Source organism: Lipophrys pholis (assembly GCF_963383615.2).
Source record: "Lipophrys pholis genome assembly, chromosome: 3".
In the NCBI taxonomy this organism is placed as follows: Eukaryota; Metazoa; Chordata; class Actinopteri; order Blenniiformes; family Blenniidae; genus Lipophrys; species Lipophrys pholis.
The window spans coordinates 31,767,521-31,911,699 of NC_137627.1; the positions used below are offsets into that span (position 1 = coordinate 31,767,521).

General features: G+C 42.4%; 5 protein-coding genes across 5 annotated transcripts in view; 1 reads left to right on the forward strand and 4 right to left on the reverse strand.

The window, feature by feature from the left end:
- Positions 1 to 11,869: 11,869 nt before the first annotated feature.
- On the reverse strand, positions 11,870 to 22,817 carry treh (trehalase (brush-border membrane glycoprotein)). The gene is made up of 15 exons (XM_080459193.1): positions 22,657 to 22,817; positions 22,248 to 22,348; positions 22,023 to 22,170; positions 21,822 to 21,909; positions 19,991 to 20,091; positions 19,731 to 19,823; positions 19,431 to 19,547; positions 19,022 to 19,138; positions 18,887 to 18,936; positions 17,995 to 18,195; positions 17,647 to 17,864; positions 16,312 to 16,423; positions 13,395 to 13,507; positions 13,230 to 13,283; positions 11,870 to 12,862 (listed from the first exon to the last, which is right to left on the reverse strand). Exons 1-15 carry the CDS (start codon positions 22,737 to 22,739, stop codon positions 12,719 to 12,721), a joined length of 1,740 nt encoding a protein of 579 aa, XP_080315319.1. The 5' UTR covers positions 22,740 to 22,817; the 3' UTR covers positions 11,870 to 12,718.
- A 3,154-nt stretch (positions 22,818 to 25,971) lies between these two features.
- Positions 25,972 to 35,252, reverse strand: ddx6 (DEAD (Asp-Glu-Ala-Asp) box helicase 6). Its single transcript, XM_080459664.1, has 14 exons — positions 35,144 to 35,252; positions 33,863 to 34,468; positions 33,717 to 33,780; positions 33,432 to 33,536; positions 32,408 to 32,537; positions 31,928 to 32,074; positions 28,691 to 28,785; positions 28,481 to 28,603; positions 28,233 to 28,361; positions 27,919 to 28,035; positions 27,400 to 27,463; positions 26,565 to 26,666; positions 26,293 to 26,472; positions 25,972 to 26,215 (listed from the first exon to the last, which is right to left on the reverse strand). The coding sequence occupies exons 2-13, from the start codon at positions 34,060 to 34,062 to the stop codon at positions 26,297 to 26,299; spliced, it is 1,452 nt and encodes a 483-aa protein (XP_080315790.1). The 5' UTR covers positions 34,063 to 34,468; positions 35,144 to 35,252; the 3' UTR covers positions 25,972 to 26,215; positions 26,293 to 26,296.
- A 6,983-nt stretch (positions 35,253 to 42,235) lies between these two features.
- cxcr5 (chemokine (C-X-C motif) receptor 5) lies at positions 42,236 to 45,775 on the forward strand. Its single transcript, XM_080459966.1, has 2 exons — positions 42,236 to 42,309; positions 44,289 to 45,775. Exons 1-2 carry the CDS (start codon positions 42,247 to 42,249, stop codon positions 45,363 to 45,365), a joined length of 1,140 nt encoding a protein of 379 aa, XP_080316092.1. The 5' UTR covers positions 42,236 to 42,246; the 3' UTR covers positions 45,366 to 45,775.
- Positions 45,776 to 45,918: 143 nt separating this feature from the next.
- bcl9l (bcl9 like) lies at positions 45,919 to 86,698 on the reverse strand. The gene is made up of 9 exons (XM_080459965.1): positions 86,428 to 86,698; positions 62,451 to 62,515; positions 60,504 to 60,908; positions 56,709 to 56,831; positions 56,149 to 56,323; positions 55,770 to 55,854; positions 53,055 to 55,443; positions 52,701 to 52,955; positions 45,919 to 47,301 (listed from the first exon to the last, which is right to left on the reverse strand). The coding sequence occupies exons 3-9, from the start codon at positions 60,823 to 60,825 to the stop codon at positions 46,115 to 46,117; spliced, it is 4,536 nt and encodes a 1,511-aa protein (XP_080316091.1). The 5' UTR covers positions 60,826 to 60,908; positions 62,451 to 62,515; positions 86,428 to 86,698; the 3' UTR covers positions 45,919 to 46,114.
- Positions 86,699 to 113,401: 26,703 nt separating this feature from the next.
- cdon (cell adhesion associated, oncogene regulated) overlaps positions 113,402 to 144,179 on the reverse strand; it is a 41,807-nt gene continuing 11,029 nt past the window's right edge. Inside the window, exons 2-19 of the mRNA XM_080460447.1 lie at positions 141,919 to 142,052; positions 140,294 to 140,569; positions 139,645 to 139,791; positions 138,932 to 139,075; positions 138,552 to 138,842; positions 138,186 to 138,455; positions 130,472 to 130,746; positions 129,294 to 129,468; positions 127,928 to 128,044; positions 125,853 to 126,056; positions 122,831 to 123,012; positions 121,882 to 121,987; positions 119,756 to 119,878; positions 119,314 to 119,505; positions 117,199 to 117,482; positions 117,016 to 117,095; positions 114,838 to 115,073; positions 113,402 to 113,992 (exon numbers count right to left, since the gene is read on the reverse strand). Coding sequence (XP_080316573.1) covers positions 113,838 to 113,992; positions 114,838 to 115,073; positions 117,016 to 117,095; positions 117,199 to 117,482; positions 119,314 to 119,505; positions 119,756 to 119,878; positions 121,882 to 121,987; positions 122,831 to 123,012; positions 125,853 to 126,056; positions 127,928 to 128,044; positions 129,294 to 129,468; positions 130,472 to 130,746; positions 138,186 to 138,455; positions 138,552 to 138,842; positions 138,932 to 139,075; positions 139,645 to 139,791; positions 140,294 to 140,569; positions 141,919 to 141,991 — 3,330 coding nt within the window. The 5' untranslated portion in view covers positions 141,992 to 142,052 and the 3' untranslated portion in view covers positions 113,402 to 113,837. The remainder of the gene's footprint in view (positions 113,993 to 114,837; positions 115,074 to 117,015; positions 117,096 to 117,198; positions 117,483 to 119,313; positions 119,506 to 119,755; positions 119,879 to 121,881; positions 121,988 to 122,830; positions 123,013 to 125,852; positions 126,057 to 127,927; positions 128,045 to 129,293; positions 129,469 to 130,471; positions 130,747 to 138,185; positions 138,456 to 138,551; positions 138,843 to 138,931; positions 139,076 to 139,644; positions 139,792 to 140,293; positions 140,570 to 141,918; positions 142,053 to 144,179) is intronic.

A 144,179-nucleotide genomic window follows, 5' to 3' on the forward strand; every position in this document is an offset into this window, starting at 1 on the left:
CAATAAATAGAATTTAGTTTTTACCACAAAATACTGACATGTAAATAGACGCAGAAATCTTGTTAGTAACAGCAGCTCAGTGGCTAATGAATCTATTTTTGACTAAGATAAAATGAAAGTTTTTATATCCCCGCTCTAAACGAGATGAAATGATTTCGATCTGATTTAATTTAAAGGTTAAAGAAACAGGATGTGAACACTAATCATGCTGCCCCTCAAAGATCTTCCACTTAAGCTTCCACTCGAGTTATTTATTCATATTTATTATCAAGCTGTGAACTTAAAGAGTCTTGCCAAGAAATGAAGTGAAATTAAAAGAATGCTTTCAGAATGAATGCAATGATAAAAATTGCAGGCTAAAAAAGTAAATAACATTAGAATGCATGGAAAAAATATTCATCAACCACGATGTAATCTAGTCTTTTGTTCAACCTTGGTATTATATTGCAATTTGTCCAGTCGGGTCAAATGATGCGTGAGGTCAGTGCCCATCGGTCCTCTGGGTCAGTGGGTTCAAACATAAGGCCCCTCGGCCAAAACCGGCCAAAACCGGCCAAACCACCAAGAACACGGTCAAATCGTCAAAGGAAACATGGATTTAAAAAAGAAATACATTTCTTAAGAGTAGCGGACACAACACTGAGACCCAAGATGGGATATCAGTGATGCTGCCATGCACTGTTGTCACAGTGATTTGGTAAAAACATCCATAATACAACGGGTTTTTTTCACTGTATTTTGCACGAGAAAATGTTATTAAAATGGGCTTTGTGTTGAAATTGTACTTATTTTCAGTAGTAACTGTTAGAAAATAGACATTTTCATCATCTATACTCTGCCAGAACAAAGAAAAGCTTAAAAGTTGAAATGTAAAGGTCATCATGGCACTATTATTGTCATGTAAGGTGTAAGGAGGATTCAGGCGCCGACAGGACGAGGAAGTTGAGTTTAAGAACAGGGTTTATTTAGGCGATCTCTCCAGCGGGCGGACAATCCTCGGAGAGTGGCGTGAAGGCGGAGGTTGACGTCACCGGACAGCGATCTCCCGAGCTGGACAGCGCGGCGCACACCGGGACTGCACAGGAGGGGAGTTACACAGATTACTCAAAATACCGTAGTATACGATAAACAATTGGCTTTACAATAAGGCTCGAGGGGCCGAGTCAAAGTACCGCGGGGGGTAAACGAGACGATCTGGCGATGAGAGCCTGGAAACCCGGTTCCTATATAGTGGCCTCAATCATCTCTTTCAGGTGAGCCTCCCACGCCGTCCGCTCCACCTACGCACACACGCCCACACACACGCCCACACACAAAAACAAACACAGCAGTATACACTGCGAAACGTGACATGACCCCCCCCTCAACGGACGCCTCCTGGCGTCCTACCAGGCTTCTCCGGATGCTCCCGGTAGAAGTCGACCAACAGACTCCTATCCAGAATGTGGCCCCTCGGCACCCACGACCGCTCTTCAGGCCCATAACCCTCCCAATCCACCAGGAACTGGAATCCCCGACCCCGGCGACGAACGTCCAAGATCTTGTTAACTGTGAAGGCAGGATGGTTATCGATGAGCAGGGGGGGTGGCGGGGGCTCTGTGGTGGGGCTAAGAGGGCTAGAGTGAACCGGTTTCACCAGGGAGACGTGGAATGAGGGATGAATCTTTAGGGATGCTGGCAACTTCAGCCTCACCACCGCCGGATTGATGATCTCCTCAATCTCAAACGGCCCGATGAATCGAGGCGCCAGCTTGCGAGACTCCACCTGGAGTGGGAGGTCACGGGAGGAGAGCCATACCTTCTGTCCAGGGCGATATGAGGGGGCAGGAGCCCTCCGACGGTCAGCCAGTCTTTTGTTTCGGGCCGATGATCGGACCAGGGCGGCCCTAGCCTCCCTCCAAACCCGTCGGCAGCGTCTAAGGTGGGCCTGCACTGAGGGCACAGCAACATCCTCCTCCTGGGTGGGGAACAGGGGGGGTTGGTAACCCAGGGCCACCATAAACGGGGACATACCAGTGGCTGAGCAGGTGAGGGAATTGTGGGCGTACTCCACCCAAGGCAACTGGGAGCTCCAGGACGATGGAAGTCGAGCCGTCATGCACCGCAGTGCAGTCTCCAGGTCCTGGTTGGTCCTCTCCGTCTGACCATTGGTTTGAGGGTGGTACCCTGAGGAGAGGCTGGGAGATGTTCCAAGAGCCTTACAGAAAGCCTTCCATACCTGAGACGTGAACTGCGGGCCACGGTCAGACACCACATCGAGGGGGATCCCGTGCAGTCGGTACACATCCCTGACCATCCGATCCGCTGTCTCCATCGCTGAGGGCAATTTCGGGAGAGGGACAAAGTGCACAGACTTGGAGAAGCGGTCAACAATAGTCATTATTACCGTGTTCCCGTCGGACGGGGGGAGACCAGTAACAAAGTCCACGGCAATATGGGACCAGGGTCGACTAGGGATGGGTAATGGGCGGAGCAGCCCCGCAGGAGGTTGGTGAGATGCCTTGCTTCGGGCACAGACGGCACAGGCAGCCACAAAGGTTCGGGTGTCCTGAGACATGGAGGGCCACCAGAAACGTTGTCTCAGGAAGGAAAGTGTTCGTTGGAAACCGGGATGGCAGGTTAACCTGGAAGAGTGCCCCCACTGAAGAACCTTGGACCTCATAGGCTCAAGGACAAAGACAGAGTTAGTCGGACCGTTACCCGGATCGGGCTGGGTGAGTTGAGCACGTCTGACCTGACTCTCGATGTCCCAGGAAGAGGACGCGACCATGCAGGTGGAGGGGAGGATGTTCTCTGGCTCCACTTCAGTCTTCTCGACGGTGGTCTGCCGGGACAAGGCGTCAGGCTTTGTGTTTCTGGACCCTGGCCTGTAAGTGAGAGTAAAGTTAAACCGTCCCAGAAACAACGCCCAGCGCGCCTGCCGAGAGTTTAGCCTTTTCGCGGTCTGAAGGTAAGAGAGGTTCTTATGGTCCGTCCAGACCACGAAAGGTTGGGAAGCACCCTCCAACCAGTGCCTCCACTCCTCCAACGCCAGCACCACCGCCAACAACTCTCGGTTACCAACGTCATAATTTTGTTCAGCAGGAGTGAGGCGTCTTGAAAAGAAGGCGCAGGGGTGCACTCTAGAATCCTCGGCACGCTGGGATAATATTGCTCCCACGCCAGAGTCCGAGGCGTCGACCTCCACAATAAACTGTCTTAGGGGGTCGGGATGGCACAGCACCGGAGCCTGGGTAAACAGTTGCTTAAGCGTGCTGAACGCCTGTTCGGCCGCCGGTGTCCACAGAAAAGAGGTTGAGGTGGATGTGAGTCGAGTGAGGGGGGTTGCGACCTTGCTGTAGTCTCTGATGAACCTCCGGTAAAAGTTAGCGAACCCCAGGAACCGCTGCAACTGCTTACGGGTCATCGGTCTGGGCCAGTCCACCACCGCTTGGACCTTGTCCGGGTCCGCCTTCACCTGTCCCCGTTCAATGATGTAACCCAAGAAACTCACAGAGGTCGCATGGAAGACACACTTCTCTGCTTTCACGAACAGCCGGTTCTCCAGAAGCCGCTGTAGAACTGCTCGAACGTGTAGAACATGCTCCTCCTGGTTGTGAGAGAAGATCAAGATGTCATCCAGATAAACAAAAATGAACCTGTTCAGCATGTCCCTCAACACGTCGTTGACTAAATGCTGGAACACTGCGGGTGCGTTTGTGAGTCCAAACGGCATCACTAAGTACTCGAAGTGTCCGAGGGGAGTCTTAAACGCCGTCTTCCACTCATCACCTTCACGGACCCGAATGAGGTGATAAGCGTTCCGGAGGTCCAGCTTGGAGAACACTGTGGCGCCATGGAGCGGCTGAAAGGCGGAGTCCATGAGCGGCAGGGGGTACTTGTTCTTCACCGTGATGTTGTTGAGACCTCGGAAGTCAATGCATGGCCGTAATGTACCGTCCTTTTTAGCCACAAAAAAGAACCCGGCTCCCAAGGGTGAAGATGAGGGGCGGATCAGACCCGCGGCGAGGGACTCGTGAATGTACTTCTCCATGGCTTCTCTCTCTGGACGGGACACATTATACAAACGGCTAGAGGGAAGAGGCGCCCCTGGAAGAAGCTCAATGGCACAGTCATATGGTCGGTGGGGGGGAAGGGAGGTAGCCTGCTGTTTACTGAACACCTCTCTCAGATGGTGATATTCAGGAGGGACGGAACCCAGGTCGATCTCCTCCTGGTCTGTGGAGGGGGGTGTCAGGGGGCGCCCCGGAGCTGATTGGAGGCAGTGGGTATGGCAAAAAGTACCCCAACTAGAAATGGTGTTCAGGTTCCAGTTAATGTGGGGGTTATGTCTCTTCAGCCAGGGGAGACCCAGGATCAACGGAACGTGGGGCGATGACAGGACCAGGAACCTAATCTCCTCACTGTGGTTCCCAGAGACCAGAAGACGGAGAGGGACGGTGCGATGAGTGAGGTTAGCCAACCTCCTGCCATCCAGGGCACTCACGGTCCAGGGGTTTGAAAGAGGCTCCAAGGTGAGGCCAGCCTTGACCGCAAACTCCCGATCCAAAAAATTGTCATCCGCCCCAGAATCTACCAAGGCCTGCAGGGGGAAACTGCCCTTGTCACCAACAAGGGAGGCTTGGAGTTGGAGGCGTGAGGGAGCCGAAGGCTGAGGGCTGGGGTTATGGCTCATCAGGACCACCTCCAATCCTGATGAGCCTAGGCTTTTGGCTGATGGGGACAGGTGGCTCGTTGGTGTCCTACCTCCCCACAGTACAGGCAAAGACGGGCATCGAACCTGCGCTTCCTCTCTGCGGGGGACAGGCGGGCTCTCCCGAGCTGCATCGGTTCCCCGGGACCCTCTGGGGCCGGAAGAGCTGGATGGGAGAGAATAGAGTTACCAGGGGTGGCCACCAGGGTTCCAGGACGAAGAGGGGGCTGACGGCTCCTCTGGTTCTTGCGACGGTACCGGAGTCGATTATCTATCCGGACCGCCAAGGAGATGAGCTCCTCCAAATTGGTCGTGTCGTCCCGGGCTGCCACTTCATCATGAACCTCGTCGGAGAGCCCCTGAAGGAACACTCCTTGGAGCGATGGATCATTCCAGCCACTCTCCGCTGCGTAGATCCGAAAATCAACAGCATATTCAGCAACCGACCGTGATTGCTGGGAGAGAGACATCAGACGTCGAGCTGCTTCCTTGCCCTGGAGAGGATGATCGAAGACCTGCCTCATCTCCTCCATCAACCGAGTGCTTGATCTACATATGGGTGATGCCCGTTCCCACAATGCCGTCACCCATTTTGCCGCTTTACCAGACAATAATCCAATTAAATAAGCAACACGAGAGTCATCGGTGGAGTAAGTAGCCGGCTGCTGTTTGAACACTAGTTCACACTGGAGGAGGAAACGGCCACAACCTCCCAGTTCCCCAGAATAACGTTCCGGGGTGGGCATATGCGGCTCCCTGGTGGCGGTCGGCGGTATTGTCCCGGGGGGAGGAGCCACAGCCGCAGCCGCGTCACCGGGATGTTGCTGACCGACGGCGAGCCCGTCCAGGCGGCTGGTGAGGAGTGACATCTTGGCGGTCAGTTCATTTAACGTTGTCCCAATCTCCCGGAGGAACGTCTGGTGCTGGGACAAGAGATTGCCGTGGGAGGATATGGCGCGCTGGAGGACTTCCGGGTCGGCTGAATCCATCTTGGCCAGATCGTTCTGTCATGTAAGGTGTAAGGAGGATTCAGGCGCCGACAGGACGAGGAAGTTGAGTTTAAGAACAGGGTTTATTTAGGCGATCTCTCCAGCGGGCGGACAATCCTCGGAGAGTGGCGTGAAGGCGGAGGTTGACGTCACCGGACAGCGATCTCCCGAGCTGGACAGCGCGGCGCACACCGGGACTGCACAGGAGGGGAGTTACACAGATTACTCAAAATACCGTAGTATACGATAAACAATTGGCTTTACAATAAGGCTCGAGGGGCCGAGTCAAAGTACCGCGGGGGGTAAACGAGACGATCTGGCGATGAGAGCCTGGAAACCCGGTTCCTATATAGTGGCCTCAATCATCTCTTTCAGGTGAGCCTCCCACGCCGTCCGCTCCACCTACGCACACACGCCCACACACACGCCCACACACAAAAACAAACACAGCAGTATACACTGCGAAACGTGACAATTATACCAGTCCAACCCGCTCAAGATGAAATCTGACCGTTTATTGGCCCCTGAACTGAAACGTGTTTGACATCCCTCCGTTAGGTGGTCAAAATGGGAAGCTTTACGTCGGGAGATGAAAAAAGATTTCAACCCCTTCTGTAAACGTTCTCAGCTCTCTGAATAGCCTCATCATTTACACGCCACTGTCATTATACACATAAATGTCTCCTCAATTCTACATTTCTGGATTGTGTGGAAATGTGTGGAAACATCAGTAAGTGTGGTAATAAATGTATGTCATCCTTTAATTAATCCACTTCGGAAGGGGATCTATTATAAATAGTCTAATAGCTTCTCATTTACTAGTGAAGGGCTTTAATAATCATTTAATTGTCTGCGTTAATTAATAATGGTGGGGAGCTGGAGGCGAGGCGAGGCTTGACGTCTTTGTCGGGTTTTAGTGGCACTTTAACAACACTCAGGTGTGTTGGGTTCCCCTCCGGTTGGTGTGCGATCGTGGCGTTAAACAAGGGGAAATAGTCTGTGCGTTACATTGTTTTGCAAATACTGAAACATGCTATTCACGGTTATGGAAACAATCCTGGCATCAGAGTGGCACGGTGGAGAAGTGGTTGCTGCTGCCGCCAAACCCCCTCAAATGTTCCCAGCTGCCTCGGCCAGCCGAATGGAAGCAGGTACATTTTAGATTGAGATTTGACATTTTAATGATCATATTTTGAGGAAAATGTGGGATCAAGTGTTGAATTGATGAATGTTTGAGTCTCAAACTTAAATGGAGAGAAATAAGTTAAAACGTTCCTTTTTTATAAAATGCACATTACTTTAATCAACTTTATTCAGTTTTTATTCCAAATTGTTCATTCTCCTTCTGCTCTTCTCTCATTAATAATATTTATTTTTGTATTATGTATTGCGAGTCCTGTAAAAGCAGTTTGAATGGTATGGGCAAGTTGGGTTTCACTGTGAGAAGACAGATGCTAAACTAATTCTGTGTATGTTCACCGTCACTCTGTTAAAAAAAAATAAAACATTGTGGCAGTCAGAAATCAAAATAAGGGAATAGTGTCTCAACGGGATTGAAACACTGAAGAGTGTATACTATCTGAATGTGCACTGCTGCTAAATTATGATCAGTTTTCCTAATTGAAATGTAATTCATGAGCAGAAATGTGCTGCAGGTGACTCCTTTGAAAACATGAACCTGGAGGGTTCCTTCCTGATTAAATACGAGTATGAAATATCGCTTTTCCTCTGCATTCATCGATGGTAGACAGACGGAATGAATATTGACTACTCCTGGAACAATTGCTCGCAAAGCTCAAAATCTGGGCCATTGAAATAGTTCTTCCTCTGAATCCTCCTCTCAGTGATTTCATTTCTCCTCACCACTGCGACCAGTCCTCGTCTGTGGACTTGGGAAATCCGACGTTCCTTCCCCTTCGGGATTTCGCACCGCGCTGCTCCCATCCTTCCTACCTTTCGCTCCTCTGCAATAGGATTAATATTTTACAGGAAGTCTCCTCAGCCATTTTTCTTGCTGACGAATTAGAGGTGGAGAGGAAAGTTTCCCCCACCAGCCACGGAACAATAAATATTTAAGTGTTTCCCTTGGAAGTTCTCCAACAGGGAGCTCCTTATGTACACTGTCAAACACGTGCTCTCCTGCCATTCCTCAGTTCCCCCCTTCGTCTTCGCCTCACTCCTTATCTATCCATCTATCCCTCCCTCCTCATCTGCTGCACCATCTGTGCAGCTGTAATAAGCAGGACTCCTCATGTGCTTTCTTTCTTACTTCCCTCCTGATTCTGCAAAAAAAAAAAAGCCTGGCTGTTTTGTCCAACACTGTCGCTCTACCATCATGCGAGCCCCGTGAGCACGCCGCCACACACATTCGATGTGATGATGGCCTTATACGTACTCTCACTGCGCCACGTGCAAAAATACACAATCACTCACAATTACTACCCCTGCAAAACAAAAAATCCTGGAGAAGAGAGTGCAGCCCAGATGCGACAATTCAACTATTGATCTGAGCCAGTAATCAAACCAACACCCAGCTGGAAGATGAAAACATGGAAGATGAAGATGATGATGATGATGATGATGGGGGGGAGTCAGTGGTCTTGTGGTTCAAGCACAACATAACCATGCTCAAACATATCTAATTGTATGTGATTCTATTTGTCCTTTCACCATGTAAAGTTGTTGTTAAGAAGCAGCCATCAGCAGGACTCAGCGGCTGAAAAGATTGTTTTGGTGTCGGTATCGATTGTACAGCCTTCAGGATGAAATGGCAGACCCGGGTAAACAACATCATCCAGCTCAGCGAGGAGCTCTACTACCTCACAGTGGCACATCTGGACAACACTGCTCATTGTTTCAGGAGGAGGAGGAGGCGACTTCAAAAACACCCGTGTGTGTTCGGTCACCGCAGATGGTAAAAAAAAAAAAAAACTTGTTGTACTTCTGACAAATGCTTGTAGTTTATTAATAGAGCATTATTTACCACTCATGACCTTCAAAAAGAGCAGTTACACTTTGTTAGTACAAGATTACTCAGTATATGAAAGTAAATGAGCTCTAAACGTGTATATTCTTGCAGATGCACTGTCAATGTGCATTTCCGTTTTCCTTCTTAATCACAAGGATGATATAATGTCCTCTGCAGGGTCATGGACAGTGAAAGAGTCACACGAAAGAGCTTATATGCCAAAGCAAAGAAAGATGTGAATTCCCACAGAGAGAAACCATCACATGTGATACAGTGACGGATGCAGGAGCTTCAGTGGGCTTGACACTCCTGTTGTAGACGAAAACTATTTTAAAGCTGCAGAGCTGAACTCTTATTCAACATTACTTTTTCACTAAACTCCTGTTTACTGCTAGACAACCTCATGAACCTGAACGGATGCCACCTTCCTGACGGCAGCATTAAAAATTACATTATAAAATAATAAAAATAATAAAGCTTACCTGCATGTTAGTAGTTTATCTTGGCTGTTTCTCCCCTCAAGTTCATGAATCTGTTCAAGAACTGCAGAGAAGTAGATCTCAGCGTCTTCCTCCAGCGGTCTGATGCAACTTCAGCCAAACACAGGCCCATTTACACAACATTTCAAGTAAAAACATTTTGCATTTCCGCTTCAGAAAAGTTTGTGTTTTACAAGACAATGTTTTGAAAATGATGTCCGTTCATATGGGAATGTGGTTTCCATGCTGGGCCACTAGTGGGTGCTGTTTGTTTTTGTAATGAGACCACACGCTGTCACGAGCGATAAAGATGCAAAATGTTTTCGAAAAACTCCAGCTTGGGGGCCATCGCTTGTAAAAGAGATTATTAATCTCAATGTGGTTCTCCTGACTAAATAAAGGCTAAAAAAAATAAAAAATTTCAGAAAGTTGCATCACACCAGATGGCTTTCATGACTTTAAAGGGGTTAAAGGTTGTTTGCATTGAGTCTCACGGTGGTGACCTTCAGCAGGAGGATTCAAACCAACAAATGTCTAGTTAGAAGTTATTTTTCTAACCTGTTGGCCACTACTGCCTCCTTACTTCCTGTTCAAAGTGATTCTTGTTTATGTCATTTCTTAAGGTGTTCAGTTCCCTCAGCTGTGACACACTTCCACTGATCAGCAGGAAGTCCAAGGAACCCAGCAGTATAAAGTCATTTCAAGTCTGGGTTTTTTTTCAAATTATATAGTGGTGGGAATAATTCAGTCCGTTTTTTTTACAAGCATTGGGTGTTGATTTCCCTCCATGTCGTCATTTGTTTTTGCTGTCAAATAAATGTAATCAATTCAAAACGAAGCACCCTGAAGGAATAACAAGCGAGTCTTAGAAACACTTCAAATTTCAATCAAATTGTTGTATATTTAGCATCTTTTCATAATCAAGACCCATTTGAAATGGGTTTGATGGCCTTTCAATGGTTTTGTTATCCTAACTTTTATATCTCCAGTTTCCTCTTTGCATCGAGTTCAAGGTTGCAGATGAGCTGAGACAATATTAAATTCTCTCCCGACGGAAGCTTTTCCATTAGACTGGACTTTAAAATCTCCTCTTGCGCCGGAGAAATTCTATCGGAACGATTCCTCAAGCCATCGATTATAAAAATAAAAAAAAAGTCTGATATCTCTGGACAGTGCAGAATCAATATCGCTGAGGTATCTCATATCTATCCGTATAATGCCTCCAGTTAGCCAATCCTTCCAGTTTAGAGGTCAAGGAGTTGACTTAATCTCCAAACAATTTAGCTACTAAGCCAGAGACAAACCCATTTCTGTGGAGGCCACGGTCATTATTAGGGAAATACATTAGACAAACAGAGATTCGTGATCCCTCAATGAGATATTGATTAAAGTGTGTTGAACGGCTGAGGAAGCGGCTCGCCATCAGGGAACTGACAGCCCCCCCGTAGCCCGCACAGATTGCAGCGATGTGGGCTGGCGGGGGGGCGTTTGGGGGGTAGGCGAGGTGGGGGTTACCCCAGCAGTGGAGCACCACCAGGACTCGGTGGATAACGAGCAGCCTTTATGATGTGCGCTGTGCTCGGAGGCCGAGCCAGGCGCTGGTAATGAAGCACCTATCCAGACTCAAACCCACCCCCGTCGTCTTCCACGACTTCTTCAGTCACGCTGCTCCTTGTTTTGCGTATTTCTGGCATATCACACCGCATCTTACTCTCATTATGGAAATCAAGCGGTTGGCTTAGCGGCAGTCACAATTTATTACGTCTAAGGCCAGAGACGGATAAGGTGAAGATTTATGATTATACATGAATATTTCAATTTCCTTTTTTAAACAGTGCTTCAAGTGCATCTCTGCTGTGCACATTTGGGTCAAATCTTCATTGACAATAAATCTTGGCGATTGATAAAAATGAGAATTTCATAAATCTAATATAATCAAATAAGCGAGGTGGTGAGTGGATGATGATTTGTATGCCGTGGCGGTTACTGGATGACTGGTGAGGGCGAGACACTCTGACCTTTACTTCCAACAACAACATGTAATGCAGTCGTCACCGCTGCTTTACAAATTCACGCACCGCCCATTCAATGTGCTTCTGAGAATGTCCTCAGATTTGTGTAATTAAATGCACACGCACGCCGACACATCTGCCGAGTCACCTCATCGCCACTTAACTGCCGGACGACTCTGCAGTTCCATCTCATTAACCAAGCACATTTTTTATTTTTGGGGTATTTTTTGTGTGTGCTTAAAACAGCATGGTAACGGGTGAGTTATCAAACAGAGCAGGTTCTACTCGAGATGCTGCTGACAGCACGGGGCTGAGAACACAATGACTGCTGCCTGCTGCTTAAACATCTCTTTACACAGCGTAATACACACAGCTGCTACTGTAAGGGTGTCACAATTGTGCATCAAGGCTTTAAAAAAAAATAAAATACAACGGTGATTTGCTGCTGCAGTGAGATCTTTGGGGTTTTGCACGGGCTGCTGCACCTATTGGCCTTCGGCCCATTTAAATTGCACAGTCAATCTGTGGTGTTCGCTCATGCTAAAGAGAGGGACGCAAAGAAATCCTGACGTGAGCCTCGACTCTTCACAGGCAACAAGACTACAATTTCTTCTTCGAAAAAAAAGCACATTTCTCATTACTTTTGTTTCGACAAGATTTGAATATCTGTATGGACTTCATTTCATGCTCGACCAGCATGTCACCACAGATATAAGCAGAGACAGAAGGAATGGATCAGAAGTCTTTTTCTTTAATTTGTCACATTTTTCAAGAGTTGCTGTCAAGTGTTCACAATGCCCGCACAAAGTTTTGAAACCCTTTGATATTTTCCTTTTTTACCGCTTGCATAAACAACCAGCACCACAATTTATAACAGTTTTATTTCATTCATCGATGAAAGATTCACAGTTCTCTCTAGGAACCTCAAACGGAGCATTTTCATAAATTTTAACATGGAATTTTATATCACCACTCTCATGTAATATGGCTCAATGGACTTGTCAAACGCTATAATTCTAAACTTTCATTCGAGCTCATGAAATGAATCAGATGCAAACAAACGGGCTTCGTGGGGGTTGAGGTACAGTAAAGAACTTTGAAGCTGAAACCATCACTACAAAATCTTAAGTATATAAGATGATAGTCCAGCAGAATTCCGAACTCAAAAGAGTACAGCAGTGTCACTTAATGGTTTTAATACGTGCAATCTCCTGCCCAGAAGTATTCTATTGTATAGGTCTTTAATGGATTTTTCTGTCTTCCACACTGTATTGCATACATCTCACCTCTTAATATACATTTGTAATTCTTAATGTAGCCTTGACTTGCATTTTATCATTTGTTTTAAATCAGCTGTATGACGACAATACAGCTACTCAATTCGATCATTTAAACTAATTGAAGAAATCCCAACAAATAAATCACATCCATTTCTGCGAATAAATGAGCCTTACAATACGAGATGTAATATGTTTTCAAAATTAGTTTTCATCAAGTCTCAGTGTTTGTTGAACGAGGAGCTGAAACCCAGGATAATCAAATCCAAGCTTCAAAACGCCGGGTGTCTTTGTGACACCTCAGATTGACCGGAGCATGGCAGCGGCCGAGAGCAGCAGAGGCAGCAGGAAGCTGGGACACACTCGTCGGCCTCCCGAGGTGAGAGTCGCCCCATACTGGTGCAGGAGCTGCAGGGCCACGCCGTTCGTCCAACCGAAACCCAGCTACAGAAAAAAGGAAATGTTTTGCTTCATATAAGTCATTGAGGACTTAACTCACAGGAGTTACCGTAACTTAGTGAAGATGACCAAAACAACGAAAAACAGCTAAATGCATGATGGAGTTTAGTACTTCAATGAATTATGCAACAAGCTATTTTTACTGGTTCTCACATAAATTAAAAAGAAAAAAGAGGCGGCAACAGATGGGAGGAGTGAGAATACGCATGTATGCAAATGTGTTTAAGTTAAGAAGCAGGAGGGAAGGAAGAAAAAAAAAAAAAAGAATTGACGGGGCTTTGCATGAAATTAGAAGGACTTGTGTGAGTCTAAGCACATTAGTTTTACACCGCCAACACATGAAAGGAGATACCTGAACTTCGTATTCTCCTCCACCGCCGGGTTTGCCATCGCCGTTCACGTCGTACTGTCGGGAGGGGGGAGGGAAAATTAAAAAAAAAAAAGATCACACATTCGGCTGGCTGCGTTATCACCTGGCAACACCGGCTCGGAGGGAGAGCAGCCGTAAGACACTCACTTTTTCAAACATGGCCTCGTATTTCATGTAGGCTAACCAGTTTGTCTTGATCCATCGCTGGGCCAAGTCAAATGAGAGCTGCTTTGCATCCTGGGAGGGAAGTTTGGATAAGCCTGGAAATACAAGATGTGAATGATAAAACTAAATTAAAGACTTTTCTGGTTTGCTTTGTACTCCAGCACAGTGGAAGTCCTGATTATAACATGAAGACCACCTGCCTGATACAAGAAAACCTGTAAAGTCTTTGCACACTAAGGTGTGAGGTTAGAAGATGCTTCCCGTCTGGAATCGTTCGTTTCCATCACCCGTCATGGTTTCTGCAGTACATCTCCCTTGAACTCAATGTGCTCAAATTATTTTTAGTGCAACAAAAAGCCTGATCCTGATAAAAGAAACCACTTCTGTCATGAGAGTCTGCAAAGTGTCTCCAGAGCACAGCCTTCACCTGGTGCTGCTCACACACGCACACATACAGTCGGAGCAAAGCCACCTCCTCCTATTGATCCACCTTCCAGTTCTCTCTCTCTGCGTGCGCGCGTGTGTGTCCACAGCTGAAGCGTGAATACACACAACGGACTAATGCTAGAACGGTTGGGAATCAAACCCGGCATGTGAGAGGCTCCAATACGGCCAAAACACCAAGCGAACATAAACATTTCAGAGAATAAAGAACATTTTCTTAAAGCGCTCATATTAATTTATTGTGATAATCGTCCCCGTACCTGGAATGACGCCCCAGAAGTAAAGACAGTCGGTCCTCTCTCTTCCTGGCTTGTTTCAGGTTTTAAAAAGTGTGTTGCTCCAACCAGCCAATCAGAGATCAAACCCTATATAGTGTCATCGGGGGTTTCGCCAATCCCAATCAAGGTAGGCCCTCCCTTTGACTCCTCCCACAATTAGGCAGCTCCGCTCTGGCACATGGCACCACGAGAGGAAGTACTTCCTCCTCTTCCCAAGATGGGCACGTGTGGGCAGAGCCAGTCCAGTTCACATAGACGCAGCAGATTCTGAATGCAGCTCCTATGATCGAATATTCAAATGGAGGAAAACCAAGGAAAAGCTGGATTTGGAACAATAAACTTTGAATAGGACGTTTTTGGACCAACGCGACTCTGTTGCTATCAAACTAGCCTCAAAGCCATGGTGTCAGAGTGAGTTTGTAGAAAAACGCATATTGAAACAGCTTCTATTGACATGTCACTGTATTTTGCACCAGAAGGTTTGATTAAAATTTGCTTTATGTTGAGATTGCAGTCATTTTTCATAGTAATCATTTGGTTTTCATTAAAAGATAAGACATTTACATCACATATGCTCTGTGCCACAACAAAGAAAAACTTTCATTTTAAAGGTAATTGTGGCAGTAATTTACCGGTCCGGCCCAATCAAGATTAAATTAGGCTGAATGTGGCTCCTGAACCAAAATGTGTTTGACACCGCTGCTGTAATGTAATGTGTGTATAGGCAGGCATTGAATAATACACCTCCACTTTTAGAAGTAAAACTCAGCAGTAGATTTACTAGTTTGCAGTGAATAGTGTTACCATTTCATTAAACTCTTATCAGTTAAACTGTTTTGTCATACATTTTCTATCTTGGCTGCTGTGTTCCAGTCATACTCGTCTTGATAGTTTTACATATTTCATTGATTCTTCTTGGATTCTCAGCGCGTTATTGTATCATGTAACACTGGTTTTGATAGACGCTATAAAGGTGAGTTTTATTGTCCAGACATAAAAACAGACCTTTGATACATTAGACTTATCAGTTTGTTTTATTGCTGCTTCTTGTTTAATTCTAAGATTAAATTAGTTCTTCAGCAATCCACATTATATCACATTTATAGAGCAGTGGTGTCAAGCATAAGGCCCGTGGGTCAAAACCAGTCCACAAAGGGCTCCAATCCGGCCAAAACACCAAACAAAATGAAAAAAGTTGGAAATTGAATTTTAAACGCGGCTTTCTTAAAAGTAGCTGACATAACGCAATTCACTCCAGCATGAGTTAATATTAACCACCCGTGACTTTTCACAGGCATATTCAGACCACATTTGTCGATAAAGACTGGAAACACTTTACAGTTATATGGATGCAATCGTCAAAGTGGCTCACAATCGTGCACTTATTTCCTGCGTCAATCACAAGAACGGCCCCTTTCTAAGCTGCATATTACTGCAAATGCCATCGTCCATGAGAAGACCGCTTTAGCAACATAAAGAATGTTCAAGTCAACCTGTCGGTGATCGTAACGCTGTGGCTGTTCTGTCGTCACCCGATTCCAAATGAAATAGTAAAGCAAAAATAATGATTTAAAAATGTGCAGGTCCAGCAAGTAATCTGGTATCAGTGCAGCTGAGAACACATTCTACATGGTAAAGACAGAAGTGAAAGTACAACCCCCTAAAGAAAGACTAAAGACCTAGCGCCTTGCATAGCAGCCGCCTCCAGTGCTGTGCGAATGCATGTGTGAATGTGATTAACAATGTCGAAGCGCCTTGGGGACCGCTCCAGGGGAGGAAAACGTGCCATTTAAGTGAAATCTTTTCCGGGCATATCATAGCGTCGCTGTGGAGGATCCCATCTGGACACCGATGTAGGGAATATAATCAGAGCAGTTCTTACACCTCGACATACGCACACCTTGAGAAAAGGAAGTTCATGTTCATTTGATGGGGAACTAAATGGACCCTGAGACAATAATCATTCAGCTTGAATTAGTTTCAACCTGATCATTTCACATTTCTCAGGATGTTGCATCTGAAACACAAAGCCACGGCGGGACACCATAAAACCAGACGAGTGGTTTGCCTTTTGCCGTTTAAGAAGGCGACCGGCAAGTCGACGGCAGCGTGTTGAACAAACGTCGACTCATCACTGCGAGCTCCAGGAAATCCTCCTGGCGGCAGACGGGGCCTACCTTCGATGAGCATGTGCTGCAGCGGGGGCCACGCGTTGGGATAGTCCCACTGCTGCCCGGACTCCATCAGTGACGTCGGCACTCCGTTGGGAAACTGCAGAGCGCCACTGGCCTGCGGGCACATGGAAAATCAAGAGCTATACCGCAACAGCACTCTGCAGTGTGTGTGTGCCATCTGCTGGAAGCTGCGGAGAATGTTTCTAAAAGCACATAAGACATGTGGATGAAGTACAGAGAGGAAAAAAAATAAACCGGTAGTCACTCCCATCATCAGTCACTGTCGAGAAGCACTTTATGAATCCTCTTATTCTCCCAGAGAGGAGCTGCAGCGGCCAAGAGTGGAAGAGGAGCTGCTGGGCAGCTGTGAGCGAGTCTTTGAACGTATGCAGCTGTGTTGACATTTACAAAAATGTCAGTAATTACGCAGCCTCCTATGCTAAAGAGGCTTTGACACTTGCAGCATAAATACATAATTTCTCACTTAGGCCTAATATTATCTACTCATGCATCTAGTTTTATGTGTTGATTTGTTGGCAATAAATATTCAAAGGCAACACAGTGGGGAGTACTCATCTCATAGCACAAATGTCCGCGGGTCGGGATCAGGGGCCTTTTTTGTGTGGATTTTGGTTATTAGAGTCCAAAAATATACATTTGGGGTTAACAGGTGTGTCCTGGTGTCCAGTTATTACCGAACAAGTGGAGCAGGAGTAAACCAATGCTGTGACTGAGAAAAGTGTCCAAATTATGCAACAACAAATATCCAAATAAAACCAATAACCTGCCAACAATAAACAAAAAATTATCCCTAAATGTGAATGTGATACTGTCCATCTCCGTATCCTGTGATTGGCTGGTTGTACAATACTTTTTACACATAAGCAGTGCAGCCACCCAGGGTTAGATAAAGTGTTATTAGAGACCGCTGGATTGATGTTTTCACTCTTTTTCTTAGACTAAGTCTTAAACTGTGAATTTTTATTATATTTTGTGAGCTGCTGGACATTTTGAATTTCCCTTCTTGGGGATGAATCGAACTGGTGGGTTTAGATGTTGTACATCATCTTTACTCCAATCAATACATAAGAAAAAAAAAAACGCACTATTCTATAAATATCAAGAGAAAACCCTGTGCAATACAAAAACATTACATACAGAATGAATATAAATATCAATATACATGTTTATAAATCTGTATAAGTCTAGAAAAATGTGTCAGGCATGAATGCAATTTGGATATTTGTTGAAGTTGGCACTGGCTATCCATCGTGCAAATATGTCCTAAGCTCCAGAGATTCGCCGTTTCAAGTGCTATGAACTTCCTCACATCCAAACCTTCAGATACTGCACGGCCCTCTCGCCCATCTCAGGCCGAGAATAGCACTGTGCCCAAACGGGCGCGATGTTGGAGGGGTAGAACTGGTTGTGCTTGGCGTGCGTCACCAGACTGTAGTCGAACCAGGCTCCCTCCTGAGCGTCCCACAGCACGGCCTCCACCGCCTCCAGCCTGCGGGCTGCGGCGCCGTCGTACAGTGCGGCTGAGTCACCGTCACCTGTCAGGAGGCGGCACATCGCCGTTATGCAACACCAGTGAGGAGCGCGAAAGCAGCGCGCGGTCCAAAGTAAGCTCCGCGGTCCAAAGTAAGCTCCAAGGTCGAAAGGCATGGCTGCCGGCGTTCTCACCCAGCGCGCGGTGGAACGAGGCGAGAGTCCTCTCGTTGCGGCACAGCAGAGCGTTGAGGTCGACGGGCAGGATGTGGCCGGTGCCGGTGTCTCTCAGCGTGCCGTCGTTGTGGCCGTCGTCGTTCACGTACCAGCGGGAAGTGAAGTCCCAGCCAGACTCAGCGCCCGCATTCAGTCCCATCCACAGCTGCTGTTTCTGGGCTGAGGGTAGGAAGGACAAACACCAATGTGCCTTATGGAGTCACAACAAATTAGCATCTGAAATTCACCATTTATTCATGCTTCTGTTTTTTTGTTTTGTTTTTAAAGCAGCTGTAGTAAGAATAAAATATGCAGCCTCATGTTTTTGGTTTCTTTCAGCTTTGTTAGTTTATTTCTAAAGGGGTAGGGTTTTTTCTTCCTACCAAGAAGAGAACATAATGACCTTGACCATTATCAATCTCACAAACTTCTAGAAAAAGATACCCTCAGTTTTTAGTGAAAACACATTCTGGTGGTAGATTAGTGGTTTTGCCAAGATGCAAAACTATTCTTGTTGGGTAATTGTCCATATAATGTCATTTGAATCCTCCATAAAGAAATCAGTGAATCAGTGGGAGTAGGTAGGTTTGTATGTGATGGGATCCAAATGTAAACATTCCATTAAACATAATTAAATAACCTCAACTTCAGCTCAGATGTGAAAGAATAAGGGGGGTGCTTCCGAAATAATGTCAGACATGTATTCTTTGAGGTGTAGTCACTATAATCTTCCTTGTAGGAGAGAGGTTTTGTTTCCCCTTTTCCCCTTCCATCTCATGAAATAAAATGACCACAGCACGGCGATTTATTGTTGGCTCATAAAGGATGATTGACTCGGCCATGAAGAATATGAACCCTAATAAGCTGTTACCATCCGGGAGTCCTTCGGCTAATTCCACATCATCTGTGTAAGACTCGGGCCTGTGACGAAAAGATTAGAGCAAATGAAGAAAACACTGGCGTATCTCCCATCATGACTCTGCACATACAGTACTTGCAGACGTACCTTGGAGAGGCCACTCCAACATGAAACCGGTTCAGTACATGGACTGTCCCATTGACAACCACTGAACGGTTCAGCATCCAAAAGCGGTACTCCTCCTCCAGAACTGGTAAAGCTGATCTAAAGCATCAGCAGTTAGAAGAAAATAACTTAAAAAGGCAAGATGCTACAGTTTGGAGAACTTTTCAAAGTACTGTAGCATCATTACTGAGAAAACTTAAGGTGCCACTTTCTAATTAGCTTCAGATTGGGGGCGAAAAAAAAACCCTAAAACACCAGAGGCACAGAAAGGCACGAGATGTGGGCTTTTAATGTTTAATATGCCTCTTCTTTCCCCATCCTGAAAGAGACACGAGTTAGCTGAAGAATGATAATATGTCTGGCAGGATGTCAGCTCGGGCCTAAATATCACCTGAGGAACTCTTTATCCTTGGTTGCTTGATAGTAGCTCTCCACCATTAGCGTGAGGAATGGAGGCTGACTGCGCCTTTCATAGTAAATCCGCCCACCATTTGGAACAAAGCCATATCTGCAGAAAAAGAAAAAGACTTTTATTCTACAGTTTTTAAATTCCTCCCTGAGAGCTCCATTTCCAAAAGTTCAACAACTTGACTTTCCAAATGACTTATTATACAAAATGACCATGCTAAGCTACCTGCGCCGGGCTGTTTTATTAGCGCCATAAAAGATGGAAGAGCGCCGCAACGCCAACCTGTTGACGAGGTGGAGGAAGTTCTGAATCATCCCATGGGCTGTGCCTGTCATCTCTGACAGCAGGAGGCCGTTGATGACCCAGTAGGAGTCCCTGTTGAGCACAGAGCAGCTTCACGCCACCGTCTGTACCAGGCGCCGGGGTGGGCTCTCTCTGGGAAGACCCCCAGCTGAGCCGGGCTCTGATCTCAGTCAGCTCTGACCTGGTGAGACGGCGGCGGCTGAAAGACAGACGAGTAAAAAGCTTCATCGCTCACTCACCAATAGTAGAGTTCCCTGAAGCGGCCCCCCGGCACCACGACGGGGTGGGGGGTGTATATCTGTGAGTAGAGCTCCGGATGATCCCTGACTTCTCCGCGGATCTGCAGGAGAGACTCTTTTTAATTTAAGAGCATATTTAGGCCACATTTACGCATACCCCCGGGTACTATTTTGGAAAAAACAATTGATATTTCTCCGTTTTGGCCACACATTTACACATAAATGCAGCTACGAGTCTCCACAAACGAGGATTCCTGAAAACTTCGGCCACAGTGGAGATCTGGATAAACTGTCTCCGGTTGCATCTAAAGGGGAGGAGATGGAGATTTACATCACAATTTGTGATGTGTTTTTTTCCAGGATTCTGATTGGCTATCATGGCTTCATGCTTCTCATTACACTGCCTCCTACAGGTTTGGCTGCTCATAGCAGCTATGAACCAGCTGTGTATGCGGTCTGCGTCAATGAAAATTCTTTTAAAACGTACATAAAAGGGGGAAATATCGTTTTTTGTAAAAGCCCAGGTACATGGAAACATGGCCTTAGTGAACAGTCAATTATCATGATTCTTTCAAGAAATAACTACAGACAGTTGTCACATTTTACAGTTCTGACGATACTAAATGCTTGAAGTTTGCGGGTCGTCGGTCTCCTGTGTTCCTCGGTGAGTTTTGCTGTGTAAAGCTCCTTTAATTGATTAATATCGGAACACAAGGTAGTTCCTCAGTTATGCGCCTGCTCGTGATGCTTTTAATAAGTGTCTGAAATGTTAAAAGGCTAGTGATTAAACACAAACTTTCCATTTTTTTTATTTGTGTGTGTTTTTATACTCCAACATATCCATTTAAAATGTATTTTGATGCCAACGTGAGCAGCACCTACAAATTCATTGTATCACTCCGACAATGAAAGCCTTCTGTACTATTTCACCTGATTTTAGCAAATCTGATAAAACAATTTAATGTGAAACACAAACAGAAAGTGAATGATTTGATAGTGATATTTAGTCTGTGTACAATTTATCTCGAGCCAAAAAAAGAACTAGACTTTGTGAAAGCGCTATAAAGCCGAGAGAGCCTAATGTTGCCGAGGACAGAGTCAAATGGTCTGTGAATAGAAATAAGAAATTACATTTGAATTTGAGAACAAATCATTCTAACGCAGGATTCAAACACAAGGCCCGTGGGACAACACCCACCTGCAAAAGGCTCCACTAGCTTTGTGAAAATAGACATTTTAATTTTGTGACCCCTGCACCACAACAAAGAAAAACTTTAAAGTTTAACTGTTAAGTTTATTATGGCACTATTTTACTGGTTCAGCCCACTCGAGACTAAACTGGGCTGCATGTTTCCTCTGAACTGAAATGTGTCTGACACCTCTGATTTAATGGTTTTACACATGGGTGGTAGATCAGTTTCATAATGACTCATTCGTACAGCTGGCAGTGTTGCCTCTGGAGAGGAAGTTCAAAAGTTCTTGTGACAGTATGTTGATCAATCAGACAGAGCTGAAGGTTTTTGACTTGAAATGTTGGGATGAACTGGAATACAACTCATTCATATTGTTCAACACACCTGAAATACAACGTTTAAAGTAGAAAGTTTCAAGTTTTTCAGATGTATTTTTCCCCAGTTGAACGCACCCAAAGGTGTTTCTGGCTGGTAACTATTGAAGCATTACAAAAAGCCCCAGCTAAATGAGCATCTAGATGTCTCCCAAGTAAATGTGACAAAGGCAACCGAAGGTGTCACGTCAGAAAGTTGAAGCGGTTGAATTTACCACACTGCTTAATTATTAAACCACCATTAATTCTGCATCAGTCCGTCACCTTTCTGCCAAGAGACTTCCACAGATGATGGATCTTTGCCGCCCAGTTACGCAGTTTATCATCTGCTATTCCACTGAGGAAACTCGGCCTGCACACAAGTCAATGCAGGATAAGTCGTTAAAATGTGCATCTCCCCCACCCCATCTTCACTTGAAGTAAGATACAAGGACCCAGCATTACGCCTCGGACGCCTGCTCTCACTTGTCATGCCAGTCTGACGGCGTCCACGACTCAAACTCTGTCCCCGGTTTATCAAAGTACGCCGCAAGGAACTCCTGCAGTTTGACAGGTGGGACGATCGCATCAGGAAATTCTCTGGAAAGGTTGTGGAAAGCGGACAAAACAACATCTGCAGGAGAAAAAAAAAAAAAAAAAAAAAAAAACATGGTACACAGAGCAGACGTTCAAAACCATTTCCTGACTTACCAGGAGATGCCTTAAGCTTCATATCAACGAAGTACTTGTCGTCATCGAACAGTTTGGCAGTTTGGATCTGATGCAGGATGGGCCCAGTGCAGTAGATTCCACTGGAAACACAAGCTTTGTAAACTAACATTTGTGTAACAGACTTCCAGAGTGCTGCAGGTAAGCAATAAATCCATATTAAAGGTGATAAGCTGATGAGTGCAAAGGTCTGATTAGTGCCAAATGAAGCAGAACTAATGTTGAGAAAACAGATTTCCTCCCACGAACTTGCAGGGGAAAAAAAAAAAAAAAAAAGAAAACCGATCACTTAAGCCAGTGAAGCCAGCTTATTTCAAGATAAACTAGAAAGGGTGTATACAAGTACTGGTATCGTTTGAGAATCAAGTTTAAAAAGTCCTTCATATCTTACCTGTCACACGGCAGGGGCAGAGCCCAGCTGACACTGACACACAGACTCAGCAATGAGAAGTGAAACAGCTTTACATTCTTCATTTTCTGACTGAAGCGACGCTGCAGTGCGAGAGCAGAACCCTGGACTGAGTGCAGGACCTCGGACTGGGGGCAGGACCTCGGACTGGGGGCAGGACCTCGGACTGGGGGCAGACTGGCTGCAGGTCGGAGTTTATATCAGGAGACTCGAGAAGCGAGCGGTGACGCCACACTGACATCTAGCTTCGACGCAACGCTTTCACAAGGGGCGGTGAACAAATGCAAAAACACGAGTAAATTTTAGTGAGCTTTATTTTTTTTCCAACAAAACTTTGATTCCAATCCAGTATCCGATTATATTCAAGACATTTTAATTTTCTTTCATAAAATGAGCTTCACTGAAAATCTGCCAATTGAAGAACCAAATGTCTAATAAAAGAAAAAGAACTCAAGTTTCAAATTCGTCACTTAAATTCGGAGACTTTAAGCAAGTTGTGCTCCACTTTTAACGTTACATCTGGAACAAAGAAAAGTATCTAAGGGCAACGCTTTGGAACCATTTTCATACCCATTGCCAAACTTTGGATCTTTAGATCGTAGCAACTTGTTTTTGAAGTGCTTACAGCCCCAACCCCCCCCATTCTGATGCACCTGCTTCCAAAGGAATCCTAAAAAGGACTCCTCTCACGCTCTCAACAGAAAAGTGACCGGACAGCCAAATTGCACATGAGTGATGTTATAATTGGGTCACAACTGTCCAGAGAACACAACAGGTGCATCAGGGCAGCAAATGCACAAATTCAACCACCCCTCAAATTTAAAAAAAAAAAAAAAACCTTAAAGAATGAGACAATTTAGTTACATTTAGCCAATTTGTCACCCGGTTGAGGGCAAGATGCTCTTGTCTCAGTCTTTATGGCGTTTCCCCGGCGACAGCCGCTGGCAGTAAGGCTACGTCACGTGACAACGTCCCACACCGGATCTTAAACCAGCTCACGTTCTGTCCTTCAGCTGGAGCCATTACTGCCAGTGGGCTGACAAGAAAACAGACAGCTGCCATGTGCCTGCAATTGGATCCCTGTTCATCTAACTAATGCTTAATTTAATATTTTTTGTAATAAATAATCCCCTCCCACCAAAAAAAAAAAAAAAAAAAAAAAAAGAAGCCACAACAGCCTGATTATCAAATAAGATGTGCAAGTAGTTTCAGGACGTGTATGAGAACAGGGATCAGTCGTAACCAATGAGAGATCCAGAGGTCGCATAATGAAAGATAAGACTTTTTAAATTGGGCTCAAATGTGCGACAGTACCTCTCAACAATTACAACAGTCAGGAGAGCATCTCACCACAGTAGAAGGGGAACCTCGTGTGCAAGAAGGCTCCGACTGATCGCCGACGATCAGAGAACCTTCCTGCAAAATGAGGTTGTTGCATATAAATGCAACCAAAAAAAAAGTATCCCACAAAATCCCCCCCAACCTATAAAGCAGTAAAGGGCAGAGATACACACAAGAACTCTGCCAGCTGAGGTGCCCTAATGTCCCTCTTTTTTTAAGCTGATTCTAACTGTAATCCTTCATTCCCGCTCCCCCTGGGCGCTGCACTGTGGTGCACTCTGGTCTGGGCGTGATGAGTGTAGGAGAAGCAGTGCAGTCTGTGCCGTGGCCTGAACCCATCACTCTGTTAAGTGCAGCCCAAACCTGCTCAGGTTGTGTTTTTAAGAGAAGCGTCTTCTGTTCACTGCTTTTTTTGTAAATCTTCTTTAGCAATGCGATTCACAGAGAATGAATTCCTGCTACATTTTAGGTCAGATCGTTCATTTTGATGCATTCGGCAAACATTCTTCAAAAAGCGGAAAACAACCCCCCCCCCCCCCCCCACACACATTAGGAAGTAAAGTAGCTGTGCTTAACAAGGGCATAAATCAACGTAACAGCTAGTACCTCCCCCAAAACAAATTATCTGCCAATTCAGCTGCACTGCAGCAAGTAGTACTACTACAGGATAGAATATGATTTTCTCTTCCAACGCCGGCACTCGTTATTACTGGAGAGCTTAAGAGCGCCTCAAGAGTCCGTTTCACAAGTTAAGGCTGGTGACAACAAAGAATTCATTACTCAAATGCACAAGCTTAAAAAAAGCCATTTGTCTGGATTTGACGCTTGTTAACACTGGTAGCAGGACAAGGGGGTGGGGGGATTCGAAACGATTCCGCTTTAAGTGCACCTTTAGAGAATTGCACTCGCCATCAAATTTGAAGGGGGGGATAAAAGATTATCAGTGAAAACACCTCATGAACAAATTGTTTTCATCTCCTAATAAATTCTGCAATTTCTAAAATTATAAATAAAGTCACAGGCCAATATTAGAGATCAAACCAACTGGCCGCGGAGGAAGAGAACTCCAGTGCTAACAAGAGAGAAGGGGCAGCCAGCTTTTGAACTTGTTTTAAAACAATCTTAAAATGAAGGTATTTACACAAGGTGAAAGGTGCAGCGCGCATGTCGTGCTGCACGTCTCGCTGAAGCAAGTATGGCCATCCATAGGAAGGTGAAACACAGGACAACAAAAAAAGGGAAGAAAAAAAAAAAAGCTCTCTCTCTCTCCAAGTAAACTCCACCAAAACAGGAATCCTCATGACTCACGGTGTTGCAAGGCTGCTTCTCAATCTTTAGTGTTCTGCTGCTGAAGACAGAGGAAAGGTTCTGGGTCTCTAAGAAGCACAACGCTTCTTCACAAGCAAGTGGACAGCCTGGCTGCGTCTTGGAGAAAAATCCAGCATCACTGTCCATGGAAAAATCCAAGTTTGTCCTCATTTATCAGCCAGACTCAAGTTCAGCTAAGCCAGTGGGAAGAAAAACAAAAACAAAAAATAAAAATTATTTCCAGACCAGCCTTCCTCCAAATTTTCCTCCATTTTCCTTGCAGATGGATGACCCAACCAAAAAACAGTTATGAATTCACCTATTTGGTCAGACATTAAATTAGTGTAACAAATTTTTCAATTAGGTGATTATGGATGGGAGTGTGTGAGTGTGTGTGTGTGTGTGTGTGTGTGTGTGTGTGTGTGTGTGTGTGTGTGTGTGTGTGTGTCACGAGCGAGATGGAGGGTGATGCAGGGTTATTACTTTAGAACGACTAACTGCTTGTTAAGGCACTTGATACAAATCGGTTAAAATTTCCAAAATAAAGAGTGGAGGATGGAGGGTGTCACATCTGGGTCTGTTGAGACTGGCTTTGCGTTGGTGGTGGATATGAATCATCACGATGTGCATTGATCTTTTTCTTGTTTTCTCGACTTGGTCCCGTGCTTTCCTCGCGGTGCTTGTGTCTTCAGTGTGCGGTGGTGCAGCACAGGCCTTACAGAAAGGCAGATGAGTTCTTCCAAATCGTCCATCGAAACAACAATCCTAATGGTGGCATCTCGAAAAGTAAGACAAACAGAAACTGTACATTAAAAAAAGGGGAGGGGAAAAAAAATTCAAACAATGGGGGGATGAGAAAAGGATAGAATTGGGGAGCGAAGGATGGACTTATCTGGAAAGAAAGAAAAGGCGATTTAGAATTATTTCAATTGATTAATCTTTACTCTGCATTACAATGTCTGCACTTACTGGCTCATGGCTTGACTTCTTCACCACTCTCGCTGTGGTACTCCGCCACGTATAGGCTCTTGTCGATGATTCCGGGGATCGGCTTGATCTCTGTTCCAAGCTGCTCCTCAATCCCTTTCAGGTTGAAGCGATCGTCATACGTGATGAGGTTGATGGCGAGACCCAGGTGTCCAAAGCGGCCTGGGAATTAAAAAAAGTGTTTTTACACTCTGAAGAAAACCGATCAACACACATTTAAAAAAAAAAAAAACAGGAATGTTTTGAACCCTTACCGGATCGACCAATGCGGTGAAGGTACGTTTCTCCCAGCTTGGGGAAATCAAAGTTGATCACAACATTCACAGCTTGAATGTCAATTCCTCTTGTGAAGAGGTCTGCAGATGAAAGACGGAGATCAGACTGATACTGGGACACTAACATTCTTTGTGCTTCAACAGGAAACATGAGCTCAGAAATTATGTACTCGATAAAAGTTAAACTTTGACTCATTTTTTTGGAATTAGGTCATTTCTTCATCACTTTCCAGACATGCTAAACTAGAAGTACATTATGTGTATGTATGTCTTGATGGGTGTGTGTAAATTGGGTATAACTTCATCTTGTGTATATGAATATTCATAAAATATAGATTTAGATATTTACAAGAGGTTTGTGTGTATGTAAACATGAGCATGCACGTGTGAATATAGATAAATTCGTATTGGTGGAAATGCATTTCTTTTTGTATGCATCTATTTTGTCTGAGGTTGACCTGTCTGAATTTTATTTTTGAGTTCATTCCAAACAAGTCTGGTATCAACTGGACGTCATTAAGTTCGTTATTTCTACAGAAAGTCATCGCATTGTTTAGTAGATAGAGTTTCAATGTCAGCAGACATTGCTGGGATTTGGATCTGGGTCTTTCATTTCGGTCCTTTGTCATTTATAACCTCCATATATTAACATATTGCTGGAAGTCACATAAAGATGCATTAAATTTGGTATTCGTGAGTTCATGGTTGAACATCTTTTCTTTAAAAACAGCAACTGAAAGATTTTCTTTTGGGGTTGATTAAAAAAGGCTCACAACAGCTTCTTTTCTGCTGCTAGTGAAGGTTTGTCACTCACCAGTGCAGACAAGGTTCCGGCAGAGGCCATTTCTGAAGTCGTGGAACACACGGTTGCGATGCTCCTGGAAAGCAAAGCAGAGAAACGTTTGTATGAATGTGGCTTTAAAACTGACGTAACACTGCTTTGACAAAGATGTCGCACAAGAGTATCACAAACTTTACGTTGTGCGCCTGTCAACGTTTAAGAGGTAAGTGTTGGTGTCAAGTCATTCTACCACCGTTCGTATGGTTTCCCTTTAACAACACACGTTATGTCTCCAGGCCAACTTGGGGGAAAAAAAAAACCGCAACATGGTACAATACAGAATCTTATTAGACTTCATCCGAGAATCAACTGTACCATTACTCATTGAGGGGAAAGAAAAGCTGGCAGAGGTGGATCACTCCAGAAATAGAGCTCTGGTGTGAACTGCAGCAGTACATCAAATCACAAACAGGAACAGCTCAACAATGCACATATCAGTCGCCACATGCATGCGAGTCGTACAAAATGGTAAACATGGTTTCAGGAGCCGACCTGTCTCATCTTGGCGTGAATGTAGAAACATGAATATCCAAGCTGCGAGATCTTCTTAGCAAGGAGCTCCACTCTCTGAGAGGAGTTGCAGAAGATAATAGACTGGTTGATCTGGAGCTGAAAAAAAAATTAAAATAGAGACCTGTTAATTCTGCGTTTTGAACGTTTTTACAGTGGATTTGTAAAAACACTTCAGATTAGTGTCCCCATCCACATTTAGAATTAAAAGCCTGTAGTCAAGGTGGCCTTTTACACTTCTCCCTCTGCTTAATGTAGATAAATGTCAGCAAGAAGTACAGAGAGGCAACACTCACCCTGGAAAACAAGGTGTTAAGGCAATGGACTTTTTGCCTCTCAGTTACATAAGCATAATACTGAGTCACGCCCTTCAGTGTAAGCTCCTCCATTAGGTTGATCTCATAGGGTTTCTGCAGGTGCGCATTCTGAAAATAAAGTCCAACGTTTATGTTCGCTTTGTGCCACATTTAGCAGAAGATATTCTTATGGGAAAAGATAAGATGAAGTCCTGGAATAACCACAAAAAACTGAAATATAACTGTACCATAAACTTCTGCACACTGAGGGGGAAGGTTGCAGAATAGAGCAAGATCTGCCTCTGTTTGGGGAGGAAGCCCAGAATCTCCTCCATCATCACCACAAAGTCTTGAGACAGGAGTTTGTCAGCCTGTCGAGCAGAAAGGCAAAAGACAACATTTACCACAAATGACTATACGAGGAGCCGCGTTTATGACTGCGATGCTACTGAACTCACTTCATCCAGAACAATCATCTGTACTTGATTGACTTTGGCCACTCCTTTCTTTATGAGGTCGAGAATCCTTCCAGGAGTCGCAATGACCACATGTACTGTGTTTAGAATGAAAAGAAATAAACAACGTGAGAAAGATGTACCACTTCCTGCTACTCTTCACTCAGCCACCGAGCATGAGTTTGGATTAGTTGGCACACTTCAATTGTCAACAGCTTTGCCTGCCAACAGTGTAGCTGTATACCCAGCAGAGTGCGATCTGGAGGCTAGGAGACACTAGTGTCATACATTATCCAGTTACAGCATGTCAGAGGGGTTTCATGATACTTGAAGCAAATACCTTGCTCTATAAACTTAAATGAAAAATCTTGGATTTATTATATATTTAATCTGTAGATTTATGTCTGTTTTCTTGTTGCTCTCCATCCGTCTTATCTCCTTTTCCCCGACTGGAACGGCAGAAATTCTCCACCTTCGAGTCTGGTTCTGCAACGTCCACATTTGGATAGTTAACCCTTCCTCACAACTTCCTACATTACCATCACCAATTAAGTCACTTTAGGTCCACACCGTTTCCTTACTCAAACTCAAGTCCTTCCTTATAACAATACAAGTCGTCACATAAGGTGAAACATTTTACTGTACAACAATAGAATATATAGCATTCGCACTTCAGCTTTAGTTTTTGAAGAGATAAGACTAAGGTCCATCGCCCTCCTCTACAGTTTATTGAAGCGTGTGAAACGACCTGGATATGAAGCATCTATACCACCAAATGAAACAATGGTAGTTTCTAAACAAAGATGGGGAAAAATTAATCAGCAGTGCGCAAGTAGGTGTGTGTACATGTGGTTAACATCCATCCATCTTCTATACCGGTTAGTGTTCAGGGTCATGGTACATGTAGATGGATCTAGGCGAAACAATGCTCTGTTCACGACTCTCGTCTTATTTGAAGTCCGCTTGCTTTTTGTGCACCTTACTCATCCACTCCCAGCCGTGTGAAAAGGCCCCATCAATAAACAGTTAGAGCAACATTATAGCCTACTCAATTGTAATGGTATTAAATTGAAAACTCAACCAGACATTCATAGGTGCTGGACAGACACTCATTTAGGCATTAAAGAAATTAAATTCATCAATATATACAGCAGATTTAATTTCTTTCAATGACTAATGAAACCACACCATTGCCATTTTTAGATACCGATACCCTGTTTCCGTATTATTACCCAACCCGAGTCTCCAGTCCCAGGAGTTAAAATCAAATTTTTCGTTTCCATCTCCTCTGTTGACATGGAATTGTTCTCTGTAAAAGTGCCTTGAAATGACTTGTCGTAGGGCTGCAACAACAAATCGATAATGAAATTCCTTGCCGTGTCGCGCGATTTATGCGTCACTCACCATGTTGCGGAGCGGTTTACTTCACCTTCGGAGCTTTCTCAATGCTGGCTGACAAATAAAGTTTAAAAAACCCACACAAAAAAAAAAAACCTCAACCTGCAGAGCGAGTTGAACGGAGCGAGGCGGTACAGTAGAACCTGTGAGGAACGGACCTGGTAAGAGCGATACGCTGTACTGGACACATCACTGCGCACGGACACATATTTAACTGTTAACACGCCTTAATGAGCAACAACCTACCGAATGCGAACAATGAACTGGTTTTCCTGGCAAATTTCAAGCTGAGAGACACTGAAACAGCCAAAATACTTGGACTGGACACGATCATTGGAATATTCAGACGTTGTGGTGTCAGGAGATTAGTTTTGAGATCTGAATCATCGCTGCTTCCCTGCAGCACCATGCTGCAGTGAAGCTCCTCTGTTAGTTTCACCTTCCCTTAACAGCAGAGATCATCAGGCCCGGGGGCCAAAACCGACCAAGACGCTCCAATCTGGTCCCACCAAGCAAGAAGGTTATATAAGATTTATACGTTTTTTTTTGTTTTTTTTTACACATTTCTTTGTATTTTGCACCAGAATGTTTCATTAAAATTGACTTCATGCCAAGATTGTAATCATTTTCAGTACCAACGGTTTGAGCTTACAAAAACAGTCAAGTTCACCACGTATACTGTGACCACAACAAAGAAAAACTTAAGTGTAAATTCTAAGGTTATTATTGCAATATTTTACCAGTCTGGTCACTGAAGATGAAACGGGACTGCATGTGATCTGAATTAAATGAAATCTTATTTATTAATTATTTTGTATACATATACATCTCATACACCTTTGTATAGGTTCAGTTATGTGCTTTTAAATAACCATAACATATTTAGTGTTTGGTTCATTCAATATCAACTGCTCCTACAATTTGAGATGTTTGCGTTGTTTTTAATCCGATTCAAAAAAGATCGACCGATTAATCAATTATCAAAATAATCGTTAGTTGCAGCCCTAGACTGTTGTATTTGGCGTTTGAAAATTAAAATCCAAGTTCAGCACATTTGTCAGTACAGAGAAACTGAAACTGAACAAGAACACTACCTAAAATCATGACGGCCGTGTTACAACTCCGCACAAACAAATTTTTCTTCACTTTGCCCTGAATATGGTTCTATCACAATTAACAATCAGCTTACAAGTTAAAACAGCACATGTAAAATATCCCTTGAGTCATCTACCCATCCGTTCTTGTGGCTTTTCATGTTAACTGTCGCAGGGAGTCTCAACAATTCAACAGCAGCAGACCACATGTAACCTTCTGAACCACGATTTCCCTTAGAGGGTTGATTAAGGTCCACCTGAAGCCAGAGTCACAAACCTCAGGCATGGTGCCACAGTTGGCTCATTGCATCATTGGCACATGGTCAGAGATGTCCTCAGAGTGAATGTTGCTAAAAGCAGTCGTCATAGAGGGAAGCAGCTTTGCAGACGCTGAAAGGCCACATAGGCACGACATGCCTGTATTCAGCATGACTTGAGTTTGAGTGAGATTTGGCTGGTGGAGTTTCTTTTGCATCTCAAAAGCATGTACAGGAATGCCACCCTGCCTTTGGCAGGCATGGTGCAGTACTGTGACTCAGCCTGGAAGGGACACTCTCTGCTCATTAAAAGCCAATGTCTAGGGTCTTTGAGAGGTTAGACATTAAAAAAAGAAAATCTGGCCGGCTACCGTTAGTGTTTTTTAAGGCATGCCTACATAGACACTCATTGTTGCCATCTATTGAAACTGAATTTCAAACTGATCTAAAGACAACATAATGGCAGAACTATTGATGCAAGTAGAGATTACCGGTTTCATCGAGTCTCATGATGTCGTCACGGAGGTTGGTTCCACCTGTGGTTGCCATTACTTTCACTCCGCCCATGTGTTTGCTGACCTGGATACATATTTGGCTTACTTGCAGAGCCAACTCTCTGGTGGGTACAATGACCACAGCTGGAAGGAAAAAAATTACAAAATTAATAAAAAGAAATGCTTGTTTTAAAACATTGTAATTCTGTAATGAAATAAACAGGAGCCAGCTTGATCTCATGAACAAAATCTTTCTAAACCACAAACAATGATGTCACAACAATTGGATGGCTAAACTGCAAGATGGTTTCACACAAAGACCTACACAGAGAGCGTTCAGCTGAAGTGTGACATGTGGTGCCAACAGAGACTGGGTCTAAACGCTCACCTAGAAATAATAAAAAGTGCTGCACTGATCAAATCTTGATCGGCATCAATTTAGTGAGTGGAAATGTAGAAAACCAGCAATCTTCTCACCTTGTATACAGTCCTTCTTCAGGTCAATGCGTTCAAGTAAGGGAATGAGGTAGGCTCCACTCTTTCCCGTGCCATTCTTGGCTCTGGCCAAAATATCCCTTCCAGACAGTGCAATGGGAATGCTTTCCTCCTGCACACAAATCCACAACAAATGAGCATTTCAAGCATAAACACAATCTGTTGGGAAAACCATCCAACACTCTCCCAGAATGTGAGAACGAGGGTCCACAACCTTGGCCAACTGACGTTCAACAGTCCAATTTAATTGGCAACAGGCTTGAATTCGAATGTCAAGAGTAGCAAGGCGAAACTAGCTTGATAAAAAATGTCAACGAGATTCCAAAGATGGTTGAAATACTTGAAAGCAAATATCCAAACGGATTTTAAAAGAATGTCAAATGTTTTTGACAAAGGCTGGAGGATCAATAAAGTCAAACGAATCAAACTTCCACACACCATGATTGTAATAAAAGATCACAGCAGCCAGTCTAAAGGTTGGGACATTTCGGTCAGGGCCACAGTGGTGGAGCCAGAAACGTAACGGTGCCCTGGAGCCATCCCGCAAGCTCGGCTATAAATAGTTTTAACTTCCAAGTGCAACGGCTTGCTTCTTTATTAGTTGCATCACCTCGAGTCTTACAAATCTGATTCGATTCTTAAAGATATATAATCACATTTAAGACTAAATGAATATGAAACATGATCGAAGACTTGCACTTCTAAAGACATCAAAATACAATGGAAAACATTGATAGCTCACACATACCGTTGTCCAGTCATGATAAGTAATGCATTTTTTTATAGGTTTTATTAACACACAAGATCACATGCCAAATGTTTCATTGTGCAGCAGTTTGACAAAATGTCAGTTTTACAATACTTAATTTGTGGAGACAGTAAAGTCAACTTTAGTATCACAATATTCATTTTTAATTACACACAACTATAATTAAAGGCTAGTACTTCCTGAAAGAAAAACAAACTTGTTGTAAAACAAGCAAATGATAGGTGCGGCTGAAAGTACCTGGATTGGAGACGGCTTCTCCCAGCCCATCTCGAAAATTCCCATGAGTAGCTCCCTCTTTAAGCAATAATCCTCAAACTCATTGCCTTTAGTTGCAGTCACATCCTGGAATCAGAGCAATTACGGAAATCTTGGTAAAATGGAAACATTGTGGGGAATTTACAAGACAGGGAAAACAAATCACAATACACGGGCTCACACGTTGAGTAGTTGACAATACCTATGAGGGTCCAAAAAAACCCAAAAATAAAATACAAAATTTCAAGTCAATCATCTTGTACCCACCGAAGTTTTCATCCTCATGTCCTTTGGGGGCAATTTTAAATTTTTCTTCCAGTCATCTCCAGGCCTGTGGAAAAGCACATTTCTTATGAGCAAAATGTAAGCAAATTTATCAAAATATGTGCATCTTCAGGTGAACAATCACTCACTTGATGACAGCGTTTGTAGTCGGGGCCGGCTGGGAGTTTCCATTGTTGATTGTGCCTTTCATCTGGTTAAACGGCTGCTGTTGAGGGCCCCCGCCGCCGCCTCCTCCCGGGGCCCCTGCAGGCTTTACAGAGCCTCTGAGCTGTCCGTTTTGGGTGGACAGGCCCATAATCACTGGATTCTCTGTCCTGGCGGTGCTCATGTTTATATTGTGTCACTTTTCCGTTTCTTTTATGAAACCTTCCAACAGTGTCTAGATTCAGCGAGCCCACACTGCTGGGACCTCTCAAACTCAGGTTTGCTCTCTTTTCCTCCCCCCCCCCCCTCCTCCTCTCTCTTTATATATTTTTTTTTTGTTAAATATTAGCTAAATTTAAATTGTCAATGATTCGCTATGCAGCAAATATCCCTGCTTGGACATCAAGTGTTGAGAAACAAATTTCTTTTTTCTGCTTTTGTAAGACGTCTAAACATGGAAATTAAACGAGGGCTTAGCATAGATTTAACCTGCCAATGTTATCTGGAAGGCGATACAGCAGGAGGGCTTCGGCCGACGGTTCAGCTCGCCATCACTGAGCCAATGTGTCCTTCCTCACTTTCGTCTAACCCTGGAAACAGACGACATAAAATACACACACGTCAGATGAAACGAAACAAAACAAAAAGAGCCGGTAGATAATTAGCACGTTGGGAATATCTCGCATTTATGATTCGTCATGATAATGTGAATAGTTAACAGGAGGAGGCGAGGCCTCCCATCGAGTTAGCCGTCACACGGCTAACAGGTTAGCTCCGTTAATAATGAAACTGCATCGTTGAGCAAATTGATTTAACGAGAGTTGGAAGAGGGTGTTCGGTAAATAAATGGTTTTAGATGTACAAAAGTGAACCCCGTAAGGTCAGAGGAAAACCGGGGCTAGTTAGCTTTTATAGCTACTCAACGACGTAACCAACTAGCACGTTCAGCGTCATGCTAACGTGACTTCAACTGGCGTAACAAATAAGACACGATTTCATTTCGGCTCCTGAAACTACAGAGCCAAGGGTTACATTAACAGACACGGGCTGTGACGCCAACAAACAAAACTAAATGTAAATATGTCGACGAGTACGAGATAACCCGTCCAAATGGAGACCGGCTAACACAAGCTAGCCAGCGACGGCGATATGACACCAACAGTCAAACAGAAGACTGCAAACCCACCACGGAACATTAAAGTGCGTAAAAAAGAAGCTGCTTGTGAATAAAATGCATTCGGATGCGCGTGTGTGTGTGTATTTACCTGGGTTAACTTGAATAACCGGTTCCGTATGCGGTGTTTGTAAGGTGTACTCAATATATTTTTTTAGCTGACTACGAAAGAGTCTCGTTCAAGATGGCTTCCAGCCGTATTTAACCCGCCCCCGTCCGGAGAATCAGCTGATTCCAGTTTAAATCAACACTTTTACCCTCGACCACGGTCACTAATAATACACCTTTTAACCAATAAATACACCGTAACTGCGTCCGTGAACGTTTTAAATTATTCGACCGTGTGTGGGTTTCAAAAATGAAATCATTTGGCATTTAATTGTGTTAGCACGACTTATCCAAATTATTATTATTAATATTTTTAATTTTAGGAGTCATAAACTGAAGCCTCGAATTTACTTAGTAGTGGTGGAATGTGTTTAACAAAAGGCACATATTTAGTGTGTTGGTGCTTGGTCTTGCGCAACCTAAGATGTGATGACGTCATTGTATTGCGATAACGATATGTAACGATATCTATTTTTTTCCACCCAGTGTGTTTGTTTCAAAAGCACATATGCCTGTTGACTTTGTCATTTTTGGTCTTTTTTTCTCGATGTATGTGTCCACATTATTTGCGTGCACTTTCTATTTTGGGTCCCAAATGTATGAATATAAGCTCTATATTTTGAATGTTTCTATTTCTACATTTGAAGATTTACGTTACAAACCCACTAGTTCAGTAATAATTCATTATAAACTGAGATTACATTTAAATCAACTCAATATGTTTCACTCTCATTTTAGATTAAGAGCCTTGTTTGATTGACTGGTAAAATGAGAACATAAAAACACACAAAGAATAACAACTTTCTTTGTTTTAGTGAAAAGAAGAATGGGATTGGGTAGATTGGAGGCCACATCTTTAATCTGAGGTCTTGCGTCGTGGGTTTAGTGGTCGTCACAGTCGTGTGACAGCAGAAGGCAATCTGACAGATTTCATGGCTGTTAAGCCAAACAATGTGATTTACAGCAAATATTCGTCAATAGAAATGCTGTCAAAGATGACACAACCACAGAAGCCACAAATGATCATTTTAGGACTCTCACTGAAGTAAAACAATGAACCATGTGTGGATTCTTTAGTGGTGTGTGATGTCTGCAAATCATATTAAAAGAGTTTGACTCTTAGTGGATACATGTAGTTTGTTTTAACATAAGATAAGATATCCTTTATTTATCTCACATGTGGAGAAATTTGCAGTGGTACAACAGGATAGTAAAGAGAAAGAAGCACACATAGCAGAAACTAAAAAAGCAGATAGAAATACAATATAATAAAAATAAAAATATGCACACGGTGCCTATAAGTGTGGACATGAACAGAATATGGGGGTGGATGTATTGCACATAGTAAATAGTAAATACGTTTTTATAGATTATTGCCCAGTTGGAGTGGAGCGATATTGTCCGGTGGTGGTGTGCAGTGGTCTACTGGGAGCAGGCTTGGTTGAAGAGTCTGACTGCAGCAGGGAGGAAGGACCGGCGGAGTCTCTCCTTCAGACACCGCGGGTGGAGAAGCCTGTCACTGACGGAGCTGCCCAGTGATGTGACGGTACCATGTAGGGGGTGGGAGACGGTCTCCATCAGGGATGAAAGCTTCTTCAACATCCTCCTGTCTCCCACCACCTCCACAGGGTCCAGGGGGCAGCCCACTACAGAGCTGGCCTTCCTCACCAGTTTGTTCAGTTTGTTCCTGTCTGCAGCCGTAGTGCTGCTGCTCCAGCAGACCACTCCATAGAAAATGGCTGATGCCACCACTGAGTCATAAAAGGTCCTCAGGAGCGCCCCCTGCACTCCAAACATGATTCTATCCACTTTTAGTTAAAAAATGGTAATGTCTTTGTGTGCTTTCATGTTGGCCGTATTTAGACATTTTCAAATGTCAATTTCAATTTGTTGTATTTTGTGCGTCTGTTCACACGACAACCGTGCTCTCAGCAACTGAAAATACACTTTTAGAAAACTACTTGCAAAGGCAGAACTTTTTGGAAAATGCTCTGACTCTCTCTCCTTGAAAATCATAAAAACTGAGCTTTTCTGAAATGCATATACTGCACATGCGCACCACGGCCGTAGTGACTAGTTCTGCACATGTGTGAGAATGATTTATTCAGAACAAATGAATGCAGTGTGCGCTGTTCACTCTTGAATTTAGTGTTTCTCTGATAAAGTTTACATTTACGACACCATCATCTGGATGACATCAAGACAGCAGTTTTTTTATCCATACAAACAACCAGTGGCGTTTCTTACGGAAGAGTATTAGGGCCATTGAAGGGAAAAAAAATTCGGAGGCTAAACAAAACAGCAACCTTTGTGTACTGCAGAAAAAGTTGAAAATCAAAGTCGAGACTTGTTTTGTCACGGAGAGACGTCTGTCCATCCCTCATCATTTGCTGCTGGATCTGAAATCACATTTAAATCACTTAATTCTGACTATATAGGGTTGCTTACTGCTAATGGACATGTGATTTTACGCAGGATTTCCTTGATTAATAAGAACACATTTTGGGTTATACTGTGGGATCCGTGCCTTTGTGCTTCGTACTCAACAAACTTCTGCAACGGAACAACACTGCTGGCTGCACACTCTCTGCAAAGTCCTAATACTGATGATAACTGACTGTGTTTATGAGCTAAATTCTGTCCTGAAGCATCTTTTCACCACTCCACCTTTATCGAGCAAGTGACCATTTTTGGTAATTTCCACACACATTACATTTGGCACCAGTACTTTGTCTAGGTGAGATCAAGAACCATGTGGTCTTCACCCAGCCAATCAGCAGAGGTTACTCTACATCACAGACCACATGATTGTGACATTTGACCAATCAGCAGAGACCTGGGAGGCCTCCAATTTCCTGTTTTCTCTGATGTCAGAAAAAGGGGCCATTTGGCTAAACTTACTGTGTATTTACAGTTGAAACATCAAAACTAACCATGGTAAGTTGATGAAACTCACAGTTCTGTTTTTAGGACTAGGTAAAACAATCCCGATTAAACAACAATCCTGAGATATCAGTGGTGACAATGAGTTGGGATGGTTTTGATGCTATTCCGGTAGCTGGTCTAATTGAGTGGGAAGGGAGGGGGGGGGGGGGGGGGGGGGGGTTGTCAGCATCATTGGGGTCATCAGGTGGGCACCCTCTTTCACTTGTGTTTCGATGATAGGCCCACGACACCTCCAGAGGGCTCATCAGCAACACCCGGCATCTCGAGTGTGCCCCCCTCTGCTTTAAACCCTTACGTGCTGCAGGTGTTGGTGGCGGTCCAGGTAGTGTCTCACCTCTTCATCCACAGCCATCGACTTGCTTCTTCTGCTGCACCTGAGAGGGCTTTGATGGTTTGGCGTAGGGTTTGGCCTTGGATTCCCAAATCCTTAAGCAGTCTGATGGTTGACTTGCCAATGAAGCCTCTGCAGGCGACTTCCACTGGACAAACCTTGGCCTTCCATCTGCGTTGTTCAGCATCGGCTGCCAGCTCCATGTACTTAAGGCTCTTGCGTTCAAATGCCTCCTCCATAGCAGCCTCCCAGGGAACAGGAAGCTCTATGATGTACACAGTGTGGAGTGAGGAGGACCAGAGCACAAGGTCTGGTCTGAGATTTGTTGTGGCTATCTCAGAAGGAAAGCAGAGCCTTTGGTTCAGATCTGCAGCCAACTTCCAGTCGCAAGCCCCACTGAGCTGGCCAATGTCCGATGTTGTATAGCCTTTGACTGGCTTTGCACCTTCTCGGATGAACTTCCTTGCGGAAGTAGGATGGAATGATGGAGAAGGCAAGGCATTGAGCTTTACCCGCCTGGCATCCAAGGCAGCTGCTAGGCACTTCAGGACGTGGTTGTGCGGCCAGGTGTAACGGCCTTGTGACAGGCTTGTCTTGCAGCCAACCAGAATATGTTTAAGGTTTGCGGGAGATGGACAGAGGGGGCACGTGGGGTCTTGTCCGTACCATTGGTTGAGGTTAGAGGGGGAAGGTAGGACGTCATACGTGGCACGTAAGATGAAGCTGATGTGAAATGCTTCCATGCCCATCAGCTCCCTCCAATCAGCAGAGATTACTCTATATCACAGACCACATGATTGTGACATTTGACCAATCAGCAGAGACCTGGGAGGCCTCCAATTTCCTGTTTTCTCTGATGTCAGAAAAAGGGGCCATTTGGCTAAACTTACTGTGCATTTACAGTTGAAACATCAAAACTAACCATGGTAAGTTGATGAAACTCACACATTTTAATGTTGAGCAGTTGTGCTAAGTGATGAAATAAGTGTTATTTGTGAGCAACTTCATGAAATGAGTGAAATTACAGCATGAAGAATGTGGGTGCCAAATATGATCATATGCCCGATTCACCTAAAAATGAGAATTGGCTTGGTGTGACCTTTTTTGGACATATGCCCGATGCATCTAACTAGTCATACTTAACACATTTTCCTTACAAATAAGGCAATACAAGTTAGGGCATTATGTTTTAATGTTGCCAAATGTTTTTATAACAGTAATGCCTGCTACGCAGTGATTCAGACATAATTTTAACCCATTAATTTAGAAATCCTAAAGGTATAAATAGCAATTTTGTTAGTTTATGACCTAATACCAGTTCTATTGCATGTTAAATTTTTAGCAAGTGTCTGCTCAGATGTTTTATGGCAAATGGAGGGTCAGTGTTGTCATGCCAGCCGTTCCTGCCATCAGTGACGATGATAAGAAGGAAGATGAAGATGTGGCAGACCCTTATTTTCCTCCACTCAAGTCTATCAAGGAGATGGAGACAATGGTTGTGCGGCGTAGTACATAAGACTACGTCACTATTGATGATGGGATACTGGCCATCAAGTGGAAGGACAACAAAACTCTCACTCTGCTGTCAACAGACATGCAGGTAGAGCCGATGTCCTCAGTTATCAGGTACTGCAGTGAGACCAAGATGAAAGAGCCAGTGAGTTGTCCAGCTGTCATCAAGAGTTACAATGCCAAAATGGGGGGCATTGATAAGACTGACATGCAGGTGCACCTCCACCGCACTCCCATGAAGTCCAAGAGGTGGGATCTGCATCTGTTTGCATATGTCATTGATGTCAGCCTCACAAATGCCTGTGTCATGTACAAGCGGGCCTGCAAGGCCCTTGGTGTGAATACCCAGTCTCTGAAAGAGTTCAGAATCCAGGTGTTCAAGGTAGCCAGCAGCCAGAGGCCAGCCACACCCAGCTCCAGAAGAAGTTCATCTTCATCTGTTGATAGCCTGGCCACCACTGCTGATGTCCCTACACCTGTCCCCGCACACCACAGCCACACCCCAAATGTGGCTGCGTGGTTTGACCTCTCCCTCTTCCATGCTCCTGTACATGCCAGACGGCAGACGTGCAAGTACTGCAGCAGGAAAGGCAACATCCTCAGGTCAAATGTGGTCTGCAAGGTATGTAAGGTCCACCTCTGCATGAACGGTGAGCATATCTGTTCGTTACTTGAAGAAGTGTCCTAATGTTGTCTAAAGTGACACTATGTAAGTTGGCAGGTGTCTGTATCAGCACTTATGTTGTATTGTTCTAAAAGTTATTCTAATTTTAAAGAAATACATGTTCCTTTCAACTTATATGTTTTTTCCTTGTATTTTTTTTATACAAACTTCTTGGATATTTTTTTTTACCAATAATGGGCAAGGACCCAAATATGGTAACTTCATTTATGTAAATTTTCTCTATGAAAATAAAAAATTTCCCAAAATTTTAAAACAGTAATTATGTCATGTTAGGTCCCAAAACAACACTCTAAGGTTGAAATTTTGAATTTCAAAGTATTTCAACGAGTGCCCTATAAAGGGTTAAATCGCCTGCGATGCATTTTGTAGAAGTAGTCACACGCGCTGGCATGTGGATGGACGGACTTTGTAAAAAACTTTTTTTCCACCGTGAAAAAAGAAATCTAGACTTTGATTTTCGAGTTTTTCTGAAGTGCAAGAAGTTGTTGTTTTTTTTGCCTCCGAATTTTTGTTTTTCGTCAGTGGCCCTAATACTCTTACCTAGTTTCTAGATGTAAATTCTTGGTGGGGCAAGATTTTATTTCAGGTCTTGTGACACCACTGAATTCCAAAGTAAAGAAGGTGCACAATCTTTTAGCTACAACATTATAACAACCATATAGGCACTGACCCCGCAAAACTGATGACACCAGGTGGCGCTCAGCCCCCCCCTGTCCCTAATGACCAGTCGCCCCTGCAAACAACCAATACCAAGTGGACCAAAATGCCAAATAAAGACAGTTTGAAGGAGCTTCAGTGTTTACAATGTGCATATATAAGTGGCTTTATTGAATAAAAACAGCACTCACTAGTGGCGCAAAATGAAAACATCATTCTCAGCTTTTCTGCCGTTTCTGTGTAAACGGACTTCGTTTTTAAAAAAGTTTCCATCGACAAGAATCGTTTTAGAAATATGTGTTTTGCGGTCTCTGACTTTATGATTTGACCACTATCACAACTCACAACAATTGCAATATGTACTGTATGTATGCAATGTTCAGTAAACAGACAGTGACGCTCCTTGTGTCGCCATGGAAACAACTTGCTCCATCCTGCAAGTGCGACATCCAGTTTAGAGAGAAAAATCAGCATGAAAGCAACCTCTGTTATGACTTCAAACACTTTCTGGACCAAATTAACTGCCTGAATTCCACCAGGAGCCATATGTTTGACCCCCTGCTCTGCACATGAATTACCTGTTTTACATAAGACTGATGTGAAATGTAAATATAGATAGAGCAGCTTTGTGACGGCAGTTTTGGGGGTTAAGGCCTTGTTTAGGAGCTTGTCATTGACTTCAACCATTAAAAATGGTTTGATTTCCAGAAATATCAAAGTTTTACCAAAAACTCAGAAATAATGAAGCTGTATAAGATTTGACGTTTTCCCTTAATAAGATTGTTGCTGGAGGAACATAAAGTACACCCAGTTCGGTAGAGTTGCTAAGTTACTTGGACATGCATTACTGCCCTTATGTGATAACCACAGTGGAGTCTGTTATTGCTCCAAAAAACAAATCAGCAAACGTAGAAGAGTAAGCACTAACAGGAAGTCCAGACACATTTCACCACAGATGGCTGAGACACTCACTCAAGATTTACAAAGCATGGATAACCTGCAGCCATTTTCCTTTGAGGTAAGACGTGGTTTAGAGCCATCACACACACACACACACACACACACACGGTTTTGTTTTACTGGAACATGCTCTGACGGTGATTATTTTTAAAAGTAGAACTTGTGCGTATACATTAACTGTAGATGAATAAATGTCACAGACAGCCAGAAGTCTGCACAAGTTTCCTTTTAACTTTATTTGCACTTTCTAGATAAATTTCACTATTCGAAATTTAAAAAGTGTAGCTTAATGCTGACATTCCATGTCTGTCAGTCTAAGGTTAAAGCTTTATAGAGAAAGTGAACACATATATATTTCTTTCTTGTTTAAAACTATTTAAAATAACAATTACAAAGCTTATTTTCACTAGTGAGAATCTAACCCTCATTTATACTTTTTCAATTTCAAATGAGAAAAATACAGCCATTTTGCTTGGTTGCACTTTTTCCAAAGGGTTTTCATTTCGATAAATTTGATGTATACTGTATTTAAATCATTTCGAATGTGCCTGAAGCAATATCAAAGGTGAAAACTACAGTGAGAGCATAATTATCTGGAGGCAGAGGTTTGCACAATTTTCATGTAAAATTCATGTAAAAATTAAATGTAAATTAAAAAAAACAAAAATGCATGTATATTTTTGCTTGCTTCCGTCAAAAAGTAAAAATTAAACCCTCCTGGTGGAGAGGTTTTAATATAGGTTATCAATATAAAATGTGATACACCATTGTGAAATTTAACTACTTTACTCGTGATTTGCTTCATGAAATCATTAAAATAGATTGAAATATATACAGAACACATATAGACCCTCTTTAAACTCCAGAAAAGAATTAGAATAATAAATAAAGCTTCCTCATGCGAAACCACTAATAAACTATCTATAGACTCTTGCCCGTTAAAATTGGTAGATATTGTTTACTTTAAGACATTGGAAATCATTATGCCAGTGAAAAATGAAAGTCTCCCCACAGGTATTCAAAACGTTTTTAAATTGAGAGAAAAGTATTATAATTTAAGAGGATTGGTGTCTTTGAAAGGTAGTGTGCGAATTAAAGTTAAAAACAGATATGTTGAAATTTTGGGAGTCATATCATGGAATGGACTCAGCGACGACTTAATGTTGTGTAAATCCTTGCGCTTCAAAAAAAGATTGAAATGTAAAATAATTACTGGTTACAATAAAACAAATGGCTGAAATCAGAAATCATAACGATGAGTAATTTAAAGAGTAAGTTTTAGCTTTCTATTGTTTTCTCTTGCATCACTGGTGTCCCGGGTAACTTGATTTTTAAGGGACGAGCAAAAATAAGCCTTAGTTTCAGCCTACACCCGCCTCGGCCACAGAAACTGTAATAAATAAATAAATGTGTGTGTGTGAACTTTTAAGAACTATAAACTGAATGCACAAAATTTCAATGTTTGCACGGTAATGAAATAAACTATTCATTCATTTAATGCTTGTAATAAGAATGCAAAAACATTTCTAGTACAAGTAGCAGTGATTACAAATAGTGCTCAAAAATCAAATTTTATCTAATAAAATTAATAAAAAAAAAAATTATTTTCAAAATCAAGACCTCTGTTAACGTTAAATTGAGACGTTCAGTTTCTTCTTTTTATTCCATCTTGTCCACGTTGAGGTGACACTTCAGGTTTCTACTGTCTGTGACTTCACCAACTAAGTTTCTGATAGGGAGAAGTGGTTTTGTTTTAATTCATATCTAACCAGAGAGAAATGTTTTGGTGTATTTGCTTCTAAAAATATCTCTTCCCAAATGAAGGGGAAGTGAAAACAATCTGCACTGCTCAGTGCTTCCGGTTGAATAACTTGAGTAAACTGTTACCATGACCTCGTAAAAAGATGTAACATTCTGCAAGAATTCATAGAAACTTGACAAATCGAACCTGTTATATATATATATATATATACACACACTAAAATACTTTGGCTTAAATGTGATCATGTGAATAGTTATTTTCTTTGTTTTATGCAGGTAGACAGTGAAGACACCGACGACTGGACAGACCTTTATGACAACTACACCACATACCCTGATGAGAGGGAGACAGTCTGTCAGGGCAGCCCGGACCTGCAGAACTTCTACAAGGTGTTCCAGCCCGTGTTTTACAGCCTGATCTTCGTCCTGGGTGTGGTGGGCAACGGCCTGATGATCACAGTCCTCCTGACACGCCGGCGCCAGCTGCGCATCGCGGAGCTCTACCTCCTGCATCTGGCCCTGGCCGACCTCCTGCTCCTCCTCGCTCTGCCCTTCGACGTGATGGGCGGCGCCACCAGCTGGCTGTTCGGGGAGTTCCTCTGCAAGATGGTGGGCCTGTTAAAAAACCTCAACATCATCTGTGGGAGTTTTCTCATAGCCTGCATTGGATTTGACCGCTATTTGGCCATCGTTCACGCAGTCCCGAGTATGCAAAGTCGACGTCCGAGAGTCGTGCACCTGACGTGCTTCGTGCTGTGGCTCATCTGTTTGGGCCTGTCGGTGCCGAACGCCATCTTCCTTTCTCTGAGAGACGACGCCAACTCATCTACGACCGATTGTTCCTACTACAGCCACGGTCTGCATGCACACAACTGGGTTTTGACCAAAAGAGTGTTACACCACGTGTGCTTCTTCCTCCCTCTGGCCGTTATGAGCTACTGCTACACGGCACTGGCGATTACTCTGTGCAACAGTCAGAAGAGCCAAACGAAGAAAGGCGCTGTCCGAGTGGTTTTACTCGTGACTCTGGTGTTCTGCTTCTGCTGGCTGCCGTACAACGTCGCCCTGCTGGTGAAAACTCTGGTGGACCTGGACGTGGTCGCCTACAAAAGCTGTGGCTCGTTGCTGTTATTGCAGCCGGTGCTGGACGTGACGGAGAGCCTGGGTATCTCGCACTGCTGCCTCAACCCTTTCCTCTACGCCTTTGTTGGGATGCGCTTTCGCAACGAGCTGATACAGCTGCTCTATGAACTGGGCTGCATACGGATTTGTCCGCCTCTTGTCCGAGGGCAGGGTCACAGTCGAGCGTCTACCACCGACGGAGCGACGCCGGTCAGCACCGTCGTCTCCTGATGATTCCTGCAGCGATTCACCCACTGTCATCATATACTACCAGCTGATACTTTTAAATGCATTTAAAATGTTTTATTTACCCAGTCAATGAAAAAAAGAAAATGTTGGCCATAATTTGTTTTTGCTTGCTTTGCAGATATTGCTAACAGAATTAAATAAAGATTTCACATATTGTACAGCAACCGAGTCCCACTGTCGGGTGGTATGAAATAACAGAAAAATCGACAACACAATAATCAAACATATTAGAGGTCCTTATTCTTCTATTTTAGACTTCTATTAAAACAGTTATACAGTACAACTGCAAACAATCACAAATTGCATCTTATATACAGCAAGTATATATTATATTCATATAATTTCTTTTTCACAACAGTTTGGTAGTTGGAGAAAATAAATCAATGGTATTAAAACAAATAGAAATTTGAGGCACTCCTCTCCTGACCGCCACGCTGTTCCCACAACAAAGACACATGTTTTTTTCCCCAATATACACATTTTACAGTATTTTAGAAAATGGCTTCAAATTTGTCATTGAACAGTGTTACAGTGCTTTTCAATTTTTTTTTTTTTTTTTTTTTTTTTTAAATCAGATGTAATCCAAAGTTTGGAGATTTTTACTGATTTATTAAACAATTATTATTTTTTTTTTCAAACAACTACAAGAATAACGGTAATGAAAAACTTTGGACACAATGGGAAGTTAACCTAGTGAACTCTGTTTTTGTTGTTTTGTTTATTTAGCTGGATCAGAATGGCATGTTGGTCATACCACCGGGCCCGTAACCAATAGGACTGTCCAAAGACATTCCTCGCTGTCTGAGAGATTGCGGGCCCATCATGCCAGACTGCGGGTGAGACGGGCCCATCATGGGGCCCTGCGGGGACATCAGAGGGCCCTGAGGTCCGAAGGGCTCCCCTGGAATGGACAGGCTTCGCTGTTTGGCCTGCATCATCATAAGATTCTGCTGAGCCATCAGGTTGTGTGGGTGCTGCTGAGAGGGCATCATGCCGGGGTACGGGTTGGAAGTATGGTGCATGAGGCTGCTGTTCATCATGGCCTGCTGCTGTTGAAGCTGCTGCTGGGGCACCAAGCCTGTCCTCCCCATCATATGTCCAGGGGGACACATGGGGCCCATGCCCCCTCCTGAAACCATAGCCCTGGAGCCCCCCTGAGGAATGCCCATGCTTTGGCGTATTACACCGTGCGACGCGTGAGGTGGCAGCTGTTGTTCGGCCATCATGTTCTGCAGGCTAGCTAAATGAGGGTTGGACGAGGGCCCGCCGCCATGCGGGGGGCCGGACGAAGATAGCTGTTTGAGGAGCTGCTGTGGGGTGTGGTGCTGGGACGGCGGCCCCTGATGTGGATTCTGATGTGGCTCGCTCTTGGGGAAATACTGAAGGGTGCTACTGGGCTTATCAGCGGGAATGATGCGGGAGAGATCGAACTCGGGAATCCCCGTGTGAGTGGGCCGTATGACTTCACTCAGATCCGGTCCATCCCCCATGGGAAGAGAGGCGAATGAGTCTGAGGGGTGAGGGGGGCGTTGGTGAGGGTGGCCTTTGCTCAGCAGGTGCAACTGCTGATGTGGCAGAATGTCCTCATTTGACTGGGGGAAATTCTGCGGCATTCCTCCGATAGGCGAGTGCATGGGCCCGTGCGATGGCGGCTGCATACGTGGAAAACCACCCATCTGATTCTGAGGCGAGACATTACAGGGCCCCATTCCCTCAGGTCCGTCTCCTCCCATCATGGCAGAATTCATGGCTGGCATGCCCATTTGGTTTGGGGAAGAAAGTACCGATCCTGAGGTGTCATGGGGCAGGTGCTGCTGACCTTGGCTTACAATACCCATCGGGCTTTGTGGATCACTGTGGGGTCCCATCGGGCCATGGGAGACAAGCATCTGTGATGTCTGGGGATTCACCATGTTTCCTGGTGACAAAACAAAGCCGACATGAGAACAATGCAACGACACACATTTTGTAACACGGTGAGTAACAACAGATTGAAGGCTTAATAGAACACCGAATTTATAAACAGGATCAATACATTTGAATCTTGCTCTACTGTTGTCAACAAATTCTAAGACACATTCTCAATATCAAGAAGACAAACCTGCAAAAGTGAGCAGACGCGCACAAAGATGACTGTTCAAAAAGAAAGTAGGAAGTCTGACTCCATCAAATAAGTCATCAGTGAAACTGGGTGTCATCGTTTACCTTTACGTGAGCTTCATCATTATCATTATTAGTTTGCCATATATATTTTATTCAAGATTTTTACCATGTTAATACGAGAATTATAAGTTCTTGCATTACAGAGAGATGCTTATACATTGTCTTATTTATAGAGAATAGTAAAAACTAAATAAAGGTACAATATTAAAAAAACTAAACAAAATTTAAAAAAAAACTAAGCAAAGCAAAGAACAAAATAAAACATTAGCTTCTCCTGCTTCTTCAGCTTCGGTAATCATCTTACAACCGTAGCACTTATTGCAGTGTCATCACAAGAGTCCAAGTCCTTAACAAAGTTTCTATATGGTTCCCAAATCTTTTCAAATATGTGTCGTTTGGTCCTATGAATATATGTAATTCTCGCCAATGACAGACTGGACAGCATTTGTTTTAGCCACTGGGAGGCGCTGGGTCCAATGACATTTTTCCAGGAGAGAACTATACATCTTTTTGCTATCAGTGAGCTGAAATCAATAAATGTAGTTTCAGACTTAGTAAGATTATGATTTTGTGGGTATAAAGACAATAGAAATATTTCAGGCTTTAATCTTCACTATCAAATCTTTTACTTCTTCCAAAATAGTTGTATCTGACTACTTTCCCACCTGCAGTGTATCAGTGTGCCTTTAGAGCCACACCCTATACATGTATCTGGAATGTATTTATTATACTTGTTTAATTTTACAGGTGTGATGTATATAGGTATTAACCATTTGAATAGTCATTGTGTGAGTTTTACTGCATGCCCTTCCCCAATCCTGTTTACTAATATTAACCTGTAAATCTTCATTCCAGTTGAGTTTTCTGTTGAACTGGATAACAACAAATCGTAAAAGTCTGAGATGATGCTCTTCCTTGACTTATTATTTATAAGCAGTTTTTCTAGCGGAGTAAGAGGGGTGTTAATGAAGTTATTTTGATTTGGGTTCACAAAACATCTCAATTGCAAGTATTTAAATTAATGTTTTTTGTCCAAATCAAACATTGTTTTGAGTTCCTCAAAGGACATAAAAACATCTGATTGTGGCAGATAAAAGTAACCAATTGTTTTTAGTCCCTTGGATGCCCATATTTTAAATGCTGTGTCTGCTCTACCGTGTGCATATTTTTCTATTATATTGTATTTTTATCAGCTTTTTTTTTTTTTTTTTTTTAGTTCCTGCTATGTGTGCTTCTTTCTCTGTACTATCCTACTGTACCACTGCAAATTTCTCCACATGCGAGATAAATAAAGGGATATCTTATCTTATCTTAATAAAGAGCTGATTACTCCAGACTGGACTAAACTGTGTTTGGTATAAAGTCAAGAAATACCTAAATGATTCAAACCCCTACTGAATGTTTTAGGAAAGGGTTTTCTATATTTGATCATAGTTTTTTACTTGTATCAGAATACAGGAATGAAGGCAGCAGTAATTTTAAATTAAGAGACTCCATTTCTATCCAATGCAGATTGTTTTTGTCAGAAAAATGAAATGTGATGGAGCCCAGTTGTGCAGCTCAGTAATACCAGTGAAAATTAGAGCATTTCAGCCTCCAGTGTCAAATGGCAAATAGAGGAGAGAGAGACGGATCTTAGACCTTCCATGATTCCATATAAAGCTTACTGTCAACTTTTTTAACCACTTAAGCAAGTCTGGGGGTTAGGCAAAGGGATATTTTGAAAAGATACAACAATTTTGGTAATACATTCATTTTTAAGATGTTTACCCTTCCCAGTATAGAGTCAGGCAGTGACGTCCATCTGTCGACAGAGGTCTCAACTTCTTTCCTCAATTTGTCATTATTAGTTTTCACCAGCTGATCCAAAACTGGTACAATTGTATTTCCTAAATATTTAAATTGTTCCACTATTTGAAATTTGACAATTGGGGAGTGGGATTCTCTCTGTCCACTTTATTTAGCATTAATATAGAAGATTTAGTTTCATTCACTTTATATTCTGAGATAAGCCCAAATAGCTTGACTACTTCCAGCACTGCCGGTAATGAAGAGGTGAGCCTTGACAGAAACAAAATAACGTCATCAGCAAACAAGGAGATCATATGTTCAGTGGGACCTGTGGTGGAACCAGTTATTTGAGGGTGTGCAAGCTGTTGCCAAAAGCTCAATCACCAAATAAAATAATACGGGAGAAAGAGGACATCCCTGACAACAACCTCTTTTAATTATAATTGGTTTAGAAAAATGTCTGTCTGCTGGATTATTATATAGTATCCTAACCCACTTTATAAATTAGCCTCCTATGCCAAATCTATTAAATACATTAAAAAGATAGGGCCATTGGACCCTATCGAACACCTTTTTCACATCCAAAGATAGGAGAGCACAATCCTTTTCCTCTTTTTTATATTTGAGGATATTTAACCCCAGTCTTACATTAAGATAGCCTTGTCTACCACCATCAAAGCCATTCTGATCTTTATTTATTACATCAGGAAGAATTTTTTGAAGTTGTCTTGCTAAAAGTTTACAGATAATCTTATAATCAGAATTAAGGAGACTAATGGGTCTCAGATTATCACATCTGTTTGGGGGTTTGCCAGGCTTTGGCAGAAGAATAATTACAGCTTGATTAAGGAACTCCAGGAGGCAGTCTTTTTCAAAGGTTTCATTGAACATATCTAAAAGTGGTGTCAATAATTTATCTTTAAATTTTATATATCTATCTATTGGAATACCGTGTGGTCCTGCCCGTTTACCTAATTTCATTAAGTCAATGGCTTGCCCTATTTCTTCTTTATTTATTTCCAAGTCGAGCTCTGCTTGAAGGTCATTTGGGTTAACTGGAATATTAAGCCTATCCAAGGTTACTTTCATATCAATAGCGTTGTTATTTTCTTGGGCATCATATAGAGTCTGGTAATAATCCTTAAATGCTTCATTATTATCTTTTGGATTCACTATTGTTGGACCTTTACTTTCAATAGATGTTGTGGATGTTTTGGTTTCAAGCTGTTTAATTTGCCATGATAATAGTTTTCCAGCTTTATCCCCTTGTTTGTAGAAGACCTGATGCAGCTTTAAAACTATTAAGTTTCTCATATTCTGCTCTTAAAAGTATTTATCCCTTTTCAGCTTCTGGATCACTTTTTTCAAATATTTTTTCTTGTTTTTTTTTTTAATTTTGTTTTCCAATTGTAATGCATCCAGCCTCACCTTCTTAGATTTGTAGCCTGTGTAACTAAGAATGTGCCCTCTCAGAAATGCTTTAAAAGCATCCCATTTAGTCCCATTTTTTGAATTTATGTGTTGTCCTATGTATTTAACAAAATCCTCAACCTGCAACCATCTATGTTGGAATCGCCATTTAGGTGGATCACAAGTAATAGTTTCATCCCAATATTCTAATTTACATGGTGCATGATCTGAAATAACAATATTGTTATATGTACAGTTTTGCACCTTGGACACCAAGTCGGTAGAAACAAAAAAACTATCTATACATGAAAAAGTATGGAAGGTGGCAGAATAGCATGAGTAAGATCTCGTTTGCTGATGTCGTTCTTGCCAAATATCTTGTAATTTAAGGTCTTTCATAAATCGTTTTATACTCAATCTACTATGGTAATGAGTCTGATCTACACCAGTAGATCTATCCCTACTAGGGTCCAATGGACAGTTAAAGTCCCCACCTATTAAATGTTGTCCCGACAGTGTTGAAAGCAAAAGAAACCGGTCCTCATAGAACACAGAGTCATCTATATTAGGACCATATACATTCAATTTAATTTCTCAAGCAATAGTGAGCCTTGAATTATTGTGGTCCTTAATAACTTTATCTACATGGAAAAGAACAGATTGATGAATAAGAGTCATAACTCCCCTTGTTCGAGATGAAAACGCTGACGTAAATACTCTACCTGGCCACCTTCTCCTAACTATCTTTTCATCTTCCTCCAGAAGATGTGTCTCATGTAAAAATTTTATTTTGGAGTCCATATTTTTTTAGTCTAGTCATGACTTGTTTAACCTTTTTAAAACGCTGTAGTCCCCTGCAGTTCCAAGCAATACAATTAAGTTCTATTCCTTCTGCCATTTTAATGTTATCAAACAAAGCAAGTAACAGTGATGATGACTATTTGTTACCAAAGTCATCTTCAAGTCCAATATGATGACCTGAAGACACATTAGAAGCTTAACACACTTGAACACTGCAACACACAAAAAACAAAATAAACTATAACAACTCCTTAAAACCCACTTTAGTGAGTCACCCTCCCCCTCGTTACTCCTCCTATTATAGCTTGTGACCACTCCACATGTTGTGAGGAGCAGTCTAACCCCTCTCCACTAGCCAAAACAACAACAACAAAAAAAGCATAAACCGCTGCTGTTCATGCTTAACAAATAAAAATGACTAAAAGTTAATATTTCTGGAATTAAAGTGGAAGTTACTCTCAGTGACTGATGCACTTCTGGACTATTGCAACATGCTTTGTACCGATCTCCTTAAAGTGTGCATTAATAGGCTGCAATTAGCCCAAAATGCTGCAGCAAGAAGACTAAATCTTAAGAGGTCATGTTATTCTCGAGTCTCGATTTACTGAGGAATTCGTTTTGAGGTCCTTGTATCGGTTTTTCAAGCATTACACGGCTTTGTACCTTCACACCACTCAAACTGCTTGTCTCAATATGTTCTCATATGAACTTTCGGGTTGTATGGAGCTGGAGTGCTCAACCTACCAAATATAAAATAAAAAATTAACGCAGAACATGCCAGCTCATATAAGAGAAGCATCTTCCATGGACAATTTTAAGAAACATCTCAAGATGTAATTTTATGCTTTTGATGAGGACATGGATTCAATGTTGTCTTCAACAAGAGTTCAACAGATTGCTTTGATATTGGCTCTAAATAGACATCTTCTACTGTAATTTTGAGTTTTATTGCTTGTGTTTCAATATTACCTAGTTTTTAAAAGACTTTATCATTTAGTCTTTTTTTTTTTTTTTTTTCCAATCTTGGCCTCTGTTAATAATCAATATATTTTCTTATATTACGCAAATTGTTATTAAACTACATTTTATCTGTCTACTGTACAGTTGTGTGAGCCGTTTCCCTGTCTCCCACATTCACATTTGTTTTCATACCTCCGATGCTGACAGCAGATAGAAGCGGTCGATCTGGTAACATCTCATCATCTGAAGTGGCGATAGTTTTGATTGCGTCATGGTAGAGGGGTGTGGAACTTGGCATGGCGTACTTGGACATCTGGGACATGATGAGGGATAAGGGATTCTGAGATGGCGGGGCGTCAGGAGATGAAGTAAATGGCATGCTGGGATTCATAGAGCCTGGCTGGCTGATGGGAGTGGAGTTGGAACTCCTGGGGGGAAGCGACTGGCCTGTAAAGAACATTAAAACACAGTATAAATTTTTGGAGAAGATAATGATGATCGGAATTTGAAGTGTGGGAATCTCTTTGAACTTTGTTTGGCCTTTACCTGTTTCAGTGGAACTACTTCCTCCATTTCCAACCGCTTTCCCGCCGGGTGGACCACCTGGACTTGGAAGAGCTGTTTTAGGGGACGTCCACCCGGGAGAGCCCATGGCTGGTGACTTGAGTCGTCCAGGAGAGGCAGATGGAGAGTGCAATCCAAGGTTGGAAGAGCCCATGATTTGTGGAGACTTCATGGAAGAAGGAGTAGCAGCACCAGAAGCAGGGGGCGGAGGGGGGTGGTGTCCAGCAGAGGAGATCTGTGACGGGGACTTCAGTCTTGGAGCCGAGGGAGAAGGGAGAAGAGGGGATGGCTCTTGATTGAGGGATGGAGACTTGAGCTGATGAGGAGGAGGCACTAAAGGAGAGGTCATGGGGTTAACATTGACCGAGAGGTCAGACGCATGCCTCGGGCCGAGGTCTGCTCCCCTGAGGCCTGCAGTCATCGGCATATGACTCAGCCGCGGTGTACCTCCCATTTGATTGGGGCCCTGCTGATCAGATCCAAACATCTCAGGGCCAGGTTGTTGAAGATAGGGTCCATCTACCTGCCCACCGGAGAAGGGTCCTTGATTGGGAAACTGAAAGGGACCGTCAGGTCCAGGGATCATGCCTTTATTTCCTCCTCTTCCATTTTGTGAAGTCCTGATTCGGGAAATTTCTCCAGAACCAAACATCTCAGCTAAAGGCCCACCTGCAGCCTGACCTCCCCGGAGCTTCTGAGATAGTATCATCTGCTGCTGCTGTTGAACATTCATCGGTACATTCATGTTCATTGCAAGACTACTTCCCAGTGACGAATCTACCAAGTCTCTGATTTGCGGACCCCCACCAGGGGATCCCATGATCTCCCGTGAAACCGGAAACTCCATCGGTTCTCCTCTACTGGTGGGTAGACCTCGCCCCATTCCCAAATTGGGAAAATCTGGAGCTCCAAGATTATCCATAAGTCTCGAACCCAGGGTGCCTTGTTGCTGCTGTTTTGCCAATCTGTCAAGTTCAAACCTGGAGATACCCTGCATGTGCCGTTTTTCCATGATGCGAAATATTTCCTCCCGTGTCAACAGATGCTCTGGGTCACCTTGCACATGCTGATTCGGCCCCCCAGGGTAGCAGCCATGAAAGGGAGCTCCACCACTGATATTGTTGGGCATGTCTTCCAGCCAAATCATCCCGGGGCGGTTTGGCCTTTGGGGTCCGAGACCCTCCACTGATAACACTCCTCCGGGACTACCAGGGAACCCCCCACCCACCGGCTGTCCTCTCTGAATCTGCCCTAAGAACCTCGGGCCACGAGGCCCCTCTTGGTGCATATCGATCATTCTTTCATTGCTGCCCATTCCTCCTCCCATCATGCCGGCAGGACCCCACTGCTGCCCAGTGGGCTTGCTGTGGTAGGGAGGAGGAGGTCCTCTCACCATCATGGGGCCTCCGTGCATGCCCATCTCAGTCATCATTCTAAAGTGCTGGGGATGTGTAGAAGGTTGGATTTCCTGCTGCCGTCTCTTTTCCTGGTAATATTCCTCTTGAAGTTTCCGCCACGCCATCTGCTCTGGGGTCAGCCCTTCTGGTCCAAGTAAAGGACCCATGTCGTCCCCAGGTGAAGACAGCTGGTGATGGGGATGCTGTGGCAGGCTGTGGTGAGAGTCCATTTGAGGGCTGTCGAGCACAGGTCCGCCAAGGGACTGTGTTTGAGAAATTATAGACTGGAGGGGCTCTTCATATTTTTTCATCCCTCCCATCGGAGCCAAGGCTGATAATATATTACCACTACTGCAGTTTCCAGAGTTATTAGGACCATTGTCAGTGTCCTCAAGAATACCACTCCTATCACTATTGTTGTTATTAGTTAAGTTGGATGAATTATTGGGAGCATTATTGTTGGGGCCTCCAGCATCTCCGGGGCCTCCGCCTGCCCCACTGCGCAGCAGCAGTCTTTCGATGTCTCTCAACGTCTGTAAAGAGCGCTCCCTGTGCTCCAGCTGCTCTTTGGAAAGGCCGTCAGTGTTGCCGGGGCCACATCTCTGGACTGCGTCACTCTGTAGATGTGCGGACAGTATGGAGGGACTCCCTGAGGGAGAAACGATGGCGACTGGCAGAGAGGCAGCCCCTGCACCATCCCCGTCTCCGCTTACTGGGTCTGGGACTGCAGGCGTAGCTGCGCTCCCTCCCTCTGACCTATGGGCGACCAGGCTGTTAGTGCTTGAAGCCCCGCCAGGTCTGGTCTGGGAGGCTTCATTATCAGAGTGTGTTGCTGATGACGGCGTCCCTGCAGGATGCAACGGACCGACTCCTGCGGAGGCCGGCCGTGGAGTTCCACTTTGGGATTTGGGGGGCGAGCAGCTGGAGGTCACCTTCTCAGACAGCTTGGAGGAAAGCTTTCCTGATGAGTGGCCCTGTAGTAAATGAAAAAAGAAAGGTATATTAAAAAAAAAAAAAGCTACACAATACATAAAAATACATCACTTGGGAATCTTTACTTTTACATTTCAGTACTAAAGTGTAGTTCTATCATGCAGTATATGTATTTGCCAAATCCTCATTTTCATAGCAGTCTTGATAAATGAAACGTAAAACAGAAACAAAAAGTACCTGGGACAAAATTAACTACATGAATACACCCTCAAATAGTCTGCATCTGTGTTTTCTTACTGCAACAAACACTTTTTGTTCACATTAGTTTATAAGGTTTTGCAAAAACATAAATATTTAATTGTCTGACCTGCTCCAACTTGGAGTGTTGGATATTTTGCTGGTGAAACAGGAGGATTGAATCACTCTGCCCCTTCATCACTGCTTCTGCAGCACTGATAAATACACACACACACACACACACACACACACACACACACACACACACACACACACACACACACACACACACACACACACACACACACACACACACACACACACACACACACACACACACACACACACACACACACACACACACACACACACACACACACACACACACACACACACACACACACACACACACACACACACACACACACACACACACACACAGTAGTTTCATCGTCTGAATCTATTATGTAAATGAGGGTCTACCTCGAAGACCTGCAAACGCTACTCACCTGTTGGCTAGGCTGGTTGTGAAAACATACACCACTTGTTGTGAAGGCTGAGTTGGTTCTGTTTTTAGCCCTGGTCCCACTCCACAACCCATTACTGGGCCTCCGGGTTCAGACAGGGGTCCTGCAGACAGGCGGTCGGGCAGCGCCTGTATCGGCCCTGCCAGGCCTCGATCCTCTTTGAAAACAACAAGCAGCATTTTTCAGATTTGAATTTCACTTCCAGTTCAGCCATTTGCCCACATTTAAACACTAGATGGAGCTAAAACACATGTTAAGTCAACTCAGATTCAAAGAGAAAATGTCACCTCAGTTTGCATTCTCCTGTTACTGTGTGTAGAAACGTGTGTATAGAATCTAACATTGCAAACACTAAACTAAGTTTTAACCTGTAGCTTTCAGTAAAAATGAACCCGAGAAATGACAGGGATTTTTCTACATGGGATTCATGAGACCACCAGTTTTGTAGCCACAATGATGCTATTGTTAGTGAGGCTTGCGCAACATGTGGACAATGGCAGATAGCACGCGCTCCCTGATCCGTGGGGGGTGGACAGACTCACGGTGGGCTGCAGTATGCGGCTTGTCTTCATCTTCCTCGGTGTCCGGTCCCGAGCACCATTCGTCTCCACTGTATGGTTGTTTCTTCTCCAAAACACAGCGCCGCTTACTGCGCATAACACCCTCTGGAGGACCCCCCCACAGACACAGACACAGACACAGACACAGACACAGACACAGAGGAGATGAATCCATCCATGAAATTTGAAGAGAAATGATCAAACTCACTCTCCGTGCGCCGAGTCAGAGGATTCCACTTTACACCTGCCTTGACATTGTAACACAACAATCAATCAAAAACTTAAAAGTAGTGCCAAGATTGTATGAAGTATGAATTATTGAGATCATTTTCAGCAAACACGGAGGAATTCTAAGATGATATACAAGTTGGTGCCTTCTTACCTTTTCACTGACATGAAAAAAAGGAAAGGGTCCGGTAATACTACTAAAAGCACTGCTGACCACCGGTGCTGCCAAAATCAAGTTATCAAGGCAAGATTTCAGACTTTTTCCATAATTAAATGCAAATGAACCAGCTGTGCATGATCAGAAAGGGTGACATTTTCAAAGCCGCACAAGTTAATCTTTGAGCGAGATGAAATCCGATAGGTAAAATGTGCTTCGACACACCCTTCAGTAATGTTCAGTTCACCTCACCATTAGTGGTCAGACACCAGAAAACCCATTTGTCCTGATTTCAATGCCACTTTGATACAATCATCACCTCGAATGCAGCCTTGCAGCTGATGGTACCTCCACCATGCCTGACAGGATATAGGTAATAGTTTCCTGTATGAGCAGAAATGTGATTGCAATGTAATTCCACTTCCAGGAAGCATCATGAAAGTGTCTGATCTGATCTGTGAAACTGCTTGATAATATCACAAAGTGTTAAAATAGAGGTTTAAGGTTTGGGGCAATTATGTTGTAATCTTTGGAGTTGCGCGAACCATTATCTATTGGTGAGTTCAGGTCTTGTGAATATTAAAAGTTAAGCAAAGATGAGCTGCTTTGCCTTTGAAATTTGTCTGAGAACCTTATTTGATTATCATCAATGCAGTGCCTTAAATTGTTCAGGGGACATTTTCTGTGTGGAGAGAAATCTTTTCTTTAGAGGTTTATTCCTGATTTAAATGACACAACTTTGATTCCTGAATATATTTTAAGCCAATATTCCACTTTCTGTGACAGGAATTCTGCACAGCACTCTTTTCACTTCTAAACATAAGCAAATGCTAAATTACAAAAATTAAATGGATTTAAAGTTTAGGTATCTAACCTGTATGTCAATTGAAAACATTCAACTTGGTACTTATTCTTTCTACCCTGAAGAATTTTATGCAAATTTGATTCGACTGAAGTCTTAAGAAACCCTAGAGTTAATGTAAAGAGATAACGATGCAGTTACTTAAGGCCCCATTTACACGACAACGAATACGAGTGTATCCGCAAAACTTTCTTCACTTTTGGGGGCTCCGTTTACTCGACACCGTTGTACGGATCCACTGTATCCGCAAAGTTTTCATCCCGGCTCCCAAGGTGGAAAGATTCTTTCATGGTCGCTGTTCCGTCCTACAGAGACTTTGGAGCCTGTTACGGGGCATGCACATGTCTCCCCCTGCCTCCTGCTCATCCACTTGTGAACAAACATGGCGGACCTGGAGTAGTATGCCTCGCTGTCCGTATTCTAGTTTTATCGTCTACATCAGTAGTTCAATAGTTGAGACTCTCCCCTGATAACATACGATTTATAGCGTATTGTTCTCTGCACACGTCTGTGTGGTTTCATTACAAAATCAATCAACACCACCCTCCAGTGGCCCGGCATACTAATGACATCGTTGTCTGTGTGTCTGCTGCTGCAGAGTAAACACACTCTCACAACGGATTAGGTGTTGTCACGTGAAACGTTGTCATGTAAACGGGGCCGAAGTGTTTGACCTACATATTTCCTCTTATGTCTAGGGATTACTTTGTTGATGTCTGCTACAATTTAAAATTCTGGTGTTCTAGATATGTTGAGCTTTCTTACAGGCTGAGTTATGAGGTTGTGGGTGAAAACACAGCTGTGTGAATGTGGATGTAGGAAGCTGTGGCAAAGCGTCATCCAAACGTTAAAGGGGAACTTAGTAAAAACCATCTAATGCCTCTGTTTTACATTGGTTGGCAGTGTTGATTGAATTTAACAACAATCTGTGTTGTTATATATTCTATAGGGTTTGTGAATCAAACATTTAAAAAAAAAAAACAACAACAAAAAAAACCAAACTTACATGCCAAACAGGCTTTAGAGCAAAATTCACACAGTATCACTTGAACAAAACTAGACTGAATGAGTCCAACACAAGAACAGATCAGCTTCTTGGCTAAGCCACTTCAGATAAAATAAACTTTTACAAACAAGCTCCTCCCCTTCTGCCTGTTTCCAGTAATGTAACAAACCCTAGCCAAAACACCGGGTTTGCTTTGCTCGCTTTAAATCATTGATGATTAATTACGCCTGTGATAGCTACATTTATACTGATAAAACAAATGTACTTTTTTTTTTTTCCCAAGCTTGCTTCCTTCTCAGTAACTCTGCAGAGATAAAGCACTTTTACATAAAGACCATCAGACGAGTCTGAGCACTCACACAAAAAAACCTCTTGTGAATATACAGTGAAGAAGGATATTGCTTTGTCAACACAAAGAAAAAGCCAGCAGACGAGGACTGCTGCCTTGTCACGGAGGCTGTATCAAAGCGCTGACCTCTTGTTTTTGTTACCAGCGGTTCCTGGTTTATCTAAGAAAGGCAGCTATTGAGCCGTGTTCAGACAGTCTTTCACCCACTGCAGGTTTCAAGGTTTGGCGGCAGAGTGATTTCAAAGAAATGGGAGGAATGCACATTTGTTTCTCAACGGGCGGAATAATCACAGGGAACAAGACTGAAGGAGGAACAGAAAGAAACACGCGGGTGTGTGTGTGTGTGTGTGTGTATGTGTGTGTGTGTGTGTGGGTGTAGGGGGAGGCCAAATGCAGCAAGAGAAGCTGTACTATGAAATGATCCACACAATCTTTCGTTCTCTTTCAGCCTCCACTTTTTCCTATTACGACCATACCTCTGTGTTTTTCTGTGCATGTGCTTATGTCTGCGTGAGACTCTTTGTCCCAAAAAGGAGAGCAAGTCTCTAGAATCTACTTCTGTAAATACGATTAGGTGTTAGGGTAAGGTGACAGTTCGAGGAAATGCCTGCAAGTCACTGTGGCATCATCAGAGGAGATGACACTTTAGTGTGTGTTGGATTTTATAGAAAGTCCGGATGAGTTTTGTGAAACACGTTGTCAGTGGCAATCTAAAGCTCACATGAACGGTTAAATGAGTGATAGCAAACAAATGCTTCAGAAACTATTCGTACCAAACCAAATTGACAAATATTTAAAGACACACACAGAAATGAATCATTGCAAAGTTCAACGAGAACCTCTCAAGGTTTAAAAAGCTTTTACAACTATGCCTCTTCCCCTGAGAAAAGACTATTTTTCTTCTTCTTGTGAGACAAGTCACTGCTGTGCAGGCACGGCGCAAAATATCAAAAGCCAGGGGGAAATTCTGATACTTCAGTGAAAGGTCAGGGCACTTCAAGTGACGAAGAAAACAAGTGCTGTCCTCTCGGTCCCTGTATTCACTTCCTGTTGTGGAGGAGGTGAAGGTGAGTAATCTGGTGTGTCAGGTGGAGATTCAGTTGATAGGAAGGTAAAGGAAGTCAACTTGTGCGTGGCTACAACAGAAACAAATCTTTTGCACATGCACGCCTCACCTCCTTTGGCATCGGCCTCCAGGACGGCGGGGATGGCATTTCTCGCTTCTCCAGAGTCGATGGAGACGCTCCTCTCCCGCTTGGATTTGGTTTTCAGCATCCCTCCGACGCCGCTCACCGCCTGGCCCGCCTTCATCCCAGGGTTGGCGAGGGAAATCTGGTTGGTTTTGACACCATGGCTGCCAGCTCCGATGGTCTTTGAACCCAGGTGGGCGGCGCCCGCCTGCTGCTGCTGAACCTGTGGGTTCATGCTGGGGACCTGGGACCGGCCATCTCCGGTGACCTGCTTGCCATGATTGGCCAGTTTGTTGTCGGTGTGCATTTGAATGGCTGGTGATTTGGGTGGAGGTCTGCTACTGAGAACTGCTGTGCCTATTAGTCAGGGGAGCTCACATCGCTTTCACACTGATGGAAAGAGAGAGAAGCAGAAAAAAATAAAATAAAAAATCAAGCTTGTGATGATCAGACTGGATTTCTTATCATTTCGATTCACACAAATGTTACATTTTTGGAGAATTTTTTTTGACAAATTAAACAAACACACAAGTTGTAGGGCCTCATTTGCAAATATCTACCAATAAACCTGTTGATGATGGACACCATAGGTGGTAAGTCTGTGGGGGGGGGGGGGGGGCACAGGGTTTCATTCCCCTCTAGAGATAATGTTCGACACGTTAATGACACAGCGAGAATCGGTGTGTTAAACAGAAGCCCTTCCACTGGTGTCAACTTCTGGGCACGAATCTATTCTCTTTTCCCCTCAATCCACAATCACAGCAAAGCTCAGCTGGCAACATTTCAGGGGTATCACTGATTGGGAGGAGACGGACTGACTGGAAGGACGTTGCGATTATGGCATAACGACCTGTTTGTCCGTTTGTGATTTAGAGAGATGCAGCGTGTTACTGCTACATAAAACAATAAATTGGCACAAGCAGGTTATTATTAAGTGAGGTTTACTCAAAGTTAGAGACCGTGCCGGCAAAAAAATGCTACATAAAAAAGCCAGAAATATTCACACTAGCTCATTTTATTGGGAAGTCATAATCCAGGGATGATGTTTTTGGGCCTTATCTGATAAAAATACAAGCAGGCAATGATAAGAAACACAATATTCCATAAATTGTCAATTCTCGTTCTGTTATTCAAAAATTGGCAGGTGTATCATTATTCTGTTGAAGTGGAGAGCAAATGGGTTTACTGTTTCCAATATCATGATGAAACTTAGAAATCTGAAGCTCAAGCTATAAAATGAAAAGTTCAAATACTGCACCAAGAAGAAAAAAAAACAGATCACTATCATATAATGATGCTAATCATTTCATTTTATCTTTACAAAATCTAAAAAACCTCGCCACATTATGATGCCAAGTGTCACCATATTGTGTAATATTGTGACTTTAGCTATATATTATACTGTAATGAAGTTGTATGCTATAACTGGAAACTGGAAGTGGTATAGATGATGGATGGATGATTTATTATCATAGTTAAAAGTGGCTCCTATACCATTCTTTTTTTGTGGGAGTTTTATAGTTTTGTTTGCTATCTTACACAAAGAAAAATGCGTTTTAGTCAATAAAGAGTCAGACTGAATTGTGGAAACTTGTCAAGGAAATATCACTTTGTTTTTACTAAGTTTAGAGATTCATGGTTTTAAAACAGATGTGATTGCAAGATTTGTATCCATAAAAGAAAATGTATCTTTGGGTCGGTCCCACGATCTCACTAAATTTGCTTCTATTTGAGCATTTCTGTAAAAGTTGTTTTTTTTACAGTGTAAAAGCTCAAATAAACTCCTAAGTTCCTCAAAAAAGTTGCTTGTTCACTGCATAACATTCAGTGTGCGTACAACTACAACCATTGTGTGGCTGAAAACTGAAACAATGTCATTACAACTGGAGTTTTTAGTTGTTTCAGGCAAACTTTTTAACTATGATCACTCACCTCATCTCACCTACGAGATACTCAGCTGACACGCTGCCAGGCTGCTTCGCTGATCACACACAGACCTGGGGAACAATACAAGAGTAATAAAAACATCAGTGAAGGCAGATTGGAAATATTACTGTCTGCTAATGTATGCTTCTCAGCCTCTGGGTCAACATCAATTTCATGTGTAAAGACAGAAAAGAGAGAGAATACGGTGAAAGAGTGCAGGGCCAAGGAGGCAATATGAGGCCAATGTGCCTTTAAGGGAAAGTAAGCAAGGTTGAGTTCGAGCTGGGGGAGGGACCTGAAACTCAAAAGTAGCTCAGCAGTGTTTGAAGGTCCCTCCCCTACCAAACACTTTGAAAACCACAAAAACTCCACCGCGCTCTGTGACGCTGGCTGGAGCGAAACTCGCCTCGTGCCTCCTCACGCAGAGAGACTGTGTTTGACATTCACAGCACAAAAACAGGCAAAACTCACGACTATTTATAGGTCATCAGCTTTTTTTTTTTTTGTTTGTTTCATCTATTTTTGTATGTCCAGATAGCAGGGCCTCGTAATAAGCAATTAACATTGTGCTTGTGTCTGTATTTAAAGCCGTTTTCCTTTTTGGACAAAAACAGAGACTAATGTATTTTACAAGTTTCAGGTTGGATGACTTTAAATATCAGACTTGTGTTGCAAAGCACCTCAGAAAACACTGTTAACAACAATGAAAAATAATACATTTTAAATCTATGACTATTTGCTGATCTCAAACTAAGTCCAATATAACTTGAACTGGGTATATTCAATGTGATACCTACTTGGTTTTGTGTCCAATTCTTTCAAAAAGTGGCATGGAATCGGTGTTTGATGAGAAATTTGCAGGAATTGAGATGGATTGAAAAGAATGAGAAGAAAAGTATCTTGATTCAAATGATTTGGCTACCTTAGATCCTCAAACCGAAACCTCAAGAGTTCCCCAGCATTACCCATAGATCTATTTTTGTAGGACAAATAACAGGGCCTTCTCCCCAGCGTTTCAGCTTCGAGATGCACTTGAGAAGCTTGAGGCATAATGACAGCCCTAAAATGAGCAGGATCCAAGCTTAGCATTAAGAATGAAGGACACTTCCCAGCACACAAGGCTTTATTCTGGGGTTCAAATCCAGAGCAGCGAGCTGATGCCCTTTTGACACCAACACCTGCCCGTGTCCATAACCTGAAGCTTCTGATTTTAACCTTTGCCACTGGGGTGTGCTTTTCTCCGACAAAGAATTTGTATGCAGTCTACAAAGTAGCGGTGAAGACTCTCAGTCATCCAGGTCGTAGTATCTGTGGTCCTCTTAAAAAAGGAAACTGGACTTTCTTTCAGTTTTCATGACGTTTCACCTCTCATCTGAAACACTGATAAAGCCGTGATGTGCCTTCCAAACCGAAAGCAAGTTTTCTTGGAGTCAGTCCCATTGTGAACCTGCTCACACGTAAAGCTTTCTAACAGTTCTCCGGCAAGTTCTAACAAGACCCGAGCACACCTGTCGTCGGTCAACAATAGCTGGTCAAAACAGTAATTGCAGCCTGTTCAAAGCTTGGAGCCGGGATGGTTGGGCTGACATAATTCAGGTCGTGTGTAAACATTTCCACTGGCGTCCATTTTTTGACCGATGACACAATGTGGCTCGGCAGCATTGGTTCAGGTCAGCTGTCTCAGTCTACCAGAACCATCTGTGGTGCTCACTCACCTCGACAGGTAAACACAAAGCTGCAATTAGTCATTAACCAACGCCGGCTCCAGTCAGAACAGAAAGGTGGCTTGTTCACTGGCCGAGGGCTTCATCACTCATTAACTCGAGCAGGGACAGTCAGACATCGCTCTTGTTGACAAAGTGTGACTCACCCGCTTTGTGTAACACAAAAAAACGAGGAGGAAAACTAATCACACGCTGAGACGCCGACCTTCGAGTGGACACTCAAGAAAAGACAGGCCTATCTAAAATGAATACCAGGCCAGTGGAAATCAAGCAGGCTCTCAGTTATTTCTGCCATAGACGGATGATAACAGGTTGAATCAAGGCAACAGGAGAAAAGGCAGATCTCATCCCTTCAGAGTTCTAAAGGGGTTTTGTAGCAGGTACAAACAAAGTGAAGGATCATTTCAGCAGATCTTGTGTCTTACAAACATTTTAACACAGAGTGATGCTTCAGATCATTATTAAAGACTTAAAACTAATAATAAGAATGATATTATTTGAACTTGATTTTTGGTTTTACATATTTCTACTTTGTTGATTCATACTTGAACATTTTTTATAGTCACAGGCCTCAAATAAAGCTGGTTTATCGCTTCAAAGAATATTAGGTTTGTCACTACTCTCAAGATCAAATTTGTATTGCAAAGTACCTTCAAGATCAAACTTAAAACAATAGACAAAAATCTAATTGTTGGATTAGTATTGGTTTCAAAGAGGCTGATCAGTTTAATTCTGTGTACCTCTTCAGAATAATGGAGATTTTTGTAGTCATTTTTGACAACAAAACACTTCTTCCAGAACTACCGAAAAAAATCAAAGTAGCAGGGAAATTACTGCAGGAAGTTGCTCCCCCCCAACCCCACAAAAGAAAATAAATAAATAAATAAATGTTTTCTTTCTTTTAAATGACTACATTCTCAAAAGGATTAATGCCTTGATGGAACACTTTTCAGTATTCTAGTTTTCACTATTCAGCTTCATTGACTCAAATGAATAAAAGTAAATAATAAGTCCTGTTTACGGAGCTATGTTTTCAAGTGAAAATTTTGGTTTCTCGGCGCCACTGAAAAAGCAGCTTTTTGGAAACGGGAAAAAAAGCAACTTTGTAAAACCGCTATGACCCCGTCTTGTGTAAATGGGTGAAAACGCAAGTTTTCTGAAACGCTGCTGCTGTACATGCACACCACGGCCGTAGTAAATAGTTCTTCTGCACATGCTCAGTAGATGGTCAACAACAACAATGTTTCCTCCAGAATGTCATGACTCAGTCCATATTCTCCTGGGACTTGGTAGTTTTATAGTTGAGAGTCTCCCTGTATAACAATCTCACTTGGTCGTCTCTCCATTCGAATGTCCGCGAACTCATCGTTATTGATGTTTATAGTGAATTGCTCTCTGCATGCATGGATGTGGTTATAGCACAGAGATTGTTTTCAAAATGTTGCAGAGTAATGCAAAACTTTTCTTAAACAAAAATTACAACAACAAAAAATGGGAAAGGGAAAGGGTATCTTCAGCACACTATAACTTTGTGACAATAAGTGTAGACAAAGCTTAGGTACCAAGACCACTATCGCCAGCTTTTCTTTGTTTAGGTTTTTTTTGCTTGAATTTGACTCCACTGCTACACATTGCACAAAGGTTTCCTCCCCTATTTTGAGTATCACATTAAGGAACTCTTCAGTCTGTCGGTAATAGATTCAGGTAGAAAAGAAAAAAAAGAAAAACTGCAAGGACTGAAAGGTATAAGCATTAATGCATTCTTAGTAAGATCACAGCAACGTGACCTTTCACGTAACTGGTTTAAGTGTTGCGTGCATACACTAGGTCAGAGGTCAACACTTATAAGTCAACAGTTGTCCCCAGCTTAATAATAAAAAAGAGAATAAAAATAAGAATGTTCCCAAAAAGGCATCAAATAATCAGACCCAGCTGTACCCTAGCTAATCCTAATTGGTGTCATCTGCGTTCATTATGATGTGACGTCAACACAAGCACAGAAAAACAGAGCAAGCCATTTGAGCTGAGCTTGAGCAAATATTAGAGCTTGATTATGGTGACATTTGAATGATCCATCAAACCAACCTGGATTTTGAACAATTATTTCCCAATGGGATCAATGTCGTCAAATCAAAGCCCAAAAGGGAAATATTCTCCCTTCTACTCTGCTTAACAGGTTTTCAGCATTTATTTTTGGCCTTTTTTCTTTCTGTTTATATTGACAGAGCTGGATGTCTCCATCTGGACACACAGACTGAAGTTTTCCTCCACAAACAGGATCTGTGGTTATTTTCTTGAGATTTAACAGTAATTTAATGGGGAGAAAAATTCTTATTATTTCTAAGATCCTCAAACTAAATGACAGAAGTGAAGAATAAAGTACATCTGAAAACTGAAAAATGCTCTTGAAGACATTTTCCACCCATGTTGACCTGGGACAAGCTTGAGGTTGGTAGAGATATGCAGCGGATAATGAATCTTGATTTAGGTCAAAGTTTACGTGTGCACAAGAGCATGCTGACACAGTTTGGGAATGTTCAAACATCTCTGTGGTCTGTTGCAAAAGTAAACTGCTTTGTCCGACTAATCACGCATACAAGGTGTGTACAGCAATGACCAAACAAAGAGTCAGTCGTCAGCCTCATGAAGCTCGTCTGCAGCCAGAAAAGGAAGCCGGCAGGGATCTCAACTTCATGAAAGTTATGAATATTTCGTCTTTTTAAAAATCCTATGACTCCAAGGTAATAAAGATAAATCCAAGATGTAAGAATCGGTTGCGCCTGCCCGGAGAAATGAATAGATAAGGCGATAAAGTGCTCCAGAGAGGAAATAAACTCACAACAAATGAAAAAGATACATGCGGTGAAAGCCTGTTTGAAGTCACAGAGAACTCCAGAGCCAAGAGCACATACAGATAAAAAGGTTTGGAGACAAAATGCAATGAGATGCCTGTTTTCACTTAGATCACATCAGACTTCATAATCGAATAAAAAAACAGAACTCAGTTTAAAAAAAGAAACAAAGAGCTGTGCTAAAAGCTGTAAATCAGATTTAATATTCTGCGGCCCAATGCAAATACTTTGTGCATCAAATTCAGAATCGTTTTGCTGACCTTTGTTACGTGTGAAGAACAGATGTTAAGTATTGTGACAAAGGAAAATCCATCCATCCTCATGTGTGGGGTCAGTCTAAGCTATTGGCAACAGCAGGGTTCCCCTTAACAGGTCCCCAGTCCATGTCAGGGCAAACAGAGACAGACGGTCACAGACACCAAGGGGCACACAGCAACCTTTAAAAACGTTTGTTCAGTTTTGGGTTTCCTTTTACGTGAAAGCGACGCTCGGAGCTGCTGAAAACGCAACTTTTAAAAAAAACAGCTCCCAAACTGGAACTTTTGAAAAAACAATGTGACTTTGCTGAATTGCTGCTACTACGCATGGACACCACAGTTCTTCTATGGGGTGGCATGGCTCGACTGGTGGAATGGTAGTCTCCCAATAGGAAGGATGCCAGTTCGATTCCCATCGCCACCTGTCCACATGCCGAAGTGTCCTTCAGCTAGACCTTGAACCCCAAATTGCTCCCAATGGAGCGACAGTGGGTGCGTTTGAATAGACCCTCCTATCCACTTTTCCTTAACCCTCCGAAGTGTATAAGTGTTAAGGAGCATCCTTAACCCCGTGATGTCATCCACGGGATTAAGGAAAAGTGGATAGGAAAGGAGATAGGAAGAGCTATTAGGACGCACCCACTGCCTTGCATGGCCACAGTGAATGGGTGAATGTGACTAATGATGTAAAGCGCTTTGGGGCTGCTCACAGTGTTGGAAAGTGCTAGATAAGTGAAGTCCATTTACCATTCTGCACGTGTGAGTAGATGGGCAATAACAACAATGTTTTCCTCCAGAGTCTCATGACTCCCAATCCATTTTCTCCTGGGACTTTTTATAGTCGAGTCACCGTAATAGTGATCCAACTTCGTTATCTGTCCATACGAATGTCTGTGTGCTTTTGTTAACATTTATAGCATATTGTTCTCTGTGTAGTTTTATTACAAAAACAACAGTGCCAACTCATAGGCTGGCATGCGAACTACATAAATTTCAGTATTTTTGGAGTTTCCATTCGATCTTTTTCAAAATGTTCCCGTGAAAACGTGAAACTTTTCTGAAACAAAAACACAAAACCAACCCCATGTTTTGTTGTGCGGGTTCTGCATTTGTTTTATTCATTTTACTTCATTAAAAAAAAAAAGAGGATCACTTCTAATGCATCACTAACGGAGCAGCAAAGCACAAGAGTCTGGTGAGAGAGAGAGAGAGAGAGAGAGAGAGAGAGAGAGAGAGAGAGAGAGAGAGAGAGAGAGAGAGAAAAACAATGGCTGCTAATACATCCACAAGGCCGCAACTTGTAGAAAAAACAGGTGCTAGAAGTGCTATATAGAAGTACTTTGTCTTCTAAACAAATAAACACGTGTCGCCATCAACACTACTAAACACTACTAACCTGCTAAACACCTGAAGGACAAGCACCCGCACCTACATAAGGAGTTCAAAGATCGACAGGTAATAACTTATATACCCATGAAAAAATAGCTCTTGAAAAAAATTAAGCTATTATAAATATAATAAATAATATAAAATATAATATGAAAATATTATATTTTAGCCGTTTAATGTTATTAAGATTACTGCATAGTAAGATACCATTTAAAGACATTGGTCCTACTTAAGACAGGCTGTATCTAATGACATCTTTTGTATTCTCTTTTAATTTGGAAAAGTATCAAAAGTATCGAACTGCATGGTGGTATCGGTATCGATACCAAAATGTTGGTATTGTGACAACACTAGTCCAAACCCAACTTGCTCTCAAACTTGCTGTGAAGGCAAAGTGCTGGCCACGACACCACTGTGTAGCTCTTAAATCCATGCACTCAAATCTAAATTTGAAGACATCTCTTCCTGATTAGTCTGTTTAACTGCTCCTTTTTATTTAGGTTTCTGCATCAAAATATTGTAACTTGCACTATCGACTTGGCAGGTTGTTGTTTTTGTCAACACTGGGAACCTTTTTCTGCCCCGTCAGGGATTCGGGACCTAAACCAATGCACCATTCTATGTACAATAAAGAGGGAGGATCAACTAGTAGTAATAAATATTAAGGGTGTAAAAATGCATAGATCTACATAGATTAATTTATTAACGATACAATTACATCGATGCACATCGTCATCTTTAAGAAACTCCTTTATTTTGAAATTCACGTAGCACGTCTGTACGTCAGTGTCACAACTTTCTGCGCACTCTCGCCACCTTCACACAACGTGCACGGCGGCATCATGGATAGCACGAGCAGCCCAAAAAAGGACGACATACGCTCACCTCTTGGTAATAAATCGGCGGTATGGAATAATTTCGGATTCCAACGGAAAGACTGCTCAACAGACAAACCTCACGCCATATGCAAACACTGTCAGTGTGAGTTAAAATACTCGGGAAACACAACGAACTTGGCCGGGCACCTAAAGAAGAAGCACGGGCTTGACCCGCATGCTAGCTCCGCCGTAACCATGTCTGATGTCACACCCGCTTGGACCAGTTTCTTTCCAAAAACGCTGAGCAACAATTCGAAAAGAGCGATGAGTATCACAGCTGCCATTTCATATTTCATTTGTAAAGATATAAGACCTTACAGTGTTTTATTGTAACACCCCTACTGTTTACACTGTTTATTTAATGCCTGGTACCTGAAACACCTTAAATAAAATAGTCAAATCATATTTCAGTTGTTTTTTGTGAGTTGATAGAAATGTAAATTATTGTGTTAGATGGGCATATGATATCACATCATATCGATCGCAGGCTTGTGAATCAAAACGACTCGAAATCATATCGTGACAGACTTGGTGATATCGGCAAACATCATATCGTCATCCAAACATATCGACATCGTATCGTGATGAAGCTGGTGATTTACACCTCTAATAAATATATATAGTTATATATATATACATACATACCGTTCAAAAGTTTGGGGTCACAGAGACAATTTTGTGTTTTCCATGAAAAGTCACACTTTTATTTACCACACGAGTTGTAAAATGAATAGAAAATATAGTCAAGACATTGACAAGGTTAGAAATAATGATATTTATTTGAAATAATAATTTTTTCCTTCAAACTTTGCTTTCGTCAAAGAATCCTCCATTTGCAGCAATTCCAGCATTGCAGACCTTTGGCATTCTAGCTGTTAATTTGTTGAGGTAATCTGGAGAAATTTCATCCCACATTTCTAGAAGCTCCTCCCACAAGTTGCATTGGCTGGATGGGCAAAATGGCAAAATGGTCAAGCTGCTCCCACAACAGCTCAATGGGGTTTAGATCTGGTGACTGCGCTGGCCACTCCATTACAGATAGAATACCAGCTGCCTGCTTCTTCTCTAAATACTTCTCCACCCTCTGGAGGTGAGCTTTGGGTCATTGTCCTGTTGTAGGATGAAGTTAGCTCCAATCAAGCGCTGTCCACACGGTATGGCATGTCGTTGCAAAATGGAGCGATAACTTTCCTTATTCAAAATCCCTTTTACTCTGAACAAATATCCCACCTTACCAGCACCAAAGCAACCCCAGAACGTCACGTTAACCCCACCTTGCTTGACAGATGGCATCAGGCACTCTTCCAGCGTCTTTTCAGTTGTTCTGCGGCTCACAAATGTTCTTCTGTGTGATCCAAACGCCTCAAACTTCGATTCATCTGTCCATAACACTTCCTCTGTCCAATGTCTGTGTTCTTTTGCCCATACTAATCTTTTTCTTTTATTGGCCAGTCTCAGATATGGCTTTTTCTTTGCCACTCTGCCCTGAAGGCCAGCATCCCGGAGTCGCCTCTTCACTGGAGATGTTGACACTGGCGTTTTGCGGGTACTATCTAATGAAGCTGCCAGTTGAGGACCTGTGAGGCGTCTATTTCTCAAACTAGAGACTCTAATGTACTTCTCTTCTTGCTCAGTTGTGCAGCGGGGCCTCCCACTTCTCTTTCTACTCTGGTTAGAGCCTGATTGTGCTGTTCTCTGAAGGGAGTAGTTCACACCGTTGTAGGAAATCTTCAGTTTCTTGGCAATTTCTCTCATGGAATAGCCTTCATTTCTAAGAACAAGAATAGACTGTCGAGTTTCACATGAAAGTTCTCTTTTTCTGGACATTTTGAGCGTTGAATCGACCCCACAAATGTGATGCTCCAGATACTCAACCTCCTCAAAGGAAGGTCAGTTTTATAGCTTCGCTAAGCAGCTAAACTGTTTTCAGCTGTACTAACATGATAGCTCAAGGGTTTTCTGATCATCCATTAGCCTTCCGACACAATGAGCCATTAGACCATTAGAACACTGGAGTGGTAGTTTCTGGAAATGGGCCTCTATACACCTATGTAGGTATTGCACCAAAAACCATACATTTGCAACTAGAACAGTCATTTACCACATTAACAATGTATAGAGTGTATTCCTGATTAGTTTAAAGTTTTCTTCATTGAAAAAAAACAGTGTTTTTTTTTCAAAAATAATAAATAAATAAGTGACCCCAAACTTTTGAACCGTAGTACACACACACACACACACACACACACACACACACACACACACACACACACACACACACACACACACACACACACACACACACACACACACACACACACACACACACACACACACACACACACACACACACACACACACACACACACACACACACACACACACACACACACACACACACACACACACACACACACACACACACACACACACACACACACACACACACACACACACACACACACACACACACACACACACACACACACACACGGCAGTTTGCATGAGCTTCACAGAGGCAGATGGAAAACTGGGATTTCACTAACACAAAACAAAACCCAACGTAGAAAACAACAACATTGTTTTAGTTTTAAGGATTCTTCTTAAAGATCAAACACAACAACCTGTAGTTCAATTCCTGCAACTGAAAAACCTTGTTACAATAAATCCATGTTTTATTAGGGGCACAGATCATACCCGTCGGCGAGTATGTAATGCATGTTATGTAAATTTCAACCTCCAAATTTTTTTACTTATCGGCCTTTTGTCTCCACCACTACAGCTAAATCTCATCTTCATTGTATGATCTTCTCTCACATAGAGGGTTAGGTTTTTTACTGTCTGGTCATTTGCTGGCATTACTGCACTAAAACCTGTGGAACATTTGTATAAAAAAGCCATCAAGGTTTTTGCCAAAAAACCCTACTCCTCTCACCATTGTCCAATTTTAGTGAAATATCATCTTTTGAGTTCGGAAAACTTCAGAATTTTTAAACATGCTTGTCTAGTCTACAAATCCCTCCATGGTTTGTCCCCTCCCCCTTTGGAGGAATTTATTAGACGAAAAGACAGTAATCTTAGAAGGAGATCAGCCATAAGAGGAGACAGTGAGGTTGCATTCAGACGAACCATCATTGGACAAAACACCATTTCAGTGAAAGGGTTAACAAGCTGGGATAGTCTTCCAATTACTATTAGATAGTCTTCCACTTTTACAGCATTTAAAATAAAAGCTGAAACTATAGTTAAAGGCTAATCAATCGTGCGATCACTTGTGAGACCTGATTAAATGTTATAGACTGTTATGGAATTTGTTTATTTTGCCGGGGTAGTTGTAAATAATGTCTATATTCTATGTCCATGTTTGTTTGTTTTTAAACAATTGTTGTTGTCTTAAATGTACAAGGACTACAGATGGAAAGTAGCCCATGGCTAAATCTGGTGCATTTACACAAAGTGACTACTGAGTGTCCATTAATGTGCACTGTCCTCTGGAAATAAACTAATAAAGAAAGAGTGAGAATGGTATCTTGTCGACACAACCAGTAACGTTACTGTTGGATAGCTTCAGAGTCAAAATATCCAGTTTGCTTAAAATACCAAAACTTTATCCAGTTTCCATTTAGTCACCTCAGAGCGTCAACAATACTAGCCCAACTGAGCAGCTATTCAAATAAAATGTGCTCCCAGCAGACTGATACCAACTGAGAGGAAGTGCCTTTCATTTGAATTGTCTCCATTCAAATGTTCCGATGTGTGAGGGCTTTGCAAACAACAATCCAAGGCAACTACATTCTCATGTTACAGCGCAGCTAAAATTCTTCCCTCAAGCCAGAGAGGATGTTCAAAAGGGGCTTAAATCAGTTTTAAAGGGATTAACTTTATAGTAATTTTAGAAGCGCTTATTTGTGAAGGGAGCATCAGTGTGTTAGCACAGTTGCCACAGTTCTTGTTAGCCCGTTGAGCATTTCTGTGTGTATGTTTTTTAATGTGCCTGTGTGGATTCTTCTTCTAATAACCCAAAAACTTGCTTGCTAGGTTGGTTGAATGATGGCTCTAAATCGTCCTGAACTAGGAATACTGCAAGGCTTTGTGGCTCTGGTCTATTTGAAGTAGGTCTTGAAGCTGCATTGATGAATATTTTGTAGTTAAGTTGAACAACACTTCATCTTAGAAGTTTTTCAGGCATCAATTCAAAACAAAATGAATACAACATTGTAAATACCTCAGATGTTTCACACACACGCAGCAGAAAATACCTGTAATAAAACCAATTGTTGTATCCACTTCTCATAAAGTGATTATTATGCATGGCGGTTCATGTGAAACCTACAAAGTCTAACCCAAGAATTACAGCAAGAGTTAACATCCAAGTTTATTGTTCCAACAACAGAACCCCCCCCCCCCCCCCCCCCAAAAAAAGATCAACTGAAGAAGGGAGAGATAATTACTACCTGTGAGGATCATAATGCATCGTTTCCCTTGGTGACTTCATTTGCAACAAAAAAGTTATTGTCTCACACCCAACAAAGCAAGGTGTGTACAGTAAATAGAGTCAAGGATGTCAGACAAAATCCATTAATCCGTCTTTTGATATCCGCTTTATCGAAGTGAGTTTCAGAGGAAACTGGAGTCAACATCAGGTGAAACGCACATTACGCCAGGGACAGGTCGCAAGTCCAAATCATTCCACCAAAGGCCAGTTGAAGTTTGTTCAGGCGTCTTATTCGGATTCCCATTGGTCATTTCACAATACCAGGGTCTTCTTGTCTCATGTCATAACCCTCTGGGCTCTAAATCTGTTAAAATATTATATATATATACATTTTTTTGTAATATGGGCTCATCTGCCACCAACCATTGACTCTCAGCAGCAGCAGCTCATTCCTGCCTAATCTGCAAAACCTGCTCAACAGTGTGTCGCTGTTCATGAAGGTTAATCTGCTTGTGGATGAATCAACATGTTGTCCATTACTTGCATTCCTCTCTCAGCAGTCTGAGTTATGAGAGCCGTTATAAATAGGTCAAAGGAGCAATCGGACTGGCTGTTTGACTGCCATTTATTTCTACGTGTTCACAAATAAATGTGTGTGTGCTACTAGAACAGGGAGAAAGCACAACAACAAACATGAAGGTAGGAATGTCATGTGACTTAATATATACACTGCTTTGTTTTACTTGAATGTTTGGAAACTGAAATTGTAATTTCCAGAGTGCTTAGACTAAAGTTAGACAAAATATGTCCATGTGTATGAATTATGTGTTGATTAACAATAACAGACAGAGATTTTATTTCCATCTTCTCCCCTGTTGACATTCAGACAGGTTCTATGGGAAACAAATCCAATTAAAAAATTGAATTTCATCCAGATGTGTCCAGTCACTACTCCATCCAAATAAGGCGAATAACTCAATAACCCGACAACACATGATCTTCATGTCTAAAGCCAATTCATTGTAGGTATACGCGAAGAAGCCAGACACATATATGCACATTCCTTCAGTGGTTCCCAAGATGAGGTCCAAGACCCCCCATGAAGGCCAGCCAGAAATCACAATAGCGTCCGAGGCTTTGCCTACTCTGAGGTTGTAAAAAAATCTTTTTAAGGCACTTTCTAAAAACGGTGTGCTGACCCGTGTTTGACTTAACTTTAATGTTTTCACAAATCCCAGAAGCAATCTGTGTCTCCTCCAAAAAAAAAAAAAAAAGAAAGATTGGAAGCCACTGGCTAAGAGAACCCATTCATTCTCCTGAAAGTATTTTCTAATGAATGTGTAAAATACTGGTAATATTAGGGTTATTTGTTGGATTCAGCTAGAGAGAAGCAATGATGATTTCATTTTCAAATGCAAGCACGAAACCTGGGCCAACAGTGCAGCAGCCACAGGTCAGATTCTGTTACTGCTGCGAGAGTGTGAACGAGTGAGAGGTGAGCGTGTGCCTACGGTAAGAGATCCTATTTAGTCCCCGTGGGTCGCACAGAGGTGATATTAATAGATTTAGAGAGCCCTGGGAAGTCAGGACCAGCAGACAGAACAAACGCCGAGGCCAAGTCCAAAATACAGATGCCACAGTGCAGTCGTGTGGACCGACACAAGTAAACATGGAGGCCAAAGTGTCCAGCAGTGTCAATGAATGAATAATGAATGTGACGCAAGAGAACATACAGTGACACACATACACAAAGCTGAGCCTTTTTTTTTTATTGACATCAGCTAGCTAACAAGCTGCATTTGTACTTGGCGCCAAATGAAATGCACTGTAAAATGAGGAAAATAGGTAATTGGCTAAATGTATTTGGCTGCTCTGTGTACAAGGACACAGCTAATACAACATGAATGACTGTTAATAAAATAAAGTCTCTGTGAAGGTCTGAGTTAAAACATTCTTTATGTGGTAAAGAAGGTAATTCTTTACTCTTCCACTCATTATTGACACATCAGGTCTATTACAGGTACAGGGATCTTGGGTTTCACATGGTCTATTTCCTGTTTATAGGTTTTGAACACTGATCGTGACAACACATCAATAACAGAAGTGTACAACACACCCAGTTACAAAGTGTTTGACAACAAAGTAAAAAATAAAATCAATATTAAAAAATGCTAAATTGGATCATTCAGATTATAGTTCAATATTAAAAGGCACATCTTCATACATATGCCCATATACAGGCGAGCCTACATGCCCACCTACCAACCGAAATACCAATAATGCTGTCTGCATATATACTGAGACAAATATTTAATACTCCGCCTTCCTAAATACCTAACTGCTCACCTAGTTACATATACATCTACCTACAAACCATATGCCTACACATCCACACACCCAAATATCTAGTCACTTGGTAGCAGACGTACCTACAGTAGAAACACTTCAAACTATTGGAGCTGCATGTTATTAGCTAAACATTAGGTAGAAATGTTATTCAATAATGTGATTGTAACTGGCCACCCCTTTCCTGTCAATTACATTATTATTTGTTTATATATTTTTTCCGACCGGAAGTTGTGCTGTGTCAGAAAGTATTTAAGTGACGTATTCCTGTGTTGTCATTTGAGCTTCGTTCCTTGCACAGCACGGTAGGTTGAACTACAGCGTTTTTCGTTTATTTTTCATTCATTCACAAGGTCGGCCGGTTGGTTATTATTTGTTTCTTTGTTAGCACGCATACGCTCCTATTGGAAATCTGCGATGCTGCTGCAGAGTATAGAGGCTCCCACTGTCAGCAGAGTGAGGTATGTTTTTGTGTTTGTTTTGGGCACTGTTTAAATACGAGTTGTATGATGTAAACATTAATATTTAATTAGATGGAGATTTTAATTATGGTCGGGTTTTCTGATAAAGTTAAATGTGTATTTAAATTACATGAATTTGTATAAAAAACATGGAAAGATATTTTTGTAACAGAGTGGTTTTAAAAATTGAAATGAAATGATTGTTTGTTTTGCCTTTTAGGACCAGGTGCCGAATTAATAAAGAGAAGTTGCACCAGTAGAATTCGTCTGCTTTGTTTGAGAGGCCAGTGGCCGCTACAGTGATTTTAATATCAATTGCGATGAAAACAAATTAAATTGATTATATTAATGTCTCTTTGCTTTGGGATTCGTTCTTCAAATCTAAAGTCGTCAATTGCACAATTTTTGTGAATGAATTTTTAAAATCATTTGTATTTAACATTGAATTTTGAGATCATGCATGTCATGGAAACATCCTCCATTACAGTTTACAGTTGGTTGATTAGGCCCTTAATCAGATCGTCCAATCAGCACCTTGGACCATCAATACATGAAATGGGAGGGGGTTGGATGCGTGCAAACACATATTATAGATGCCTCTGACTCTTTAAGTCAACGATTAAAAGTTAAATATATGTCTTCATTATCCATAAAAACGTTTCTTTACTTTTTGGACCTGATGTTTGGAGAAATTTTTGGTGTCTTTCTTCTGTGAAAGTTGTATTTCATGACTTTCTGAGATTTAAATTTGACAGCCAAGCACTCATTGACCCTCAATTCAGTTAGATTCTTCCATTAGACAGTGCAGTGAACATTTTTTCCATCAAACTCAGGTTTTAGTATTTTGAAGCACTTCCAAGCACAACTGGTGGTAGACGTGTCATTTGTGGCATTTTACTGACTAGATAGATGGCCTGAAGTGTCATCGTTTATACGATTAAGAAATTACGTTTACATTTGCAATATGCTGTGCAGTTCTACGAAGTACCCACCCACATACTGTACATACCCACAGACCTACTGCATTGCAATGGCACAACTGCAAACATAAAATTGTCTTTTATTAAGAGATATTACATGAGCTCAAAAAGGAGACTTGGATGGTTTTCCCCACAGCAATGAGACAGAGTCCTGATTGCAAAGGTTCTGCAGAATCATGAGCGAGGTCCTAGCAGAGGACCTCAGGCTTCACTTGGGGTCACAAGGAATCAAACCTTAAGTCATATATATTCATTTTTTCTTTGATATGTGGTATAAGTGGCTGATGCAACAACTCCTTTTAAATTCCCTCCCAAAAGTCCCAAAAATCAGACAAACCCCAAATCGTCCCTCTTGTTGCCACTTAACACCTGCTGTATGCCTCCGAACCTGCAAGAATTGGGAAACTGGGGGCTCTGAAGTAGATCGTGACCAATTCTTCCATGTGTAACGTAACCCAGAATGTTCTGGAGCCTTTTGTTTGGGGAAAGAAGAAATAAAAGGATGAGTAATACTGAGTTCAACCTTAAAAATGTTGGATAAAATGATTGTAACTTTTGACATTGGTATAGATGCTTGGGGCAACTAAAACTCCATTTTCAGTCTCACTGTAGACACACAACATTTGAACCTTTATTATATACAGCCTCCACAGATTTTTAGCTCAAGGACAAGACTGAACATTTGCTACACCAACAAAGAAAATAAAGACTGGTCAAGTGATAATATGAAAAGTATAATATATACAAATAAAGGAAGCAGGAGAGTGTATGCATCCATTCGGGTGATGTTGCATGCTTTTATCTGCAGTCGCTCAGATTACTGTAATGTTCTGCTTTCTGGTCTTTCCAAGAAAAGAATTAGCAGCCTTCAGCTCCTCCAGAATTCAGCAGTATGAGTGCTGATGAAGACCAGAAGACGGGCGCACAGTACACCGGTTTTAAAATCACTGCATTGGCTCCCCGTGCATTTCAGGGCTGATCGTAAGGTTTTATTATTAGTGATTGAATGCCTTTGGTCTTGTCTTTACAAAATGAGTGTCTTTGTGTTTTGTTTTTAATGTCTTTTGAAGCATATAAATAGGTATGTGAAGACCGCGGACGATCGTGGCCGTTATTTTCTTCCTGATTCGTGATCTGCATTTTGGACAGTGATTTTTCACTGCCGTCAATGTTCAGATCGTCACCGGAACGTAGTAAAAACTCACTCGACTTCAACACATAAAAACAACTTCAGCAGATTAAGTGACGCTTTTGAAAGGTAAAGCGATGTATTTTTGATTATTTTGACTTTCTAAACCTGAATTTCATACGTTTTTATGGTTCAGAAAAAAAAGTTGACTGAGCAGGAAGAGGAAGAGGAGGAGAAATAAGTGACAGGATTTGATTTGTTATTGACCAATATAATAAAAATACATGACACATTTACCATGTTATTAAAAAAAACATGTATATGGATAAGAAGTGACTAATATAATAAATATGCTGTGGTAGTAGGTAGTATGCAGTATGTAGTATTCTGGTAATAGAGTGTGGCGGCTCCAATCTTAATACTATCAAATTTATTTCAGACCAAGAACAAACAAAATATATATTATTATTCCTTCAGATTAAAGAGTATAAAGACATACACCTTCCCTGAAAGGGTAATTAAGATATCTTGATTATTAAAGAAACTACAATTGTTCTTAGGTAAAAATTTATGTTTTTGGTCACAGATTTGTGCACTAATTACCTTTAAGAAAATGTGTTATTATTTGTTAAGATATCTGAGAGGTTTTGGTGTCATTTTCTTTGTTTCTTCCTACTCTTTCAGTTGCAGTTTTTAATTATTTAATTTTAATTTTAAATTTTTCTTCACATACCTAATATAAAGCACGTTGTGCTACAGAATGATGAAAGTGCTACACAAGTAACATTTTATTTGATGCCTGTGGTTCAAGCACTAAAACTTGAGAACTCTTAAAAGTTTGACAATTGTCACAAAATATAAATCTGCAGATACATTTCCAAAGATTCAAAATCTACAGTGAGCCGTTACTGACTGAATTAAAACCACTGCACTTTATTTTTGACAGGGAAAACAAACTCAGAATTTAAGGCAAGCCAAATTCAGCTCGGTCAGCTTACGTCGGGTTGTAACAACCAAATTGATTTGCAAGCTGTGCAACTTTGGAAACATCAGCACGATGACAAGCGAGCTCCCCTGGGTTTAAAGACATTGAATCAGGAAGAGCCCCTGCCAACTTTCACTCATAGGAAAGTTAAATGACACCCAAACTGTGAAATGGCCTCCAACTGACATCTGCCATCAGTACCTTTTGAGCAATTGTTGGGATCAGCACCCAATAAATCAGAGACTTTCAATACTGAAACTTTCCATGCTTTGTTGACATTAGTATATAATCTAAACACATCACAAAAAAATATAGATAAAAATGTCGATCACTTATTTGTTATAGGGTTGCACGATATTGGATATGTGCCAATATCTGACATGCAGATAATTAAAGTATCGAGTGAAGTCAGGACTGCTGGGAGGTTTTTCTTCAAGACTTCAATCCTGAAATCCACCAAACCGGAGTCAACAGCAGAGAAAGGTGTTTGGCTGTGGCAGGGAACATTTCCAAAATTTATTTTATGGGTATAACCTACATACTGAGGTCTGCTACTCATCTCACAAATGCATGTTCTTTACAAATGTGGCCCCATTTAAAAGGTAAATAAACAGGCTTTCCATAAGTATAGGGTTTGTTATAAATCTGTGCTTTACAATGAAAAAACATCAAACTAATCTGACACTGTTAGCTGAGAAACTACAAGTTGAAAAAAGATGATTTTGTGTTGATGCAACCGATGTGTAAGCTTCCTGCAAAGCAACCATTTACTCATCTGAACTGTCTTTTGGATGGAGGAGAAAACTGTTTCTCCCTGTTGTCAGAGGCCATTGACAAGAAAAAACAACAACTGGAACTTGTTTAAACGTTTTGCAGGAGAGAAAAAAACAAAACCTGACCGACTGTGCAATTGGCGTTTCTGGTCAAAGTACTCAAGCAGGATTCCTCTGGGGGCTTTTCCACCAAAAAGAACCAGGAGCTAAGTTCAGGGGTGGTGCCAGGGCCAGTTCTTAAATGAGAACCGCCAAAGAACCGCTTATTTTTCCACCATTAAAGGAGCCAAGTGAGAGCCATGTCATTGCGTCACTCCAAAACATGATACGTCACTGATTCAACCAATTTAGCGCTGACAGCCCTCATACAAGAACCAGGAGACGGACTATATTCGTCGCTTTAGTCCTCTGAGAACTAGGGAGGGAAGCCCTGCTCATACATTATTGACAACCAGGCAGCCTTATCTAGTTCTTGCTCTTTTTAGCCCTTGTCAAACCATTTTTACTTCCCGTCTCTTGCCTTCAATCACAGTCTGCTTTATCCAACGGCTTTTGTTTTTCTTACACATCTTGAAGTTTTGGGAATTTCTTAGTTTGTATGCACAGTGGAATTTTCCAGCATTTATTTCAACAAACATGAATAATTGGAGTGTTTTCAGCTTCTCCTGACCTTTGATACAAACTCTAGGAACACGTTCATCCAAGCTGTTTACAAGTCTTTGCACTGCTGCTTTCTTTGAGCTGACAATTGTCAGACCCCAATCGGATGATGTTTTCAATTAAAAACGCAAGACTTCCATTGCATTTTAGGTGTCCGTTTACACAACGGTGCTTGAAGCCACAGAAGACATTTTGAAAAAGGCACACAACGTGGAAATCTTTGAAAACGCCCTGCTTCTGTTTCCATGTAAATGGGGGAAACGCAACTTTGTGGAAATGCTGCTACTGCTCATACGCCCCATGGCCATAGCAACTAGTTCTTCTGCACATGCGTGAGTAGATGGACAATAACCACAATGTTTGCACCCAGTGTCATGACCAGTCCATATTCTCCTGGGACTTGGTAGTAATACAGTTGAGAGTCACTGTCCATCCAAACAAATGTTTGTGTACTTGCCATTGTTAACGTTTTTAGCGTACTGTTCTTTTAATTCATGTGTGTGATTTCATTACAAAAAAGAAAAAACACATAAACTGCATTGTTTTTCAGCAATTCTGTGGAAATGGGCATTGTTTAAAGAACACTGCCATATAAACACGAACGTTTTCTGAAACAAGAATGCACAAACGATACATTTTCACATAAACAGGGCCTTACTCTGCTCATGGGAGTTGATAGAGTTCATCTGCAATGCATTGTGGGACAAAATTGAACACTATAATGCTGATTTAATTCCTGACATTGCTCTTTTCATGGATTGCATCGTTTATTAACTACCAGTTTACCGTCATGTTAATTTTTTTCATGTTGATCATAATTCATCATATTGCTTTTTTGACTTTTACAATTTACCCACTATACTTTGTAACAGTGCACTATGACATTCTTTTTCTTAAACTATGAAAATCTGAACAAAATCTTAAATTTGAATGGTGCTGAACCGATAACACCCAAAAATGTAATACATTTCTTTTTTATAAAAACAAGAGCGATGCCAAATGACGTGACCTAAGAAAACACTTTCACACTAAGGCACTGCAATATTAAATGCAGTCACATACAGAGAGGAAGGAGGGGATATTTCAGATAAAAGACGATCTGATTCAGTGCACTCATGTTGTGTGCCACACATCTTTGACTCATACAGTGTGTAGTCTGATTTTCTCCTAGGCAAGGGAACGTGAGCAATTTACACCAGATCTCTTGTTATTTGAGACAAACTGTGAAAAGGACCACGTCAACAGGTTGGAAACGAAGTGGTAAGAAGCCTGCAGGTTTTGTCTAAGCTTAGGGACAGGGAAGCACTGCGCTCGTTTTGAACAGAGGGTCAAGGGTTGCATCCTTTCCAACACATTCTGGGAAGAAAGCCAACTGGAACGGGGGAAAAAAATGACTAAACTGCAGCCTTGGTAGAGGCAGAAGGGAGGCATTACGGCACAGAAGCAGCTGGAAAACACAGGACTGGCGGACAGAAGCCATTCAGTGTCGAGCCCAACACACATCTTCTCGTTTGTTCAGGAAATCGTGACTGTTCTGCATAATCCAGAGACGTTTTCTTTTCTGGTCAAGGATTATCATTATTAAAAAATGAATCTGAGTATGCATTCCACGGATGGCTTGTCGGAATTTTACATCGGTTTGCGGATAAAGGATATTAACTATATCGGAATTAGTGTTGTCACGATACCAACTTTTTGGTATCGATACCAATACCATCATGTATTTCGATACTTTTCCAAATAAAAAGAGAACACAAAAAATGTCATTATTGATTTTATTTTTTCCAGATAATCTTAGAACTATATGCATCAGTAAATAAAACACCACAAAACAGGCTTTCAATGGAACAGACAACACAATTTTACGGAGTTTCCACGGGTCGTTTGAGTCAGTTACGCATGCGCACTCTCATGTGGATGCAAACGCCATGTAATTTGTGCATGCGCATTCGGTATTCTTTTCAAAGTACAAGCTCGGTTGGGAGAAGATTGTTTTGAAAATACATTGTTTTGACTTTTATTTTGAAGTTGTGTATGTTGTTGGTAAATAAGGTCGAATGTGAAGCGCTTATTCAGTTGCGGAGCACAGAAACCGGAGTGCAAAAATAAAAAAAGAAACCGGAGCGCTGTTTTCCGCACTTTCGATTGTCCAAAACATCCCGCGTTGGCGAAGGTATGCGCTCTACCAAGTGCCCATTCTAGTTCTATGACAGTAATCAGTTACCATCAAAAGTAGCGCAGTTTCTCTAACGCAATCTACATTTCCCCACTGCCAAGCATAAAAACTCCAGTCCAAGTAATAATTGGACCTCGAAAAAACTTTTTAGAAACTCGAATAAACCGACAAAACAAACTAGGATACAGGAGAGCAACAATAAAAGAAACATCAAAAATGAGATTCCTGTCAATGTAAGATGGCCAACACTGAATAACGAGCAGTGACGGTAGCTGATGTGCACGTTCTTGCCTGGGGCAGTTATGAAAAGTGAGAGAATTCTGGGATGAAAGAAAGCCAAGAGGAAAAAGAGAAAATCACCTGGATTAAAACACGCATACTTGTAATTACAGGAACGACTGAGGGGAAATTACCCACACATTATTCGAGCGCTTGCACATGTTTGGCCTTCCCGATGTGATGAGAGCTCAGGAGAAACGTGAGGGCAGTGGTTATCGAACCTGTCATCGGCTGGTTTTGTATCTGGAAAGTTCACTTTGATTTATGTCCCCGTTTCAGTCATCCAGTTTTGACTCTTGACGAGTTGCAAACTTGTAAACAAACGCCACCGGAGCCTGACTAATTGGAGAGTGCCACAATTTCACAGCACGACAAGTCAAAAATCCGGAGATTCCTCTTGACACTTGACTGTGCTCTTTAATAAACTGGGTATTTCATTAATCGGCTCTGAACACGTCGGGAGATAGCCTACCCACAAAAGTTCAACAAGATCGACTTTCCAAACACATGTAAAACAATAACAAAAGGCATCTACTTGCTTGTTGTCCCAATGAAACGGTGTACAGTATCCAATGGTTGAACCTGTAGTTGGCTCAGATTACGTTCTCACTTCTAGCACGTCAGTTGGCTTGGAAACGGATCAAGACATGCACGCTCACTGTGGTTTTATGGTGAATTAGCAGACTACGGTTAAAAGTGCACGAAAGCTCCACTCTCTATTTGCCTGGTGTTACTGAATGTATTGAGGTCACTTGAAAGTTTTGAGAACCAGCAGTCAGTGTACTTTCCACTGACAGGACTGTATGCAAAACACGCCAAAAGATAAGCACACGCAGAGAAAAGCAGCGAGACGCCACAGCACGGGAGCATTACTATGAGCAAAAGTGCATGCGTCTTTAAAAAAATGCTTTCTCCTCAGGGATTAAACTTACTTTATTTTTTTTCTCTCTTTTACACAATGCCTATACAGTGCGTCACTTAAGGGGCTTTGCATATTCTACCGTGCGGAAACGTTCTCAATATCACATTATTCTTTCATAGCTCACCTTAGCGGCGCTGCTTGTAACTCACCCCAAAGTTCTCAGATCACCTAGCCAGATAAGAAACACTTTGTCAGCAGCTCACCAAATCTGTGTCTGCTTGCACTCTGGCAGTTTGTGTGGACATGCAGCAGCTACCACCCACTAACTCATTCAAAACAACTCCCACCCCCCCAAAAAAAGAGGCCAGAAAGAAGGGTTTTTATTCACGCCGGGAATACGTCAATCAATACACGTGCTTATATTTTGCTGTGCTGTTACATTTATAGATAGACAAGCCTTGTTTGGTACCGGAAGGCAGCTTCACTGTCATCAGAGCTGACACTTGTGTAGGGAAGTGTGCAGTTTCAAGACAGTTGGGGGAAGAGAGAGGAAAAAAATAATATTTATCCTAGATATACTTATTTGTCTTGCACAAAGTTTCCTTCATTACCAGAGACCCCCAGAGGGCAAGACATACTGTAAAAAAAAAAGGCATTGAGTAAGCAGCTTTTGGTGAAAGTCTGAAGGAATAAAAAATATGCTCCAAGACGAAAAGAGATATTTGACTTCCAGTGGAGAGAAACACAGAGTGTACTGGAGCCCCGAGAGACAATTCAGATCAAGTTGCAAACTCTGTTAGGTGCTATATATAGCTCTCCAGGATATTGTAGATACACACAGAGCATGAAGTGCCTCTGCTCAGAAAACAGAAAGAAATGTACCATGTGCAGCATGATCACAGCATGTTCAACAGGCTGCACCGAAAGGATGCAATAAAGTGAGACGTACAGAGAAAGACGAGGCTGGAAGAAAAGCCTTGTTCATGCTTTGTCGGCATGTGACACGCAGCTGGAGAAGTGGCAGCAGCAGCAGACTCAACCTTGTGATGCTGCAGCTGGATCTCTGACTGCGTGCACTTCCTAGTACGATCTCTTTGAACGGCAGCGGAATAAACGGTGGACGTTGAGTGTTGGAAGTGACAGCCATCGTTACGCAGCCTGTCACCTTTCCTGGACGCTGTGTTGCTGTTTAGCACGAAAACAGACACACACACACACACTGTCAGATATAGCTAGCTGGCGGGCTAATATCGTTACTGTTGGGGATAATAAAGTTGAGGGCGCAAGTGTTTTTGAGGACACATGCCCCTGATGTGAACCCGGGCAAGAGGCGCGGGGACTTGCTGCGCCAGCTCCGGCTAACTTTAGCATGCTAATTCACGTCTCCGCTAGGCTACTTGCTTTGCTTGTAAGCTGACGTTGCCGTAACACACACACACACACACACACACACACACACACACACACACACACACACACACACACACACACACACACACACACACACACACACACACACACACACACACACACACACACACACACACACACACACACACACACACACACACACACACACACACACACACACACACACACACACACACACACACGAGCCCATGCTAGCTATTGGGATTTGAACTTTGTTATCGGCGTGCTACTAGCGACCCAAACACTTCCCCTACGAAAGTTACGCACGTTAAAAGCAGACAGCTGGAGCGCGAGGAGGGAGGAGGAAGAGGGGGGGACGTGCTAACAGGCTCCCCGCAGCGAGTGTGGCTCAGAAATGTACTCTACCCCATTCGGCTGCCGTTTCAGATCTGAAGAGGGCCGATGTCAGGACTTGACGGCCGGTCGACATTCCCCGGAGTGTCCGCCTCCTCCGCCGCCTCCTCCGCCGCCGCTCGGCTCCGTCTTCTCTTCCCGAGCCTCTGCGCAAGATGGTCCCGCGACTCCCCGACCGAGCGACCCCGCTGTCTGTCTGCGGAGCGGACCGGGGGGGTTGTGGTGGTGGCGGTGATAGATAACGTTTAGGGGGAAGTTTCGCCCGGATTGAGAGGACGCGTCACCTTGCAGCGGTTCATGACTCCCACTGCTGGAGATGTAGAAGGGCAGGACGCCGCCGCCGCTTCTCGTCTCTTCTCTCCATATCGCTACGATAATTAGTGTGGCCACACGGGCATCCGTATGTCACCGAGCTGCTGCTGCTGCTGATCTGATCTGTTCTGATCTGATCATCTGTCTGTCACACTGCACTTCTGGACTCTGATCTTTATCACATCATTATTATATTACATGGCTTTTCTTTCCAGCATGATAAAATGAATGAATAAAAAATCTTAATCTGGACTTTAAAAAAGATTTTTCCAACACTTTTCTCCAATTAAACAATCATGCATTTTATGTCCACTATTTGATTAATTATAATAATCCACCTTTATCTAATACACTTTAAAAGTCGTTTTAATCAGTAAATATATCTCAACATAAAGACTTCATTAAAAAAAAAGTATAGCTTATATAGCATATATATATATATATATATATATACACACACACACACACACACACACACGATATTATTAACCATTATGCAGTTAGTTAGTTAGTTTAAAGTGGGGCTTCAATTGCACTGTGAAACCATTTATCTTCCAGATACATACTCCCTCTAGTGGTTTGGGTAGCAGGAGAAGACATGGTTGCTTTCCATCAAATGAACTCCAATATCTCGTGGGTTTTATTCTTGGAGAGGCTACATTTATGAACAGATACAAACTCCCATGTCTTCTCCTGGCTGCCATCAAGCTTGAGCAACAAAAGTGGGACAAAACACATGGAACCTTTTTTTTTTTATTCTGCATAATCTGTAGTTTGCATGTTCTCTCCATGTGTGCATGGGTTTCTGTCAGAGTACTCCTATTTATTCTAAAAACATGCATGTGGGGCTACTTGGTGACCCTAAATTGGTGTGAATGACAATGTGTGTTTCTGTGTTTGTCCTGTGATGGACTGGTTACCTGTCCTGCTGGGATTGGCTACGGTGCCCTGCAACCCTGCACAGGATGAAGCAGTATCGAAGGCAGATGGATGGATAGCTCAATCTGCAACAGTTTCTTCCAGAAAACCTGGAAATCGGCTGTTTCCCTATACATTAGAAGAACAAAAAGTGTTTAATGTTCTGGATGGGACTGCAAGGTTGTGTAGAGAGTTTCTCCCTCCGTACATGAAACAACCAGTTGAATGTCAAATGAAGACTCATCAGCAAATTCTAGATAAAGACGTAATGTCAGCTAAGAAGGGGAATGAAAAGATGCTTCAAGGTGGGAGATGAAGTCTGCAGCTGATCAGCAACCTGACTTTACATGGTCATGCTGGTGGAGGTTGGCTGTCCCCCTCTTTTACCTAACCTTCTCCCTTCAGACAAGACAGAACAGACTGGCATTAATCTCACTGATGGAGCAGCATCACACCTGTTGGCTGCAAGCATTTTTTAATCATAGAGTAATTAAATAGCCAGAGATTTTTAATCATATGCCATTTAGTCGAGGTGTTCATTCCACCTTACTCTCTCATCATATGCCAAATCAGGACGGTAATGCAAACCGTCTAGACTAGAGTATAAAATACTTTTTTTTTGTTATATGAAAGAATGAAATAATCGATTTTGCAATATTCATCTGGTTTTGGTTATTTTTTGACGTTGGGTGTAACTGTTTGCCAAGAAAGTGTATTTTTCAATCAAAGAAAAGAATACTCTGCAGCAGCATTGGTTATGATTCAATAATTTCTAGCCGCAGGCATCGCTGCTGCCAAACGGACCAGCCCGGAGATATTTAAGCCCGAGTGAAACAGTCGGCAGACAGAGTGTGCCGCATTTGTATATCAATATATGAAGGCAAAAAAAGAAAGAAAGAAAAAGATGCTCTAAATTCCACCACACCATCCAGGTATGTTTTATCTGTGGCCATGATTCACTGTTGGGCATACGGTGCAAAGAGGAATGAGTTCAATTAGCGGCGGAATTGAGTGGAGAGGAGGAAACTGTGCTCCTCTATTTGCAGAAAAAGAAAATATAACATTGGAGGAAGGTCAAGAGAACACAAGAAAGGAGCAGAGGGAAATGAGACAAGAGGAGAGGAAGAGGGGGGAGATGGAGAGAGTGAGACAGAGAGGATGAGAAAGTGAAACTATGTTGTCATGGAAACTGGCATGGATCTGAAGAGCAAAACAAGAATGTAAATTGGTTTACCCTCAGGGAGTGAGATGGCGCTACAGAGAAAAATAAGCAAAGAGATGTATCTAAGGGAGGACCTTTCGTAACAGTATTGATAATAATATAGATTTCAAACAAAAATAGCAGCAGTGATGGATGAGAAAATAATGCATCTTTTAATATAGATCTTGACAGCGAGCAGAGGAAAGGGTCACTGTACATCTCTTTGGGTGTAAAAGATCCCTAATTAAAAGAAAAAAAAAAAAGGTACTGGTTTGGACACACTAAGTTCATCCTGCCGGGAAAATAACTTGTGGCTTGACTGATGCCGAAAGCCATAGAGGATTTTATGCATTAACAGATTGATATTTATGATGACGGTGATGCATCGGAAGCCCTTAAACGCAAATCATTTGACAACGTTAAAGATGACAAGCCTCAAGCCAAACCCATGTGAGCTGCAAGATTCTCTCCGATTTACTTCTGCTTGAAGAGTGCCAATTATAGTAGATGCATCTGTTTAGATTGCAATGAAATACAGAATGAACAACAGGGGCGGAGGTGGAACAGAGGTTAGTGAAACAAGTTTCTCACTGGAAGTCGCTGGTTTGAATACCACTGCCAACCACAGTGGGTCCCTGAGCAAGGTCCTTATTAAACACCAACTGTTCAGGCTGCATGCCAACTCAAACATATAGATCACATGACGCTGTGGTGACACCAGAATAGAGCTGCCAAAACACACAACACGAGCAAACATATACAACAGTGGAAAGGAAAGACTCTCTTTAAACGCGAAGACCCTTCAGGTCATGGTTAAGAGATAGTATGAGAGGAAACAGCAGGAAACTAATCAACATGTCAGGGTCAGGGTTGCCAGGTCTGAGACACCAAACCAGCCCGTTGTCAAACTTGTGTATCATCCCAACGTCCATGTTCGACCAATTCTTTCCATTTTCAGATCTTTGTGTTCTGTAGTCAGTTTGATAAGATTGGTAACACATAGATTCATTCAAGCTGTGGATCTGTGTTCAGAGATATTTTTTATGTGAAAGGCATGCTCAATATGTCTTCCCAAACCCAACCAGCAAACAAAAGAGGAACACTAAATTCAGCCATTTTCCTGTCAGGTAGCAGCATCACTGTGTAAAACACAGGCCAGCGAGCGTCTCCATGGCAACAGATGCTGATCTCCATTGATCTCCTCTTGCTTTTCTTTCTTTCTTTCTTTCTTTCTTTCTTTCTTTCTTTCTTTCTTTCTTTCTAGCTGGATGAGCTGGAACCAGCAGATGGCACTAGTGTAACCTCGCGGATGCCTACTGCCTTTGAAACCAAGTGAAGAAGAAGAAGGGAAACAGTCATCGTGGATGAAAAAGCTGCTGATAAGAGAGATCGGTAAACAGTCATCAGGGACGACGAGAGCAGTGGGAATCAATGTAGGTAAAACCAGCAGATGGCTGTAATGCAACTTTATGGATGCAAACTGCCGTTAAACCCAAAAGAAGAAGAAGAGGTGCCTCTCCCATCCACTTTGTATGGGACATTCACAGTTTTTGAGGGATTGATTCAGAAACAGTTAGCCGTTAACATCCCAAAATGTAATTGACTGGTCCTTGGATGATGGCAAATCATCTATGAAGATTTTATGCATTTTGGCTTAAAATTTTTTACGAAAAGTTGGTAAAACACATTCATGCAAACCAATAAATAAATAAATACATGCAGACAAAAAAACATAACTTTTCGTCGCAACTTCCATTGGTGAAGATAATCATGGTACTGGAGAGGATGAACAGGAGAGACTTTAAGTTACTGATCTTCGATAGTGGCATGTAAAATAAATAAGGAGAGGAGAAACAGTTAGCCCTTTTAAATAGAGTGTCTCATGAGTCCAAACGTATAGCAGCTTAACTGAGAGAGTGGTCAAGGGTGACCTGAGGCAGCCTGAACAATAACTCTCACCAGAAAATTTTAGATTTTTTATTCTAATCTTCAAAGTGAAGATGGTGTGAGCAAGTGTCCCCAGAGAGGACCCTGATTTTACTTTTGAGATCTCAACATGTCCAAAAAGCCATCTCTCCGAGAACGAAGTGTTCTGCTGGGGTAATGTGGTCCTATAAGATATGGCAGTGTCGTTCTGAAGAGTTTTGTACTTGAAGAGTTTTGTACTGGAAGAATTTTGAAATCTATTTCAGATTTTTCTTTCCCAGGGAAGCCGATGAAGAAAAACCAATATGTGAGAAATAGGATCTTCCCTTCTAGCTTCAGTCTGCAGTTTCCTGAATTAACTGAAAACCTTTCACAACATTATTGGGACTCTGATAATAAAGAGTTGTAATAGTTTCAATCTCGGCCAACATGTTCCTGATTTTTTTGATATCACGCAGGTGAAAGAAGGCAGCCGGCAGACTTACCGAACATGAAAGTTAAAGGAAACTTTTTAGTGAAATATAACTACAAAAATCCTCACAGTGGTAGTGGAGGGTGAAGTAATGTTATCCAGAGAGGCTGTGTGGTCATATAAAGTGTCTTTGCAACTATTTTGGAAAAATCGGCAAGAAGAAAATTACAGATCTTTATGTTGAGAGATTAGTCTGATCAGTATCATCTGCTTTCAGATAATCAGATGCCACTGCAACTCCCACATTAGGTTTTTCAGCTTTGTCAAGTAACGTTATTAGCTGTAACCTGTGTGCTTTTTTTTGTCTTCTTTACTCTCACAAAGCCTTTTCCTGCACTTAGCTCACTTCCTTTTCTTATTTCAGTCCACTGCTGGAATCTGGTCGCTAGATAAAATTTTTGAGCCAGCTGGAGACGATATGAATGTTGCCAAGAAACTAATGGTTTCCTTGGTGACACACATTATCCCTGCCATTGTATGTAACAATGTAGGAAGTTGAGTCCCTGACATACAGGCTCGACCACAGTTCTCAGAACAGAAACAGAGAACACCATGTATGCAAAAGGCTCAAAAGAAAAAGGTCATTAATTGTGTATCAATCTGTTCTTATTGAAAAAGATCTTAGAGGTTGCATCGTAATGAATTCCAATGAATGAAACTAGGTGAAATTCATTGTGTTTAAGGTGCAATGGAAAGATAACTGTGGAAAGGTCTGAGTTTTCTCAAGAAATATGTGATAAAATGTGATTTACATTAAGTGCTTTACCCAAAACCACACAACTAACATTAAATGTATTGATTCTTAATTGAAAGCAACTTTAACGATTGTACGTGTGAGTGACTGATTGCCTGTCATTGTATCATATGTTTTATAAACTGTCAGCTGGAATAGACCAGATCAGGAGCGTTAAATATAAGGCCTGTGGGCCAAAATGGTGTCCAATCCGGCCAGTGAGATGACCTTGCAAAGAGGGAAATTACAAAGACAACATCAAGTTTATTTTTCTAAATAAATAACTGTTGTTTTAATGTATTCACAGAGGATGGCAGTTTTAGGAATTGTAGTCAATGTAACACGATGCTGACAGCCTAGCAGAGACATCAGTGATGCAACAGAAACATCAGCATTAGTATCAAAGATCAGACCTTTGATCACAGTTGTCAAATGTAGAACAAAGTTACCTGATTTAAAAAAGAAATTGAAACTTCTTTTTTTAAATCCAAGCATTTAAAAACTAAATAGGAGGCTGAAAAGATTTGGGGGATATTTCCTGTAATTTTCATCAATTATGCACATATTTTCTTTCAACTTGTGAAAAGATATTTAGATTGACAGATTCTTTATTGTCATTAAAAGTGCCATCCAGCAGATGCATCATGCCAACAGTAAATACAGAAATATGAGCTACAACTATAACAAACTACCATCTGAAAGAGATCATGCTGCTGCAGAGTACAAAGGACAATATAAACAACAGATTCACACAAAAAAAGAAATACAAAGCAGCGACTGAGCTGCTGCAACTGTGTGTGTCACCACCTTTCCACTAAGACACTTTTAACTGAATGTTTATGATTTTATAATACCTTTTTTTTTTTTTTTTTTTTTTGCTCAAACAAATGGGAACATTTCAAGCTGTCCTGTTATTTTGCCATCAGATCGAAATGAACTGTAAGTGGCCCCTCAAGGCACAAGAACTCCATGCACAGATTGCTCAGAGAGAGAGAAGAGAAGACAAGCTGCGCTTAAAGTCTGCCAAGTGCTTCCTGATATCTACTGGGACACTGTTTCATGAACTGAAGCAATAACTGAGTTGTTTAAGAAGTCTTTACAGTGCCACATATGGCATGAAAATGGCACCATGATATCCAAACGTGAGAGCATCACCCCTGGAGTGGGGGTACGGTGGAGGGATCATCATGATTTTATGCTGCCTTTTCACCAAAATGGCTGCCAAAGCTCACCAGGATAACATCAATTTGACTGTTGTTAAAGTCAGTAGAAAGTTTGTGTGACACAGCAGGACAATAAGCCCTAAACATAGAGGTAAAAATATGCACACAGAGACATAAAACAATAGACTTTGAGTCAGATCTACTCCAGAGACAGCTCAGTTAAAGGAAGTAGTTATCACATCCAGGGTTAGTATTTATAGTAGATATATATTAGCTGTTGGTTTTCTGTGTTTTTCAATGCTTGTGATCCTTATTGGGACCAAATCACACAGAGAACTGCCGGAGTTGAAAATTGTAAAGTTCTGTACTATATTCTGATACAAAGACTAACCACAGCAGATAATTAATCATTCACTATTATATAAGTATCAAACAACTAAACAGCAACAATTAAAACCTTAAAAAAATAAAACAAATTAACCATGTGTTTATGTATTTACCCCCTCTCACCATGTGGGTGCTCTTTGGTGGAAAGTCCCTTGTAGTTATGGTTACGGCAACCACCTGTGGTGATTGGTACAGGTAATGATGATAGATATCACGATACAGGAGCATACCCCGGAGAGCAAAGTCAGCAACAATCATGTTCTCATGTTGCTTTGCCTTCAACGTGTGGCCCTTGTTTGGTGGAAATCAGCCTGGAGATGCAGGAATAACGAACGGGACAGATATTCTCATCCATCACGTCGTCTGTGGGTCTTCATGTAGAACTTGGACTCCCCCGTGGTTTCAAGGTGCTGCTGTTGATTAATAGACAGAGACGAGCATCTGGATTCTTGAGAGATATAATCTAATCACCAAACGCTTGTTTGTGTTATGATCACGGTGGTTGGCTCACCTCAATCCCCTCGTGGCTGTTTCTGCGCAGATGATAGCTGATTTGTTTTGGATTCAGCCCAGGATGGTGGCGGATTGAGAGAAAGTTCACATTGCAGTGATTTGTACATGAACATGAAGTAACACGATAGTTATCGCGTTGTCTCCTCTATTCAGGGTTTTACACAAACAAAAATACTACAAAATCAAGCAGCTGATAAAGTGTGAGCACAAGATGTATTAAATTTGAGTGAAGATGAGAATCTAATAAAAAAAATGTTGTATATTAATAGAATTTTTTTTTTTTATCTCTGTAAAGCTGCATCACCATGATTCAATCAAATAATCGAGAAAAACTCAGATCATAATATTTTTCTTTCACACACAATGTATGTAACTTTTATGATTAAAAAAATTTTCATCACTTTCCACCAAAGAAAGTTTGTCTGGAGCCACAACACATGTTTAATCTTTAAAATGAAAATAATGCAGCTTCACATAAAAAAACTGCATTCAAATGGTTCATATGATCGGCTACTTCAGAAATACTTTACCTGTTTTGTTTTTCTTTTCTTTTTTTTAGCCATTTGAACTCTGTGACAGGCTTGTAGTTGTTGTTTTTTGCCATTTGCACTATTTAAAAGATAAAAATAAATTATGCAATCTTTGCTGTTATGCCATTTTAAAACTATTTTCAATGTTATGGAGTTTTAGCCATTTTTAGAAAATTTACTCCATCACATAATTTTTCTTTTTTTTCTTTTGTTACCTTTTGTGGTGTGTTTACCTGTTTTATAGCTGTTATAGCTATTTTCAGCTGTTTGACATGATTTCTCTTTTTAAGCTGGTTTTAAAAATTTTTAGTGATTCTAACCCTTTTATCTTTTTATGACCCATGCTTAGGATGTGTTTATATGCCTTTTCAGAAAATTATATATATATATATATACATACCACAGCCCTGAGACCCGAGCTGAGATATTGGTGATGCTGCCATGAAAGCTAGATACCTTGTTGCTATCAGGTTATCCTCAAAGCCATGTTGTCAGGGTGAATTTGTAAAAACACCCATAATGCAACAGACGTTTTTTGCACCAGAAGGTTTAATCAAAATAGTCATTTTTGCTAGTAACCATGTGCTTTCCCAAAAATATAGACATTTTCATCACGTATAAGCCATGCCATGGCAAAGAAAAACTTAAAATATTTAAACAGTAGATGGCAGTAGAGTTACTCTCCTGAACTTTAATCACTCACTGTTTCATTCACTACTCTCCTCCACTGGTGACAGCATAAACACAGCTACTGTGGAACTCACTGGTAAGCAGAAGAACATGTTATATTGGAGGGGGACTCTAGAAAGAGGAATCCTGAAAGAGCATATGTAAGCTATGTGACGCTCTGCGCTCCATCTTTCATCTTCAATGCCTGTTTAAGGCTCATCAATTAACCTTTCTGAAGCTCCCTCACTTTCATTAAATTAGGATAAACTGCATAAAGTTTAGCTGTTTTAGTGTAACACTGTTTTACCGCACTACATAACTTATTAAAAAAAAAAGATAAATAGTGAATCTTTTGTTAATTAGTTTACATGTGATCAAAATTGTGCAATATAGTTTTATTAACAGTTCAGAAACATGAGCTGAAAAGTCTTTAGATTTGAATATCAAATGTGAAGAAACATACAAAGAGAGTTACATATAAATGCGTGAAGAACACATTTTAAAGTAACTCCCACAGTGATAGGAGTAAATAAAGTACTTGTAGGACGCACATGAAGCATTTACTGTACAAAACCACGTCGTGTCCGACCAGTTGCGACTGTGTGTATTCACACTTGCGAGTAACGGGACACACAGAGCAGGCCATGCCTATGAAGTTTAAAGGGGCCACATGAGGTGAGGTCCTGCACTATTTGTGAGCTGAAGCTTGACCCTAAAAGAGGTTATGGGGACTGGAGGTGTTGTCGTAACCTTTTGCAAAGCTGTGAATGCCTTCGCCTTACGCGCTCAGGTCTCAAGGAAACACGACAAGCGTGCACGTTTAACATGGCAGCGTCCCCTTGCTTTGAAACGGCGAGAGCTCCAATCCCGTCTGGATCCTATTATGTCCCTTTTGTCTTTCTCCTATTCTCCCCTCCTGGTAGGCCGGCCTGTTTTTACTTTGCGTTATTCATATCCATTCCATTACAACCCTCCTCCCTTCCATCACAAGTATCCCACAATGCATTTCGTGGAGACTGCCGGGCAGATGTGCTGAATCATATCAGAAATGTGAGGGGAGAAAAAAAAATTGGACAGTGAGCTTGGAAATCATACATAAAAGTGTTTGTGTGAGTCTAATTGACACTATAAAACTGGAACAAAGCTGGAAAAGAGACAATTGGTTTCTTCCATTGATCCTGCAGACCCCCGGCCCACATGACGGAGCAGCTGGCCTCATCTGGAACTGCCATCAGTTGCTTGCAAAAGCCAGTGTGTGAGCGGGACGGGAACATGGCAGCATGCGGTCTATTTATTAATGTTTACACACCCAAATCTGTTTACACACTCACATTGTGAGGACAAAAAGGTTCCAAATCATTCAATGTTCAGGCAAGGTCTTGGTTTAGGGCTTGACTAAAGACTGTCAGTGGAAAAAGTCTAAATTTAGAGTGAGTTATGCAGGTTAATGGCTTACTTCAAAGTAAGTTATACTTGAGTTTCAGCCACAGGAAGTGAATTTAAGTCACTGCAAAGTCCCCGGAAAACACAGAGACACAGCATTACATTAGTGAGAGGTTCCACATTGTGGGGACCAAATCTCTTTACAGAATCCACATTGGGAGAAAAAGCATCTCTGTGTGTGGTCAGAGTTCATTTTAGGCATGTGTGTGTTTTCAAGCTAGATATAAATGTGTGTGTGTAAAATCCAATGCATGCAAATGAGCCTAAGTGAGTCAAGTTTTTAAGATTTTGAGTCGATACGAGTTTACGTGTGGACATGTGCTTATTATTGTTATGGGGACTCAAATCTCTGTGTACGCACACATCATGAGGATCTGTCATACTTATGAAGACATAAAAGTGAGAATAGCATGAGATTTATAGGCAAAAACTTGTTTTTGAGGCTCGACTATGGTTAGTATTAGGCATCTCGAAAGTTACTAAATTAAGAGTATGACTGCAGGAAATGAATGCAAGTCAATGCTGGGTCACTGTGAGACATGAAACACAACATGCATGCATGTGTGTGTGTGTGTGTGTGTGTGTGTGTGTGTGTGTGTGTGTGTGTGTGTGTGTGTGTGTGTGTGTGTGTGTGTGTGTGTGTGTGTGTGTGTGTGTGTGTGTGTGTGTGTGTGTGTGTGTGTGTGTTGGTCCCTGCTATGATACAGAACCTGTGCTCCCTCCTCTTTCCCTGAATCCTGTCTATGTAATTGATCCCAGACTGGACATTTGAGTTGCCAGCAGCGATTCATATCATTTTTATCTTTTAGACAAGCCCTCTACTGCTTCCAGATGGAGAAGGCCCTCCAGGGTTCAAGTTTGTTTAAAAAAAAAACAGTGTAATGCTTTAATGTCTTTACCTTACCAAAGCCACGGAGAAAGCTCCACGAGGGGCGGCAGGCCTCAGCCTGCGGCACATGTGTGTCACCTATATCACTGGCTGTTTACCTTTTGTTTGTTTCTTTGTGGCCAGTAAAAGAAAGCTTTGCAGCGTCTGCGGTTAAACAAAAAGCAGATCGTGCAACACCAGAGCCGTGTCAGACATTTGCGGTGATTTCCTTTTGTCCGTCATCTCAAGGGAACAGCCGACAAGCGAGCAAGACGTAGAAGTGTCTGAGAAACGTTTGACCTGCAGAGAGCACGTTAACGCCTCCTGCTCGCATGTCGCCGCCGCTCGCAATACATCAAAGTGTGTACATTGGAACACTTGATGCATCGCATGGACGTGGCTGGGCTAATAGAAGGACAAGAAGGGTTGCTATTTAGACAAACACCCCGAGGTTTGCTCCCACATTAAAAGCTCCCCCAGACCCTACTCCATATAAACGGCAGAGCCTGCCGAAGAATGAGCAAGTATCCATTTAAGATGCTTGTAAAGCAGCTGACAGGACAGGAAGAGGGGAAGAAGCAGTTTCTGGAGGACTGGTGGGTGTTTTACCGTTGTCTTACATAGAAAACATCTGTCCAGGAGGCGAGAGGAACTCAGCTCGTCAAGTCTGCAGTACGGATCAATAGAACAGGCTGTACAGGCTCTTCAAGCCATGAGAAACGTTTCATTATGCCTGATAGGATTAAGTTTTATTGTGCACGACTAAGAGTGATCCCAAACAATATATAGCAGCATGGAGCGTTAAACCAGGGCTGTCAAACATAAAATCATCATTCAGCTGGAACTTTTCCCATCAAAGTAATTTCTGTTTCTAATCTATTTACTGGCTGTTGCGGTGTTTTTGTGACAGTAGCAGAGAATCAAACTTGAGCCTATACATCAGCAGTGAAAACAGGCTGCCATTGTGAAGCATTAGCATCGAAGCCATACTGTGAGTGTTGAATCCTGCAAAATAGCCAAATAGGGTTTTTGGACATGTGGCTGTAGTTTGCCTCAATTAAAAAAAAGGCATCATGTTAAAATTTCTATTTGTTCTCATTTGCCCTAAAACAAAAGATCATTTTACAGTTCTAGTCCATCTGAGATCACTTGACTGCTGCACTGTTTTCATTACAGGCCAGCTTCAACACAATCTAACTTCATTCTATAGTCTCCATTTTGTTTTAAACACAGATTAAACTAAATGCAGGATTTCAACCGAAATATGCCACATGCAGAGCGTCCCCTCCTTGGAAATGATTGAATACGTTGAAGGCTAGGTGTATCTTGGTATCTGGCTTGACAGTAGACTCACATTAGAAACCCACATAAATGTTCTTCTCACGTAGGTCAAATACCCACATTACTTTTCTTTACCTAACAAATCCCCCATTACACATTATGCTAAACAACATCTAGATAAAATAAGAATAGATCTCCTAATCCTAGATTATGGCAGTGTAATCTACATATCTGCCTTGAAAACTCTCATTCTCAAGCTGGTTGTTATTTCCCCATGTGGCTAAAAATGGCTGCCTGGATTTGAACTGGACAGACAAAGTCACTGCTTCTATTTCATTTACAAAACTCAATCTAAATTGATCTGCCTGGTAAAATAAAAGTTAAATAAATAAATGTCGCTGTTTAAAACACTGATATGATTCTGGCACAATGACAGACCATAAAGAGTTAAGAAATAAATATACATAAAAGGTTTGTTCATGTTTTCTGTCCCTGTCACTAAATAGCTGCTTTGTCATCGTGAGAGATTGAAATGATTAAAACCAACAAGCTTGAGATAAATTGAACCATGAATTCTTCTTGAATGGACTTATGTATTCGAGGCAATCAAATGTATAATATTTTAATATTTTAATATTATAATATAAATATTATATACAATTTCAATAGTATCTTAAGCTCTTTCAGATGGAGAAATGTCAGAAGAAAATAAAAATAAAATAAGATATATAAAACCTCAAATGATAAATAATAATGTAAAATTATACAATTGACATTTTTGTATGCTTTTTAGAGAGATCATGTTATTCCTAATCTTATTTTTCTTACAATAATTGCTGACAAACCGTACGGTGTCAAACCCTGCCGATCCAGCATCATGCATGTTCACTCCCGCACTCACACTAATTAGCAGTGTGCTCATAAATTACACACAGGATTTTCCCCCGTCGGAGACAAATGATTTAAACCGTGTTCGACAGCTGAAATTACACCACTGGAACACGCAATGATCGTTCTGCTGTCATGTTTTCAAGCTAATTTTGTGGGTTTTTCATAGAAGAAATTCAACATTTGTCAGCATCTTACTGTTTCAGTTGGAGATGTCTGTTGTACATGTGGAGATAAACTGGATAATAGGTCATTCTCAAGCGGCGCGATATGAAGACTTAAAACGGAAAAGGGACACAGTGAGGAGAATGACATCATCTGACTCAGATATGAAGGAATTAATCCTTGTTCAAAGAAGTAATGATGGAACTCGATTAAAAACACCAGGGCTTCGGCATCTGTTTATCCATCAGAAGAGTCCTAATCAGAACAGTCAAAGTTTTTGATAACGTTTCTTCAAAGTCCTGATACTAAGAACTGCACTGTGTTTGTGCTAAAAGAGAAAGAATTTCTTAGTGACTCAAGTCGATTTTGAAATTTCACCAGTTCATCAAACTGCCTGCAAGGCATTTTGTAGGTCAGTTACATGCGCTGGCTATTGTAATCTCAATAGATCGACTTTATTCTATATTTCCTTCTGCTCAAATGTTTTCACTACAGGGAGTGAGAAGATTTATCTCCCTCGCACACTGATTAAAGCAATTTTGCCAGCAGACCAAACGAAACACATCAACTCAACGCATTTAGAGAGGTAAGTTGCAGCCCCAGCAGATCGATACAAGTCAGAAGGTAAACATGGACTCAGTTTAAAGCAGCTCAGAAGCTCCCTGTCGAGGTGTGTAATGATGATCCACTCCTCTCAGGTAGCAGTAGGAGAGACTCACACACAATAATAGTGAGGCTGGATTGTTTCTTTACTTGCTCCTGCTGAGAAAAAATGATTCTGGCTCATAACACACATAGAACCACATGTTTTTTCCACACTGTTGTTTTAGCAGAGATGAAACAAATTAAGTGTGTTTATGAATGAATTATTGAAGCCATCATGCAGATTTTGTTCAGATTGGACGTGGATATGTTTGCTGTTATCGGTGTTTATCCTGAGACAATTAGCAGATAGATGTTTTCACTGATTGTTTAAGTGGCATCGGTTGTTATATTGGCAACAAAGCAAATTTAAAGAGAATCTCCAATGATTTGTCCGAAACATTTGATGCCCTGATGAGGTTTGATGAAAGAGACCAGTGGTTTTGCACCATCCAACACACTAACATGAGCATTTATTCAATATTAAACCTGCCACTGATTGAACATTGTTGTAAGCGGGATTTTCAAGTTTGTAATAACATTAAATCTAGAGTTACTTAATGCATGAAATATTCCTTATAAAACAAGAGACAATGAGATACATATTGAGAAAATCCCTTTATTGTCCTCACAAGCGTCATTTAAAATGATTTAAACCAGAGAAAGTCAAACAAAAGAAAAACAAACCCTAAAGTGGTGGATCACTGCATGTTTCCCTTCTTCTCTGGCGTCAGCTGCCATGGGAGACTGGAAAACAAAGGGGCCTATGACAGACCACCTGCTCAGTGAGGATTGTGGGTATGAGCTACTGTACACTAAACAGCTGAACAAGGAGCAGTGCGAGCGTCCCGGAGGGGAAAAAGGCGACTGTGAACTGACGGATCTGGAAAGGGTAGCCTTGTGGAAATGACCACGGAGGTCACGGCCGAAGGTGGCGTATCTGCTTCTTGAATCCTGATGGACAATGGTCAAGTCTGCTGCTCAGCACATAAATACTCCACGCCACATTAGCCACCAAAGCCGTTCCACATGTTGTTTGCAGAAGGCTTCTACGCCGCTTAAGCCCCAATCCCCATCGGGCTCTTTCCAGGTCAGCTCGTCCGGGACTTCACACACGTTCCCTGACATGGACTCTCTTCACAGAAGGGGGGGGGGGGGGGGGGGGCTTGGGGTCTTTATGTCAGTTTTCATACAAGAATGTTGCAAACCCCACTCAGACCAGCACACTGTGAAAAAGTCACCACAGTCAGCCCCAAACATCCAAGCCAGCCTCAACTTTATTCTCTTCTTCTCTGAGTGGGTTTAAAGTGCTGCTGTTCAGTCCGGAGCGACTTCTAATGTTACACGACTCTGTGCCCGTAAACATCTTGGAACGATGCACAATAAGCAGATATTTCCACTTGAATTCGAGTAAATCGTTTATACAAGTTGATTTTTAATTGTTACCATGTTAAATGCTTCTCTCCAGTGACGGGCTTGTTTTCTTGTTTACAGAAATAAGATGCCATCACTGGATTACAAACTACAGGGCATGCTATGGTGTAAACTGTGCTGCACATTTAGCTGAATTAGAGCAGATATATTAACGTGAGCACCATTCCGACACAGGACTAATGTCTTGTTTTAAAACATAAAAGGTTGTTCAATTGTTTGTGGCAGCCAACACATGGAGGGTTGAATCGATCTGAAAGTGAAACAGACTCATTTTGAGGAAAGCATGTCATGCTTCCCAGGTTTGGTCTAATTAAGAAGAAAAAAAAAAAGAAAATCTCTGTGTGATTGCTGCCATCTGAGTCCTGGTGCACTTTAACAAGTACACTGGGACCTTTTGAAAAGCAGGCCTCAATCTGCTATTAAACAATGGTGAGTTTTTATTAAAAGTTTGATTAAGCCAACCTCATACAAACACATCTCCAACAGACCAGACACACCATGTGACAGGCTTTAGAATCTTTGCTTTGCAGCAGATGTGCGCACTAGAGAAATTTATGCTTCAGTTTTGAATCCTGCAGAGTTCAAAAACGGATAAAAATGTCCCACAATGATCCCACACGCTCTGCATTTTGCTCTTTATGTATCACTGCTGAAGTTCAGAAGTTGTGTTGTGGAATTTCTACAATGAGAGGAGTCCAGCAGGTGGTTTCAGTAGATCTACGGATCCAAAAGTCCAAATACGTCTATGCACACAAAATAATCAGGAATTAGAAGGCTTCTTTGTTTGGATTGGACACTGCATCTCAGAAAACCTGGTGAAAAAGAACGTAGGATTTATGGACTCTAATATATTATTATTATTATTATTATTATTATTATTATCATCATCATCATCATCATCATCATCATCATCATCATCATCATCATCATCATCATCATCATCATCATCATCATCATCATCATCATCATTATTATTATTATTATTGTTGTTGTTGTTGTTGTTGTTGTTGTTGTTGTTGTTGTTGTTGTACTAGTTCAATACATGTCAAAACATATACAAAATACCAAAATACAGATACACATATAAAGAAGAAAAAAAAGGATTTATACAAATGTATACTAATACTGCCTGCCTGCATATAAATATTCTACAATAATTAAATATACACAAAGTAAATAATCATCACCAAAGTATACGCATCCTATCTAGACATTCATACTATACATATGTAATTCAACATGTCTGAAAAGTGGAAGGAAGAAGTAAAATCATTTTTGAATCAATAATATAAATTCTGCTCTTGGGAGATGTTTAAGTCGTGATAAATTCAGTGTTTTAGGACTTTTGGAAAGGTGAATACAGGCAGTAACCAGGGAACGGTCACATATAACCCGAAGAGGACTAGGAGGACGTGAAATCAAAATCTCAGACAGAAAGACCCTAAAACCTGGATTATATTGCTGTGAGGTATAGCTGAACTAACCGCTGCCCATCGACCTAAAGCCTGGTGTCTGTGTAGGAAACAAACACGCCACGGTGTGGCATGTAGAGTGTGTGGAGTCCTGGGACTCTGCTGACGAGACAAGCTCATTCCTGCTGCCCTCGCTCCAAGGCCACTCAGCTGTGGCCGAGCTTTGTGATTCAACGGAGGCCCAACTGGGAGATCTCTGCAAAGCAGGCCTGCACGCTGAGGTCTGAAGGCCATGAGATGAGAAGTGAGCCAGGAGGGAAATGGAGGTCGGGTTCTTTTTGGTTTGTTTTACGAGCACCAGCCTGCTGCAGCCTTTCTCGCCTCCTCTCCGCCTGCCAGGCAGATAAATGATGATAGAGACAGAAATATACGGCGGGCTGGGTAATATATGTTGGCCCGTCTCACGGAGTAGTACAACACTATGGCTCCGCCTCCTCAATGTGTGGTCTGTGACACAACTGTCAACCGAGGAAAAGGCCGAGAGGAAAGTGCTGCAGCTGCAGCCTGGGCGAGACGTATGGGAGTCCGATCTGAGAACGCTGGGCAACAAGGACAGTTTCACTCCCAGATGAGAGAAAGTCAACAACCAAGACAGATCTCACAAAGTAAATTAATAAACGCCGTGGTTGTACAACACTGTCAAACAAAGACAAAAAAATGAAATCCTAATCTCATTAGTTGTTAAGTGGAAACATACATCCTCACTGTAAGCCGGCGTGGACTATTTGTCTGATCCGCTGTTTGATTCATCTTCTGTTAAACTTTCGCAACGCATTCCAATACAGGTGGTCCTCTAAAATTAGAGGTTAGCTTTGCCTTCAACAATGCCCGTGGTAATGACTGATCTAATCACAGGGAACGCTCAAGGAACCCACCTGTTTTGCCAGCGTTGCTCTCATATAAAGTGCAGCCTTGCCAAGAGCTCACAGTCGGGGCGGGTGGCACATGTTGGGGTGGCAGTAATGTGGTACGCAGATCCCTCTATAGTCTCAGCTATCTGGGTCTCATTCTGTCCTCTCATCTGCTGCCAAAAGTTAACCAGTGGGGGATAAAAGTGTCTTGCTTGGCTAGGCAGATCTGCACAATAGAGGATTACACCTGAAAGCTTTTACTGGGGGGATCCAGATTAGATGCTCTGTCCCAGTCTCTCCCCACACCGACCACCATCCAAAAACATTTTGTTTTTCAAATGACTCACATTTTCCAGTCGCCTGGTCTTCTTCCTTCCCCTGATTGTTTCTTTCTTTCTTTTGGAGTTGCGAGCAGCCAGGCAGCGAATCAAGCGAGCAGCCAGCAGATGTGGCAGGGCCTCGTACGCAAGGCGGCAGTGCTTAGAAAGGATGTACTTCACCAGCAAGGAATTTGGTCAACTCTTACTCCGGCAGAACGAGTCACTGCTCACATTAGAGATGAAACACACTTGTCACATGTTGGATGTTTCAGCCTGTCGTTGGTTCAGAACACTTTTATGCTCATCGATTGTGCTGCACTGGCTTAGATAGGAAATGACTCCTATTATGTTCTTGTATGATTTTCAACACTTTCACATGGTCCAAAAACATTCTATTCAAAGTTTATTGCCCCAAATCCAGCTTTTCCTTGATTTTCCTCCATTTGAATATTGGATCATAGCAGCTGCATTCAGAATCTGCTGCATCTGTGTGAGCTGGACTGGCTCCACCCACACATGCCCATCTTGGGAAGAGGAGGAATTTCTTCCTGTCGTGGTGCCATGTGCCAGAGCAGAGCTGCCTAATTGTGGGGGGAGTCAAAGAGTGGGCCTGCCTTGATTTGGATTGGCTAAACCCCCAATGACAGTATATAGGGTTTGATCTCTGATTGGCTGGTCGGAGCAACACACTTTTTAAATACTGAAACAAGCCAGGGAGAGAGAGGACAGACTTTCTTCACTTCTGGGGCATCATTCCAAGTATGGGGATGATTAAGACTGTTGGAAAACATTGAGAAAGTAAATATTTGCATTATATGACCTCTTTAAATGATTATGAATGCTGCACAGGTGGAGTCTGGAGTGAACCAGCCCAGACCCAAACAGAATTTTCAATCACTCTTCCTGTGGCTGATGGTTTATTTCTTGAAAAATAAAAAGATGAAAACAGTGGGTTTTCCAATAGAAAGTTGTAAATCGTCGTCCTAATTGTCTATTTCTCGTCTGTTTGCTGGTCTGGTGAGAGCCGTTCACTCCCTTCTTTACCTGTGCCCTCCTGTTCCTGTGACCTTTGCCCTCTAACATATACAACCTGTGCCCAACTACCGCCATCGAGGGACCTAATAATGTAACAGTATGCCAATAATACCTATAAATGGCACCTACAAGTAAGTTTTCTTCATAGGTTTTTAGCAGATTACATAACTGAATGAACATTTAACCATACTATAACCATAGATTATGGATCTTGGGATCATTCAGTCAGTGGTTTGCTTTAGTGTGTGAAGTTGAAGTTTGCATGTTCTAGCTTAGTTTAGTTTAGTTGATGACTTTGTATATGTATGTGTTGTAATGTACTCTGATGATAGAGTATGGTATAATCCAGGTTACTTTTCCAATTTAGTTCTACAGTCTTCTAGAGTAACAGAACCCACTTCTTGGTACATTCAGTGGATATAATATAAAAACTGGTAACATTGAGTTGAAACTGTTTGTTTTTCGCGCTGTACGTAATGCTTGTACGTCCAAAATCACAATGAGCCAAGCAAATTCTCTTATACCACATGTTAATACATGCTGGGATCATACAGTGTGTGGTCGCTTGTATCTCAACTATCCCTTGTAAAGAGCTTCAAATCTTAAAACAGTAGATTTTTGCATTTCGAAACTCCGGTTTCTCCAGCATAATCTTCACGTAAGCGACTTCTTCATTACTATATCAGCAACATCCCTGTGCAATGTGTTTACATCTTGTAACTTCATCTGCCCGCCGCTTCTGCCCTCCGAAACCATGTTGTTTTAATGCTGCAATTTCATTACATCTGTTTGTCTTCTAGCAGCTTTCTAAATATAGCCCTTCTTCTTCTTCCCTCCTCCAAAAAGAGGTTAAAGACTAATTAGAGCCTTCTCCTCAGTCTGGAGCTGCAGCCTCCAGTCAGAGCACGTTTATGGACTGCTTGCAGAGCTTCAGCCTCTTCTGATGCAAGCCCACAAAACATCAGTGGAAGCTCACATTTTACTGAAGGGTGCTGTGTGGCTCTGCCACTAATGATGCTTACTGTCTGTCTTCTCTTTAATGGAATCCAAACACAGACCCCCCCCCCCCCCCCCCCCCCCGCTTTTATTGCACTGGAGATATTTGCATGGGAGTTCTACTTAAACAATCATTGAAGGGCTTGGTGTAAGCTAATATCCCAACATGAATTATGCATAAATAAATAAATAAATAAATAAATAAATAAATAAATAAATAAATAAATAAATAAATAAATAAATAAATAAATAAATAAATAAATATATCATACATTTTTAATGGATTCCGTGAGAGGACATAACACTGTTCCCAGTCATGAGAAAACTAGTTGTGAGTCGACGGCTTGAATCAGTGGGGGTTTTTCTTCTGGCTGCATGCCTCTCGTGGGGTAAATAATAACTTGCATGTGTTTGTGCAGGAGCCTCTGCAGCGGCTGCCCCTGACCTTGCTGGGCCCTCATTTTCATTTCACGCTGCAAGTGATGGAATTTCTAAAAAGGCTATCTGCACCAGTCAATTCAATAATATATGAGGCAATGGCATCATCCTGACACCATACACCTTTCGCTCTCCGGTCTAGCCATTAGCCCAGCCATGAGCGAAGAGCCGGAGAGAGGCAGGCGGAATGGAGCGACACTGGGGAGGTGGAAGAAGCACTGATGAATAATTTAATGTGAATACGGTGTATATTTGAGAGAATCCACCGTGCTCACTCATTCCCAGCGTGGATCGGGGGAGGAGAGACGCCGTCACTCCTGTGATGGGCTTCAAACAGAGTGGAGATCTTCAGCTGAAGCTCCGAGGCACCACCAGGGGATTGAGGATGAGTCCTTATCTCTGTCTGCTCCTCTGCTGGTCGGCTCTTCCTCTGCAAGGTAAAAATAAATAAATAAATAAAGACTCATTGTGCTTGAACAAAGAGACAAGTTGAGGCGAGCAGACTTTCTCTTTTATCACAAACTGGTGCCATCATTTTGTCAAACTGCTAAGTGCAGCCAGAGGGAGGCTCATAAAATGCGATCCATAAAAGAGGCCAGAGGCAAATCAACTACGAGGATTTGATTATGTGTTGCTCGTCCTCCAGAGATGAGTCAGTTTGTTTCAAACAGATTTTGAGCTCTTAAAAAAGTTGTCTGGAGACAGTTACTAATAAATACATCCGTCAATATTGGAATTTTTTGGCGGTGTTTTCTCAAAGCAACACATGCTTTTTCTCTCCTCAGGTCTGGAGATTCTTGACCCTGAGGAGGTGGAGTACATTCGATCCCATGCTTCTGCGTCCGTGGGAGGCTCAGTCACTTTGGACTGTGGCTCCTCTGTGCCGACCATCTTCATCTGGGGGTTCACCAAAGCAGGATCTGATAATAACGTTGCGCTGGCGTACAACTATGGACAGGGGCCGAAGCTCCAGGGCGCGTCCGGCGGCCTGGGCCGCATGCAGGTGCCCGTCAACACCTCAGCTTTGGTCATAGAGGAGCTGCAGAAGGAGGCGGCTGGGATGTACACCTGCCAGGCTTTGTACGATACAGACGAAGGAGCCAGGATAACATTTTACTTCACCCGTTTGGATGTGAAGGACGACTGACGACCTTTCTTTTAATTAAAACCGAGTGCGTCGTCTCATCAGTGTGCTCCATTGCTGTGTGATTATAACCTTTTATCATACCTTCATCTCACATAGTTCCACTGAATCCCCCCCGAAATAATCCTGTGGTCTTCAACAACAAAAGATGAAGAGTTTTGTTTCCACAGCAATACAATGAAGGTGCAGAAACTGCATTTAAAGAAACAAAATTCAAAAATCAAAATTGCTTTGATATTGGACGATTGACACTGGTTGTACTCAGCTGGATTTAAATTCTGCTGTAAATTGACCACAATATAGGAAATAAACCTGTTAGCACTCTGCATGTTCGCCGTGTACATCCATGTTTTTACTTTCCAGGTTTAATCACATACAAAGACATAATATTTGGATAATTTCTACCTCTATATTGCTTCTCTGTGATAGGTACACTCAGCTGGAATAAACTCCAGCCCTTGAAGAGCTTTAGCTGGATGAAGTGGATGTTAAGTGTCAGAGAATCTGGGCTCAATCCAAAGGAGGAACCTTGACTTTTAGTGAAACAATCCATCTAACTATCTGGGATGGCGTACGAGAGGTGAGGGTTTGTGTATAATGGAGCTCGATGTGTGAAGTTTTTCTTCATCGATTTATCCCAGAATGACAAAACAAAACAAGTTTTTCCCACTTTAAACCAACTGCTGTGAATCATCTGGACAAACCTGAGTGTTATTTGAGTTTCCCAACACAGTGGGAACAGCAGGCCGGACCGTAAGACATACTGAAACACTTTGATCAGTGGAAGACTGCACCATTGTCTCCTGCCATCTTTTGTAGCCATATAAACTTACGGAGCGTGACACCATGTAGACCTGAGGTTGTGGTTTCCATTTCAAATGCCCCCCCCCCCCCCCCCCCCCCCTCGAAACAGTCTTGTGTTTTGGTGATTATTGAAGCCATCTGGATTATACACTCATTAGGCAAGACGAATCTTTAGGATTGTTCTCCACTGAAATCCATCCTTCAATCCTCCTGAAATAGCCGCCCTCCCATGTTGTCTTTGTTTCTCCAATTGCATTATGCTGTTTATTTAACTACTGTGTGTTGTTGCGTGTCAGCAGTGGACGGACACATCGGCATTTTATGGTCTTCTCTGAAAAATGTAGGGAACATTAGACTTCTTTTTGACATCTTGAATAAAATCCTCGCAGGGGGAGAAAATGTCCTTTTAAAAATGTTGAATCTGAGCGGCATAAATCTTTCATCACTCGTGTTTGTGCACAGATACCTGAGGCAATGATGAGGGAATAAACACGGCCACTTTACGTGTTCACGTTTAATTCTACTGGCACAACTAACCATACAGCTTGGAACTGGGAAAATTACCCGTGGGAAATTTCTTTCTTCCAAGAAACAAGAGTGCAAAATATATTGAACCAAATAAAGCAACTGAAGGTAGTGAAGGTGTCTGCAAAGGTGAGATCGTCTCATGCTTTTGAAATGGTTGAAAAAATGTAAAACGATAGTAATTCGCCAGTATGCTACTGTAGACTGAACTTGTGCCGCCACACGCTCCAGTTCGCGGTTAGTCATTCTTTATTCATATGTAGCATATGGCATCACTGGTTTGTGAGCCTCGAAACTCTTTAGCATGTAGCATGTAGCATCACTGGTGTGTGAGCCTCAAAATTCTTTAGCATGTAGCATCACTGGTGTGTGAGCCTCGAAACTCTTTAGCATGTAGCATCACTGGTGTGTGAGCCTCAAAACTCTTTAGCATGTAGCATCACTGGTGTGTGAGCCTCAAAACTCTTTAGCATGTAGCATGTAGCATCACTGGTGTGTGAGCCTCGAAACTCTTTAGCATGAAGCATGTAGCATGGCTTGGAGTTATGTGCTCAGCAGTTAAGCTATTGAGTGACGTGAGTCTAACTCTGCTGGTCCAAACGTCTCTGGTGAATGCTGGTGTTGTATGAACTATCTTTTGCTTCATCTTCATATTTTAGCAAAACTTAATACACAATCCGTCTTACTTTTGTCATTCTGTGTGCCTGCCTCTTTAAGAGGCTCGGTGCAAAGATTTTCTTTACACATAAAGCACATCAAAGTGTGCAGAACATTCGGTAATAGTGTGCTGTGGCTTTTATCAATTCGGCAAACTGTTTTGGCGAAAATCGCAAAAAACTTCCCGGTCAAAGGTGATGGGATTTTAGTGAAAAAATAAATAAATAAAAGAGCATACGAATTGGCACACATAAAATTTAATCTGAAATTTTGTAGTTCTATGAAATATTAAAGGATCTCCAAACTGCGGATGTCACTTGTGCTCTCTTGTGTACGACTTTGCTGATGCACAGCGCCACATAATACTCGCCGAGTTGTATTGGGGCGCTTTCACTAGTACAGGTACTACGTGCAGTATCGGACCAGATACCTCATATCTGTATCCCAGTATTGATATCTGTGCAACCCTATTTTTCATAGGCTTACAAAGTCTGGCTGTTTCCACTTTGACTGTGATTTCATATTTTCAGAAACGCTATTATTCATGTAAATGTACAAATCAGAAATGTTCAATGAAGTCACGCTTTATTCTTGAACTTTTCTAAAAGTTTTTTCTCAGGTAAATGTGAGAAGTGCCTAGTTTGATAGCTCCATTGATAAATAATGAGGGTAATCAACAGGCTGCTACCCAATAATGATGAGAATAAACTGGTCCAGTTAAGTGGATGCAGCTTGGATAGCAATGAGACGTTTTTCCTGAGTTTATATTCAACAGCAACAGTCAAGAAAAAGCAGCTATAAAAGAAACCCAAAAATACCAACTTTGTGGCATCCTCATGCTCCGAGTCCTTGCCCTGATTACAATGAACAGCAGATATCCTCTGGGGAAAATGAGGGTATTAAGTCTTGAGCTCATCATTTGCAGGGACCTGCAGGAATGCGGTTGGACTTCATCCAACCACAACATGCTTTGCTTGTGGTTTGTGACATCTCGGAGGGGGGGGGGGGGGGGGGGGGGGGTTAGACCGCCTTTGGCTGAATTAGGCCAGTTAACAACACACTGCCCGATTCATAAGAATTGCGTTCATTCAGGGTGTGCTGGAGAAGAGAGCCAGGGGAAGAATGGTGGGCGGAGAGAAGAGGGACCGGCGTTAACAGGTCGGCTCTGCAGCAGGGGGCAAGAAATTCCAAGGCGGACAATAAGCTTTCTTGTTCCCATGGGCTCCTTAATGAAGGGGTGTAGCTGCGTGGGTAGAGGGTGCAGGGCTGGGCCGAGGGAGGGTGCCGACTGACAGATGGAGAAGCAGCTCATTTAGAGACAACCCTGCCCCTCATCTACTCCTCCTCAGCACAGTCTGCATCTGTCAGCATCTCCTCTCCCTTCCCGGACCAGTTCTTTCATTTCCAGCTTCATTTCCTTCCCATTGTTTTCTTCCCTTTTCCACCAAACAGCCTGGTAATAGACTCCTGAATGAAGTGTGTCCTGGTATTTTTAGTCCAGGAGTCACTTGAGGGGGAATTTTACACTTTAGATGCATAGAGAGGCTATTCCTGGAAAACTGAGGGGACGGGTTAGAAAGAAACAGCACAGCAACCTCGACGGTGACTAAAAATAACAGTCGAAAGGAGCCGTGCCACACCTCTGCAGCAGCAGGCGAATAAAAGCGAGTGCCAGGAATATATCCCGTATGAGAGGAGGAGAGAAGAGGTGCCAGGCGAGCCGGGGCCGGAGGACTGGCAGCCGGCGCTGGCAGGAAGCACCAGGCAGACAGGCACCAGGCATGGAAAGCCTTCACCGCAGTCATCCTCAGTGAAGCACAGCCAGGCCTGTCATCTGCCCGCTGCAATCCTATCAAGTCCGATCAGCCGGCACACCACCGAGATTACTGTTAAACCAATAGAGTTTAGGCCTTCAAAAAATAAAAGAAATAACCCCAGACACAGACTGAAACCAGAGAAGAGTAAACTACAAATGTTGTTTTTTTTCTTTTTTTATGAATGAGTTGTCTCACAAGTCATCTTCCTCCTACTGCTAATACATCACTGTGGAGTTTGTGGTTTAAAGAGATGTTGAACCGGACTTTTTTCAAGCCAAAACCTCCAATGTTGGAGCAAATAGAGGGTCATTTCACTCAAATCAATAAATAAGAACTAAGTTAATACATTCTGCTTGGCGGAATCTTGTGATTCTGGTTTCTTTCTTTAGTAAAAGTGTGAAGATTTCTGCAAACAAAGGAAAGAAACATCAATTTATTACATCAGGGACTGTTGATCTTCAACCAAATCGGTGTCGGATTTCATTATGAATTCAACACAAACATGAGTTTTGGACTTTGTTTTGTGCCTCAAACTGAAAGAAAAAGAGCAAAAGATGCATCCTGGTTCTTATGGAAACGACACACTGGACGCTTTTTCCTGACTCGTGTCAGGAAACAGGAGTTTTTATGTTTCTCGTCATTGGACTGGCTCATCTCGAAACGTTTCGTCAGTTATTTAGACTTGCGTCATTTTATCCAACTTACTGACCAATTTCGTCACCAATTCACGTCAGATGCACGTTTCTGGACTGGAGGAGGAAACCAGGAGAAACGAAAGCTTCCTGAGCTTTTCTGGATTAAAGAGATTTGTTTATCTTTTTATTACTTCAACTAAAACTTTTTCCTTTGTGATCTGATTAGTGTGCTGTGTAAACTGGCTAAGAGTTTGTAAGTGCTCAGAAAATATAGAATAGAACACAGTGTTATGAGACGACTTTTTCCCTTTTAAAAGTGAAACAGAAGGTTTTTTTTCCTTCTGCTGCTGTTTGGATCTTACATGATCCTGAGAAACTGCTGAATGAACTGCAGAGTTTTCTGGGAGGTTCCGCTCGCTGTTCTAGTGTAACTGCAGCGTTTCTCCAACAGATTGGGGCCAGTAGGTCAGCAGCGCTCTCAGAGCAACAGTGCATCTTGTGTAAAGTGATGAGCTATCAAGTATTCAGTGAAGCAAAGCGCGGCGGCCTAATGTGAACAGTGAAGGGAGTGTTCACCCCGTTCAGGGGTCAGCGCAGTGGAACGGCCCGTCACAGGGACGCATCAAAGCCCCACCGCGGATATCTGCCGCTCTGCACGCGGCCTGGGGATCCCACGGCGCAAATAAGTCATCCAGCTCACGAGGGAACAGAGGAAAAGACCAAGAAAACCTTTTTTTTTTTTTTTTTTGGTCGACTCTCCCATAGCTTCTCTTTATATTATTACAAAACTTTACACGGACAATTGCTAATCTCCACAGTGGAGTGAAACACAAAGGGACAAAACAACAAAAAATAAAAATGTATTTCTCATCCAAAAGGCATAAATAATATAAAAGACAAACTTTTTTTCTTTAAAACAGATACATTCATATGAAATAATATTTTACTACTACAAAAAAATAAATAAGCCATCTAAAGAGTTTGTGAGCTTCGATAAGAGTCCTCCCTCCAATCGGGATATAGTTTCTGTCTCTTTAATTCTCTCCGTCTGGCTTCACTCTCAGTCTTTCTTTCGCCTCCTCGCTGCTCTCGTCTCAGTCCGTCGACAGGTTTGTGTCCTTTTCACCGTGACATGCAGTGTCTCTGACTAGATCTCCTGGAGCCTCGTCCCTCTGGACGGCGTTCAGGCCTCCTGCGGCCCCGGCTGGATCAGCTCTCCGGCCAGGCTGCTGCTGGAGATCCACCCGGGCTTCTCGTCACAGTCCAAGTCCGGCAGGTCGAGACTCTCCCAGCACACCACTGGCCCCTCCGTGTCCGCAAACTCTGGTTCCTCCTCGGCTGAGAGCAGAGAACAGAGACTCTAAATTAGACGGCACGTTAACAAAGACAAGGACACATTGCAGAGAAGCTCACTGCACGTTGTGGCGATACTGCAGTTTGTCTGTAGACATCAGGAGTGTTGAACACTTTTTACTTCAGGGTCCCCTGACATCTCGAATGCCCAAGAGTGGTAAAATAGCATACCATAATAACCTTAATATTAAAAAGTTTAAGTTTTTCTTTATTGTGGCGCCGAGTCTACGTGATAAAAATGTCTATATTTTCACAAAACAAAACATTTACTTCAGAAAATGACTAAAATTTCAACATGAAGCCAGTTTTCATGATGATGATTGTCTTCAGGTGAAAAATACAGTGAAATGTAAAAAAATCTCAAATAGCTGTTGCATTATGGGTGTTTTTATAAACTCACGCTGACAGCGTGGCTGTGCCTGCAATGACCTCAGGGCCGGTTTTGGCCCACGGGCCTTATGTTTGACAACCTGAACATTGGTAATGACAAAAAAAAGTCTCCTCAACTACTGAAATAGTAGGATTCCACAATGGGGCTGATAATTAAATGGAATTCCAGTTCAACTTTGGAATAATACAACTTGAAGACGTGAAGAATCGGAAGCAGCTGCCTGGCTCTGAAGCTGTTAGAGATGATACTGTAAATGGATTTTTAATGCTTCAGCAGTTCCGAAGGACTGCACAGTGTCAGTCATGTGTTCACACACTGATGGTGACTCCTGTCATGCAGGGAGCTACTCGTGGTTCAGTGTCTCGCTCAAAAATGCAGAAATGACAGGAATCAAAATAAATAAGCAGGTTAAAGGGAACAGGTTTGAGTTCGTGCTCACCAGAGTCATCTGCTGGGCAGTTCTCGCTGGTCCTGATCAGACAGCAGGAATGCTGCGAGGGCGACGACTGCCTGTGCTCGTCCACGTCCTGCGTCAGGGTGTCGGAGCCCCGTCGGCACTGTGACGAAACCTGCCCCAGGGGCACCATCTCCAGCCCGTCCTGCTGGCACGGCGCCACGCGGTGCATTAGAGGCAGAGTGCCGCTGGAGAAAGTGCCGTTGGTCTTGTTGTAACATCTGCAGGGACGAACGGAGGAGCTTTCACTTGTGACGATTCACACACCGGCTCTACATCCTCCCCCCACGGTCGTGGTTTCCCGCCCGGACGCAGTCAATACCGACAGTGTGCGAAACAATGACGCCTCTAAACACAAGTGACTCTGCTGCAGCTGCAAAAAAGGTTTTCGACGGCTCAGCCGGAGATTAACGAATCCGCTGGTACAGCCTCTACGTAACTGTGACACGCTGTGGTTTCTGCTCTTCAGTGAAGTTACCAAAACACAGAGAGCTTCTCCGCGTTTCCCTGAACTGGGCTCTATTGGTACGTGATTGGATTGTGACACCCCCCCCCCCCCCCCCCGCCCTTTCCCAGCAGCTGGAGGTAAATAAACACGGGGCTCATTAGGTCTGCTGGCTGGGTGCATGCTGGGTAAACTGTGATGCTGGGGACCCTTGAGTACATAAACAGGACAAGCAGGAGGGCAAGTGTGTGTGTGTGTGTGTGTGTGTGTGTGTGTGTGTGTGTGTGTGTGTGTGTGTGTGTGTGTGTGTGTGTGTGTGTGTGTGTGTGTGTGTGCAGCTGAGCGCTTCTTTTTTAGCTGCATCTTATGAAATACGAACAATCCAGCTTTACTCTTGCAATATCTTTTTCAGTCTTTATTTTGAGTTTCCACCGGAGGAAGTCTGAGAGTTTCACCTGGATTTTATGTCCCCGACACCATAAAAGTGTTTACGCTCCCTGCAGCAGGAAGTGCGTAGTTTACAGTAAGTGAGTAAAATTAAGGATACAGGCTTGAATTTAATTAAAGAGTTTAGGGATTAAGGGGTTTAACAGCCCGCATTGTTTAACATTGCTGTTTGGTTTAACTACACCTGATGTGTTTAAAAAGACGAAGCAAGAGAAGGAGATTGAAAAAGACTTCACCATAGTAGTAATAAAGTACTTTAACTTGGGCGTTTCTTTGCCCTCTCATAACTTTTAATCCTGACACTTAACTAATATTTGTCTGTTTTACTCTTTGCAAATCTTTTTTTTTTTTTTTTTTTTTTTAGAAATGCAATCAATGATGATAATATTTGGATATATGAATTTATTTCTTTGTACAACCTTGTGAATTGCCTGGTGTCTGAATGGTGCCATAAAAATACATTTGCCTTGTCAAATATTTTTATAGCACCAAAACGTCAATTTTATCCTCCAATCATTCAGTCAATTTCTACATTCAAAGCATTTCTTTGCCAAACTAATCAAGTAAAAAATCTCGCTGCAGCACATTTCTGTCTTGTGCAAATCAGATGAAAGTTACTTGAACCTGAAAAGCATCCCTGCTCTGTATGGTGCAATTACTGTTTATTAAAATTTTTATATACTGTATATCATATATACCAGATAAATGTGAAAAAGGAGAAAGTTCAGAGCAGCAACACTTCTCCTACCCACATGGATTTACTGCATGTTCGGCCACAATCTCAAGTGCACAGTGTGAAATTGTGAGCACAGAAAAAAACTAGAATCTATTCTGCACTCAAAACATAGATTTTTCTACGCCTCTCGCTCAACATCGACAATCAGTTTGTGCTAATCTGCCTTCACGCTCGCTCCACTGGGCACAGCGCTACAAATGTACCAGAAAAAAACTCACCAAAATACTGTCATTGGCAGACTTGCACAGGGTCGTTCTGATTGGCTGATTCTATCCAATCAGGTTGCTAGTTCAGCTGCCTCTCGATGTTAAATAGCTAAACTGTAGTTTTGTGGTTTACACTGTATTACGACACATTTTTTACTGTTTTTTACTAAATTATTTACTAAATAAATGACTATTTGTGTTGAATGTAGAGTCGTATTGTTTTGGCACAGTTTTGTAGAAAGTCAATCCTGCTTCCACAAGAAGAAAACGAGGGATTCTGGATTTACCAGCTTAATTAAATGGATGATGACATCATCATGTCAGCTCACCTGTTGTTGTTGCAGAGGTTCTGACAGCTCATACAATCCGACGACTCCGTTTGAGGAAGTGCCGTGTACACGCCTCCGCCCTAGCAGGAGAGCACAGACACCACTTTTAGCCACTTCGAATCCTTACAGCAGTGTGAAACTCCTCGTCTGACGGGGGGGGGGGGGGGGGGTTCGAGCGCTCACGTTGTGGTGGTGGTGAGGACGGGAGTGTTCACAGTCCCGGGTGCTGTGGGGCAGCGTGCCGTCGTGGCCGTGCGAGAACAAACCGCCGGAGCCGTTGAGCAACGCCAGGCCGTTGGGGAGTTTGTGGTGGAGGTGGTGGCACCCTTGGGGTAACATCTGTCCGCTGTGGCCGTAGCCCCCATGGATGCTGCCGTTGAGGCAGCTGGTGCCGGGAAGCGTGGTGTACTCCACGACGTGGCCGTTGAGCTCAGCCGGCTGGCACATGTAGCCTGGAGGGTTGTACTCTGCGTGGCGGGGAGGGCGAGCAAAGACGGGGACCAGTCAGAGAGTCGGAAAGAAACCAGCACCTTTTTAAACACTGTTTTAAAAAGAGTAGCGACACAACACTGAGAGTGAAACGGAGTTATCAAAGATGCTGCCATGAAAGCTCTACTGCACACTAGTATTAGCCTCAAAGCCATGCTGGCATTGAGAGCATAAATTAGAAATGAATGCAAAATACAAGCGTTTTTGGACATTTCCCTCCACTGTGCACAAAGACGTATAATTAAAATGAGCATTCTGTTGATATTAGAGTAATTTTAGGTAATAATTGTGAAACATTTCGCAATAACATACAGTTTTCACAGCTTTGAAGTTCAAATTTAAAGGTTATTAATGCACTACTTTACCAGTTCGGCTCATTTCAGGTGAAATTGAATTGTTTGTGGCTCCTGAACTAAAATGAATTTCACACCACGGATGTATATGACGTATGCTTGTGCACCTTTAATCATCTTGACTGAAAGAGAGAAACTACTACAATCACTAATGATGAACCAGACGTGTAAAAGTTATAGCTCAGCTCTCCAAAGAACTTTTATATTTTCATTTGGCAAAAAAAAGAACAACAAGAACACACACACACACACACACACACACACACACACACACACACACACACACACACACACACACACACACACACACACACACACACACACACACACACACACACACACACACACACACACACACACACCTATGTGCAATGAGTCGCCAATTTCACTCACTTGCATGATTTTGGACTAAACTACCTGGACAAAATCCTCACATGCACGAGGAGATCAAGCAAACTTCACACTAAAATCCAGACTAAAACAAGGAGCATCTTCACTGTAAAGCCAGAGTACTTACCGCAACACAACAGTATTTGCAATGCAGTACTCTGGGTAAACTAACCATGGACAAATCCAAAGAAAGAAAAGTCAATGGGGAAAACGAAGGGGTCTGACTCATTTTATATAACGTACTTATTGCCAATAAAATATAAAATCAACTTGAAAAATCCCAAGGTAATGTCAGCTGTAGTTGCCTAATTTCACGAATTCAACATAAACTAGTTTCAGCATAAACAACACAACTTAATATGAAAGTTTCTGAACTCTGCTAACTTCATTTTGAAGGTTAAATATCTTTTATGGTAACAGATACCTTACATTTGGAGGGAGGAGGCCAAATTCCTCTGGTCTACAATAAATTCATCCACATTCTTTGAGAAAAATGTGAGGTTTATTCGAATTTCGTGAATTTCACACGTTTACTGTCACAATTTTAGTGTATTATGCCACAAACTGAAGATATTTTATTTATCTTCTCAGTGAAATGAACCCTCTGTATCTCACCAATGTAAAGCACCAGAAACTACATATCACCACTTTAAACCCCCTCATTATATTAACCATGATGCTGTTGATGAAGTCCAGAGAGACGTCAAACCTCACAAAAACCTGCAAAACCTCACCTGTGACTCACTCTGAGATTTTTTTGGTGAAAAATCTTTTCAGTTCCAAAATTTTGTACAGATTCAGCATTTTCTGCAGGCGCACTGGGATCTGTATATATGCACTTGGAAGGAGCACTTGGAATATGTTTTACTAGCTGTCTTGGGGCCAACAGTGCTTAAAAAAAAATAAAAAATGAGAATGCGTTGTACAGAGTTAACTCACTCTGGGGGCGAGCTGCAGCAGAACTTGGAGCGTGCGCGGCATGTGCCGATGGCGTTCAGACACATTGCTACTATTGTACGTTACGCTGCACGATACACTTCACGGCGGCGGTAGAGGCGTAACTCACTGTGCATGTTGTTTTGCTGGCGGTTCCTCCACAGACACATGGCGATAAAAGCCAACAGGATGAAGACCATCACTCCCAAAACGCAGCCGACGATGAGGTAGAGGAGGCCTCCAGGGGGGCTGGGGGGCTCCTGGGGGTGGGGGTCCGACGGGGTGATGGGGTGCTGGCTGGGCGACCCCGGCGCCTGACGTGCTGAGAAGGGAGGGGCCACGTGAACATCAGAGGGGGAAAAACTAAACAAAACAGCACAGTACCAACCAATAAAACATGAGCCATTGTTGTCGGGTCTCATAAAAGCTCGGTACGTTCATGTTGTGCAATTTTGGCGATCATACCCGTCATTAAAGTTACGGGGCTTCTCAGAAACTTGCCTGGAAAGTAGAGGTTTGGGTTAAAGCGCGAGTCATTTTCTCGCGTGGCGCAGGTTCATGTGTTTTCTTACCTCTGGTCTCACAAATCATGACGTTACTGTATTCGCTTTCCCCCCCGTCGTTAAAACACTGCATCTTGATATCGTAGGATGTCTCGGGCTGCAGGTAGCCAATCATATGCCACGTCCTGACACCTGGGGAGGGACAGAGGTCGGACGGGAGGGAAAAGTGAGAAATCCTTTTGTCCACACCAGTGTTTCTCTTCTGATCACACTTCTTCTCATGTATCACGCTTTTCTAGAGGTTAGAGTCCTTCATACTCTCTTTCATTCACTCCCTGAACCCCCCCCCAACCCCCCCCAGACCTACAAGGACCCGACAGTTGCTTTACTCTAGACGAGCTCCATGTATGGCAGCTCTCTGTTTGCTCTGTTTGGAACTCAAACAAAAGAAACAAATTATGTAAAAAACTAAAACAAATGCTTATACTCAAGCAGAGGGAGAAATCTTTTACAGCTTTAAGTTTTGCTGCTGCTTCACTTGGATTTTAAAAGACGTTTATTTGATGCATTTTGTTGCTGAAGTGGCTTTAATCACAAGACAGAGGAGATAAAGCTTCCCTCCCCTGCAGTAAAAATAATGAAACAGAAGGGAAGCGGGTCGAATAAAGTCTTAGTTTGGCTTCACCTTTTGGAAGAAAATAATTTAATAAAATAATAATAACCCGTTAACACATTTTTGTGTGAAAACGTAAAACTTTCATTGCATTTTGGATGTCTCTCTACACGATGATGCTCGGAGCCACTGGAAATGCTTTTTTTTTTTTTTTTTCTTCAAGTTCCTGAGGTGGAACTTTATGAAAACGGGGTAAACGCAACTTTTCTGAAATGCTGCTTCTGAGTATGCTCACCACATAGTTCATGTGAGGAGATAGACAATAACAATGTTTCATCGGTCGTGTCATGACTCCCAGTCTATATTCACCTGGGACTTAGTAGTTTTATAGTTGACCGCCTCTATAATAATAATAATAATAATAATAATAATAATAATAATAATAAGAAGAAGAAGAATAAGAGTAATAAGAACAACAATCCAACGTTGTCGTCCATCCATACATCTCCATTGTTGATGTTTATAGCGTATTGGTCTCTGTTTTTGTGATGAAACCACACACACACACACACACACACACACACACACACACACACACACACACACACACACACACACACACACACACACACACACACACACACACACACACACACACACACACACACACACACACACACACACACACACACACACACACACACACACACGTAAACAACAGCACCGACTAGTGGCCTGACAAACTTTAGCAGTTTCCGTGTAAAAGGACATAATTGTCAAAATGTTTCGAAACATTTCTGAAATGAAAACCCCCCAAAAGATGCGTTTTCATTTCAAACGTCGTTGAAAATCACTTAAACCTTGTTCACATCAACGTCCACTGTTAACATTAGAAATTTAAAAGAAATAATCAATAATGGCTCATGAATCGTAACTGTGCTCAAGTTTTACACCAGATCTCTTTCCTGAAGCGTCCTGGAGAGTCAGGAGTTGCTGAGGGAACATCAGAACAGATTCAACTTCAATAATACAAACACTAGATAGCCATCAGTATCAAAACAATATTTAAACATTGTAAGGCTGTAACAGTGAACTGGAAATGTCCGTCACGATCAATAAAAATATTAAAGGTTAAACTACGAGGAAAAACACTGGTGTCTTAAAGTACTTGGACTTGTGTCCCATGAATCAAATGCTCTCCGGGTGTGAGCAGACATTTGTCCCCGCCGCCGAGGAGTTTGTGGAAAGCCAGAAGCTCAAATGTTGCAGAGCTGGGTCGAGTGAGCGGACGCCCCTCCTTCCCTTCCTGTACCGGGCTCAACTGTTAGCATTCCACGCAGCAACCTGAGCCGTCCTCCTCGGACCCGGCTCGTATTACAGCTTCGGCCCATTAGCTGGCAACCATTTATTAAAAACAGATTTCAGAAAAGCTCTGCTGGCCGGGGAGAACACTCCATAAATCAAAGAGCAGAAGTGCCCCCTATTCTCTGCACCCCGCGGTATCCATTACACTCCCAGCTCCCAGTTTATCTGCACAGCGTGAGTCTAAGTCCACGATGCTGTCAGCTTAGGCTCCGCTCACCTTCCACCACGTCCCTCTTGTAGTCGCTGTCGTTGTCGCTGTCCGTGGGCCGGTAGTAGATGTAGAACCCCTGGATCGGAGTGTTGTTGTTACTCGAGGGACTATACTGGATGGGGACGGGGGGAACAAAAAATGACGTTAGACGACAGCAATCCACCGGGCAATTATTATACAAAGAGAGGAAATGTTCCGGCGACTAATGGCGGGCTTTGTTATCAGCAGATGTACGTGACTGCGAACTGGATGCTGATTGCACTGTCTGTCTGAAGTCCATGAATAATGAGGCAGTTCTGAGGTTAAGTAAATGTGGGGAACTATCAGCGTCCATCTGCAGCTCAAAATGTTCTGAGGCGGTGAATCGGCTTTGAATCAAGACGCAGAGGAGCAGGGCCTCTTATCCTCTGCGGGAGCACAGCTGCAATCAGCGCCGCCGCTCACTTCAGAGTCTGATTGAGTCTCGGCTGCAGGAGACCCACCGAAGGAGCAAAAACAGGTGAGACTTCTGGAAAAAAGCAGCACATCCACTAAAGCACTCCATGGGCTGGTGTAATGCAGGGGCCAGAGGAGGTCAGGTTACTTCGGATGTGGCATGTTTGACGTGAAAAACTGTAATAACCACGATTTGCAGGTGCAAAACAATGAAGAACAACAAGGGGCAAGAAAAGTTACAAACAAGTGCTTCAATGTTTTGAATAATCCAATATTGCAAATGAAATACAGAGATTCCTGACTGTAGGTTAATCAAAATATTATTTGCGTTAACATGCAGACTCAATGTTCTCTCATACCAGGAGGAGAAGCCTGAGGTTCAGTGTTTTGCTAAAACACTTCGACACATGATCATGGTTATTATTTACAAACAAATGCTTGCTTAATATCGGACTTAATATGTCTTTTGTTTTCCCCGTTTCGCAGACTCAGAAGTGCATTTACGACGGCGGTCACTTACAGTCCAGCGCAGCATGATCTGCGTGTCACTGATGGCGTCTGTGGACGAGATGTGAGGTCCGACCACGGGCCGGTCTGCGATTCGAGGGCTGGCCTGAGGCACCTGGTAAACTTTGGAGGGGATGCTGTGGGGGCTCTCGCCGTACAGGTTCATGGCTACCACTCGAAATTTGTACGGGGATCCTGAAAGAAGAGTACCATAATGTTTTATGTACTCTCAAGCTTTATTCTCTCCATTTCATTCATACAAGATTGTATTTTTATACAAGTTCTTTTTTTACTTTCCATTTCTAATTTAGTTATGGCTGCAAGATGTTAAATATCCGAAATGTTTAATTACTTTCTGAAGTATTACGATTGTGAAATGGCTCACGATATATTTATATTTCAGTGCTCTCTCTCTTCTCAGACCCAAATTTAACCAGAAGTGCCGGCGCTTCTTCTGCAGTTCCCACCAGTAGTATTTCAGAATCATAGAAGATTTTTCACTCTGTTTGTTTTTAGTAATTTTTTTCAAGATGTTTTAGATTCACGTGCTTTTGAATGTTAGCTAACCAAGTATGGTTTAATGTTGAATAGATAAAGTGAAATATGATCCATTTTCACCACAATCTGGGGCCTTTTGGCTCAGTCTGATGCTCAGATAGGTTGATATGCAGAGCAGGAATGCACAGTGAATGGAAACATACTGCAATGAGAAATATTTGCAATACATGACGCACCCCAACTTTTATTGGATTTCTTTTTAGTCTAATGATATTAATTATTATTGATACAGTCAATGCAACAGTAATGATTGAAAATTGCCTTTGATAAGTGAACAGTAAAATATATTACTATTTTTACAATAATGTGGAAGCCAAATTCCTCTAAATCGGATTGAATGTTTGATTTCAATCATTACTTTTGATTTCTGTTTTAAGACAAAAAATTTAAACACAACAATATTAAAAAATATGTCCTAATCAAGCGTGGTGTAGGATTCAATTTGATTATTCAAGCGAAACACAATCAAATAAATTATGAAAAGAGAAACTCAATGGAGCAGTTCTCCTCCTGACTCAGTAGTTTTTGGCTCCATTTCGGCTCTAAATTTAGCCATTTGTGTCAACAACCTCCTTCGTTTTGGGATGAATTAACCCACAACCCGAAGCATTTTTGAGGGATCAAGTCTATTTTCTTTTGTTTTGCTTGGACCGCGACAGTTATTTAGTGCGAGCCTTGGATCGGGTCCAAAACGGTCCTGGGAAGCCTCTGGAGCACCTGTTGCTGCTGCTCGGCTAAACGTGCTGCTCACTTTGTGGAATGTGACACTGACGCAGAGTGGAAACTGTCAGCGGAGGGTCTCTGCGTTCGTTCAGCTTAGAATCTGTGACACGACTCTCATTGTTGAGGTGAAACCCTGATTTCATCCACACTTTTGGTAAAAAAAAAAAAAAAAGCTAATTCCTGTATGTTATACTGTATGTTATTTCTGTCAATAATCACCAGGCACCTTCTAGATTTCGAATACCTTTATATTAATGTCATTAAGCTGCACTTTATTTATGAGATGCCAACAATTAATTGAGGATCGACTATGTGGTTGTTCAGGATTTTCACGTGAGATTCAATCGAGCTTTCAATAAATGCACCATCAACATGTGACAGTGTCCTATTTCATATGTTCAGCGGCGATTACTATGTTGTATTATTGTGATTAGGATTGCACATGTTGATATTCAATAACATTAATTTTAAGATACTATTGTCTGATATACGATAAGATATGGTATATGTTGTTCAGAAAATAAAGCTTTGCTTTAGCACAAAAGTACGCATGGTGTTGTATGTTATAGAAATCCATGTATTTTTAATAATTCATTGATAATGTTAGTAATGCTCAAGTAAGCCACTCGAAGTTATCACTATTGTTATTATACACACACACTACTTCATACTGCTACAAAATGCAGTATGCCGACATTTTGTTATGTTAGTAGGTTGAACTATTGCCATAGTCACAATCTAATTGTTTTTAAATCACGTAAGAAAATGCACCAACATCACTGTAAACATTATGATCCAGTGGAATCTCCAGAGTCGTGTCAGCTGGTGTTACCCATAAAACACACATTATGAAACATAGCTAAGCGCTCACGTCTGTTTTATCACCAAGCTCTACTATAGCTGTAAGTTAGCTTTTCATATATACTAAACAAAAATATAAATGCAACACTTTTGTTTTTGCTCCCATCTTTCATGAGCTCAACTCAAAGAGCTAAGACTTTTTCTATGTATGCAAAAGGCCTATTTCTCTCAAATCTTGTTGACAGATTTGTCTAAATCTGTGTTAGTGAGCACTTCTCCTTAATCCATCCCACCTCACAGGTGTGGCATATCAAGATGCTGATTAGACAGCATGAATATTGCACAGGTGTACCTTAGGGTGGCACAATAAAAGGCCAGGGGGGGTGGGTCAGAAAGCCAGTCAGTATGACTGGTCCCCCGCCCCAATAAAGCAAAACTGCACATTTCCGAGTGGCCTTTTATTGTGGCCACCCTAAGGTACACCTGTACAATATTCATGCTGTCTAATCAGCATCTTGATATGCCACACCTGTGAGGTGGGATGGATTAAGGAGAAGTGCTCACTAACACAGATTTAGACAAATCTGTCAACAATATTTGAGAGAAATAGGCCTTTTGCATACATAGAAAAAGTCTTAGATCTTTGAGTTCAGCTCATGAAAAATGGGAGCAAAAACAAAAGTGTTGCGTTTATATTTTTGTTCAGTGTGTATTAAACCTACACATTAGTTTTCTTAAAGAGAAATTGAAGGCCTTTATCTGTTATGCACTGTGTGAAGGATTCACCCTTCAATGCAATAAAACATTTGTTTTGTGTAGGAGTTACACGTAAAGTGTACAGAGTAAACAACTTTAAAACTCTGAGATGTATGCTATTTATTCAGGTTACAAAAACAACAAGCTCAACAGTTTTATACAAGCTCAGAAAGGTCAAAAACAATGTGTAAACCCACCGGGCTCCAGATTACGAACTTCCACTGACAGCTTGAGAGGTGAGATGTTATCAGCGGCCACCACCCACTCTGCGCTGCGGCCACGCCGGTAGTCCACACGGAAAGCTGTGATCGGAGAGCCGCCATTGGCTCTCGGGATCCAGGTGACGTAAACCGAGCTCTCGGTCGCCATGGAAATGGTGGGGCGATCGGGAGCCTCGGGCACTGAAACAGAAACAAATAAAAGAGGATAAATCTTCCAGATTACAAGCTGGCAACCGTCATCGCTGCTCTGGAGGCTCATGCAGGGACACAAGGAGTTCACAGGGAGGGAGAAAACACACATCACAGCGAAGCCATGAAGGGATGTGTACTTACTGCCACGGCTCTTAGTCACAGAGTTAGAGAAGGCAGGAGAGAGTAAGACAGACACAGAGAGAGAAGGAGAGAGAGATAGAGAGAGAGAGAGAGAGAGAGAGGAGGGTTAGTGAAAGGACTACTGTCACTTCCAGTAAAGTAGGCCTGGATGTAATTGTGAGTAAAAATAAGCACACACATTCTGTATTTCAATGCCTTTAGACGACATTGACTCACAGCCAGTTTAACCCGAGGCTGCCACTTTTAGACTCCTGAGTTAGGCGAATGACACCTTTATGACCGAAAGATGTTTTTTGGGCAATTTTCCACCAAATAAAATTTGCCTGGAGCCACAAAACATGTTAATTGTCTGAAAAGAAGAAGAGGAAAAAACATGGAAAACTATTACTTTTCAAACTGAAAACTGACGTTGCTTCGATGAAGTGTGATGGCTACTATTTAGATATCTTCTATTGCACTTCTTTACTTTTGTAGCCAATTTGAGCAATTTCTCCTCTGTTTTCCCCATGGATTGTTTCAGCTTAAGTCATCTTAAATATTTTAGCCATTTATAGCCGCTGTGCGTTTCCTAATGGTTACAACAATTTTAGCCATATTAGCAATTTTTACTTTCTTTTGACTGTTTTTAATGATTTTATCATTGCGATTTGATCTTTTTTCCAGTTTTTTTTCTTCTTGTTTTGCTTTTTTATTTTGAGTAGTTTTATCAGTTTTATCAGTTACGGCTGTTTGTGGAGATTAGATTGAAAAATGGTGTGGAATGCACATAAAAACCAGAATGTTGATTTAGAAAGAGACACTACAGAGGGGCGAAAAAGCCGCAGGTTGCAGACCTCTGGCCTAACCTAACCTTGACACCGGTGTCAAACAGCGTTCATATGAATTCAACCATTCAAAACATGACACTGTTAAAACCCAGCACATCACAAACTCGACCTGAACTCCAAACTCCGTTCATATGATCAGGATCAAGGTCAAAGATTGAATTCAGTTCAATAGTTAATCCTAACTTCAACATCAAATTGAGGATTAGCTCAAAACTCTAACCTGTAACCTCAATTTGATAGAGTCGTCCCTGAACTACTGTCGATTTGAACTTGAACTCACATTTAATCTAATCCTAATTGTGGCGTTAACTGCAATCCTAACCCAAGTTTTGTGCGTGCCTTCAATTCCCTTCTAATCCCAAACTGGATCCTCCTTATGGAGTAAAAGTGACCTTGAAACACAACATGGAGTGTTTAGTTTCTGACGTCTGTGCTCGATCGTTTACATTTGATGCTTTGAGCACTGCAATGTCTAGTTGGAGCTAACCGAAGTGCAGTTTCACACCAAACCAGTCAGTAATCAGGCTGCGACAGAGAAAGTCATTGCGATATTTTCATAATCCAAACCCTAATCCAAACATGAGTCTTTACACACGGATTACAGGGAGATGTCAAAGGTTAAATGTACTACTCCGAAGCTGTGTGCAGTCTCATGTCTTTGTGGTTACAGCATTTTTCTTCCGGAGAGTCATTACACAGTGTCAACTACGGTCCCAGTGTTTGTACTCGGCAGCAGAAAGAAACAAAGCAGACCACATCTAAACATCTCGCTGTGACATCAGCTCAGCAGTCTGGCCGTGAACTCGAACTGGCATCGTCTACAAGACAGAAAGCCCCATGGTTTACTTCGAGAAACATCCCGCGATCGGAGTCGGCACAACGCACGCTCACCTCGGTCGTGTATGACGACTCCAAAGTGGGTGTTGGGGGTTTTGTCCTCTGGGGCTTTGGGGGGCATCGAGATGACAGGAGGCTTGGAGGGATTCTTGTTGGAGGAAGTGGTCTTTTCTGGAACAAAAAAAAGAAAACAGCTTCAGAGGGTATTTTCTGATTTTGAGGGGTTTCCACTTGGAAACTTAGCTGTGCAGTTGTTTTAGTGAGCGTGCAGATCCCGTTTAAACCTTTCAAGAGCAGAAAGAGTACAAACAACCTCACGCAAATTGCTTGGAATTGCATTTAAAAGTAAAAATAACAACAATAATTTTGTAGCTTGGATTTTTTTTTTTTTTCCAGGCTGTGGTCATTACCGACTATACCAAAGCAAATGTGCCATTTATTTTGATTCATGTCATTTCGGTTGAAGCAGATGGTGATGTTTAATAGACGAGTTTTCATATATATGAAAGGAACAAGCCGGATGTATTGTATGTTACAGAAACAGGCCTAACAAAACAAAAAAATCAACATCTCTTCGTATTTCTCTGGTGGAGTTCGCAGCCACATCTGGACTTTTCCCTTTGGTTCAGGACCATTTTATGAAAAGAAGCCACCCTAGGGATGCAATCATGTCTGTGGTCTTTGGCAGCTTTTGAAATATTTCTGACCAAGGAACAGTTTATCATCCCTGCTGTGGCAGAGAACTATTGTTAGGTTTTTTTTCCCCTCGACATCTGTGGTCATTCTTATTTTTATTTGTCCCAAAAACACATAAAATGTCCTCACAGTCAAGTACAATGACTGATAGTGATCAGTGGGGTTTGTCTGTGATTCAAATAGATGGAAACAGACTTTTTAAAGGGGCAATCTGCTATCAGACCCAGGATACAGTGAGGCTGCGTTCATGAACATAACACGAAACATAAACTAATTTAATATGGATCTGTGCGACAGTTAAATATGATTTAAAATAGAGCCTCGTCTTTCAAAAACCACTATCACGATGTTAATGTAAAGTTAGAAACACACACACACACACACAAAAAAAAAAAAGCAGCATAGTCTTTATGCCCTTAGATGGAAAATGCAATGCGGTCAATGCAGAAAAAAGAAGCATGTTTCTGCTTTTGTCACGGATATACATCTCTTCCTAAATGTCTGCTGAATGTCGCCGCAAAATGTAATGTCCAGAAACGACCAGATGCTCTTTAACTCAGAGGAGCTGATACCAAAACCTGACATTTACTGTTGACGCTTCAGGCAGCTGAAAATTTGTCCTGGGAAAAGTCGCAAAGTCGCATCTTCCAGTGCAAAAAATGTAATTTGATAGGAACCGCACAAATACAGTTGTTTTCTTTTATCTTTGAGGGGTAGGACTGACCTTTGCCCGTGCGAAAGGTGAGCATGGCCGGCTGACCCTCGCCCACCGAGTTTCGAGCCACCATCAGCACCTCGTACAGACTGGACGACTCCAGTTCAGACAGTCGCAGGCTCTTCTCACTGCCGGGGACTCGGACCGTGTGCCAACTGCCCACCCACGTTCCCATTTCATCCACCTGACAGGAACAGACACATAAAAATTCAACAATGAAAACTAACGAGAGAAAAACAGAAAACTCCACAATTCGGTATCTTGAAGTCTTTAACAGTCACAGTTCTAATGACAGTGTCAGTTTTTTTTTACTTTGATCCAAATCCCGACTGCTTCTTTGAAAGTTACTCATAATTTACTGTTTTATTAAGTTTGGAAGTTTACTTTACCTTACTGTAAATAAAACTGAACTGGTTACTTGGGGAATCAGTTCTTGCTTTTCTCTCCCTCGATTCGGCTTGTCCGCTAGCCGAGGTATTAGCACTGAAAGCTAATCTGTTTCACAACTGATTCCCACATTAAAATCAACAAATTCTACAGTCAGTAACAAACAAGAGCCTTTATAATCTACATATGATTTCCTAAAATAAACATTGTTGAAACGAATAAAAAGGCATTACTGTCTGGAGAATTAAGGCCTTGTTTACACAACAACGCTTCAAGTGATTGTTTTTGCATTTCTGTTTCAGGAAAGTTTTATGTTTACAAGGCAACGTTTTGAAAACGATGTAGTTAGCATGTCAGGCCACAAGTTGGTGCTGCCTGTTGTTTTTGTAATGAAGCCACGCACTCATACGCAGAAAACATTATGCTATAAACATTAATAATGGTGCATACAAAAACATTTGAATGGGCAGACGACCAAGATGGGTTGCTTCTCCGGGTGACTCAACTACTAAACTACCAAGTCCTGTCTGCAGAAGAACTCTTTACTACCGTCATGGTGCGCATGTGCAACAGCAGTGTTTTCAAAAGTTGTGTTTTCGTGGCTCTGATGTCGTATAAACGGCATCGCAATGAAAGCGTTCCGTTTTCTCTTGAAAAAGTTGTGTAAACAAGGCAGCAATTTGTTCAGTACTGACGAGGTCATCCTACTGAAGCTAATTAGCAGCATGATAACCCATAAAGAGACAGCAGCTCTGCAGCTTCAGGGTGAAAATGTAAAGCTTTTTTTTGTTTCCCCTCACCTTTCGATATTTGACAAAATATGCATTGATGGGGCTGCCTCCGTCCCGCCCCGCCCTCCACTCCAGATCGTACACGTCGGGCTTATGAGTCTGAGGAGGGCTGATGATGATCGGCGCCTCCGGAGTCGGACGGTCGCTGCTCCGGTTGGCTGGCAGATTGACGGGGTTGCCTTCATCCTCGGTCAACGAGTGGTCGTGGCCTTCGTCGCTCTGCATGGGGTGGAGGGATGGTAACGCCTCCAGCAGCACATCGGCAGTCGAACCAAACTGCAGGTCTGTGAGGGTTAAAATATCAAAGATGATTAAAAATGTAACTGATGCAAACACCAAAACACAAAATTCAAGGTTTAGTACAAATATCACCATCAACACATCCATTGAAATATCAATGGTCTACAACAATCAGCCATAAGATTATGACCACTCTGAGGTGAAGTGATTACTGTTTTGTTATCGTGGCACCTGATTATGGCTGGGATCAAATTCATCTTTTATCTTTCGTGTGCCTTAATTTTCTTTATTATTGACAATGTCATATAGTGTGCCATTTTCATTATGTGTGTTCTAGATTTTTATTTTTATTCTTCCATCTCATAAAAACTGTTGTTTCTGTGCGGAACAGGTACTTAAAACATTTCACTGCACATTATACTAGGTATAATTGTTGTGTGTGACCAATGAAGGACTTGATTTGAACTGGAGCTTGCGCTGCAGCTGAATTAATGCTTAACTGTGCAGAAATTGGATTTTCTACTCCGATTAACCCGAGGCGCTTCTTAGGCCCTGTATACACCACAAGATTTTGAAGTGAAAATGCTAAACTTTTGTTGGGTCTTTTGGGGGTCTGTTTATATGACAATGGTGCTCGAACACAGTGAAAATGCATCCATCCATCCATCCATTTTCTTCCGCTTATCCGGGGCCGGGTTGCGGGGGCAGCAGTCTAAACAAGGATCACCTATGGTCATGAGCTTTGGGTCATGACTGAAAGAAAAAGATCCCGGATACAAGCGGCTGAAATGAGTTTCCCCCGTAGGGTGGCTGGGCGCACCCTTAGAGATAGGGTGAGGAGCTGTTTAGAAGGGTAGGAACGAAGATCGACTGGTAAATCGAGAGCCTCGCCTTTTGCCTTAACTCCTTCTTCACCACGACAGACCGATACAGCGACCACATAACTGCAGACGCTGCACCGATCCGCCTGTCGATCTCACGCTCCATCTTCCCCCCACTGGTGAACAAGACCCCAAGATACTTGAACTCCTCCACTTGGGACAAGGGCTCTCCACCGACCTGAAAGGGGCAAGCCACCTTTTTCCAGCCGAGAACCATGGCCTCGGATTTAGAGGTGCTGATCCTCATCCCAGTTGCGTCACACTCGGCTGCGAACCGCACCAGTGCACGCTGAAGGTCCAGGTTTGATGAAGCCACCAGGACCACATCGTCTGCAAAAAGCAGAGACGAGATCCTGTGGTCCCTAAACTGGACCCCCTCCGGTCCCTGGCTGTGCCTAGAAATTCTGTCCATAAAAGTTATGAACAGAACCGGTGACAAAGGACAGCCCTGCCGGAGGCCAACGTGCACCGGGAACAGGTCCAACTTACTGCCGGCAATGCGAACCAAACTGCTGCTCCGGGCGTACAGAGACCGGACAGCCCTTAGGGTCCCGGACTCCATACTCCCGTAGCACCCCCCACAGGACGTCCCAAGGGACACGGTCGAACGCCTTCTCCAGGTCCACAAAACACATGTGGACTGATTGGGCGAACTCCCATGAGCGCTCGAGCACCCGGTGGAGAGTATAGAGCTGGTCCAGTGTGCCGCGACCTGAACGAAAGCCGCATTGTTCCTCCTGGATCCGAGGTTCGACAAACGGCCAGTGAAAATGCAACATTTTGGAAATGGCTCTCTAAGTGGAACTTTACGAAAAAGCTCTGACTCAGTTGTTGTGTAAACGATAGAAAACACAACTTTCTGGAAAATGCTCAGGGCCCGTCTCTGTGCACGTGCAACATGGTCATAGTAAATAGTTCTTCTGCACATGCACGAGTAGATAGACAATAACAACAATGGCGGCCTCCAGCATGTCATGTCTCCCAGTCCATTTTTTCCTGGGACTTTGTAGTTTTATTTTGACAGTCACCTGGAATAACAATCCAACTTGGTAGTGTGTCCAAACGAATGTCTGCATACTCGCCATTGCTAACGTTCATGAAGCATTGCTCTGCATGAGCATGCAAATTCACTACAAAAACAAACAACACCTACTTGTGGCCCAACTTTTTCAGCGTTTCTGCCTACATGTGGAAACGAACATCATATTCAAACCGTTGCCGATTAATATGTGAAACTTTTCAGAAACGGAAATGCAAAAGCGACGCCCCACTACTTGAAACATTGTCGTAAGGCTAGCCTAAGGCTAATCTGTGTCTGTGTGTGTGTGATCAGGCCTGGGAATCAAAAGTCTAAAGCATTCTCTAAAAAAACAATCATTCACACTCCGTTTCCTGTTTTCCATCTTTAAAATGCACAGACACATTTTTTTCCCACCACTCCTAATACTGTATGTCATATTGTATACATACTTGATCACTCATTATTGATAAGTACAAGAAAAGAAAAAAACTAATTTTTTTGGGTCCCATATCTGGTTTCCTCAGTTTGAACGTGAATCGAAGTTGCGGACATCGATCAATGCACAAAGTGCTGAAACAGATCTTATGGCAACTGAGTTACTCAGAGCAACCCCAGATGTGCGCAAGCAGCTCCGGCCAGCTGGTACCATGAGGTTTATACATTCAGTTTTTTTTTTTTAACTGTGTAAAATAACAAGATAGCTGGGTGTTTGCATCATATTTTGTTTTAGTCAAATTCAATCCGTGGCGGTTCACCTGGGTACCTCATGCAGTCCTTATTGCAGCCGAGGGTGGTTTGGCAGCATCCCGGTGACGTTTTACACAGACATTTGCAAGACACCGAGCTTGGCCCATGAGAAGCGGTTTCACTTCACCTTGAGGCGCAAAGCTGACGTCAGACCGCATTGGAAATGAATATCAAAGCCCACGACAAGTGAGAACCGAGGGTAAGGCAGCGCGACTTGTCATGGGGGCTCACTGCAGGGTCCTGGGTCCAGTTTCAGGCTGTTTTTGGTGTGCGCGGCACCGGTTCACTTTGTAAAACAAACAGGCCTGGAGCTGGTAACACTAGACCCGATCCTGGGACCGCGGCCAGCTGCCGCACATTCCACACACCAACCATTAAAATACCGGAGAGAATCAGACCTCAGCACTACGTCCAGGCCTCTGCGCACTCAAACCTACGACACTCCTCACAGCGAAAACCACAGCCAGCGCTCCTGCTCCAGCACGGCCATGCAGGAGGAGGCGATTAAGGACACAGAGACCTCACCATTCTCACGAAGAGGAGAGACAGCGCTCCACTGAGTACTGCTACACCTGCTCAAAGATGTGCCGCCAGGTTCTCCCCAGGAAAAAAAGTCAGTCAGTCCATTAGAGAAAAGCACCTCAGAGTGAATGTGATGGTAAATCACAAAGGATTACCAGCAGAGACAAGAGGCTCGGCTGCATTTGCTCCAATCCTGACTGATTATCTTCACCTAAAGTGCTTCAACTGAAGATGATTTCCCGATGGCTCAATTAATTATATGGCCGCAAATAAACTTTTTCCACCTGAGATTTTTATGTGAAATGAAGATTTTTCTTTCAGACCTAAAACAAAAAAAAACTGGTTTATGTCTCAAGGTCCTGATTTAAAGGGGACATATCATGCTAAATCCACTTTTTTAGCCCTTAAATGCATTTTGTTGTATATTTAGAGTGTTTAGAAGTACAGAAAAGTTCAAAGTAGTCTCTTCAGGTGCTCTGTTGATATCTTTATATTCTGTTTTGGTCATATTTTGCGATCGGTTTTCGATTTTTCTATTCTCTATTACGTTTTTTGAACAATGACGTCACAGTATTCGCAGCGGAACTGCCAAATTAGGACATCGACACTTCGAGCAATCCGCCATTTTTGTTTCTCGCTGCGATTTTGTAGTCCAACCGAAGTTACGAGAGGATAAGTCGAAATGTTCGGTTGTTGGATGTAGTAACCCACAAGCTTCGTTACACCGTCTCCCAGCATCAGAACCTTTTCGAAGTGCCTGGTTAAGTTTTATTTTTCACAGAAATGTACCCACATCTGTGGGTAAGATCATTTTTGTGTGCGCGAATCACTTCAAGAATGACTGCTTCAGCAACCTCCGCCAGTATAAAGAAGGATTTGCCGAAAGACTTCGTCTGATTGAGCGGTCAGTTCCTTCTATCTATGGAGACGACGAACAGAGCACTTCGGTAAGCTGTATATAACGCTAAAAAGTGTGATGATAAGACGTCCCTCTCATTGTTTTGTTAGCATTAGCAGTTGCACCGTCTTCATATGTTAGCGCTGTGTGCTCGTTTTAGATTATAATGTAACTTCTGTGTTAAATAGTCGTTGTAATACAGGCAGTATTGCAGTAGTGGGCATGGATGGAGAAGTTAGTGTAAATATAGTAACACACCATTGCGTTACATCCATATGAAGACGTTGTTCTGCAGGTGCATCATCGTCATTTTCATCTCGCTCCGCCGGGTCCGACTCTGGCTCCAACATGTATGGCTGGATGGACAAATCTTCCGTTGTTGACATTTTGTAAATAATGTGTGAATATAAAGTTTCTGCGCCGCTAGATAATTGTATCTGTTCTATCAAACTACAAAGATGGCCGAACAGGGTGGAGTTGAACCGAGTGTCACCTCTGCAACCTGGAGAGGAGGCGGGGTATGAAGTGTCTCATTTGCATTTGAAGAGACCGCCCCAAAACGAGTTGCTCTCAGAAGCACCTCAGAAAAGGGGTAGAAAAGGGGCCTGTGGAGCTCTAATAATGAGGAATTCAGACCCAAGCATTGCAGTTCTGCTTTATATAGACCACAACTGTATGATTTATATGTAAAAAGGAAGGATTTAAAAGCATGATATGTCTCCTTTAGGTTGCTTCAAAACACTAAACTTTAGAGGAAATGCATGAAACAATAAAAAAAATATTTAGGAACACAGTATTCTTTTACTCCTCTTAAACTTTGACAGAAAATCATTCATTTAAATAAATCAGTTTTTCCTGACTATGCTTTAACATACAAGTTACCCCAATTACAATGAGGGCCATTATTGGTATTGATTGCTTGATGACTGTATTCAGGCAGAGTGGGTTTTGTGAGGGGGGTCATCTATTCTGCTAGATACTTTTTGTCTTTGGGTGGGATAAAATTATTTGTCCCCTCAAAGCAATTACTTAACCTAGCTACTTAACATGCAAACAAATATTTTAAATACTATTAACATGACAAATCTAAAGCCACACTGCACAATGTTAATCTCACACCAATGTAGAACACATTAAAATGTTTTGCTTATATTTACAGTTAATGTACAATATGTAAATTAACTAGTGAGTTGGGTGTATTCTTAAAAAAAAAAAGATTGGCATTACAAAACAATAACATGTTAAGAGTCGAAATGTCCTCTCCTCACCTGTCTGAACTGTGCTCACCCACTGGATCAGAACCTCTGAATATCTTTAAGTTCTTTACTTGCATTTAAATCCGACCAAACATTTTCAGTCACAATTGAATATTTTCATATTTCCACTCTCAGTATGTGTGTGTGTGGCTTTCATGCATTTGCCAAATGATGTAGAGAACTTAGATCCTCTCCCATTTTGTTTCATAACTTCAATTTACTTTAATCCTTCCATGATAAAGAGGATAAACATGATTTGGATGTGGGGATTGGCTTGTAAAAGATAAAACAGTCACTTTAGAGTGTATGTGATGGTTTGGGATCAACTGGTTTATCCGTTTTTTAAAAGAATGAACCAATGCGAAACAACAAAAAACGAGTTTGTAAAGAGAATAATCATATGATGCAGCCCTACAATGATTCTATTAACAATTTGGTAGAAAAACTGAAGGAAAAAAAATAGTTGTGGAGCCATTTGCTTTGTATTTGTCCTTTCAGTGCAGCACAGTGTGAGCAGACAGGGACAAAGCTGACGAGCGTATGACAGAAAACACACACCACATCTCCCAGCAATGAAACCTAATTTGCTGGGTTGTCATGGTACTGGAACCAACAACATCAAACCAGAAAATAAACCCAAACATGTTTTAAATCAGTGTTTGCCATGAATTACAACAAGAGACTGCACTTCACAAATCAATGGGACCGTTTACTGCGAGAGCAAAGGGCGTTTGATACTGTTCCTGTATTTGGTACTTAAAAGAAAACTGAACCCAAACAGGACAGGGCAGAGTGTTTACCCCTGTGCGGCAGATCCTCCTTATCAGCTTTCTGTTTGTGTGTGTAAAGGTGGTCTGCAGCAAAAGATATGAACTCTCATTCTTCCTCCCGAGGTTTGTGGAAGAGAGCAAATGTTTAGCAGTGAACCCGCACGGCCCGGCCTGATTTGTACTCCCTATGTAGCACATGTATCTGCATTAATCACTGTGCAGATAGGGGAGCTGAGCTGAGGAATGGGGTCTTGGCGAGGACTGGCCGGGGAGGGAGGAGAGGGGGAGACGAATGGCGGAGGTGTACAGGAGGAGGAGGAGGAGGAGGAGGAGGGGGGAATGATGTGTTAATAAATAAAAGGCAGTTGTGTATGATGTTGACAGCTGGGTGGTCTGGTCCTCGTCATAACCCTCCACGGCTACTCCTTACATTCCAGCGTCCGGGGGCTTATCCCCGACGGTGTGCACAAAGCTCACTCTCACGCTCAAGCTCAGTTCAAGGCTCAGGAGGAGGGCGGCCTTGGCCGAGCCTCCCCTACCAGCTCTCTAGAGAAACACACACATTCACACTCACAAAGCCAGGACTCCCCACAGATACTGTATGTGCAGGCCCGAGGAGAGCCCATCTGGTGGGATACCTTAACCCTTTCTGACACTGGACCCCAAAAACTTGGGTAATGATTCACAAAGGCAGCGTTTGTCTGGAGCTTCTTAAAAAGCGTCCATGACGCAAACTCACGATGGAGGGAAAAGTCGAGCCCAAACTTAAAGGTGAAACTTTAATGCGAGACAGACACAGGAAACTTCAAAGATTTTGCATCTGTACGAATCTGTGATGATGTGAATGTGGATACACCTCTGTATGTTTGTACAATATATCATAACTCATGCATTCTCTAATTATATTCTTTTTAAAAGATAAGGTTATTCCCTATTTTTTTTTTTAGGTTTAGGTTTAATGTTTATTTTCCATGTGTGAAGGCAAACCGCAGAGTAAGGACTTCATTGTAACCAACTGTTTTACTTCCCGAGTCTTTTCCACTCACAGAGCAGATAACGCCATGAATAGAAAGGTCAAAGTGTTTAGCAATAACGTTATCCAACACTTTTGTCTCCACGGAAGAGCAGTTCTGTTACAATTTCACCAAGCTGCTGTTTGCTGAAGGTGGAGCGTCTCATTAATGCTGAGCCAACAGTTGTCTTGAAAGATTTCCAAACTAAATCAACATTTGCCTGTAATCACGATATGCATAAGTAGAAACGTTTTCTCAGCTGCTGTTCTCACCGATTGCTGTAAAAATGGATTAACGGCTGTTGTGTAAAAGGAAGTTTTTTGCCATTGTAACCCAAAAACCCGAAACGCAAAAAGACGATTGATATTGGCATACCCGACTGAGTTGTGAGAATCCCGTATGACTGCGCCGAGCCGAACCCATTTTCTAGCAGACACTGGTACACTCCCTCATCCTGCGGCATCACATCTGTAATAACAAGCGAGGGTCCAGACGTCTGAAAGCGGTGCGATGGGCCGATGGCATCTGCGTTAAAGAGCCAGGTGACGTTGGGTGAAGGGTTTCCTTTTGCTTCACATGTAAAACTTGCTGTGGAGCCGGGAGAGACGAGCTGGTTTCCCAGAGCCGCAGTAACAGAAACAGGCTCTGTGTGAATGAGAAGGGGAAACGTCAACAAGAGCCCAGACTATTTGCGGCAAACAGCCGCCACAACAATGTGTTTCCTTGTGTTTCCCTTCTTACCGAGAACATTCACAGTATAGTTGGCGCTGGTCAACCGTCCCTGCTCGGTCTCCACAGCACAGGTGTAACTGCCTTCATCCCGTCTCGCCACGCTCACAAAGGCCAGGTTGTTGTGCTGCTGCTGGTGGGAGAGACCCAGCGTGACCTCCTCTCCATTCCTGAACCACTTGGCTGCTGGCGCACGACTCCCAGACACCACACACTCCAGTGTCAGCGGCTGCGCCTGCTGCACCGAAACAGTCGTTGGGTTGGTGGGATAAACTATCCGCACTGAGGAGGAAGTCTCTGACTCTAAACAAAATGAACAAATATATTAGGGGATAAAGAAAAGAAAAAAATGTACAGCTGAGATGTCACAAATCACTAATCGTCAGACTGACCTTTGACTACTAACTTAGTGCCGTGAGGCTGCACGATGGATTCCCCTGTAACAGGGTTCACTGCACCACATTTATACATGCCCTGGTGCTGGGCTGAAACCGAGCGAATCTGCAGGTTGCCGGATGGAAGTATTAAATAGTCATCTGGAAAACAAAGACGTGAAAACAGTGATTTCAGTAGCAGCACAGGCATATTCCCACAATATCTGCAAGAGCTTTTTAAGAACTTAAACATTAAAGATATAAAAAAAAAAAACTTAATCAACAATTATGACATGATTGAATTACAGAAGATTTAAAGCAATTAAGCGAATCTTCTTTTAAATCATCTTCATAGATGTGAATACTTTATTAGATTTGTGGGACACATCAGTCTACTATTTCTAATATTTTGAAGACTAAACATCTGATAGAATCATTGAACAACAAAATAGCTCTATTAAATCTATATGGAAATTACACTAATACATATTCAAAAGCAAAAGTTTTTTTCTTTGGTTTGATTATATGTATTATATTCTGCATTAGTCCCTACAATGATCAAATCCAGATAATCACAACCGGTTGGACACGTTTGGAAACTTTAACTATCTGAACAAGTGTGAGGCACAGCTATATATTACAGCTATAGATATTATACAGCCCTATCAACAGGCCTTTTTCTTGATCAGAGTTTTTCATGTACATATTCCATGGTCGAGTTTCAAATATACCTGTTGACACTTCCACCCAGTCCCCTCGTACTCTCAGTCTGGGAAGAGCTGGAGGGACACTGTGCGGTAGAGGACACTCTATGACGACAGAGCTGCCTTCAGCTGCTGATAAAGATCGCCGTCTGCCATCTTTATATTCTGAGATTTCTGTAAGCACACAAAAGAAACATATGCTTTGGTCAACCTTGCGTTCACTGAATAACACCAGGAGTGTATTATGTTCTGAGATTCAGGAGCCTGACAAGCACCACTTGAGTTGAATTGTTTGTGTTGGATCGCAGGCTTTGTTTATTGCTGCAGTGAGTGATTCCACTCTTGCCTGATACAGAGTCGGATCAGGGTCAAACTCCAAGAACACAAGCAGCATCCCAGCAGGAACATAACACACCACACAGGAAAACCCAAGGCTCATTAAGGATACTGGTCAAGAGGCATCTGGAAGGCTGCCTGAGTCAAAAAAAAAAAGTCCTACTGCTTCCTTCCCGGCCGCCACTCGGCAGCAGGCAGCTGAGGAAAGGCATTATTCTAAGTGTTGAGCACTCTCAAAATGGCTTTCCTTTTTCTCAAGGCCACTTCCTGTCTTTATGCACTGCTTTGCTTTGAAGCGAGGAGAAGTATTGCACAGAGAGGTAATTCTCTGTATCCGTACCCGCTATGGCCACACGAGCGAGGCGGCTGGCGACGGCCCGCCCGTGGTCCAAGCGTGCCACGCACTGATAGACGCCGACGTGGGCGGGCGCGAGGGAGGAGATGGTGAGGGAGCCCCCACCGAGCTCCACGCCGGGCAGCGTGTCCAGATCCAGGGGAAGGCCTCTGAAACGCCAGGAAACCACCGCTGAAGGACTCGCTAAACATCGCAGGCGGGCGGAAGCGCCTCGACTCTGAACCACGGAGCTCGGTTCAGTGCGGAAGAAGGGGGATTGAGCTGTGAGGAGAAAAGAGAGAAGGAATTTGACACAATCTGAAGAAACGCATACATTTAGAAACTTCTGTAATGAAGGGAACGCTGTATTAAAAATGAGACACTAGAGTTGGAAAAATGTTGAGCAGAAGTATAGATACTAGGTTAAACTGAATTAAAAAACAAAAAAACAATCAACTTTTTTTGACAGTTAAAAACTGCCAATCCAACCTTTCTCCTAATAAAAAATTCCAATTCTCTTTTTGTTCTTGTAATTTCAAGTTGATATGATGCCTTCAACCTTTTTCAGTGGCTGTGGTTTGTGTGTGTGTACTCACATATACACATAAAAATATTATTGTTACACTTCGTCAGCAAGCTTAATCATTAACAATGTCACTGATCACAGATCATTTGTAAATGACCAAAAAATGACAACATGACTAAACTTTATATAAAGCTCTATGATTTTTTTTATTCTAAACTTAAAGAGGAAGTTTTGGTTTTCATTCATTAGAGATGTAACTTACAATTTACATCGCTTCGGTATCAATAACTGTTACCATCAGCTGATGTGATCCTTTAACTGTAATTTATAACAAGAAACACGCCAGTACAGATATTTGTGTCTACAGTCTGGGAATAAAAGTGAAAAGTTGATGAATAAACCTGAAAAATCTGAAAATTGATGTACAGATAATTTTTTTTACTAGTAACCTTTGCGAGAGATGTATTTAGAAACTTGTAAGAAACTGTTGTGGTACTTTGGATGAAATAAAGCTTTCAATCTGCAATATTCATGGTTCAGAGTGATATTTGAATTTTTTTCTTCCATTCAAATTCAGAAAACGTATAAGTTCTTTCATATCGTCAACTGTTAGGAGTGGATATATTGAGCTGATAAGAGGCCACATATTGGTTGATAGATATTGAAATAATACTGTAAAGTTTACAACCCATTGAGTCCGAAATTTGACACCATGCTGAAAAAGCCTGGAGTAGGGTTTGTTTTCACACGACTCGAAACATGCACACAAATGCTTCTGCTAATTTAAGCTGATTTTTACTGTCTTGAATAATTCGGAGAAACAACAGTCACCCCTTCAGCAGCTGTAATTACTATTTTGTTCCCAAGTTAATTTGTGGTTGGATGGTGTACATTAGGATAACCAATTCAGCAGCTAAAAACTGATCAAAGCGTGCATGAATGCTGCGCTGAGCTGCAGAGTTAGTGATCATCTCTGTGCAGTCGACGCACTAAGCCACGCCTTTGTCATTAAACAATAATTTCACTCCGCGGGATATCAAAATAGTTGTTTGTGCAGCATGAAAACAGCAGCATTGATTAAAGCAAAAATGAGGCAAAGACTCACATGAGCAGCTTATGAGCAGAGACTGGCTGAGACACAGCACAGTGGACAGGAGGACCCTTAGGCCACTGTCCATGGTGCACTTTCACCCCTGCCAGCGGCCGTGTTGCACGGTGTGCGTGCCCTCGTCCGCAAACCTGCAAAAAACACAAGCGAGAAGGAAACACTTCAGACCAGGGCGCTGCGCAGCGGAGGAAAATAAAAACAGCCAGCATGTTGTCAGTGGTTCCGAGCTGGAAGAAAATGCCCTTTAGATTTCTCAAATGAATCCTGTACGACAATCCCTCTAATCTTCACGACACATCCTCTTTACACACTCCTTGATCTCCACCTCCCACCCTCTCCTCTGACCCCTCTCCTCACCCCTGCAGTGTCTGTGCTCAGCTGGAATGTCCAGCCTCCTCTCTGCCTGCTTCTCTCCCACCGGGCCGCCGAGGTCTGCCGCTAATGGAGTAGCTGTAGAGAGACTGTCGCCTCACTCTTAATATCACTCTCTTGTCACACTGTGTTGCGTCCTCATAGGTTCACTGTAGCCTGAAGTGCAGGCCAGACACACACGGGGAGACCGGAGAAGAGCCAAAGGGAGAGACAGAAAAGGAGTGGAGGGCACGTAATTAGGAGCATTCCTCTATCCTTTTCAAACCGACCCCCTCCCAACGCAGCACCTCCTCCTCCTTTTTTCCAAGGGTAATCCAGGGAAGCTTTGATCCCGGGTTCCTGGTTGGTAACCAGGGTTTGAGCCCGAGGCCGGAGGGACAATGGCTGTCCAGCTGTGATATTCACGCCGGCGCTTCGGTGGCTCGCAGACATTAGCGGAAGGGCCAACCGAGGCTGAAGGGTGGGTCAAATTAAAAGCGTGATGCCTGGGTGGGATTGTTGAGGCTGAGCAGGTTTCCCCAACCTCAGTCGCTAACTTGATCATTGTTTCATCTGCTTGACAATCCAGTGGGTCAATTTGGTTAACCTCCTCTTCAGGCTGCAATATGGTTAGAAAATCGGGTGAGAAAAATGCGATCCAAGTGAGCGACATGTGCAAAAGTCTCTATTGAGAAGCCCTGACACTGGTTTAAAGTGAAGTTTGTAATATTGGTCACCGCAGTCATACAAATCTGAAAACTTCACCAGAAGCGTATTTATGTTGCCAAATATTCAACCGAATTTGAATTAACAAACAAGAAAAAATGTTCTTGACCATTAGTGAAAAATATTACAAAAACTACATTTATTAACTTATTATTAATTATGATTGCATAATAATGAATAAAATAAAAAAGCTTCTGTTTCTCACATGACATCAGGTTTGTGCAGTTGTATTCACAGTATATCTGTTTACTATCATCAACGCGTCAAACCTCCCTTACCCAGAGCAAAGTTAAGATGACAGTGCTGGTTCAAAATAAACACAGATAAACCTTTCAATCAATGCGACTGTATATTCAAAAAATAACCAAAAACAGACACACTGCAAATGTTTGAATTGTATCTACATGCTGCAGCTTTCCTTTCTTCTCTGGGTTTCCGTTCACTGTCCTGCAAGGCAGGACTAAACCAAGTGATGATAGTACAGTTAATGCCAAAAAATGATATGTCAAATTATTAATTCAGATCCACAGAGTCAAATTATAATGTTAATTACTTGAAATGACAAGCGTGCAGACTTTCTGAGGTCGTTCTGAATGTTGTGGCATTGCTACGCCTCTGTCCATGTATTCAGTCTCACTCCCTTCATCTCGCTGGCTCTCTGTAACACAATCTCTCTGAGGGCATCCCAAGAGGAGCAGTAGAGAAGCGGCAGGAAATAATAAACTCTTCTGGCTCCTAGCTCACGCCCCCTTCTCACCCCGAGGTCAGAGGTGAGGAAAGAGCAGAGCAAGAGGATGAACCAGCGGGTGTCTGGTGGCCCTGGACCAGCCTCCAGAGGTCATCTCTGGCTTTTTCTGTTTCACTCACACACAATTTCATGGTTTTCCTTGTTTTTGCACAATTTATTTTATGATACATTTGTTAGACGCTTTTCCTTCAGATATGAACTGAACCTTCCTATCATACAAGGGACACTTTTAGCTTTGGGATTAGGAAATATAATGTATGTAGCATATGCTTTGCATTTGAGGTTTCAGTTTTAGCGTGTGGATGCTCATTCAGGCAGATCAAACCCACATCTTACAGCCCGGCGTTTCTCCATTCCACGGGTTGCAACAGGCCCTGCACACTGCCCCCATGTCATCAGTGGAAACTATCTTTCTCTTTGCTGGAATAATGAT

What these genes read in the sequence shown, in the direction of transcription:
- cxcr5 (XM_080459966.1), top strand. Translation starts at nt 42,247, where the DNA reads ATGGCTGAGACACTCACTCAAGATTTACAAAGCATGGATAACCTGCAG. An exon ending in TGCAGCCATTTTCCTTTGAG is followed by an intron (nt 42,310 to 44,288) that starts GTAAGACGTGGT and finishes TGTTTTATGCAG; the next exon opens with GTAGACAGTGAAGACACCGA.
- bcl9l (XM_080459965.1), bottom strand. Translation starts at nt 60,825, where the DNA reads ATGCACACCGACAACAAACTGGCCAATCATGGCAAGCAGGTCACCGGA. An exon ending in ACAACCAGCCTAGCCAACAG is followed by an intron (nt 55,855 to 56,148) that starts GTGAGTAGCGTT and finishes TGTATTTATCAG; the next exon opens with TGCTGCAGAAGCAGTGATGA. An exon ending in AACACTCCAAGTTGGAGCAG is followed by an intron (nt 55,444 to 55,769) that starts GTCAGACAATTA and finishes CATTTACTACAG; the next exon opens with GGCCACTCATCAGGAAAGCT.
- treh (XM_080459193.1), bottom strand. Translation starts at nt 22,739, where the DNA reads ATGAAGAATGTAAAGCTGTTTCACTTCTCATTGCTGAGTCTGTGTGTC. An exon ending in TTCAGGGAACTCTACTATTG is followed by an intron (nt 19,824 to 19,990) that starts GTGAGTGAGCGA and finishes TGTGCTCAACAG; the next exon opens with GGACTCCTACTGGGTCATCA. An exon ending in GGGCCGTGCAGTATCTGAAG is followed by an intron (nt 16,424 to 17,646) that starts GTTTGGATGTGA and finishes ATGTGCCCGCAG; the next exon opens with GCCAGTGGCGCTCTGCAGTT.
- ddx6 (XM_080459664.1), bottom strand. Translation starts at nt 34,062, where the DNA reads ATGAGCACCGCCAGGACAGAGAATCCAGTGATTATGGGCCTGTCCACC. An exon ending in ACATGAGGATGAAAACTTCG is followed by an intron (nt 33,537 to 33,716) that starts GTGGGTACAAGA and finishes CTCTGATTCCAG; the next exon opens with GATGTGACTGCAACTAAAGG. An exon ending in TCAGTGTGCAGAAGTTTATG is followed by an intron (nt 28,362 to 28,480) that starts GTACAGTTATAT and finishes CTTTATTTTCAG; the next exon opens with AATGCGCACCTGCAGAAACC.